General features: G+C 48.7%; 4 protein-coding genes and 2 long non-coding RNA genes across 8 annotated transcripts; 2 read left to right on the top strand and 4 right to left on the bottom strand.

Moving 5' to 3' along the window:
• Nucleotides 1-6892: 6892 nt before the first annotated feature.
• On the top strand, nucleotides 6893-15711 carry LOC135904216 (uncharacterized). The gene is made up of 2 exons (XR_010565041.1): nucleotides 6893-7239; nucleotides 14966-15711. It is a non-coding gene; the product is annotated as an uncharacterized lncRNA (long non-coding RNA).
• Nucleotides 15712-20548: 4837 nt separating this feature from the next.
• On the top strand, nucleotides 20549-23340 carry LOC135904217 (uncharacterized). The gene is made up of 2 exons (XR_010565042.1): nucleotides 20549-20870; nucleotides 23017-23340. It is a non-coding gene; the product is annotated as an uncharacterized lncRNA (long non-coding RNA).
• Nucleotides 23341-31220: 7880 nt separating this feature from the next.
• Nucleotides 31221-33177, bottom strand: LOC135904218 (organic anion transporter 3-like). The gene has a single exon (XM_065434855.2). It carries the CDS (start codon nucleotides 33144-33146, stop codon nucleotides 31326-31328), a length of 1821 nt encoding a protein of 606 aa, XP_065290927.1. The 5' UTR covers nucleotides 33147-33177; the 3' UTR covers nucleotides 31221-31325.
• A 10730-nt stretch (nucleotides 33178-43907) lies between these two features.
• Nucleotides 43908-60069, bottom strand: LOC135904165 (uncharacterized). The gene is made up of 4 exons (XM_065434775.1): nucleotides 59811-60069; nucleotides 52560-52731; nucleotides 50147-50282; nucleotides 43908-44294 (listed from the first exon to the last, which is right to left on the bottom strand). The coding sequence occupies exons 1-4, from the start codon at nucleotides 59935-59937 to the stop codon at nucleotides 44103-44105; spliced, it is 627 nt and encodes a 208-aa protein (XP_065290847.1). The 5' UTR covers nucleotides 59938-60069; the 3' UTR covers nucleotides 43908-44102.
• An 82-nt stretch (nucleotides 60070-60151) lies between these two features.
• Nucleotides 60152-84922, bottom strand: LOC135904164 (uncharacterized). 3 transcript variants are annotated; one of them, XM_070527934.1, is made up of 5 exons: nucleotides 84659-84922; nucleotides 78180-78536; nucleotides 73758-74001; nucleotides 67005-67241; nucleotides 60152-61121 (listed from the first exon to the last, which is right to left on the bottom strand). In XM_070527934.1, exons 2-5 carry the CDS (start codon nucleotides 78509-78511, stop codon nucleotides 60408-60410), a joined length of 1527 nt encoding a protein of 508 aa, XP_070384035.1. In that variant the 5' UTR covers nucleotides 78512-78536; nucleotides 84659-84922; the 3' UTR covers nucleotides 60152-60407. The 3 variants fall into 3 exon arrangements, with proteins under 3 accessions (XP_070384035.1, XP_070384034.1, XP_065290846.1); XM_070527933.1 differs by lacking the exon at nucleotides 84659-84922 and adding an exon at nucleotides 78742-78809; XM_065434774.1 differs by lacking the exon at nucleotides 84659-84922 and adding an exon at nucleotides 78742-78809 and having other exon boundaries at nucleotides 73758-73974.
• A 4320-nt stretch (nucleotides 84923-89242) lies between these two features.
• Nucleotides 89243-103033, bottom strand: LOC135904167 (uncharacterized). The gene is made up of 3 exons (XM_065434778.2): nucleotides 102821-103033; nucleotides 92972-94468; nucleotides 89243-90351 (listed from the first exon to the last, which is right to left on the bottom strand). The coding sequence occupies exons 1-3, from the start codon at nucleotides 102836-102838 to the stop codon at nucleotides 89605-89607; spliced, it is 2262 nt and encodes a 753-aa protein (XP_065290850.1). The 5' UTR covers nucleotides 102839-103033; the 3' UTR covers nucleotides 89243-89604.
• Nucleotides 103034-111134: the final 8101 nt, after the last annotated feature.

Genomic DNA, 111134 nt, shown 5'->3' with positions numbered 1-111134 from the left:
CTTTGGAATCAATACAGGAAAAACGATCAAACAATTATTGCACAGCAAATTTATCCTACAGTTGCAAGCAAGCGCTTTCTTTCTCGCGCTGGATGAGTGTTGTCTAGTGTTGTGCTGTTTTTACGTCATCGATCAGCAAGTCTATGCTAATTACGTACCACAGAATGGCCATACACCTGAAGGGAAGCAGGTTAGGGAAACAAAGACTTCTATCGCATAGAAGGCGAACTCAACACAGCCGCCAGCACATGGTAAAACAGTGTAGGACAGCACTTTCATTAAAAATATAAGATGCCTCAGACAGCCTCACAGACATTTCGCTAACTGAACTTATCTTGTAAAAGGAAGCCTTTCATTCGTTGGCGTGTTTAGGGAGCTAGTGAAGTGATGTCGCTTGGTGTCGCTGGAAGCAGCGGTTGGTGTCTACCATGGAGCGGCTCCTCGCAACATTACTCCACTAACCAACTAAAGCTAACACGTCAAGGAACCTAAGGCTGCTTCGGACTGATGTAGCTCCACCTGTCTAAACATCGGCCAGCTGTCCCATAAATTCAGTTCAAATGTCACCTCTTATTCACGAAATAGCATCTCGTGGATTCCATTAACCAGCCGTGTTGACACTGAACGCGTTCCCAAATCACGCATTGCTTGGGTTTCCATCTAACATATAAGCAAGGTGCCAGTTAGAGTTAACACAAGCTATAATTTCTTGTAATACTGCGGCAGTTGTTGATAAAGATTTCCTAACGCCAACACGAAAAAATTATTTCCAGCAGTTTATATTTTTGCATGCGTAAATGCATTAAACAGGTCTGTAAAAAGGTGTTTACCCTAAACAGGTCTTTAAACAGCGCTTTTTACTCGACAGAAGAGATCATTTGCAAACGTTTCATCGTGTTTTATTGGTGCTGGCGAACCAACAATATTTGTTTACCGTAATTCATTTGCAGACGTGATATGTAGTTAGAGACTACCTTCGCAGGTTCGATAACTCTCGTGGCATTCCCTCTAACACAATGAAGGAATTACATTTCAAAGGCGGGATGAAAAATGGCAAGAATGCATAGGGTGCCACAATATAACAGCGATATGCCACTTATAAGTGGATGATGAAGGGCACAATCCAACAACATATAAACTCTTAACACCTGCCGAAAGATCGCAGTATCCGATGGCTCTTCTACGGCGTTTGTTTTCAGACGAGTCCTATCGTGCAAATGGGATTGCGGGATATGTTTTGTCTCGACTCATTGGAGAATTATCCCAAACGCTTCCCGAATTTAGTTGCGCGCTCGAACATCCCCTAATGTGGAATTTGACAAATGCTTGCAGACTTTGAAGAGTTCGCTCTCCGCTCGGCTTTTCTGCATGCGCGCGCCTACAAAAAATTTTCATAAGACTGCGAACTTCAATTTTTTTTCACCTGCGTCAGTTGGCACGATTTATTCGGATTCTAAGGCCGCTGTCAGGGCCTTTCAGATGGGAATGGTGGCTCCCCAGGCCCTACGTATCATCCAAAGTGCCAAAGACATGAAACATCACTCTTTGGCCTGGTTCCCTGCGCACCTTGGGACCATTGAGGGTGCCTTGATCAACCCCAACGAGGAGGCGCACTCGGCTGCACGAGGTTTGACTGACCGTGCGCTGGGCAACGCGTCCTCTCCTGGGCGAACCGAGCCTCTCTGCTCGTACAACGAAATCTGCAAATACAATTATCTGTCAAGAAGAGTCCTACCTTCGCCGCACTCCTCGCTGTGCAGGGCCCAGGCAGTCACTCTCAGACTACTGCAAACAAGCACTTACCCGAGCCCCGCAGCGCTACACACAATGTACCCCGACCGGTTCCCAAGCCGGGATTGCCCTCTGTGTGGTGACTATGCGGACTTCGAACATGTCCTGTGGGGCTGCGCCTCTGCCGGTCCTCCTTTCACTCAAGAGGAAATGAAGAAGCTGATTAGGGCCCAGGATCAGACCTCTCAAACCCTGGCAGTCCAGAGGGCTCGCGACAGGGCCGTCAGGTTCCACCTGATGGTCCCCGAGTGGGCCTAGCCAGGTGGTGTGGCGTTTGCCTACGTCTCTAGTGGACAAAATAAAGTTGTTTCACTCACTCACTCACTCACTCACTCACCTGCGTCAGTTGGCAGTCAATTAGACCTTCGTGCGAGCGTCTCTCAAGGCAAGAAATATTCATATGTTTCTAACAGACCTCTATTCACAAATGCCGGTAACTCACACAGGCATTCAATGTGCGCTACTCATAATCGTGCATCCTCGCTGGAGCACAAAAGCTTGCGGAGGAAACAATGACAGACTGTAATTCAACGCCGTGCGCATCCCAAAGGAGATTTACGGCTGGGCATTGTGAAGAGATACTTTGCTAGTAGCCACCAGCTTCCGGAGACAAAACATCATATATTTTACGAAAAAATTACATCTGCACTGAAATAGCGAGTAAAAGATGCCAAGCATGGATCACAAACGTCAAAGTCGTTCCTTTTGTATCAAGTGTGGTAAAGGGCCGTCGGCACGATTGCGGCAACTGTTTCGGTTCTCACTTGAGCGAGACCGCGGGACGTCCGGAGCTTGCTCGATCCTGCATCGCACTAGCCGGCACTACTTTTCTTGCCTGTGCAGGATGTTCCGGTGATCAGAAAGGCCGGTAGTCCCAGGTGGTGTCGCCATTGCACTGCGGCCTGGTGCCACCTGCCTCTGCCTAAATAAGTGCAGAGACGAGCACCGAATTTTTTGCAGGACGCGCCAGACGGCCGTCCTAAATTGCACTTCAAAAAACAGGCGCGTGACGGCAGCTGTTACTGGAGCACGGCCCAGTCCCGGTTAATCGGGCGCCTAATACCCACGTCCACACGAGTGGGTCTCGTGTGGAGGTGGGTATTACCGTCTGTTCAATCTGTGGTGTAGTAGTATGACGTTGTATTGTAATGGTACGGGCTCCATAGATGCGGCCGTTTCCCTCTCTTGTGGCGCCTGGGAGGCATGAGCTCAGGCTACAGCGTGCGTACGCTCATTTCTACAGAGGGACTCGCGTTCTGGAGTCCATACTAATTCAACGTCCGGGAATTGGGAGGCTTGTTTGAGGAGTCGGTGGGCGATCGAAGAAATGCCGTAAATGATTAATGTATGACATTATATATATGATGTAAATTCTTATTGCGTCGCAAGTCAATGTATGCAGGTGTGTTTATAAAGTACGCACGCCTGGCTTTTGTCAATGCTTGAAGGGTTTCCTTGTTGTCAAAACACATATGATTGTTTTCTTGCCTGTATTCCATCAAAATACGTGTTTTTATTCTGGCTGGATAAACTTTTGATTCCGTTGTAGGTAAAAGCAAGAATAAGCAACTCGTCGAAATTGTCATTATTCCCCCAGCTTTCATTATTTCTGCCGAGAAAGATGGTGATCTCTTGCATTCACCGACAATAAAATATCCGACAATATCACAGTAAATTTGCTAAACACAAAATTGGATATCTTTTAGCTTGTCCTTTCGTAAAAGGTATTCATGTATGATTTTATTCTAAATAGCACAATCAGTGGCACAAAACATCGCACGCTCCCGGCGCCTACGCCGCGTTGCAGCTCGGCGAGCCTCGCACATCGAAGACAACGCATAGGGAGCTTACAAGCAAGTTCTGTGCAGTGCATGCACGCAGGCTCCCTAGCAAAGCAGCGCTTCAAGATCCGTCCAGCGCCACGCCACACAGAGCAGCTGCGCGAGCGCAGTACATCTGCAGCAAATTGCATTTCCGAAGAGTGAAGCTTCCGGTGCCCTGCGTACGCCTCTTGAACGTCGCTATTTAAAACCACAAAAGCAGCTTCAGCGTACTCGAACTTAAAGCCTGAGTAATATTGTGAACGAACATGAGGTAGAACTCGGAAGCAATATTTTTTTTCTAACTTGTTTGGGAGTAACTAGCGTATGCAATGCGGTCATGTACAAAGGGTGGGGAATCTCGTTTTGCTCTCGCAACTTCCCGCGATGTTCTCGTTCGCGTACATGTATAACGGCTTTGGCTTATGGCTCAAGGTCCCTTGAAGGTCACCGCCAACAGCAGCGCAAAGCATTTTCTTGTTTAATAAGAACTCAATCACATAGAAAATGTGTATCTTTCTCTATAAACGAGATGAGTTATGTAATAAGACAATAAAAGAAGGATAATTAACCTTCACTCGGAACAAGGGGCACTCTCCATCTTATGATACGCCAGAAAAGTCCAGCAAGAATCTGTTTATTTGATCTTCACGAAGGCAAAGCACACAACATGACTGTAGTGGAAAAAATTGACAATCATTGCTGGAGACTACCAGTCACGGAGAACGTTTCTTCATCCATTAACAAATTCTAAGTGTGCTATCACTTTATGCCTGCATTCAGTATGAAATATTGTATGTTATTCTGCGTCAAATAAATGTTTGGCGCAGCGTGCTTATCTGTAAGCAACACTTATATCCTTCCCCATTACCTGCCTCAGTCACATGTCACATCAACTGAACCGGAAGAGTGCCCAAAAAATAAAAGCATAATTACCGATAAAATGTTAATTTTGCTACCTGAAAGCCAACTGTACAACTCGGAACACCGTAAAATGAAATGCATATGCGTTTACTTTTAGGGTGTTCCGAGATGTAAAATACGTTCGAGGAGCTGCATCATCTTTGCTTCCATAAAGGCCCAGCGTACCTTGTACATGACACCATGATAGTTTTTCAAGGAATAAAGCGAAATTCCTGAAGCTTTCCGATGCAATAACAGCATAAGATGCCGTTGGGTACCAACCATAAGTCAAATGTGACTTAGCAGTACATCTTCCAGCGATTGATGATAGATATTCAGTAAATACCGGGTGTTTCAGCAAATACTTTCAAAATATTTAAACGTTTTCTGTGACAGATTACGCTACTATAGTTCATAAGCTGGTCTACTCGAAGAGGCGGACATGTACAAAGAATTGAAATTCATCATCGGCTAATTAAAAAAGATCACCAGTTAAGTTTTTACCTGAATACCTTATGGCCCATACTGCAATTCACAAATTCTAGCCGTCGAGTTCGCAAGGCGGGTCCATCTCGAACGAATTCTCAGGATGACAGCAGTTTCGGGATATTAATTCCCGAACTTTGCGCAGAAATGCATTGGCGTGCAAGTTATATTTGTGCTTCAATAGATAAAACGACGTTTTGTTATGAACGTAAATGGAACCAATGCGTTTAGCAGCGTGAAGGAACGACTAGTCGTGCCTCGCCTTCCATTTATGTGCATACGGTATTTGGTGCACGCCAATGAACAGATCGCCATTAAGGGGCCTAGAGACAAAGCTTCGCTGGCCACCCATCTTCACACATTGGAATGGTATTGTTTTTTTTTTGTTGTAAAAGAAGCTTTGGATACACATAGACACGCCCCAAAGCAGTCTGCTTTGGTATCTGTCCTTGTATCCATATATGAGTCTGCTACCCTTACAACGATCATGGACAACTTACTTGGCCCCCAAACTGTCTCCTCGCCTATCATTTTTATTTCTTCTGTCGTCCGCTATGCTGGCGCATACGTCCCTTATCATGGACTAATTTTTAACACAAAAGCGCTAAGGGCCCCCTGTCGCCGAAAATCCAGCGCCGGCGTCCCGCGTCCCGCGTCGGCCATCACTGAGTGAAGAAATCATTCCCAACTACCCATACCCAACCGCGCAGGCCGTCCATGTAGCGCAAGGACGTTGCTGAACTAACTGCATTTCCGAAAGTAAAATGCGTCATAAAACTGGTAGAGCACGACTTACATACGGCCGACACACACGATAAGGTTGGATTATAATTTGAATGTGGGAGAAAACCTATTGTTACGCGGAAACTAAAACATAAACCCATTTTCTAGCGTTTCTACCATTCATAGGCCGGCGCACAGAGCTCGGTTCCTTGCAACAAGACTGTACAGATGGCGCTCGCCACCGTGCATTCACGGCCCACGCAAGAGGCCGCGTTTCAACCAGAGAGCGCACCTTCGTGCATAGCATTCACCTCCGGTGTTTCCCGGTAAACATTACGGTTACTTAAGCTGCAGTTGCCGCGAAGCGTCAGAAGCAGCCAGGGAACTTTGAACGCTATTGCGTTCAACTCTTAAAGGCGAGGCTTGAGCGTTCTCGTAATTTAGCATGCATTCTGCTTTTTTGTGTCTGCCTGATTAAAATGAATAAAAGTTCTCTGGGAACCAGAAAATAAGGGATTATTCACGAATTAAATGGCAGAGAACCTGGAGACAACGGCCCTCAGTGGCTAAGTTTTCTCTGTAGCTCTAGTGCCAGCGTATGTTACAGCCATTAGATTCAGGTCATAGGCGATCATGCTTCACTTTTTAAACGTAACTGTAACTAATATTGCTCAGTATCGACACCTACTATTCTCTTGGCACATACATTTCTTTCAAACTCGTAGACCTGTAGTTTCATTCGAGTGCGGTGTAGAAGTAAATTTTTTATTACCACACGACTGGCCCTCCAAGCTGTGCTGTTCTGTGGTGAAGCTGAGATAATTTGCTGTCACTTCTTTTGTAGATATTTTACACGTACAAGCAAAACTACCTTAGAAAGAACGTGTAGGAAAAGTTCTAGCAAAATCTAGAAATTTATGAAGTTCTTTCTCTCGGAGCCTCCATTCTTGGGCTAAGTCACCAGAATGCTTGCTCGGCCGCTGGAGTTTAAATTCTTTCAAAAAAACTTTTTTTATTGATAAATATGTGTTACTTTCTATTCTCTTCATTCTCTTCCAATTACCTCAGTTGTTTCTGCTCAAATTGCAAACCAGCTTCTAATTCCATCCGCATCGTGGCCAGTACCCCAAAGCGAGTATGAACCTATGACAGAGGGCAAACACACACACAAACAATGGTCGATTCTTGGCCCTTCCCCCATTGTGGGTACGTGCCATGTTTTGAAGGCACGACAACAATAAGATGGCGTCTGCAGTGAAAAGCTCACAGGAGGAGTCGACAACAACGAGTTCGTCAACTACGACGCCGGAAGGCAGTGTCGAACATAGGAGTGTCAGCGGTGCTGCCGCTGTCACCAGCGACCGGCAGCAGTGGACAGGAGACGAGGCTGAACGCGAGGTAGTCATACCGAGTGGGGCTGGTACCGGTGCCGCCATTACGCCTGACCAAACGAGGCCTGCCCTTGCAGCTGTACAACCCCTTCAAGAGCTGCAGCCCGTTCCTGCATCGGTGAAAAGTAAGCTCTGGGTCGTGAAATACAAATTTTGAGGACGCTTAAGCTTCGCCTCGAAGAGTGGAGTGCCATAGCACTAAAAAAAATCCCTGACTGCTTCTCACGCTTCCCGGCAGCTGCAACTTGTATAACCGTAATGTTTATCGGCAAACGTCATACACGAAGGCGAGCTTTCTGGCAGAAACGCGGCCTCTTGCCTGGGCCGTGAATGCGCGGAGGCTAGCGCCGTCTGTACAGTGTTGTAGCAAGGAACCGAGCTTGGTGCGCCGCCCTACGAATGGTAGAAACGCTGGAGTACGGGTTCATGTTTGAATTTCCACGTAGCAATATGTTTTCTCGCATATTGAAATTACAATCCGACCCTATCGTGTGTGTAGGTCGTGTGTTCGTCATACTTTACGATTTTTATGGCGCATTTTACTTTCAGAAATGCACTTAGTTCAGCAACGTCATTGCGCTACGCGGAGGGCGTGCGCTGTTGTGTATGCGTGGTACGGAATGATTTGTTCACTCAATCACGGTCGACGCGGGACGCGGGACGCCGACGGCGGATTTTTCGCTACATGGGGCCCTTAACGCTACAGCGTTAAAAATGAGTTCATGACAAGGGATGTATGCTCCACCCTAGCGGATGCCAGAACAAATAAAAATGATTGCTGAGGAGATAGTTCGCGGGCCTAGTAGGTTGTCCATCATCGTTATAAAGGTAGCATACTCATGTATGGATACAAGGACAAATACCAAAACAGACTGCTTTGGTGCTTGTCCATGTGTATCTGAAAATACGCTTCTTTTACAGCAAAAAAATCAGTGCCATTCCAATCTGTGAGGGTGGGTGAACAGCGAAGCTGTGTCTATGGGCCCCTTGATGGCGAACTGTCCATTGTTGCGCGTCAGACGCCGTGTGCACATAAATGGAAGGCGAGGCCCGACTAGTCGCTCCTCCACGATGCTGAGCCTCGAAAGGTGATGAGGTACCAGGGGGTATACATACCCATGTGTTGCTGCAAAACGCGGCAGGACACCTTTTACTAACGAATCCCGACACGTAGAGCAGACACACACCTCACCGCACTCCGAGGGCACACACTGCTTCACCGTATCCAAGGCGGTCGTGCGTTGGTTGACGTCACGCAGTGTAATAAAGGTTGTGAGGTCACTCTGAAAGCACAAGCGCTCACACACAACGCAGGTGACACAAAATTGGTTCCCCTCAAGCTCCCTCTGAAACCTGACCGTTGCTTCGGTGAAACGTCCCAAGTACTCGAAAATTGGGGCCGCATGCGCGGTTCGCATTTCTTTCCGCCCTGTGGTCCTCGTGGGCAGCACGCTTACGGGATCGCCACCAGCTGAGAGCGGAAGGAAAGAAAAGGAGATATGCAAGCGCTTGAAACGCCGAGAAAGAGAGGGCGGTGCGAATGTAGACATGGCTAACGTGGGTGAATGTTTATCTTTTCTTATCAGGTTAATATCTGGTACGGGTTGTATTTGGACTTAAGATATTGTTACGTAGGAAGACACCGACGAAAAGCTATTTACAAGTATATTTACAAGGCAATACGCCGCAGTTGACCAAGAGGCAACAGCCCGCGCTAGCTTCCAATCGTCGTCTTCGTCTTCTTCCTGCTCGGCTCTTCGTCAGTGGGAATATACCCCGTAGCACTACCCCCGGCGGCAAAAGCGCCGTCCCGGAGCGACTAAAGGCTGGACTCTGAAGCAGTGTAGTAGCTCTTGAGCCTACTGACGTGCACGACATCACTAGATGCCAGAGTAGATGACGAGGTTGAGCTCACAGGGGCAATTTCATAAGTCACAGGCGTCACCTGGCGCAGCACGCGGTAGGGTCCTGTGTATCGCGAAAGGAGCTTTTCGGAAAGTCCAACGTGACGACAGGGCGACCACAGGAGCACGAGTGCACCAGGCGAAAACTGTACGTCACGGTGGCGGGCGTTGTACTGACGCTGCTGCGTGGTTTGCGAGTCCGTCAGTCGAGCACGGGCAAGCTGGCGTGCATGATCGGCGAGGGCGATGGCGTCGCGGGCATACTCGGTTGTTGAGGTCGCAGCAGGAGGAAGTACCGTGTCAAGGGGCAAGGTCGGTTCGCGACCGTAGAGTAGATAAAATGGAGAAAATCCGGCGGTGTCGTGCCGGGAAGAATTGTAAGCAAAGGTGACGTAAGGAAGGGCAACATCCCAGTCGTGGTGGTCCTTCGAAACGTACTTGGACAGCATGTCGGTAAGAGTACGGTTTAAGCGCTCGGTCAGGCCATTGGTTTGAGGATGGTATGAGGTAGTCAGCTTGTGTTGAATAAAGCAGGAACGCACAATGTCGGCGATAACTTTCGAGAGGAAGTTACGACCACGGTCAGTAAGCAGCTGTCGCGGGGCGCCATGCACTAAGATAATGTCACGCAAGAGAAAGTCCGCGACGTCAGTGGCGCAACTGGCAGGTAGAGCCCATGTGATAGCGTATCGGGTGGCGTAATCAGTTGCGACGGCTACCCATTTGTTCTCAGAGGATGACGTGGGAAAGGGACCGAGGAGGTCTAATCCAACACGAAAAACGGGTCTTTCAATGAGCATAACCAACAAAGCGCGTGATGGTCTGTGATAACGGAAAAGGGTCGGCCATATAAGTATGGGCGGAACTTCGCAACCGCCCAAACTAGGGCCAGACACTCACGCTCAGTGATGGAATAGTTGCGCTCCGCGGGCGAGAGGAGCCTGCTAGCGTAAGCGATAACACGGTCGTGGCCACGCTGGCGTTGTGCCAGTACTGCGCCGATTCTGTGACCGCTGGCATCAGTACGGACTTCGGTAGGCGCAGAAGGATCGAAATGGGCCAGAACGGGAGGCGTTGTGAGAAGATCGATGAGAAGCGAGAATGCCGAGGCCTCGTTATCGCCCCACTGGAAAGGGGCGTCTTTTTTCAAAAGCTCGGTTAGTGGTCGTGCTATGGCCGCAAAATTTTTGACGAAACGGCGGAAGTACGAGCAAAGGCCGATGAAGCTGCGCACATCCTTGACACACTTCGGAACAGGGAAGTGCGTAACAGCATGGATCTTGCCTGGGTCCGGTTGCACTCCGTTCGCGTCAACGAGATGTCCAAGGACGGTAATCTGGCGACGGCCGAATTGGCACTTCGATGCATTGAGTTGCAGACCGGCTCGCCGAAAAACGTCCAGGACTGCTGAGAGGCGCTCGAGGTGCGTAGCGAATGTTGGGGAGAAAACTATAACGTCGTCCAAGTAGCACAGGCACGTGGACCATTTGAAACCGTGAAGAAGGGAGTCCATCATGCGTTCAAAAGTGGCAGGAACGTTACATAGGCCGAACGGCATCACCTTGAATTGATAAAGACCGTCGGGTGTTACAAAGGCAGTCTTCTCGCGGTCGAGATTGCCACGGCAATCTGCCAATAGCCGGAGCGAAGGTCAATAGAGGAGAAATAGCGAGCACCGTGGAGGCAGTCAAGGGCGTCATCAATCCGAGGTAGGGGATACACGTCCTTTTTGGTAACCATGTTAAGGTGCCGATAGTCCACGCAAAAGCGCCATGAGCCATCCTTCTTTTTTACCAGCACAACCGGTGACGCCCATGGACTACATGACGGTTCAATAATGTTCTTGGCAAGCATTTTGCGAACTTCGGTGTGAATAACTTGACGCTCAGCCGGTGATACTCGATACGGGCGGTGATGAATAGGAGGGGCATCTCCGGTATTAATGCGATGTTTAACAGCTGTTGTTTGGGCCAAAGGACGATCGTTAAAGTCAAAAATATCTTGGTAGGAAGTCAGAACGCGGTAGAGCGCACGAGCGTGCTCGGAGGGCATGTCGGGTGCAATCATTTTCTGTAAGTTGGCGATGGTACAAGTTGCCGACTGCGATGATAGAGGGGGATCGGTTGAATTGTCGTCTACTGAAATCGATGCTACAGAGTGATCCTCGAATGAGCAAAGTTAGGCCAGAGACATCCCGCGTGGCAGCACTTGTGTCGTCAAGGCAAAATTGACCACTGGCAGGCAGACGCAATTCGCCGTAATAGATAAAATAGTATGAGGTAGTGTGATCCCGTGTGTAAGGAGGACGTCTTGCATAGGAGCCGCGATGTAGTGACCGTCGGGCACTGGTGGGGATGACACGAAGTCAACGTAAGTCAGTGCCGAAGGTGGCAAGCGAACGAAGTCGACGGAACTGAAGCGAGGAAGGTGTTGTTCAGCGGGATCCAGAACAGGGAGGTCGAGGCGGAAAGTACTGGCGGAGCAATCGATGAGAGCAGAATGTGCGGAGAGGAAGTCGAGGCCGAGGATGATGTCGTGGGGACAGTGAGCGATGACTGTGAATAGCACAGTAGTGAAGCGATCGGCGAAGGAGACGCGGGCGGCACACATACCAATTACGGGGGCTGTTCCGCCATCGGCGACACGGACAACAGGCGTCGTGGCGGGCGTGATTATTTTCCTCACCCGGTTACGAAGATCCGCGCTCATTACCGACAAATGCGCCCCAGTGTCTATGAGAGCTGATACAGGAACACCGTCGACTTGCACGTCAAGAAGGTTCAGATGAGTGGGCAACGTCAGGAGAGGATTTGGCGGCGTAGGGAGCAATGCAGCGTCACCTCGAGGCGCTGCATCGTCTAGTTTTCCGGCTGGGAGCGGCGTCCAAAGGGAGTCGGCGAATAGGAACGACGGGGCTGGGGAGAGCGAGATTGTCGTCGTTGGGGCGAAGGCGAACGAGAATAGGGGCGGTTCGGCGCAGGAGAATCGGTGGCGGCATTATCTGAGCGGGCAGCATAAGGACGAGAAAGGCCACCTGGGGGGCGAGAGTAGGCAGTATATGTAGACTGGTTCAGGGAACTCCAGCGACTGCGGCAGTGCCGAGAAATGTGCCCAATTCGATGGCAGTGAAAACAAATTGGCTTGTCGTCTGCAGTGCGCCATTCAGAGGGGTTGCGGAAACGTGGTGGGTAAGAAGGTGCGGGACGGGGTGGAATCGAAGATGCCGGGTGGGGATCAGGGCGATGGGCCGAGCAGATGGTGTGAATACCCATGTTGGCGAACTCCTGGCGGACAACAGCCTGGATCAGGGAAACAGTGACTGCAGGTGCATTGGAGGGGCTGGAGTCGAACGCAGCCGGATAGGCGGCCTCGATCTCACGCCGGACAATCCTGGTAACATCGCCAGTGTTGTTGGGACGAGGAGTGTCGGCACAGGAAGATGTCGCTGGGGTGTTGGGCAGACGGGCAAACTGTTGGTCGATACGTCGGCTTTTAGCGAATTCCAGGCGGCGGCACTCTTTTATAACTGCATCCACCGTCGCGACGTTGTTAAATACGAGCAAGTTGAAGGCGTCATCGGCAATGCCTTTGAGGATGTGGGAGACCTTGTCGGACTCAGTCATGTGTGCGTCAACTTTGCGGCATAGAGCCAAGACGTCCTGAATGTACGTGACGTAGGGCTCCGTTGACGTCTGCACACGACCGGAAAGCGCCTTCTGCGCGGCAAGTTGGTGACCGTAGGGGTTGCCGAACAAGTCTCGAAGCTTTTGCTTAAGCGAATCCCAACTGGTCAGCTCATCTTCGTGCGTCCGATACCAAACTCGAGGTGTGCCACCGAGGTAAAACACGACGTTGGCGAGCATGATAGTTGGGTCCCACCGGTTATTGCGGCTGACGTGTTCGTAAAGGCTGATCCAGTCCTCGACGTCTTCCCCATCTTGTGCCGAGAATACGCCAGGATCACGGGGGGGCGGAGAGGGTGATGTAGGTCGTCGAAGTGGCAGCAGGTGTCGGAGCCGATGGAGTCGGGTTGGCGTCGCCGGGAGCCATGAAGGTGGGCTCGACGTACCGTCCACTGCGAAGCTCCGTGACGAGGTACAGGGAACGTCCACCTCCACCAAATATGTTACGTAGGAAGACACCGACGAAAAGCTATTTACAAGTATATTTACAAGGCCTGCTCTTCCTGCTCGGCTCTTCGTCAGTGGGAATATACCCCGTAGCAATATTAAATTCATTTTGCAAGTTGGCGAAGTGCTTAAAGCCTCCTTCACCTCCGCCGCGGGTCGTCCCGGTATTGCACTATGTTCGGCATAGGCCCACGTATGGAGAGGCATTTTCCATCTACACGGCTCGATGGCCGCATGCAATTTTTTTCAGAATCTAGCCACATAAAGCTTCAGTGTAAAGTATGAAAATGAGTGCATGACTATCAGCAGCCGGAAATTATAGCGAACAGTTGTTGTGCGGCCGCAGCCATCAATGAAACGAACGTTTACTCTACTGCCGCGTATGTTTGGTGGTTTGTTCGTGACCCTGTGTCGACGCCGCCTTCCACGAAACCACAAGAAAAGTTGCGCATTTGTTGCGGCGTTATTTTAATGGCGTCTTCAACCTGGCAAAACGGGAAACTTTCGAGAATGGCACGAACAATCATTTCCGGACATAATATTATTGGTAGCTATGTACGTCACCACTTGACAACGTACGTTATATGCTATTAGGATTGAAATGTTCTCATATCCGATCATTGATTGTCATTGCATCTGCTAAATGAAAGCTACTCGCTGTCAGCGATATCTAGGTGATTTATATCACACGCATCTCCCCCGACGCATTGCTGTCCGTTTTCTGACTCTATCATCCACTAGAGGCCGTCAAAGGCGGCCTTGGCATCCTGAGGATGACAGTGCTGCCTCTGACGAAGATAGACTCACCTATCCAAACGTAGGCCAGCCTTTCCGAAGCACCTTATCCCTGTTTTGTAACTTTAACACCAAAATGTGTTTCTCCATCTGTCGCCTCGCTTCTTGATTGCCGAACCACCACCACTTTTCCGCATCGGGAACGTTGGTTTCCAGGCTCTTTCGTAGGCCACTCCCAAGGATAGTGTTACCTAAATATGTGAGCAATCTTATGACGGTGATGACAATTATTACCTTTGTGTTACTGTGATCGTGACGATGGTTATGATGATGATGGTAACTCGTAAGAAAAAGTTGGAAGGCGATTCAGCGTTTTTTGACGCGGATAAAACGTCGACGTTCAACCACGGCTCTCAAAACAAATTTTGCGGATCATGCACCCCATTCTGACCCTCAACTCGCCCAGAAAGACGATGTCCTCCCTCGACTTAAACTAGACGTCGAATCGCCTTTCAACATTTTTAACGAGATATGTCGAAACTGACACTGGTGGACGTAAATGGATCAGGCTTCTTTGATCAAAGTTGAAAATGAATCCGTATAATTTCGTTCTACAGGGACTATGCTTAGTGAAACAATTCTGCAATTTTGTTCCACTTTACTATACAAAACTTATGCTGAACAAGATCATTTGAACAGACAAAGCTCTTCCTTCGGCTGCGCTGCCATATCACTTTCAATTTATGGGACGCTTACTGCCGCTCCACATAAGTTTCACTTACGAACGAAACAATCTTAACCTCAGACCATGTAGGTTCTAAAACCTAAGTGGAACGCATGTGCAGAAATGTTTCACTTACTAAACGGTACTACTGCGCCACGAGATTAGGAGTTTAAGTCTGTCGGGGGGAACTTACACGCAATTGAAGGTCTAGAGCAACGCTTAGGGTTCTTTATCTTGAGGCTTGTGCAGTGGCCCACTTCCTCACTCTAACATTGCAGGAATGGGAACATTGCAGGAAGGTCGCTTTATTCGTACTTGCTTTCCGATTCACATGCGAAGCTACTGCACGGCTACGCAGGCACCAATGCGAGCGGTCGCGACGTCGGCGCCGAGGAAGTGGAGCTCGAGGAACGCAGAATCTTCGGCGTGTCGCCGGCCACGTACGCGCTGATCTCGGCGATCCTCGTAATTGTGGCGGCGGTCCTCACGTACGCCATTGCCGTGTCCAGCTTGCGACGGCGTCCCACGGAGGCCGGGGCCGCCGCCGCTCGATCGGCGAATGACTCGGCTCCCGTGTTCGCGTTTATTTAACGTCCACCGAACACGGCGGGACGTTATTCTCAAGATTCAGCCTAGGAAATGTGGTGCAGTAAAACTAGATGGAAACCCTACCATGTTATTTGACACTCTTCGATCATTTTTCTGATGCCACTTGAAGACGAACTAACGGCGAAATTAACCTGAGCTGTACTAGTAATATGCCCATCGGGAATATTTAAAAGGAGAAACTACCCTTACCTTGAAGAGCAGCCGTAGCATTCCAGGAAAGAAGAACGAAGACGGTTGACTTTCAGGTTCCCGCACCAACGTGACGTGACGTCATAATTTTTTTACTTTATAAACGACGCCTGCTCGGGCCTCAAAGATATTGTAATAATAATGAACTACATTGTCCCACAGACAACAAACATGAGATGTTTCAAGAACTTTTACTGAGCTAGAACAATTGAAATACGAAATTATGCATTGAAATGTATTATGTCACACTAAGTTATCAGAGCTGTTGGAAGTTTAGGCACGAAATACGAAAAAAATCACACCTTAGAGGTTCATTTTTCTTCTGATAGTCACCGTATTATCGCGCCATTTGCGATAGATTTTTGAAAGAATACGTCTTTCAGTATAAATTTGCTCAGCCTTGACCTCACTATAATTTAGATTGTTTCATCGGCGCTGCCATGTACACCATTTTTGCGGCTTGATGACTTCATTATTAACCTAACAGTACGAGTGGCATGGACCAGAGTATCGACAACATTTGTTAGCACCTGTAAATAAATTGCAGGGCTCCACTGTTCAGATAAATTATGTTACTGTTAAGCTTTCTATGTCCCCCTCTCTCCCGTTTAAAGGAACCAACTGAATTATTGTTCTCGTTAACCTGCCTGCCTCATTTTCTTTCGTCTGTTTACAGGCTGTGTTCCTAAGAAATTTAAAGGTCAAATAAAATAGTGCAAGAATTGAGTGCAACAAGAAATATATTTCTAATATAACGCCCAATAAAATCCCTTGAAACACAGTACACCACGCGCATTAACAGCGTATTCAAGAATTGGGAACATATAAAATTTATTACACTAAATTATTGTAATTTAATCACGACTGCGTATTCGTCGAAATTATTCATGTTTTGAACCTTTACATAAATAGGTTTTGCGCCTATTCGCTCACATTATCATGTTCCTGTGGTTCTTCTGTATGTGTTTGTGTTCGTTTTCTTTTCCACCAACGAGGACCGCCACGCGTACATCAACATGAACACTCGAACGCTTGTAAACTAATCAGAAACAAGTGTTTTTCTTGTTTATGTGTGAACTTTAGAACTTTTTTATTGTACTCTTTTTCTTGTAGTTTGTTGCTCATGCCCCACTTCGGCGTCTCTCATAGGCAGCATGTGTGGTTCTGGACAGTGAACTTTATTATTTGATTCAAACGATACTTGGTGGCACCCAAACTACGAAAAAACTACTCACTACTTCCCAGCCTGAAGTAGGTAAAGGCCAGGCGCAGAAGACCAGGACTTAGGAAGAAGAACACAAACGACAAGACCAGGGCTTAGGAAGAAGAACACAAACGACAAGTCCTGGTCTTCTGCGCCTTGCGTTTACCTAATTCAAGCATGAACCAACTAGCACAAGCAAGAGTTTTACTTCCCAGCCTAAGACTCTACAATAACTCCGCACTTCTTCAAAACCATTGAAGCTGTCGTGCGAGGTTCTTGCATAGAAGCTAAAAGAAAATAGTTGCAGCATTTCGGGTTTTCCGAGGTTAGCACAAATACCCATACAACTTTGCTTGCGCTTCAGAGAACCGTATTTGAAACACAAATCATAGCTGAAATCAGCGGCAGCACAAGTCTCAAACACGCATTTTGTCTCCTCTGCGTACACACACTCATCCCTGAGTACAGAGGCCAAAGCGCCCAAGATAACCGTTCTACTGACTGCAACACCTTTTTTTGCATCATGACGCGGAGAAGTGGTGAACTACGCTCGGTCGCCACACCTACTCTATATATAGCCGCCATAACAGGATTGTTGCTAATGGATTGTCTTGGCTAGGGCACGTTAGTCTTCTAACGTCTCTTTTATTGGTTGCCCTGCCTTTGCGTTGCGGTACGCTAGACAATTTTAGTACAACATATAGCAGGAAACACAAGGAGTTCAGCGTTTCCGTTAGCGTTGCGTGCTGCACACTGCGCATGCGTTGTACGTAAATAGTGCTGCATCTCTTACGTAAGTACGCTATTTAGGATTTAGCGCTAAACGCTAATGCTCGCAAGGGGGCCCTTACGTTCGGCAACATGGCCGCGCCAGTCGAAGCGAGAACTGCCCGCTTCCAATCCATCGAGACGTAGGCCGGCACTGTTCGGCTCATTCGTTCCCCACTAACGCTCGTATTTGCTTTAGATTTGTGTTGATGATGCTTTGACAGTAGCTTACTGCTGCCAAATGGGCGTTGTTTTCGAAATTCGTTCTCAATTAGCGGCAGAGCAGTCTTAACGAGAGAGCTTGCCCATGTATGCTGTATCCCCGTCAAGATGGCGCCGAAGCCTGTCTTATTGTTCATACGCTTGACTTGATGTGTGTTACAATTTTGGCAAGCGTCGGAGACGGCTAAGGAGACATCTGACACGGCTTCCAGGCCATGTAATGGAACGCGTTTTGAGCCGTCTGCAAGACGTATGGAAGATGCTTCTACAACGTGACGCCACCTCGCGGCGTTGGACCGTGCTTCGGTTACGTTCAACAGGACCGTGCTTCGGTTACGCTCAAGAGCTAAAGAGCCGAACCACGGCTGTCCGGGTACGGGCCAGGTTTTAATTAAAACACCTGAAGGGGCTCCGACTTTACAATTCCGAGTAAGTAGAGTGGAGCGCGGCATTTCCGGAGGCGCCAGACGTTTGTGCGCGTGCGCGAGTACGAGCGGGTGCCAGAGAGAAAATGTGGGGCGCTTGCTGCTTGAATATCTGACTTGGACTAGGCACTACGGAGAAGTTTCTTTGCTCGTGTTGTACGCTTTTGTCCATAGGCGTGCTGGCATTGCGGAGTGGGGGCGAGTTTACACTCGTACGCTGGCTGGCGGCGCGGTGAAGCAGGTGAAACAGTGGGCACTGACACCGAATATGGTGAGCGCTGTGCCGGACCGACTCCTTCGCGCCTGCGGCGCTCGTGCTGGGTCAGTAGTGCCGGATTATACTTTCCTGGCGCCTTATGGTGCTCTACCTTCAAAGTAACATAACTGATTTTACCGGTTGGAGGGTGGGGGAGGGGTGCAGTAGGGACCAAAAAGGTTTTAAAAGAAAGCTGGAGTCATAACCCCCCGAGTTCCCTACGAGTACAGGTAAAGCCAGAGTTTGCCTGTACTTCTACTCTGGAACAGGGCGGTGACAGCTGAAACTTCTCGTAGCTCACGTCCTTTTGGTCAATTGTTGGAAATGCTAGACGTATTTCAACATAAAAGCTCGAAGTTATTGCCCAAAATGTTAGATTTGGCTGCATACTGATATCCACAAAATTTGAAAAAAGTTTTTAGGCGTCCTTCTGAAATCAGTGACAGAAAGAAAAACGTCAAACGATATATGTACTGCTAAAGCATAGAAGCATCCTAAATAGGGCGGGGTGGGAGGAAAGCACTTCGTATATTCCCCGCTGTTTACTAACGTTACTTCTTGCCTATGATAAGATGACGGTGATTCGGCTTCACTTTTCAGACAGCATCTTCACTCCAACAATGTTTTTCAAACTCCTTCGTAGGGACCGCAGTAGAGGGCGGGCTGAATATACTGAAAATCTAGAACGCACAGCACCTCAGCAACCGCGGTTGATTGCGACCGGCTGAAAGGCCGCCGGTGACGCTCGACGCCCTTCTTGCAACCGCTTTGAGAGTACGCCGCGGAAACCTAACGCCGTTTACGCTAATCTAAACTAAGTTAACCTAAGCTAAGATGGGCTACACGCAAGGCCAATACTCCTCACGGTGTGACATCAAAGCTTCGCCTGCGGCGTTTCAAGCACTCGCGTTCAACCACGGTTGCTAAGGCAGTGTGGGTTTATTTGACTCAAAGGGGACCACACAAAATTCTCACGAAAAGTCGCAGACAGCAGCATATGAAATGCCTGCCAAGAGTGAAGATACTGCTCCAGGAGAGCGGGCCCTGTCTCTACTACGGACCCTATACTGCTCCCCCGGGAAAGCAAGTGACGATTCTTTTAAGGTAGAGTTACGGCGCAACAAAGGTATAACCCGGCATGATTGACTCAGCACCAGCGCCACATGCGCGAGAATGTCTGTCCGACATACCTTTAGCTTCTGGCAGTCGCGCACGTCAGAGGTACAAAATTTTAGACACAGCGTTCACCAAATGGGGCGTCTGTGCCCCCTGCTTCACCTGCTTCACCGTGCCGGCTGCCAGCGTCGGAGCATAAAGTCGACCCCACTCCGCAATGCCGGCACACCTAGGGACAAACGCATACAACACGAGCAAAGAAACTCCTTCTCCGTAGTGCCTAGGCAGCGTCAGACACTCAAGGAGCAAAAGCCACCGGGTTTTTTCTCTTGCACCCGCTCTCCCTCGCGCCTGCGCAGAAACGTCCCGCTCCTCGGCAAAGGCCACGCCCCGCTGTGTTTACCAGTAACTGTAAAGACGCGGGCACCTTGGGGCCCACCGGCGAATAGCACTTCCGTGCATTGACCGACCGCAAGCGATAAAAAAAAGACCACATGGTATTCGACTTTAGATGTCCATTGAAGCGCCCCAGCTGATGGAAATTCGTACACAACACTTGACTTCAGTTTTCCGTTTCAGGCATCAAGCAGCACAATTTATCTGTTTACATTTCTGTGGTGGCTGTAAGTGAGTGCCTTTCAAGCAGGGAATGTTTCCTTGTGAGGGTTATACTTAATTTAAGCTGCGATCACAGGAACACGGCATACGCGAGTTCTGTTTACAAGGAATGCTTTGCCTCCGAAAAAGAAAACAAGCAAGGAAAACATTGCCAGCAGGTGGTTGCAGTAGTTGTAAATGCAGCGAGCGCATGTTCAAAGGCCAGCGCGTGCGAGCGTTTGTACCTGGACAGAGTGCCATTAATAGCTCTCTTTGGAGAAGGTGACAACCTACCTCAAAGAGATGCGTAACTACGTGAATGATAGATGCGCGCATTCATAGTCGTCGCGTCTTGCCGTTAAAAGGGCTGCTGGCGCTTTATTAAATGTAATGTCACCTCTGCAGACGCAGTTTCACCCGAGACGAATAAAGCTCAAAGAGTGGAAATGAAAGATTGGCCGTGTAAACACGAACTTTTTTTTAGTTTCGTAGCGCATACAAGTGTGCTTGCCCAAGCGACATGCATTAGTCTAGCTTAGGGAGCACTAAGGAACTTACCAGGTCTGAGATGAAATCCAGGAAGACTTCGTGATGTAGAAAGCAAGAAAAAGCTGTTTTTTTTATTATTATTCAGTTAATAGTCCTTCGGCGTGCATCTGGGAGTACCTCGCTCACTTTGTTCGAGACGCGCAAGAAAGCATTCCAGGGTTCGCGTGAGCTCATCAGGCAGCCCGGCCGCGGATAGAGCTTTGATATATTTTCCGGTACGAGGATTCCGGCCTCGTATAAAACAGCCACCGTGTTTGCCATTGCTGTGGCCGAACGATACACCGCCCGGACAAGGACCGTTCATTTGTGCGCTCACCTGGATTAGTGCGTAAGTCCGAACCAAATGGCTCTCTTCAGCTGTAGATGTCAGAGCGAGATGTGCGCTAGGAATAGCATCAACTTAGCAGATTGGAGCGACGGAAGCCTCCAAATGCCGGTAAAAGCAAGCCAACCGGAATCTGAGACTTGTACACAGCACTTGGGGATGTCGTACTTCGAGCATGGTTTATGGTGAAAATCAGCGGAAAGCGATTAAGCGACTTAGATGAGCTAGTTGGTTGCTGACTTGAATGAGACGCGTAATCTTTACACGAGGTGGCTCCAACCTTGCGTGGGTCAGGCCGTTCAGTAGTGATGTATGACATGATGACCTCCTATTGTGATTGCGCTGACAATGAGCGCGGTGGCTCTGTTTTCTTTTTTTGTTTTTTTTTTTACAATGTTTCTGCGCAGCAACCGCTTGCTTGTGTAATTTTTCCGCAGTAAAGCTTAGTTGAAGTTTGGCGATTGTCCTCCGTGCATTCTTTGTGTCCCGTCCTCACGCTCTCCGCTATAAGCACGTTCCATCAAGTCACGGGAGGGCCATACACGGTTTTCAGCTCGTATTGACACACCCGCTGTACGTCATTTGGGCTATATTAGCAGTCGATATAATGCATTCTGTTCAGCATCATAGACGCCATACATGATGATGGAGACCAGAGGGATAATCTGGCGAGATTGACAGCATGATGTAGGCACAGGTCCCCCTAGGAGGCAAATAGTTGTGGGAAATCCTGAAAACCTGAAGTAAATCAAATATTTCGTGGCCGCATGGGGCGTTAAGCAAAGACGATGTGGCCCGCGTTTCGGCCGTATTTGTGGTGCCGTGTGTGCCTACCTTGTCTACATTTCATTTGCGCCGAATAACCTCACTGCGTTTCACGTGCCTATGAATTAAAACTGATGGTTCATGCTATTGCCTCACGCCCGTGATCACAAAGCGGCTACCTCGCGGCGCAAAACTCACGTTCCTGAATATGGCGGTGCGACCGCGTAAATATGTCTACCACGCACTACATGCGGTTGGCCGCTTAAGCAAGGACAAAGCTGCCATAGGGAGCCAATGTGCACGGCACAGCCATCTTAACGAAAGGAGTCCACAGTGCCGGCAGGATCAGTGGCTCAGGGCTGAAACTAACATGTGCAAGTCGCAAAAGGAAAGTTTGCCGAGGCGGTGGCGCAAAATGTACACAACTGAGACCCAAAAGGCCAGCGATCAGCCTCCTTGTCTCTGTAGTCTTTGTCGCGTTACATCTCGCGTTCGCACCGAGATCTTGATTTCTCAATCGACCCCATGCTCACGAGAGAGTCGGTCAAATGACACTGTGCACCGCTCTGCAAACGCAGTGCCTCTGTTTTGCCTTGCACTTAGAACCACGCCAAAATAGTAAGCTCGAACGTATATGGCCGGATGACACTGGTCTCTGTTACTTCTATAGCACGTGCGGGCGCACCTGATCAATCTTCGCTGAACTGCTCAGCTTCGGTGCACACAGTTACGAGCGACCTTCCTGCCATGCCACTCTTCGACCCTTTTGTTGATTCGTTTATCATTCTTTCGCAACTAATCGTTATTTCTAGTGACTGTCTAACCAACTCGTGAGACGATACTGAGGATTGGGCCTAACAAAGCGTTAAAAAGTGTGCACTGGTACCATGCGTTACCGCACGGTGGCGCGACGATAAGAGGAGGTTTCTTGCATTGTTCGCTCTTGACAGCTAGCGTCTCTTTTTTTTTTTGAGACGCTGTCGTCGAGACTCGGTGTGTTTGGTCGAAAACGCTGACGCTGTCGTTCGAGACGCTGCGCAACTGGTAACAGACGTTGCACGTGGTTCCGAGCTGGTCCTGGAGGAAGTGGCGCTGAATGTGGCGTTTGGCTCTCGCGTACGAGTGAAGACGAGCAATAAGGGGAGCGCCGCCCATAACACATGGAGTGCAACATAGGGCCACAAATGACGGCGTCCAAGATCCTGCTAAACGCATTCTTGGATGATACCAACCATATTTGGTGCATCAGAGTAATTTTTATTTACTTTCATATGATAGTCAGTCAGTTTGTTTTAATTCAGTTGATCGTCTTTATCGTGCCCTAAACAACCGTCGCAGGAGACTTCGATTTCGCCACCCTTCTGAACAATTCTTCCTTCGCCAGAATCGTGGAGCCATGACACCGAGGCGACCTGCGACGACATGCGCCCTCCTCGCCCTCATCCTGCTCCTCGGCTTCCTCGGCTCGGCCAACGCGTGCGACCAGCTGGAGTGCGCCCACCGCTGCCACAGCGCCGCGGCCCATTGGGGCTCCTGCATTCGTGGGATGTGCACCTGCGGAGAGCTGGGGCCGCCCACCACCGCGGCGCACCTGCCGCCTCCGTTCCTCGGAGGGCCGCTGCCGTTTTAGCAGCCGCAGCACCAGCTGGCGCCTTCCTTTGAACGCATTTCGGACGAATAAAATTCGCGCGCAACTCGTCTGCGACGACTCGTCCGAGTATGTTGACAGCGTGATTTGAGAGCATGATCGGCCCTATTTCTTTACCTTGCTCGGTACTAAGTCCGAAGTGCCAGTTTATCTTTATAGGGGACCTGGATCACGCTCGTGCGCCGAAGTTGCGGCTCTAGGGCGTTCGGGGTGCTTCGCGAAAACTGTTATATAGGGGCCATTTCAGGCCAACTGTCCCAACCTTGGCGCAAGACCATCAGCGATTTCTTTGAAAAAAATTCAGGACTACGTATCTAAAGCAAGAAGTCTTTCTGTAAAACATTATCGCGAAAAAAAAACATTTTCAGCACCGCTAGGAACATGTGAAGTTTCTTAGAACGCTCGAAAGTATGAGTCGTAAAAGGCATTGTCAAAAATTTTTCTCGTAAATTAGGCGAGCACGCGATTTTCCTTTGAGAATGAAGTTGGATTTTCACTTAAAAAAGGTGTTATCGATCTTCACGTTTCCGGAGTTTTTTGTACGGCGCTAAACTGCAAAATTTGGTACATATTGAAAATTTTTTGCAGAAAGATTACTTTTAATGAAAGGTGTTATATTTCATAGTAATTATTTGCCAGCAAGTCGTACTGTAAGCGAAAAATAATTTGGGACGAATATAACGTGAAATGGCCTATACAGCTGGCGACAAAGTTCTAAAAAAGTTAGTTTTAGCCTATGTTTATTCGTAAATTTAGCATTGAGGTGCTCGGGATAAAAATGCGCTAAATAGTGCATTTATTACAAACATCTATTGTCTACAAAATAAGCAACCTTTATCAAATTACTTTTTGTGTTAGGCAAGAAAAAAATTTTTGAATTTGTGTTATACCGGTCTCTGCGCTTGTACGTGTTTCCCCTTCATAGGAAAGCGCCCTAGCGGTAAGTAATACCTGCGCGGACGCAATATTTCCTGAATCGATGGAGGAACATCTGGACAAGATAATCAGCTCCTCAAGCTTTTACTTCAGTGCTTTACTATAAATTCTTAGCCTAGCCAATAAAAAACGCGAGTCCCAATAGAGCGCATTTAACCGGATGTCATCGTACACCGACGGCCTGCACAGTGTCGTCATGCGGCATCGGAAAGTTCCGCCGGTGAGTACAGAGTGCAGCAATGCGCGCTAAGATTTAGAAATGGGTGAAAACTTTGTGAATAAGAAAACAATATGTTACTTTATTACGGCAAATATGTAGCAAATACCAGCCAACACAATCGTGTTTTAGCAACCATGTTGGCAATGAAGTTAGAGGAGGGATGTCGGCTCGTCATTAAATGAATTGGCATGTTTAAGTTCAAACTACTGTGTGTGTGTGTGTGTGTGTGTGTGTGTGTGTGTGTGTGTGTGTGTGTGTGTGTGTGTGTGTGTGTGTGTGTGTGTGTGTGTGTGTGTGGTGTGTGTGTGTGTGTGTGTGTGTGTGTGTGTGTGATGGACACACACACACGCACGCGCCCGCATGCTCTCACACACACGCGCACACACATACGCGCACGCACACACACACACGCACACACACACACGCACACACACACATGTACAGTCAACCGCAGAGGTTTACGGACCACGGGACGTCAGAAAACGTTCATTTACTGAACAGCCAGTAACAGTAAGTAAAAATGGACATCGCAATGTTGCTTACTTATACTGGTAGAGAGTGTAAATGCGAATACTAGGCAGCGTTGTGAGGCCGCGCACGTATTTAGCTTTTTCTCGCATCTCACATTCCCTAAAGTCTTGTGGTTGACTGTACACATACGTGTGTTTTCACAGTGTTGTTGTAGCGTTAACAAGATTTAGAGTTACGTGCCAAAAAGACTAATCTCGGTCACTACGCACAACTGCGTAGTGAGGCGCGCCGTTGTGATGCACTCCCGATTAATTTCGACGACCTGGGGTTTTTTAAGTGCACACAACACATTGTACGCGGCCGCTTTTGCATTTCACACCCTTCAAGATGCGGCCGCCACAACAGGGAATCCATCCCGCGACCTCGTTCGTAGCCGCACAACAAAGTCGAAGCCACTAAGCAACCACGGCAGATCTTACAGCTTGCATTTACGATTGAAATGAAACACATAAAGCTGTGGTTTTGCTATTCAGTCAGTCAATGACTGAATGAATGAATAAATAAATGATTCGATCAGTTAACAATAAATCACTAGTTTTTCCCAGCAGAAATTCATTTGTCGAATTCATCGGAACGGACACCGTTCTGCACGCTAGCTACATAAACCAAAAGGAATTGTTCTTGGGCAAGTTGGTGCTTAGATTTCCTGGGTATACTTTGTGGCGCAATATACATTTCCTCAAATGGACGCAAGAAAGGAAGACAGTGAAGCGCTTCACTCTCTTCCTTTCTTCTGTCCCTTTTCACGAAATCTATTTTGTGCCACGAACTATACCTAGGAAATCTACATGAACCAGCAGATTCCTTTTTCTCTTGTTCTCGACACATGGCCACTGCTTACGCGACTTCGTCTTCTCTCCTCTCTCAGGTTTGTCCAAGCCTTCCGATGCTCAGCAACCAACGCTATGGCTTACAAAAAAAAAACTGCTATCTGATAACCCAGAGTAGCTGAAGGAACATTGAGTTTGGGGCTGCCGGCGATGAACGTTATTGCGGCTCGCCGCGTGGACACACAGTTTCCACAGCTGTACCACCACATTAAGCGTCGGAATGTCGGCAGGATAAACGACAAAAGCGCCACCACCTTTACGAATTGTGTGGTTTTACGCATGCATTTGTTTTTCCCCGGGCAGGAGGAGAGAAGCTCACTGTGCAAGCCTTCACCCAGGGGGTCAAAATTAATCTGGAGTCCGCCACTAGGGCCTGCCCCATAACAAGAATACACGGCAAACACCGAGCGCAGCGTTGTTCAGTTTCACCCCATCATTGCATGATGGCTGGCGATTACGGGTTGCAGTTCCAAGTTACGTACGATACATGCGCGAAGAACATACTATGTGATGTATCGATGTAATGTGTCACGTTCACGATGTAATGTGTCACATTCTGCCTTTGTTTTAATATGTTCAGTGTGACTGCGCCAGGTGAGCTTGCCATCGTAAATAGCACCAAGGTACTTGACTTCGTCCACTTGAGGACTGATTTCCTGTCGGTATTGTAAAGATATATGCACCTGTGCATTTAATGGGAATACTAATACCGAACTTTTGTTAATATTTTACGACATACATAATCCCTCTAGCAAGGTCTCCAGCATTCCTAAGTAATTCTGCGACGACTGTTGTTGTGAACGTATATTATTTGCGGATGCGAAATATGCGACATCGTCCGCGGAAACGTTAACATGTACTTCCGGAGACAAAGGAATTGTGCTTAGCAAAATGTTAAATAGTATACGGAAAAGAACAGAACCCTGTGGTCCACCTGTTGTCTGCTTGTCTTTGGACGTCGAAATACCGTGTTGGTAAGAATAAAACTCTGTATGCCTTATAAATTCATAGATCCAAGCGCTTTTATTTATTAGGAAATTCGTAGACTGAAGCTTATCGAATAGAATACAATGTGTGGTCGTGATGCCGTAGCTGTCATTGCGTCTTCGTCTTTCCTTGATTCCTGGCTTGCCATCCTGCTCTCGCCATGATGCCGTTCTCCGGTCAATGGCGTCATAATAACGCGGTTGTCATTCCTTCTTCGTCATTGCGCAGTATCTCACAGTCGCCGTAAACCATTAGTTCTCTCGCCGGCGTCGTGACGCCGTGGTAATGCGTCATTTCAGCATCGTAATTTGATTCCCTTCATGCTGTCATCGTCACACAGGCTTCTTCACCCATCTGTTCTCATCCCATTGTTCTTATGCTGTCGTTGTCACGCACTAGTTGTTATGCCATCTTCATAATTTCTAAGTCGTCATCGCCCAGCCTCATTCATTGGTCATGCAGTTATTGTGACATCGATGTCGTGGTGCCGTCATGGTTGTTCCATCGTCATTCCAGCTTCGTCATGCGATTGTGGTCATCCGTAGTCGCGGCGCCGTTGTCGCATTGTCGTCGTCGCCACACAATAGTCTTCACACCGTCAAAGTCATAAACTTGTCGTAACATTGTCCGACTGCCGTCGTAGTCACGCTGTCGTTTTTATACTAGTGCCATAATTTAGAAATGTCCATTCGATTGTCGCCACGCGGTCGTAGTCATACGCACCTCATTCGTTGTTGTTGTTGTTGTTGTCCTGAGTGGCCGTGGCACATACCCACAGTGGGGGATTGGCCAAGAATCGGGCGGCTTAATTAGGTGCCTAAAATAATAATGATAACAAGGGAGTTAACAATTTGGGCGTGTGAGTTTAAAAGTAAACGTTTTGTGTTTGGAGAAAAAAAAAGGAAATAATCAGATGAAAACCGGGTATAAGATAATAATAATAATAACAATAATAATAATTAATAAAAGATAAGAAATAAAAGAAAGCTATGGTTGGGAGGGAGAACGATCAATCTAACATGGAAATCGATTAGTTTCAATGAGGTAATTTTGGATCGCCAAGCAAACATTTCTGTTGCTGAACCCAACAATGGAGGCTCCAAAAGATAGGATCACAGGCACTGATAAAGTCAGACCAATAGAGCGAAGCGGGATTTCGAGTAGTCGTTTTCTTATAATAGAAAAACGTCTGCAAGACAACAAGAAATGGTCGATTGTCTCCGCTTCGCCACAGAATGTGCATAATGGTGAGGGGACCAGACCAGACCTGTGGAGGTAGAAGTTCCATGCAGGTATACGGCAGCGCAGCTTCGTGAGGGACACTTCAATTTTCCGTGTTCGGCAAAAATCTCTGTTCCAAGAGTGCAGGAGATGTCCGTAATCCACAGAGTTAGTAATTGCGGAGCCTGATACTGACTGTATAATGATACTCCTGCGAAATCTAGCTGCAGTTACATAAGCAGTCAAAGGGCAGCAAGGAAGAATCGGGCCACTTATCGATTCCTTGGCTAGAGAGTCTGCAATTTCATTAATGATTAGTCCTTTATGGCCGGGCACCCAAATCAAACGCACGCTTCTCAAGTAACCAGGTACCAATGATTGAAATGTCCTCACCACGCGAGAATCACTAGAAGCAGTAAGGGATGAGCACAATGATAAAGAATCAGTAACTATCACGGCTGACGTAATTGATGGTCCTAATTTGCGTAATGCCAGCACCACGGCCATGAATTCGGCTAAAAAAAACGGTATGAAATCTGGCAGCCGAAGAGAAAATATCCAATCGAGAATCGGGGAAAATATTCCTACACCTGACTTTTCTTCACATTGTGAAGCATCTGTACCAATTACAACGTTTGTTTGAAGGTTTTTCAGGTGATCTTGTAATATACCGTCTAGAATACGATGTGGAAGTAATTTTGCATTATTAGGAAAGATGTCATCAAATTGAATATCCGTGGCAACAGCTCTGTCGGTAATAGGAAGAACATCTTCGTCTGTTTCGTCTTCCCACACTCGTCCTCAAGCCGGCATGGCCATGGCAGATCCCGGCGAGCTAGTGTGAAAGCAAAGTGGCGGTAATCGCAAAGACAGTGCATATCGTATACAGCGAAATGTGTATCCCATATAGCGATAGCTCATGCTTAGTTAACAGAAATTCAAGGACTAAAACCAGATGGCTGTAGGACGACGCATTGTCGATTGCATTACGACAATGGAGTGACAACACCGGAATCCCCATGACAAAATTACTATGTAACGACCACGCTGGAATCATGAAAAATGCACAACGACGAAAAAATGACGGCGACGAAGTGACAAGACGGTATAAAAACCACATAATGACAACGCTAGAGGGGCTACGACGCCACGAAGACATCATGATACTGAAGCTGGTATGATGGCGGATGTATGATGGCGGATGTAATTACCGGCTTGCAATCGCCTCCATATACTCGTTCGTTGTAGGACAGAGACCGATCCGCAGGTGCGCGGTTTCTCCTTTCAAGTTTGTAATGTTCCGCGATTTCTTGATATGTGATTACACCCCTGTCTTGGGGCTGTTCCGCAGCCACCCGCTGGTAGATAGCTCGGGCGAGCTCGTGTGCAGCTTCATTGCCTGGGACAGATTCGTGCGTGAGTACCCATATATTTTAAATTTTTCTAATATTTGATTTACCTACGAGTATGCGTCTAGCTTTCTCCGATATTCTTCCTTTACAAGGCTTCCGCATAGCTGTTTTGCGATCGCTAATGATTAGGTTTGGCTGTGTGCCAGTGCAAACGAGCGCTATTGCGACTTCTTCAGCCATGCTTGCATCTCTTGTGCGTGACCGGGCCGTGATTTTGGGTATTCCGTCACCGTCTACGACAGCCCAGACTGCAGCCCCATGTCTACCGCACGCTGCGCCAACGTAAGCTACCTCATGAGTTTGATGCCACGCAGGACTACATCTTAAAGAAAAAGAAGACCAAGCAGAAATTACAACAATCCTAGAATAGAAAATACGTATTTTGTAACTGATTAAGTCAAGCAGGCTAGTTAACTGTTTCTCGCTGACCCGTTGCAGAGGCGATGTCAATAAATCCTCGTCATCATTATCATTATTGTCATCGTTTGGATCGCATCGTGTCACTTGTCACGGGATGTGAGATGCGCGCCACGTAGCATGGGCATGTAGCACTTGCATGTAGCAGCTGCACGCTTGACGTAGCTGGACCTGGTCAACTCAAAAAAGCGAGTTGAATATTTGTCACCGCCTCTTTTCAAAGGGGAAACAAACAAATGGTCATCATCATCAACACCACTGTATAGCGTCACGTGTCAATGAATGCGACACGTGCGCCACGAACTCTCGGCACCTGCGCCTGCGCTTAGGTGCATGTTACGGCACGTCCTCGCGTAGTGCCGAAAATGGAGCTGCTGTGGAGGCACTCTTCAAGCTTACGCTGTGACTGTGCTGCCTGTGCCCCGCAGGCCTGATACTTTTTGTGTTTCGCTATGTTCGCTCACTAGTGAAGGAAGTCAAGTCACCGGCAGAAATCTTGCTGGGAAATCAAATAAGAACAAAGCTCGAGTGCATCATGCCGACCACCGCAGCAGCAAACCCAGAGCCGTGCACCGAACGTCACAAGCAATGGCAGCTTGAACAGCGTGTGTGGACTCGAACTTTCCAGCCACGGGAAACGATGGGTACTTGGCGTCGTGCGCGATTTACAAGGAAGGCGCTTGGTCACAGTGGACGCAGCTCAAGCAACAGAACGGCGGCCTCATGACCAATGGTGACGTCGGAATGCTTCGGCTCCGGAATTGTGCGACACCGACGGAGTAACGCCCCGTCAAGGACTTTGGGAAGGACATAGAGAAGACTCTCCAACTCCGCGAACTCAACCTCTGCGGTACTCAATGAGACAGCTCCGTCCTCCAGCGCGTTTGCATGTATAGGGGGAGGGGAGACGAATGTGTGGCATCATCATCACCAGCTCGCTAGGCTCGTAACGGTCGCCCTATGCGCGTCCTCGATTTCGTGTGGTTGTGGACGGATGTGGATTTAAGTAACGTTCCACAAATGTACAACTGACTGGTTGTCATCCGTCACAGCGGAAACCCACGCAAACGTTTTATGGAGTGCAGGCAGGAGCTAGGGCAACATGCCAAACGCCGCTCTTCAAAACGACGCGACTGCGCATCCAAAGGCTTAAAATAATTCGTGCTTTAGCATCAGAAAAGATACATGACTTCTCTAAATAACTCGTTAATCTTCTAGAAGTGTAGCACACTCTATTGCCCAACCTACATACGAAGCGGCTATCCTTCGTATCAAAAGGCAACGTAAAAGAGAAAAGCACTGCCTTTCAAAAGACCTATATAGCGCTTCCGACGAGCTGAAAGTTCGTCGATCATAACCATATTGGTACAGATATATATTCCAAACTACAAAATGCAAACCATATATAGGCACGTTTATTGCACAAATAGCTAGGAGAAAGGAACACGTTCTATATGCCAAATAAATGGCTGGTGGCAGATCTGGAACAATTTAAACCGGCGGTACTCTTGGTCTACGTTGAAAACTTTCAGTCGTTTCGCCAACGCGCACCGATGGCCGTCGTTGCTCACTTTCTTCGTACAACGAAATGTGCGAGCTTGATCGTTTGCTTCCGAAAGCCATTTCTCTGGGAACCACAGGCGACTCCTCTTTCGTATCTGTTGGTACAAGTACGAGACCCATGTAGAAACTTGCGATGGCCACCGCAGTCACGCCTCTCGGGATGAGCTTTAGGTGTATTGCCAGCACCCTTTCCATGTACTTCACGAGTGCCCCCATCAGAGCGCCCAGGGAGCCGCACATGAAGGCGAGAGAAAACCCCATGCTCCTCATTCGCGTCTGGAAAATTTCCACGGTATGGATGCAAAGGAAGACGTAGGTCATGTGGAAGACCACGTATGACAGCCTGAATGCCCACGCCAACGGAACCATCAGACCGTAGCCGGTCATAACTAACTGTGCTGCCACCGCAACTGCGCACAAGAGCGACAGCACTAAGAGCGGGCCACGGTAACCAAAGCTCTTGGTGATGAAATACGCCGACGACATTCCGACCATGTTAAGGTACAATGGGATCCATGTGCGCTCGTCGAGCTGCTGGCCGACTTGATCAACGGGCAGGCTGAAGTAGCCGACGTACATGGTGAACCAACAGCCGAAAGTGACGAAATACTCGCAGCGTCTGGGTCCGCTGAAAAGGGCGCAGAAGCCGAGCCTTCCGGGTCTCGGTGGTCGCTCGGCCGGCACTGCTAGTCCCGCCGTGATTCCGGCCAGCCGTTCTTTAACAACCTCAGGCTTCTCGTGGTTCAGTTCCGCTGCCCACAGTGCGGCCCGCTCGGCGTCTTCGAACTTGCCGGTGGCGATGAGCCAATCCAGGGACTCCCCAGTCAGGTATACAACGATGATTAGTAACACTGACGGCGCCGCCACGGCCAGGTGCAGGATTCTCCAGGAGCCCGCTAACAAGGACAACGCTTTGTAGTAGACTGGAGCGAGCACAATCGGGACGCTCGCCGCGAGCGCGACAAGCTCTTCACGTGCACTAAGAGGCGTTGACTCGAACAGCAGGATGCTAGTGGTGAGCTCCAGGACACTGGAGGACACTGACTGCAACAAGCCTAGCCCGACGTAAGTGCTCAGTGTCGAGCTGAAGCACTGAGCCACGCATGAGCAGTAAAGTACGGCGACTGACGCGTGCAGCACAGGTCGCCGACCATACCTGTCACAGGCGAGCCCCATGAGAGGCACGCACACGACTCTCCCGCACATTAAGACGGCACGGGCGAGAGCTAAGAGCCACATGCGATCGCAGACCAACTCCCACTCTTCGACTATGGTGTAGCCGCTTGAGGTCGTGTTGTAGGTCCAGTGTTTGCAGGGCACCTCGGCGGCTGTAGGCATGGAACCCGGTAAGCGGGGCCGCTCATAGTGTGAGCAGTGGCTGTAGCTGCCGTCGGGCCCCTGCGGAATGCCGGAGTTCAACCACTGCGCCGTGGACATGTACGAGTACTCGGACGGGGGCCGGCACCAGTAGTATAATGACGTTGCAGTCACCGCCTGGACCGAGATCATAGTTTGGGACACAAACATGGCAACCTGTGCGAACGCCACCAGGAGCCCTTGGAATGCACCGTTGCCGAAGATGACCGCGCTCTCGCCTGTGAGCTCCGAGCGTCTGCGTTCTTGCTCCCGGACGTGTCCGAAAGAACCGTTGTGAGCTTTGTCGGTAAAACTACGGTGAGACATGGCTTTCTGCATTGCACTGCCCGACCGCGTCGTTACTGATGACCGCATCCTTCGCTTGCTCTTCATCTGCGTGCGCAGGTGACTGCTCGTGCCTTGTATACCGACGATGATGATCAGACCTCGAGGTCTGCAGCAAACAGACAATTCCTTCATATGCCAATGAATACGCTTACTGATATGTACAGCCTGTCTCCTTTAAGCTTGAACACATTTCTAAAAAGCAACTGTGACATACAGTCTTTCTGCAATTTGAAGCAAAGTTCTCTTTCGCGCTTCCTTCGACTTGCCCGCTGCTTTTGCTGCCTGCTATCTTGCCCATTAGATCCCACACAGTACGCCACCCCTATCTTTACTACGCCTACTTTTGAACATTCCTGTGTTGTTGTATGATTGTCATCTTTGCTAACTGCAAACTGCCATCCTGCATGACTGGGCGGTAGCGGGTATACTGCATACAAACAGAGGGTACAACCCAAATCGAGGCGGCCCACGGAGGCAGTTGATGAACACAGGCGAGGACGTCAGCTTCGGCACCAACGCACCGTGGTTGCCATGCAATGGTCGTCATTTCATCACGTATGGCTTTCATACCCTCTTGTCACAGCGCAGTCGTCCTTGTGTAGTCAGTGCGTATTCGTCATCATACCTGTGTGATGATTCCATCTTGATCATTCCTCTACGGCTGTCTCTGCGTTGTCTGTGCGTGCAGCAACTACCTACGAGGCAGAATAGGGCACGGAACGCTCTGCATACTCCGCTCCGGAGACCACATAACACAACAACCAAAAGAAGACCCAATTAAGCATACGACAGCATGGACGCCGGGACAGACGGGAGTGGCAGCGAACCAAGAGGCGGACAGCATAGCTCTAGGGTGCACTTATTACCGAGCATCCAACGTAGGCGACCTCGAGGGGCCCGAACCTGTACCCCAAGACTATTCGGCGACACTATTACTACCGGGGCTGCAGAAAGCGGTATCTACCACCGCACAACTCCCTTAGCAGAGAGGGCTCTGTCGCGTGGAGGCAGCTACAAACGGGCTCGTACCGGAACCTAAACATACTCAACAAAATGTATCTTGCACAATACAATGACCAATGCCCTTGGTGCCACGAAACATCCACGCTGTATCACATAACGTGGGCATGTCAGAAGAGAGACCTGGTACCCTTTATACTAAACCCGAGTGCGGGGCAATGGGAGGGAGTGCTCTCCAGCCATCACCGGGTCGACCAAGAAGGTCTGATTCAGCGAGCAGAACTGGCAGCAGCATCCAGTGGAGCCTTGGACTAAGGGCAACCGACCGTTGTGCAAGAAGATGGACGAGGCCATGCGAAGACCGCACAACACCAGCGAATCTAATTTTTCACTCTCTGAGTGTGCGTTGCTTTATCGTCATCACGGCGGCCCAAACTTCTGACCGTCCTAGTCATGTCGTCATCATCATTCCATCGTCAGTAGTCTGTCATCATTTTATTGTCACTGCATTGTTGTAACAGAGCCACTGTCATTCCATCGTGGTCATTCCACTGTCGTCAATGCTTTCTCGTCAATCCGCAGTCGATTTACCGTCGTCGTCACAAAGCTGTCGTCATTCCTACATCTTCATACAAATGTCACGCCGAGGCAGTCATACCATTGTAATATTACCATCATAATCCCATTGTCGGCACGCCGTCCTGTTCATTACTTCTTCATCAGGCCATTGCATCATACCAGCGTCAGTATCATGATGTCTTCGTGCTGTTATCGCCCCTCCAGCGTTGTCATCCTATGGTTTTCATACCGTCTTATGACAACGTCGTCCTCATTGTGTAGTCGCTGCGTATTTGTCGTGATTCCGTTGTGGTAATTCGTCGTCATTTTGTCAGTGATTCCACTGTTGCCACGTCATTATCTTAATGCAATCATCGTATTTCCTCCGTCGTATATGCGTCATTGTCGTACAGTCGTCTGGTCGGCTATGAAGTAACCATGAGCTATCGCTATATCCTATATACATCACGCTATATACGATACATTTGCAGGGACAACATGGCCACAATTAGAACATGACCGGGGAAGTTGGAGAAGTATGAGGCCTTTTCCCTCCAGTGCGCGTAACCAGGCTGATGATGATGATGATGATAATGATGATGATGATGATATACGATATACACTGTCTTTGCGATCACCCCCACTTTGCTTTCACGTGGCACCCTAACGCCGCGGCACCCTAACGCTTTTTACGCTAACCTAACGTAACCGAAGCTAACGTAAGCCTAACCTAAACATAACCTAAGCTAACCTAACTTGGACGAGACGAAAAGCCAGTAATCCTCACAGCGTGACATCAGGCAATTGCGTTAAACCGTGGTTGCTAAGGCACTGTGCGTTTATTTTACTAAAAGGGGACCACTCAAAATTGCTTCTTAAAAGTCCAGGAGAGCAGGGTCGGCCTCTGCTATGGTCCCTATTGCTCCCCCGGGGAAATCGCTGTTGTTTTTTGTTATTTTTTTAAGGCAGATTGCGCAAAGCGCGACAAAGTTATTAATGCGGCATAATTGACTAAGCACCAGCGCCGCACGCGCGACAAAGTCTCCCCGTCGTACTTTTAGACGCAGCGATCGTCAAATGAGGTGTCAGTGCGCGCTGGTTCCCCTGTTTCACCGCGCCGGCAGCCAGCATCCGAGCGTTAACAAACTCGACCCCACTTCGCCATGCCGGCATGCCTAGGGACAAATGCACGCTTCACGCACAAAGAAACATATCCACCTTAGTGCCTAGGCAGAGTCACATATTCAAGGTGCAAAGGCCACGAGACTTTCACTCTCGCCCCTGCTCTTACTCGCGCCTGTGCAGAAACGTCGAGAGCCGCGAAAAACGCCACGCCCCGCTGTACCTACTAGCAATTGTGAAAATGCAACCGGGCGCCTCTGTCAAGCAGCTTTCTGGACATGGTACGCCATCTAGTAGCACTGCCGATAAGTCCGCCTATGGCCTCCGAGACGAGAAGCTTGGGGCGCCGCTGCCTAAGAACACTGAGAATTGTTCCCTCACATGCCGCACACGAAGCGGCACATATCTAGTGATTCCAGTCAGCGAGAAGGTCATTCACTCTTAGGCAAAGTTACACCCATTGGCTTGCCCCTTCTGCCACACAACAATAATCGTTATCTGCCTTGATGCGTTTCCTTTCTTTAACGCTGCGAGCCCGGTACTTTCCAGTAACGAACGGCACGCGCGCCTGGTGGCAATCTGCCGTAGGCAGCTGGTCCCTTCTGTTTCGCGCGGCGTTGGTTCGCGGAAGAGGCGTCTGGTTGTGGATAGGCTGCTGATCCCTGTCTCAGGTGACGTTCGCACGTGCTTCTCTCCGCTGGCGGCTACACGTGCTGCGGGGATCGTAGGCGGCTGAGCCCTTCCCCCAGGTGACGTTCGCACGTGCTTCTCTCCGCTGGCGGCTACACGTGCGTCGGGGATCGTAGGCGGCTGAGCCCTTCCCCCAGGTGACGTTCGCACGTGCTTCTCTCCGCTGGCGGCTACATGTGCTTCGGAGAGCGTAGGCGGCTGAGCCCTTCTCTCAGGTGACGTTCGCACGTGCTTCTCTCCGCTGGCGGCTACACGTGCGTCGGGGATCGTAGGCGGCTGAGCCCTTCCCCCAGGTGACATTCGCACGTGCTTCTCTCCGCTGGCGGCTACACGTGCGTCGGGGATCGTAGGCGGCTGAGCCCTTCTCCCAGGTGCCATTCGCACGTGCTTCTCTCCGCTGGCGGCTACACGTGCGTCGTGGATCGTAGGCGGCTGAGCCATTCCCCCAGGTGATGTTCGCACGTGCTTCTCTCCGCTGGCGGCTACACGTGCATCGGGGATCGTAGGCGGCTGAGCCCTTCCCCCAGGTGACGTTCGCACGTGCTTCTCTCCGCTGGCGGCTACACGTGCGTCGCGGATCGTAGGCGGCTGAGCCCTTCCCCCAGGTGACGTTCGCACGTGCTTCTCTCCGCTGACGGCTACACGTGCGTCGGGGATCGTAGGCGGCTGAGCCCTTGCCCCAGGTGACGTTCGCACGTGCTTCTCTCCGCTGGCGGCTACACGTGCTTCGGAGATCGTAGGCGGCTGAGCCCTTCTCCCAGGTGACGTTCGCACGTGCTTCTCTCCGCTGCCGCCTACACGTGCGTCGGGGATCGTAGGCGGCTGAGCCCTTCCCCCAGGTGACATTCGCACGTGCTTCTCTCCACTGGCGGCTACACGTGCGTCGGGGATCATAGGCGGCTGAGCCCTTCCCCCAGGTGACGTTCGCACGTGCTTCTCCCCGCTGGCGGCTACATGTGCTTCGGAGATCGTAGGCGGCTGAGCCCTTCTCCCAGGTGACGTTCGCACGTGCTTCTCTCCGCTGGCGGCTACACGTGCGTCGGGGTTCATAGGTGGCTGAGCCCTTCTCCCAGGTGAGGTTCGCACGTGCTTCTCTCCGCTGGCGGCTACACGTGCGTCGGGGATCGTAGGCGGCTGAGCCCTTCCCCCAGGTGACGTTCGCACGTGCTTCTCTCCGCTGGCGGCTACATGTGCTTCGGAGATCGTAGGCGGCTGAGCCCTTCCCCCAGGTGACGTTCGCACGTGCTTCTCTCCGCTGGCGGCTACACGTGCTGCGGGGATCCTAGGCAGCTGAGCCCTTCTCCCAGGTGACGGTCGCACGTGCTTCCCTCCGCTGGCGGCTACACGTGCGCCGGGGATTGTAGGCGGCTACACGTGCGCCGGCGATTGTAGGTTGCTGAGCCCTTCCCCCAGGTGACATTCGCACGTGCTTCTCTCCGCTGGCGGCTACACGTGCGTCGGGGATCGTAGGCGGCTGAGCCCTTCCCCCAGGTGACGTTCGCACGTGCTTCTCTGCGCTGGTGGCTACACGTGCGTCGGGGATCGTACGCGGCTGAGCCCTTCCCCCAGGTGACGTTCGCACGTGCTTCTCTCCGCTGGCGGCTACACGTGCGTCGGGGATCGTAGGCGGCTGAGCCCTTCCCCCAGGTGACGTTCGCACGTGCTTCTCTGCGCTGGTGGCTACACGTGCGTCGGGGATCGTACGCGGCTGAGCCCTTCCCCCAGGTGACGTTCGCACGTGCTTCTCTGCGCTGGTGGCTACACGTGCGTCGGGGATCGTAGGCGGCTGAGCCCTTCCCCCAGGTGACGTTCGCACGTGCTTCTCTGCGCTGGTGGCTACACGTGCGTCGGGGATCGTAGGCGGCTGAGCCCTTCCCCCAGGTGACGTTCGCACGTGCTTCTCTCCGCTGGCGGCACACGTTCGTCGGGGTTCATAGGTGGCTGAGCCCTTCTCCCAGGTGAGGTTCGCACGTGCTTCTCTCCGCTGGCGGCTACACGTGCGTCGGGGATCGTAGGCGGCTGAGCCCTTCCCCCAGGTGACGTTCGCACGTGCTTCTCTGCGCTGGTGGCTACACGTGCGTCGGGGATCGTACGCGGCTGAGCCCTTCCCCCAGGTGACGTTCGCACGTGCTTCTCTCCGCTGGCGGCTACACGTGCTTCGGAGATCGTAGGCGGCTGAGCCCTTCTCCCAGGTGACGTTCGCACGTGCTTCTCTCCGCTGGCGGCTACACGTGCGTCGGGGATCGTAGGAGGCTGAGCCCTTCTCCCAGGTGACATTCGCACGTGCTTCTCTCCGCTGGCGGCTACACGTGCGTCGGGGATCGTAGGCGGCTGAGCCCTTCCCCCAGGTGACGTTCGCACGTGCTTCTCTGCGCTGGTGGCTACACGTGCGTCGGGGATCGTACGCGGCTGAGCCCTTCCCCCAGGTGACGTTCGCACGTGCTTCTCTCCGCTGGCGGCTACACGTGCTTCGGAGATCGTAGGCGGCTGAGCCCTTCTCCCAGGTGACGTTCGCACGTGCTTCTCTCCGCTGGCGGCTACACGTGCGTCGGGGATCGTAGGAGGCTGAGCCCTTCTCCCAGGTGACATTCGCACGTGCTTCTCTCCGCTGGCGGCTACACGTGCGTCGGGGATCGTAGGCGGCTGAGCCCTTCCCCCAGGTGACATTCGCACGTGCTTCTCTCCGCTGGCGGCTACACGTGCGTCGGGGATCGTAGGCGGCTGAGCCCTTCCCCCAGGTGACGTTCGCACGTGCTTCTCTCCGCTGGCGGCACACGTTCGTCGGGGTTCATAGGTGGCTGAGCCCTTCTCCCAGGTGAGGTTCGCACGTGCTTCTCTCCGCTGGCGGCTACACGTGCGTCGGGGATCGTAGGCGGCTGAGCCCTTCCCCCAGGTGACGTTCGCACGTGCTTCTCTCCGCTGGCGGCTACATGTGCTTCGGAGATCGTAGGCGGCTGAGCCCTTCCCCCAGGTGACGTTCGCACGTGCTTCTCTCCGCTGGCGGCTACATGTGCTTCGGAGATCGTAGGCGGCTGAGCCCTTCTCCCAGGTGACGTTCGCACGTGCTTCTCTCCGCTGGCGGCACACGTTCGTCGGGGTTCATAGGTGGCTGAGCCCTTCTCCCAGGTGAGGTTCGCACGTGCTTCTCTCCGCTGGCGGCTACACGTGCGTCGGGGATCGTAGGCGGCTGAGCCCTTCCCCCAGGTGACGTTCGCACGTGCTTCTCTCCGCTGGCGGTTACACGTGCGTCGGGGATCGTAGGCGCCTGAGCCCTTCCCCCAGGTGACGTTCGCACGTGCTTCTCTCCGCTGGCGGCTACATGTGCTTCGGAGATCGTAGGCGGCTGAGCCCTTCTCCCAGGTGACGTTCGCACGTGCTTCTCTCCGCTGGCGGCTACATGTGCTTCGGAGATCGTAGGCGGCTGAGCCCTTCCCCCAGGTGACGTTCGCACGTGCTTCTCTCCGCTGGCGGCTACATGTGCTTCGGAGATCGTAGGCGGCTGAGCCCTTCTCCCAGGTGACGTTCGCACGTGCTTCTCTCCGCTGGCGGCTACACGTGCTGCGGGGATCCTAGGCGGCTGAGCCCTTCTCCCAGGTGACGGTCGCACGTGCTTCCCTCCGCTGGCGGCTACACGTGCGCCGGGGATTGTAGGCGGCTACACGTGCGCCGGCGATTGTAGGTGGCTGAGCCCTTCCCCCAGGTGACATTCGCACGTGCTTCTCTCCGCTGGCGGCTACACGTGCGTCGGGGATCGTAGGCGGCTGAGCCCTTCCCCCAGGTGACGTTCGCACGTGCTTCTCTCCGCTGGCGGCTACATGTGCTTCGGAGATCGTAGGTGGCTGAGCCTTTCTCCCAGGCGACGTTCGCACGTGCTTCTCTCCGCTGGCGGCTACATGTGCTTCGGAGATCGTAGGCGCCTGAGCCCTTCCCCCAGGTGACGTTCGCACGTGCTTCTCTCCGCTGGCGCCTACATGTGCTTCGGAGATCGTAGGCGGCTGAACCCTTCCCCCAGGTGACGTTCGCACGTGCTTCTCTCCGCTGGCGCGCTCATGTGCTTCGGAGATCGTAGGCGCCTGAGCCCTTCCCCCAGGTGACGTTCGCACGTGCTTCTCTCCGCTGGCGCCTACATGTGCTTCGGAGATCGTAGGCGGCTGAGCCCTTCCCCCAGGTGACGTTCGCACGTGCTTCTCTCCGCTGGCGGCTACATGTGCTTCGGAGATCGTAGGCGGCTGAGCCCTTCTCCCAGGTGACGTTCGCACGTGCTTCTCTCCGTTGGCGGCTACATGTGCTTCGGAGATCCTAGGCGCCTGAGCCCTTCCCCCAGGTGACGTTCGCACGTGCTTCTCTCCGCTGGCGCCTACATGTGCTTCGGAGATCCTAGGCGGCTGAGCCCTTCCCCCAGGTGACGTTCGCACGTGCTTCTCTCCGCTGGCGCCTACATGTGCTTCGGAGATCGTAGGCGCCTGAGCCCTTCCCCCAGGTGACGTTCGCACGTGCTTCTCTCCGCTGGCGGCTACATGTGCTTCGGAGATCGTAGGCGGCTGAGCCCTTCCCCCAGGTGACGTTCGCACGTGCTTCACTCCGCTGGCGGCTACACGTGCGCCGGGGATTGTAGGCGGCTACACGTGCGCCGGCGATTGTAGGCGGCTGAGCCCTTCTCCCAGACGACGTTCGCGCGTGCTTCTCTCCGCTGGCGGCTACATGTGCTTCGGAGATCGTAGGCGGCTGAGCCCTTCTCCCAGGTGACGTTCGCACGTGCTTCTCTCCGTTGGCGGCTACATGTGCTTCGGAGATCCTAGGCGCCTGAGCCCTTCCCCCAGGTGACGTTCGCACGTGCTTCTCTCCGCTGGCGCCTACATGTGCTTCGGAGATCCTAGGCGGCTGAGCCCTTCCCCCAGGTGACGTTCGCACGTGCTTCTCTCCGCTGGCGCCTACATGTGCTTCGGAGATCGTAGGCGGCTGAGCCCTTCTCCCAGGTGACGTTCGCACGTGCTTCTCTCCGTTGGCGGCTACATGTGCTTTGGGGATCGTAGGCGGCTGAGCCCTTCTCCCAGACGACGTTCGCGCGTGCTTCTCTCCGCTGGCGGCTACACATGCGTCGCGGATCGTAGGCGGCGTTGGTTAGCGGAAAGCGTTCTCCCCTTGGTCGCACACACAAAGGGGCCTGTCATCACTGCGGGGCGCCGGCCAGACCGGCATCCTCGCGAGACAACAATAGCAAATTAGGAATCCATCTTCCGTTTCAGTTGAGCCGGGTCTTTCGAGCGTCCTTTTTGCCCGGGGTGGTACACGCCAAGCGTAACAGTGGCAATGCCACAATATCATCATGGGGCAAGTCGCAGTGGGGGATTTCGGATTATTTTTGACCACGTCGGATTCTTCAACGTGTACCCAATTCGCAGTGCACGGCCTTTTTGCATTTGCAAAAATGCAAAACCACACGGATCTGATGCGGTGCCCACAGGCTGAGCAGGGCAATCTTCTACAGAGCGCAGCTCTTGGGCACCCGTTCCTGCGTTTCGCGTCGTCCCCCGGCGTCCTCCCTCACCGTAACCGAGCGAGCGAGGCAGCGAAGAACGAAAATGCGAACGCGAAGCGCAGCTGGAGACGAAAGAAGGCAAGAGCGAAGAGAGCACAAGGAGAACAGTGGAGGAGGGTGTGGCGGAAACATCAGGCGGAATGCGGAGAAAGGTAGGGGGACAGCGTGAGAAGAAAAGCGTAGTGGCGCGCAAGACGGGCTCTGTGGCGACGACCGCTACGAGATGGCGCCAGAGTAGCGCGCCACGGCAACGAAGCCTTGCATGAACGGGGGTGTCCGCGCCGGCTGCTTTGAATCCCGCCCACGTGTCACCCACGCGCTGCCTCCCGCGATCTCCCGATTAGCGAGGCAGTCGCGCCGCTCTTCGCTCCGCTTGCATTGTGCCGCTCGAGATAGACTGTCCGCACCAACCAATATATCGCCAAATGAAAACACATATAGAGCTGCACTCAAATATCGCATTACGGAGTATCCCACACTCTAAAACAAAATTCCACCCTTTGGGTTGTATCTTGCCACTCAACAATAATCGGCATCTGTCTCAACCGCATTTCCTTTCTTTAATGCTGCGAGCCTGATACTTCCTAGTCACGAACGATAAGCGCGTTATCAGCCCCACATAGCATTCCTGAGAGGAAAGTAGCGAGCGCAGCGTTTTCAAGAAACGGAACGCAAGCAAGACAGATGACGGTTACTGTGTGGCAAGATACGACCCAAAGGTTGTACATTTGTTTAAGAGTGAACTGGAGCACAGTCGAAGTTGATCTGCACCCAGTCTAGCCTACGTGAAGCGGAACATATAGAACGCATCCTCGCACCTACCGCAATGATCACACAAGCTATAATTTATATTCTGCTTGTGGCTCACAAGAGCGAACAGCACCGACGTGCGATGGTTCGTTTTTTTAGTGGCCGCTGTTTCCGGTTCCATAGTTCCCAAAATCTTCGTACGCTTTCACGAGGAATTGTTTCCGGCGTTGAAGCATGAAGCCATGTAGAGCTTTAACGTATTGTCAGTCATTAACGTGGCTCTAAACGTTGGATGAAACGTCAAGGGCACAACATTAAGTAGGCATACGGCTTTATTTTGTTTTCTTTTCAACTGAACAAGCGACAATTGCGTACATGGGCTGCGTGATTGTGGCAAAACGTCTCGGTTTTTGAAGCGTAGAGCTCTCGGTGGGACCCTCAAGTGCTTCGGTCTAGCCGTATTTATGGGCCCATCACGAAGATAGTGCAGTCTAAAGCGGTGATACCAAACAGTGATATGGTACCAGTGTACGGTGTGACCAGTGGCAAGGCGTAGTACCACATGGTGGTGCGCTTGTGAGGGGAGCCTTCTCGCATTCTTTCCTCGAGAGAGCTAGTATTTGTAGACGCTATGTTTGAGACGCTGCACCTCTGGTCGAAGATGACGCTATCGTTTCAGACACTGCACCTCTGGTCTCATGGAGGGGGTCGCAGAAGCTTCAGTGTCTTCCGAACAGTCCTTGAGGTACCCGCGTACGGGTACGGCACGGTGGTAATCGGAGTGGCACCGATAACATATATTCCAACATAAGCGCATGTTGAGATAGCAGCCGTGGTCGTTCCTTAATTATCTCTTCATGTAGAAAATGAACAATGCATTCTAGATTATCAAGCGCAATTGCAGATAGTTGTTTGATCACCGTTGCCGTATTGGTTATAGGGTAACACATTCGCAGCGCTTGGCACCACACGACGATATATAAAGAACCACTGCTGCTCAATGCGCACTCACAAGATAAATTATACTAATAATAGGTGTTCCTCATGTGATTCGTTGATCATAGATCGGCTGAGAACATATCGAAAACTAGAAGTACGATTTGTCTGCTCATGGTTTGTCCTGAATGCCAACCTAATAACAGACACTACGGCGCTGTGACTTGGCAAGGCATAAAATACAACGTAAATGATGAAAAATGTAGGCGCTACACACGTTCTCACTTTATTATTTTTTTTTCACCTTTGCAACTAGCTCGATGTGTAGCCGTACGTTATTAGCGAAGTTCCCCTTTTCGCTGCTGAGATTGTCGTTTTATGTTATTTTCTTGCGACTTGCTGATGAGAGACAGCTGTATTGTTGCCATTGTGTAATGCACCGATCTCTAGCTACTCGTCGAATTTTCCGTCAATGTGGGCGCTGTAGGGGCCGTAACCACGTTGACTGCCTCCGTTGCAGTGTCTCGCCCTACTTCGTCTTTCTCCTTCAAAAGAAGAGCATCGAATACGAACGTCTGGCATCCGACGGGCATGTTTTGCTCGAAAAACTCAAGAGTATATGTGTATACGTTCCTAGTCTGAAAAAGAAAAAGAAGACACATTAATTGAGGTCACGTACTACGTTCGCGAAGCAATTAGTATATATAACTGAACGGGCACTTGGATTGGGCCAGTTGACCGTACCAGGACGTGTATACCATATCGTCACAGTGTAGGTACGTTCACCGCTGCAAGTGTAGCGAAAACAATCTTCGGACAAAATAATCAAGCGTACGATCTCTGTCGCACACATACAAATACAATTTATAAGTCTTCCCAGGCACTGCACATTAACAAAATAGGCACTAGAAACACACTAAACATTAGGTCTTAATGTAGTCTCCAATTTATGTAAATCAAATATCAAAGTTTACGTCACCTTCGCCAGAGGAGGAGTGTCAGAGCAAATCGGAGGCTCTAATGATGCAGATGGCGAGTATCCGCAGCCACTAGGGCCGTCCATTGATGACAGGCAGGTAGAAGACGTGGCAGGGCTCGATTCGAGCGTAGGCCAGGAAGGTAAGCCACGAGCACCGAGGCTGTGGTCGATGCTCCGCTAGCCGCCCCGCAGACATAAATGCAGCTTCAGGCATAGAGTCGTAAGCTCGAGAGAACCAGCCACGAACCACCAGTACGCAGAGTCCGACAGTCGGCCTCTTCCGCCACTGCTGCCTTCCTCTCTTCGTTTCTACTCTCACAATGGCGCCACTCCCCCGTGCCTTGCCCCCGCCACCGGACTCTCCGTGGTTGCTTCTTTCTTTTGTTCGACTTCTTCCGGTGCCATTCTACGATCTTATTCGTGTCTTCGTTGACGTCGTCGTCGCGTTCGCCTTTTCTTTGCAACGCATCACGTGCGCCTCATGACGCATACATGCTCGCATAATGCTCGAATATTCCCCTCATGCACCACATTGGCCACCAAAAAGTAGAAAATTTTCTCCTAGGGTAATCATCGCACCCTAAGAAATTTCTGCAGTGACTGTCGTCTGCTTGTTCAACCCCGGTGAAATGATAGCGCATGGCAACCAATCACCGTCGCTTAACCTGTTCTAGCCTGTTGTCGCGATTTCGGGACACACCAAATCTGAGCCCGCAAATCCAAACAGGGCACTTGATTATGCAGGAGAAATTCAGATTTTGACATTATGTGTGGCCATTTAACAAAAAAACGCTTCGGCGTGTCGCCGTGTGGAACTCAGAAAACAACGCTCTGCGCACGACGATTCCAATGGGTGTGAACACTCCGAGAAACTCTAGCGGCTGCATCCTTTCAAGTGCCTAAATTCAACTCGCTATCTCTGCGATACCAACTGATTTACACACAGGCATAAGGGGCGAGACAGTTCACTTTCCAAATCTAAGTCTGTTCAGTGCAAAAATATGCTAATACAAAGAGACTGTTTGGTGCAAGGTGCGCGTTTCAGCTTTCTTCAAACGAATCTACAAATCTCACCCAGTCTCACATGGTGCGAGGGTAATTTTTCGAAATTCTTACCCAACATACAGGTATTTCTAAGTATAATTCGAATGTTCTTCTGAAGGCGAAAAAATGTCAGGCTATAATAAATGGAATAAACGTCACGCATCTCTCGACGCGATGACGATCCGATTAAATCCACAAGCGGCGAAGTTGCCGTCATTTCGTGATTGATGGTTTGCACATGAGCAGCTAATGTCGGCATTGTTTTGTCATGCCGGCATTGTTTTGAATTGAGTGGACTTATTTATTCATTTATTCATATACACTAAAGGCCCATTCGGGCATTACATAAGGGGTTACATAGGGGGGGGGGGGGGGGGAGCCAGTTACAATTACAAACGTGAAGAAAAAGAGCATTGGTAAGATACAGTGACAGTGACATAACTATATACAGAAAGAATAACATACGCAAGTAGGCATTCAACGCAGAAATAATCACACATTTAGGAAAACCTTCAACTTGTTAACAAAAACATCATGGTTAATGGCAGATACAATGTCCCTCGGTAGTCTATTCCAATGACATATTGCCAAAAGTAATGGTGAATGAAGGTACAGATTAGTGCGACCAAAAAGGGGTTGCACTTTGAATGGGTGATCAAAACGCTGAAAAATTGTTCTTCAATTGACTTCATTGTTTTCTCATTGTTCGTCATGGGGCGATATGGAACCTACAAGGCTGCTCAGAAGCCCAAAAACCGACGGCAGTGGCGATTCCGACAGGGATAATGCGGCTAGAGATGAGCCAGCGATTGATCTGCCACATAAGTGCAGTCACCGACTCTTACTAGTTCGGGTGAGAGCCACATTTTTAAATCAATTATTGACTCTAGATTCAACTACGTGTCCACAAATAAATGGTCTTTGCAGTTTCTACTTCTGTAGAACATGCTGTCTATTAGAACGGTATCCCCTATTTTGCATGAATACATTACTTCAATATGCATTCACCTTAATTTTTATTTTTCCATTTGGCACCTAGAACACTCTCTGGGAAATATTTTGCGTGCGCAATCATGCCCCCACCACCGTAGTTACCTCATCAATTTTCCGAAAAACGTGCTAGCCTATGCGAGCGAATATGGTAATAAATCTAGAAAATTTAGGCAGAAGTCGTGTTGGTGACTTCACGCCTACAATTGCTGGATGTTAGTGCTAGGAAAACATCGAAGTTGGAACGCCGAGAAAAGCCACCGCAGCAAGCGATTTTTTTTCAAGATTATGCCCTAATTTATACAATGCAATAGCATATGCGAAGAACTTTTGGCTGTATTTTAACATAACTAATACGGTGCTGCTTCAGCATCGCAATAGAATGACTGAACAACTGAAGTAGAATTCACAGTAGAATGACTGAATGACTGACTGAAGCAACTAGAAGGACTGAACAGTGAGTAAGTATGCTCCATCTCCCAAGTAACTTGCAGCATCGCCGAAGGTATCAGGTGCACGCAGGTAATATACTTGCGTATCGGAATACAGTTCCGAGGGTAAGGGTCGTTCTGATTATTATTGCGATAGCAATTATGTGGACACTCCCAGCGCCTTTTTGCCGTCGCCGCCGTCGTGATGTTCCGTATAAAGTCCAATGGCGATAACACTGTCTCCGTGTGTCGTACGCTGTATGTGCAAGTGAAAGCACGCGAGGGAAGCCGATGATCGCGGCTCAGTCTAGCGCGCGAACCAGGCACGGATCTAGAGGAGGGGGGCCCGGGAGAGCCCCCCCCCCACCCTTGAAATTAAGTGGCATGCACCCCTCTCTCCCCCACGCCACCACTCCTGCCACACATTCCTAAAGCGCCGCCAAATCAATCTTGAGACTTTACAGCTATTCCGTGGTTAACATTTGGCTGCATATGAACTCCTTTTGGATGGCGGTAGTTATCGGCATGTAGGGCGGGAAGGCCAGTTTTCTTATCGATTCGGCGCCCGCGCGATTAACTCGAGATGCGTTCAGCTGCCACCATCTAGTCGAGGCATCTCTCCTTTAGGCCTCTCTCACTTTCTCTCCCCATCTGTTGCAACGGTCACGCTCATCACGGTTGCTTCGTTAGGTCAACCTTCTTTGATCTTTGATTAATCCAGCACGCGGACACTATTCTTGATAATTCAGTTAGCAATTGAATGTTTCCAAGTCTACACAGCCGATAAAACTGCTATCCTTACTACGTATAGCTGTCTACTAATTTGCTATCGCACTGGATGCCATGGCTTTCTGCAAAAACCGACTTTTTTCGGCATTAGAGTTTTACTTTTTCATTGGCACATGACACGTTACATCGAAACATCACATGTTATGCTCTTCGTGCATGTGTAACGGCTAGTATACACGTATCGTACGTAACTTGGAACTCCAACCCGTGATCGCCAGCCCTCATGGAGCAATGGGGTGAGTGACCAGTCGTTGAACCTGAACAACGCTGCGCGCGATGTTTGCCATGTATTCTTGTTATGGGGCACGCCGTAGTGGCGTTCTACAGATTGATTTTGACCCTCTCGGTTTCTATAACGTGCACTTAACTCTAAGCACACGAGCGCTTTCCCATTTCGCCCACGGCGAAGGGAGGCTGCCGTGGTCGCAATTGAACCCCCGATCTCGAGCAATGCCATAGCCGCAAAGCTACCGCAGCGGGCACATCAGTGTTGATTTGGCGTGCGACCGCTTCCCTTGTGTCGCCTAGACGCTACAGTGCTCTATTGCGGTTTTGCCTCATGCCCCCCGTGCATCAATCTTCCGCCTGAGAAATTTGCAGGGCGTTCACTTTTCAGAAATAGCAGAAAGATATCCCACCGTAACTTAAACCTATGTTTATCCAGTTTATCCGCAACCGATGTCATGTCTCATAGATTCGCAAGGCTGTCATTCACTCGTTTCGCGACTGCCGTCGGTCCTACCCATTGTCCGCCTCTTCTCCCTTCTCCTCTCTACCATTCATCTACCTACCCTCTGGATTGTTGAACTTTAGCAGAAAGGTATGCGCTGTGGTTTCTGCAATTTTTTTTAGGTCACTGATAATTACAGCGGTCGAGGCAGCATTGTGACGATGCCCACGGAGCCAGAGGCGCCATTGTGTGCACACATGCGACGCAATGGAGAGGCTCAAACGAGTTTCTCGCATCGCCTTTCCTCTCTGCCACGCTCCCACTACGTATACGCACGCTCTAAACCAACTCCCGACGCGGCGTGCAAGACAGCAACAGTGAAAAAGTCGGAGGAAGAGACAAAGAAAGCTTCACAATAATATAGGCGATCTAGTATATCACACGTGCGACGCACGCGCCGATGGTGCCGCTGCAGCGCCACGCATGACGCAATGGGAGCTAAATTTAGCCACTCGTTTGGCGTTCAGAGAGTCTTAGCTCTGCCGCGCGCTTGCCGCCCGCAAGCGGAAGTAATAGCATTTGAGAAACGTCGCTCTGTCGTAGTAAGCGTGTTCCTTCAAACCTGCGCTCCTCAAGAGCTAGGAAGTTTACAGGTGAGCAAGTTGTCGCTGCAGATTGACAAATCGTCGGCTATTGAGCTCCCGCGTTCGAAACGTATGGCTCGAACACTGGCCTGAAGAGATTCGGACAGCAAGATAAAGAGATGCCGATTCCAGCCTATCACCTTTTGTACAGGGCGTGTCCCTTACGAGTAGGAAGCGAACACATTTCCAAGATCATACCATGGAGCCTCCCCTAGCTAGATCCCAAGTAAAGCATGTAGGCTTTATAACGGGCGTATAAATGTCAATTGTGCATTTGGTTACGCCACCTCTGTACGCTATTGTCTATAGACTCTCAGTAGCACTCACAAGATGTTTCACGTACCTCAATACACCAGCCTCTCCGATACAGCCAACCCGTTAAATAATTAAGTTGTTAAAAATCTTTCACCAGCGCTTAGTTGTAGGCGACACATATATGAGAAAGGTGAGCGCTCGCACCCCTTTGAAGAATTCCGCCGGAAGTTGTATGGTTAGAAACTATTGCTTGCAGTTTGTATTCGTTTCTCTCACCTGACTTCAAATTTTCAGTATTTAGTGTATAATGGGAGCTACCTTCTATAGTGCTTCTTATGTGACATTTGTTGATTTCTTCTTATTCCGTTCATTGGAGTTGACTATGTTCTAATGTGTTCTGTGTGACCAGTTTTGTTAAGCATCCTTTCTACGTTTATGTGGGGTGTTTTTATGTTGCAGGTATATTTGGTCTCATTTCGGTTGTGAATTTTACGTCATCTTACCGAAATTTACGTCACCTGGGTGACTGACTTTATTGTTTGTTTGTTTTTATAACATTCAGTTTTTTTTTAGTACTGGCTTTGTTATTTCATATTTCGTAGACATTTGCTGTCTGTGAAAAGTAGTGGCCTCTTTAGGCGGCGCCGATATATCCTAAATATCATTTTGAAAGCGTAGCTACACTCACTGGTTCTCGGGGATCAATCAGTGGTGGCGCCGGCAAGGTGACACTGATGTTGTACCGTCCCTCATCGAGGCGACAGATATCCCTGTCGTCGCTCAATCTCGCACTGGGGGCCGTGATGTCGCACATTTCGTAAGCACTGCGAACAGCAAAAAGAAAACGGGAACCTGATATTATTCGTTGAAGGCGCCTTCTTGCATCGCCTTAGGCAATTCTCCCTGCCAGGCGGGCAGGGGCGCATATTGTTAAGCGCAGCCACCGAAAGTTACAAAAGATGACTCTGTGCCTTTACCTCTTTAACACTGATGATACAATTATATAGCGAATGTAATGATAATCAAATGGCTGTAAACATAGCAAAAATACCTTCCTCCAACTATCTAACGGTACAATCCCACTTCTACCGCTACACGAATGCCACAAAAAGTTATGCGAAAACGAAATTAAATGAATAATTTGCAAAAGAAAATTAAGCGCAAGGCAGTCATGCGGATGGACGATGCAGAGTAACAAATACATCTGCCGACTAAGAAAACATACGTGATGCAACTTATCTGAAAAATACCTTGAAAGGTATAAAACAGTAGCAGAAACGGAACATGTGCCTACACAGCACGTGTGCGTATTTTTTTTTCATATTTTGCAGTTCAATATATCCGGTCCCTTTTCTTGCCCTTTCGTATTATGCAGTTCAATCACACTCACAATGTTTATTTTACAGCAACGCTATAACCTTTTTTAACTTTAAAATATGCAAGGCAATCTTTAGTGTAACACTTATACAAACTATATATCTTACATCGTCACAGTTATAATTACGGGCATCATTATTCCAAAAACACTGCATAGCATCTGCGGTTGCTCAGTGACTGTGTCATTTGAACTTAATTCAATATCACATGCTCGATTCACGGATGTTGCAGTCCTATTCAAATGAAAGTGAAACCAATATCTCTCTGCACCGAGCTTTCGGTGAACTTCGGAGAATCTCGCGGTAGTGCAAATGAAACTGGAAACGTCCTTTGCGACGTCTCCCATTGGCTTAGTCCCGATCGGATAATTTCACACCGTTGGTCAATCAAGAAAACGGCATCTTCATCGTTGAAGCACTTGGTGAAAAAATATTCCTTGCTGTTTGGGAGCCTCCACATGTTTACATAGAATTTTTCCCGTCGCGGCGAATCTGTAGACTGAAGCGCCACCAGTGAACCTGGCGACGGTAGCACCACTCGAGGCAGTCAACATCGACAACACGGAATACACTAACCAGCCTGACTCGCACGCCAAGGGGATCGTGCCACTCCCGGTGGTACCGCCAGTCCCGACGGCCTCTACTATACGCCTCCCGGGACATCTCCCATATACAGGGTGTCTCCAACTATCGCGCTTCAAGATTTTAAAAATGTGCAAATGCCACGTAGCTAGACAGAAGCAAGGTAATGTTGTTTGCCGTCGCTGGAGATACTCAGATTATTTATTTCATTCCGCCTATATTTAGATAATACGTCTTAATTAATTAATCAACTTCTCAAAGAAGCCACACAAATACACGCAAAGTACCCTGAACGGCCAGTCGGGCGGCAATTTCGCATGTATTCGCCGGCATCTTTCACGCTCGGAAAAGCACTTCTATGTAGCACGTAGTGAGCAACAGAAAGCGGTATCGGAAGTTTATCATGTGGCCCTACAATTTTCTAATTGACAGTTTTCATATAACATGAATATATAATATAATTTCAATTAATTAATTAAGCCCGATTATCTAATTTGGCGTAATGAAGAAAGATGGAGTATCTCTAAGCACGGCAAAATACATTACCTAGGTTCTGTCCAGCTTACGTGGCATTTGCCTATCTTTAAATCTTGGTGCATGATACTTGAGACAGGCTGTATATATCAGCTACATCTTGCAAATACACTCTTAAAACGGTTGCACTTTTCGGGGTGCATATTTGTCCCACAACGATAACCGTCATCTGACTTGCTTGCGTTTCCTTTCTTGAAAACTCGGCGCTCGCTACTTTCCTGTCGAGAATGCTGTGTTACACTGATAACGCTGATGCCGTTCGTGACTGGGGAGTCTCGGGCTCGCAGCTTTAAAGAAAGGAAGCGCGGGCAAGAGAGATGAAGATTATCGTTGTGGGACAAGATAAGGCTCAAAGGGTGTACATTTTCCGAAGAGTGTGTATTAATAAGCCAAAGGCCTAATAATATCACACCGAAATGTTTCTGCAGCTTTAAAAAAAATGAGAAGACTTCTAATACGATCTGTGGTGAAGCCTAACGTTATTGCAATAAAGGCAGTCGTTGCTGTTGTGCAACACTGGCAGAATCGATGAAGATGCAAGAGCGTACTGCACTAGTAACGTGGTCCTTCAAAAGTAGGTTACGAAAAATGTTCTGCTTATGTACTTACCAAGGTTTCCCGGTGTCTTCGCAGACATCCCTGTGGTACGGAGGACGAGTCATGTGAATTGTGAACCAGGGACGTTGTCTCAGCGTCCGGGCCACGACTGCTGTGAAATCGAGAGCCAGATGCGGCTCTGTGTAGCTGATCGAAAGATCTGAAATCTGAAAGTATTCAGCCGCTGGTACACAAAAGGAAACGTCAGTTTAGACTGCATACTAAAATACCATTGAAATTAGTAGACAGACTATAGATAGATAGCCCTGGAAGAGCAGACGTACTGTTAATATGCCCGTCGAATTAAAATACGAGAAATGGAAGAAGAAATTATTGAACGTCGGGCGGAATATACGCACACCGAATAATGACTTCATTCTATTCTACTACGATGCATTGTTTATAGCTAGGTAGCACACCAAAATAGAGACCACTGGACTTAGTGTTTCAAACTGTTATTCCATGATTTGCCATATACTAGCTTCCAGAATATGGTCGTAAGAGCTCGAGATACAGTACTCGTAGCGATGGGTGAATATGTAAACTATTGATTACATTTTTCCAAACTACTTCATATCCTTTTTTTCCTTGTTACCTTTTACAGCACGCTACAGCGCCACAGATCACTACGCGACTCTGTGGGCAGGTTCTCATTCAGCGTCATACTAATAAAAATTATATACCGCAACAGAAGCATCCCTATACAAGAAGCCATACACACCTCAGCACGATTCAAGTCAGGAGGTGATTTAATCTTTAGTGTAATGGCGATTGAAGCAAAAAACAGGCCTTGTACAAAAGCACTAATTACCTGAGCATGACCTCACGTCAGGATGCAAGGTAATCGCCAGCGTTCCCGAAATAAAGGCGCCTAAATTGAAAACGGCGAGAATATATGCGAGAATCGCCATTTAAACGCCTAATTTGTTTGTACATACGCGTTTACTTCCCTCGCCGAACTGCCCATCTGGCGTTCCATATGTTTCTTTCCTGGCTAACTCTTTCAAAGTAACAACGAACATATCAAAAAGAAATAGAATGTGAAAGCTTCACAAAGGTCTGAGGTTTTATTTCATGCACAGGTTGAAGGACAAGCATGACGTCGGGGTTTTCAAACTCTCGACTGCGGAAACGTATTTGTGGCATGAAAATTTTATGCTATCAAGCAGCGGTCGTTTCTTGCTCGAAACGAACGAAAAACGTGTGCAGCACGTATGCCGGCGCATTTTATTAATTTTTCTTTTGCGTGTCGATGGCTGGAGCAGTGTGCACGCCTGCTCCCGCCATGCATGCCTAAAACGACACAATTCATGAAGATGGTTGCGGTTTGCTCGTTTATCCTGCCGAGATTCCGAGGCTTAATGTGGTAGTACAGCTGTGGACGCGTTGTGTTGACGTGCGGAGCCACAATAACGTTCAACGCCGGCATCCCCCAAACTCAATGCTCCTTCAGCTACACTGGGTTATCGGATAGCAGGGTTTCTTTTTTTTTTTCGTAGGCCATAGCGTTGTCAGCCGAGCATCGGAAGGTTCGGCCGAAGCGGAATGAGGAGAGAAGACGAAGTCACGTAAGCAGTGGCCATGTGTTGAGAAGAAGAAAAAAAAAGCTGCCGGTTTATGTAGCTAGCATGCAGAACGGTATCCGTTCCGATGGGCTCGAGAAATTCATTTCTGCAGGAAAAACTGGTGATTTATTATTAATTGCTTGACTCATTTATCTATTTATTCATTCATTCAGTCATTAACTGACTAATTAGCAACACCACAGCTTCGTGTGTTCCATTTCACTCATAACTGCAAGCTGTGAGAAGATCTGCCATGGTTGCTTAGTTGCTTCGACGAGGTCACGGGATGAATTCCCTGTTGTGGCGGCCGCATCTCGAAAGGTGCGAAATGCAAAAGCACCCGTGTACCATGCATTGTGTGCACTTAAAAAAACCCAGGTCGTTGAAATGAATCCGGAGTCCGTCACAACAGCGCGCCTCACTACGCTGTTGTGCGTAGTGATCCAGATTGTCGTTTTCGCACGTAACTCTTAATTTTGTTAACGCTGCAACAACACTTCGAAAACACGCGTATGTGTGAATTAAACCATAAAAATTTAAGGAACACCAGATCTTAGAAATAGCTAAATACATGCGCGGCCACACAACGCCAGCCTAGTATTCGCATTTTTCGCATTTACACTCTCTACCAGTATATGTGAGCAACATTGCGATGTTTGTTTGTTACAGGCTGCTCAGAAATTGAACGTTTTCCGAGACCTCGTGGTCCGTAAACCTTTGTAGTTGACTCTACATGTGTGTGTGCGTGCGTGCGTGTGTGTGTGTGTGTGTGTGTGTGTGTGTGTGTGTGTGTGTGTGTGTGTGTGTGTGTGTGTGTGTGTGTGTGTGTGCGTGCGTGCGTGCGTGCGTGCGTGCGTGCGTGCGTGCGTGCGTGCGTGCGTGCGTGCGTGCGTGCGTGCGTGCGTGCGTGCGTGCGTGTGTGTGTGTGTGTATGTGTGTGTGTGTGTGTGTGTGTGTGTGTGTGTGTGTGTGTGTGTGTGTGTGTGTGTGTGTGTGTGTGTGTGTGTGTGTGTGTGTGTGTGTGTGTGTGTGTGTGTGTGTGTGTGTGTGTGTGTGTGTGTGTGTGTGTGTGTGTGTGTGTGTGTGTGTGTGTGTGTGTGTGTGTGTGTGTGTGTGTGTGTGTGTGTGTGTGTGTGTGTGTGTGTGTGTGTGTGTACAAGAAATGTCCTTAGGCAGAACGAAATCAAATTACACAGCACCCGCGAAACACACATAGCTAGAAAAGGCCTTTATTGACTACCTAAGCTGATGATGATGGTTATGATTAGGAAATCTGTTTACGGTTTTTACGTCGAAATTCAACGACGTCTCGATTTCATACATGTGAGGCGATATTACGAAGGCTTGCCTATTTTGCTAACACCGGGACAGCCTCCATTCAAGGCAAGATGACACGCCCGTGTGATCTTCGTGCGTTTCTCCGACATGGCGGTTCTGGTGCGCTACTCCAGCACCGACTGCAGCGCCATTCGCTCATGTGGTTGGTAGCGCTGATCGACGGAGCGGGACCCCGTTCACAACGACTTCCGTCGGCCTGGCGCGGCCAGTATGCGAGCTGGAATACTGGGTAGGAGCGCGTTGAGTAAGTAAAGAACGCGTGTGTTCTTTTGCGCTGAAAGCACCGGATGGCGCCACTGCAGCTTTCTCCCAGTTAGCCAAAGATTGGTATGCCGCTTCCCTTTGGGAGCTTACGGCAAAACCACTAATGAGGCCATGCAGGGTGACATAGGTTTGGCCTCTTTTGAAGTCGGTGAAGCGCAGAGTAAATTTAGCTTTGTAAAAACACCTCAAAGAAAATGTGCCTGAAAATGTACAAACATATCTGTGCCTGAATAGCGTGGACACAGCACGGAGGAAGAGGTCAAGAAAGTTGGCAACGAAATGCAGGGTAAATGAAAGTGCAAATAGACAAGCAGGAGTCATTATGAAGAAAGCGAGAGAAAAAGAGAGCGGATTGGATGCAACGAAATTGAAATAAAAAAGACCATTTAAATTTAAGATGGGAAGAAAGAAACTGGAGTGTGTACTGTAACATAAGGGGCAGTGTCTTGCCATTTCAGACTCGAGCTGGTTGCCTAAGCGCAAATACATACTGGAGCAAGTATTCGCAAGAAGACGAGGAATGTGCGCTGCAGCGAAAAGCCGGAGACCACTCAGCACATACTAAAAGAATGCGAAGGGATTCACCAAGTCAGACCCGTAGGCAAAGTACACCTTCCAGACACGGTTCGACTTGAAGTGGACGGAAGCATTAACCGTATTGGTATTGGTAGAAAAGAGGCAGGGAATTTTTTATACGACCGGATCCATTACAGGAATTGGAAGCGATACAAAGTAAGCCGAGAAGTTTTGAGGCAAAAAGAAAAGATTATAGAGATGTATACCAGAATGAAAAACATGTACAGCATACCCGAATAAATCAAGCAGGCTAGGTGACTAATTGTCACCGCCACGTTTCCAAGGGAATAGCAGTAAATCAGCATCATCACCAGCGCTTTTGCCGCTGCCATACCGCTGATTGACGCAGTCACCAGCCTTTCTGAGCGAGTTCTTTAGCTATTGGCCGTAATACCGGTTTATTACGAAACACTTTACCCTTGGAATTAACGTAAGCGGCCACTCGCTTTTTTTTGATTTTGAGCTTACTTGGAGATTCTGAGCTATTCCTGTGATTCGACGTCATATACTAAGGCTACAAGGTGATGTTAGCTCGAGCTGCAATTTTGCGATAAATGCCTGTTGCTGGAACACATTCCTTCGCGACCTCCCCTTTTATTGTGACAGCAGTTAGGAGCGTGAAAGTGAGCTTCCTCCGTTCGTTCGTTCCGTTACAAAAAACCGCACACGTCGTCTTCATGGCGTCATCGTTCTCGTCGTCATGCCGGTATTTTCACTGCATATGGTGGAGCAGCTTGCTAATGATTCCAGAAGCTTCGCGCTACGCTGATAGCACTTGTGGTAGTATGTGCTATAGCATTAGATAAGTTTAGGACCATATGAATCGCTGAAACGTATTTTTATTTTGATCGTGATTAGCTGAATGAGCCCACCATCGATTTGTTGCGAATACGCGTAGAGATACATAAGGCTCCTAAGAAAAGGCATAGCGAAGATTATAGTAGGTGTGGGCCAATTGAAATTTCGGGGTGGGTCAAGTTGAAATTTGGTACTGGGCCAATTTGAAGTTTCGATGCGGTCCAACTGAAATTTGAGAATGGGCCAACTTGAAATTTTGGGTGGGCCCAGTTATATTAAGGGGCGGGCCAACTTAATATATTGGGGGTGGGCTAACTTGAAATTTGGACAAGAGCCAAATGAAATATTGGGGTGGGGTAACTTGAAATTTAAACGAGGGCCAAATGAAATTTGTCGGTGGGCCTTGTTGAATTCTGGGGGCCGGCCAACTAAAATTTAGGAATAGGCGACATTGAAATTGGAGGGTGGTCCACCTTTAATTTAAGAACGGGCAAACTTTAATTTGGGGGTGGGCCAACTTGGATTCGGTTCGGGCCGACTTGAGGTTTTGGGCTTGACCAATGTCCAGTTGAACGCTGCTGAGCGTCCTTGAAGTTACGAACACCTAGTGGGCAAGCGAGCGCGTTCAGAAGCATGGCGCGTTTTCTATAGGCCTTACCATTGCGCAGACAGAACGCAGGCAAGAGCTTGCGTGTACAAGGAACGCGCGCATAACAAGGGCTTGCGAGAGCGACATCGAGGCGAAGTCACGAGGGGGACGTGGCATCGCGGCGAGAAAATCTGAACAGTCTACTTAACCTTAAGCATTCTTTGCCACCGGAAATGTCATGTGAAGACGCGCATTAGCTAGGAATAGCATGTAATCAAAACTAGGGAAAACGAAGTCACAGACGAGCGGAACAATGCTCACGCGTTAGCTGACAATTTTCAGAATTTTTGCACCTTTTTTCACTGTAAGCACTAAGCTCTGTTGCACTTAGCAAGAGTAAATAAATGAAATTTCGGCTGTAAAGGGGACATATCTTTCATCCGTTCTTATTCCGTTCTTGTAACTGTTCCTGCGGACTAGTTCTTTGTACCCTCCAGTTTCTACTTGCATCGTATCGTGACACGCATCAGGGGATGTGACATGTGCGCCGCGTAATTGCGCTACCTGTGTTACCTATTCGCAATGCGTTATGGCGCCTTGCAGCAATGCAGGGAGCGCAGCTCAAAAAGCGACTCGTAGATCTACGCGCGCAGCTGTAACCAGGCGGAAGTGCGATACGGTTTTCAACAATGGGAGCCCCTTTCGTATTTCACATCTATCAAAACATGCAACCACTTTGAAGCAATTAACTTTGAAACTTTGAAACGTCGGGCTCAGCAGACCCCTGTGCAGGCAGCAGCACAAGTCGCGGGTCATCGTCAACGCCGAGCAAAAAGCTTAGTTCGTTCTCAAGGACGCGGAACGATATCGCCGCCGAGACCTTCAAGTGCGTGCTGGCGAAAATCAGCCACGACAGCTTCTACAGGAGCAACCTCAGGTGCGATCAGCTGAAAATGCGAACCGGCAGCTTCACCGCGAACATCCTCACTAGGAGAGCCACTTCGATTGATGGTCTTTACAGCAACAACGCTGAAGGGCATCAATACGCCTAGTCTAATCACTGGTCGTTCACTTTCCTGCTGAAGACTGTCAGTAACAAGCCTTGTACATGTAAGCAGCAAAAGCAAGTCGATCCGCACAAGTTGATACGTGCAGATCCGTCGCGTCGCTGTTCGGAAAGTTCTCTGGCTTTTACGCACACGCATGAGCATACCTCGGATAATGTTAAAAAAAGAAAGGCCGAATTCCATTCCTTTCGCCTTTAGCTTATATAATTTTACACTGGAATGGTTGTTGCTGCAGGTGACAGCCCATCACATCATTTATTCCACGCGCCCTTCCGGCAGAACGCGGGTGCTTCTCCTCGCTACAGAAAGCTACCCGGTCGCCCCAGTTCGTGCTTACACCCTGTACTTTCAGCTATGCATAACCAACGAACGCAGTCTTTGACTTAACTGATCTGTTCATGCCTGTCGTACACGCTCCTTGCTTTGATACGCACTGCGGTAGAACACGAAGGTAGTACATTCGACCGCTCACTTTCCATGATATCACTTGCCCTGATTACATAAACCAGCGGAGGGCATTCTAACCACCACAATGGATCGTCACGTTGATGGTTACCTCGCGGAAGCGCGAGAATGTCGCCGACGTTGTCGACTGCCCGCTGTCCTTGAACAAAAAAAAAAGCGTTTCACAAAAGTGCCACTTAGGCGAACACCAATAGTCACTGTTTTGCTTTGACGCTCTTCCAGAATACCTGAAATGCCCCACTGTAGAAACGCTGCACATCGTTGTCTTTTGCTACGTATTTTTATCCCTCACTCCCCTTCCTCACGAGTACGGTGGCACAATGGCCGAAGTCCAGTTAGCATCCCTGTCTTTCCTTTACCTTTTCTCTTTCTGTGCTGGAATCGCAACCTTTGTCTGATCTGAATAGAGACTGCACTGACATTGAACACAAAATCATGGAATAAGCGATCTACTGCGAGAGTACGTAGGGCACCGTGGTAACATAACTCTGAAATGGCCGCGATACACACATTGTGTAGCAGCTCGTAGTGAGCAGTGGCATTGTTAAAGCCTACCCCGTCACATTTCAATACATGACACATAGTAGAATAGCACCTTTACCTGATACGTGGGCCACGGTCACTTTTGTAGTTCCCGCTGTAAGGCACTGGTTAGCAGGATGATGGAGCCTTGAAGTGATCAACAGTACTAGAACAAGGACATGTAGCTCAAGCCAAAGTTTCAGCATGGCGACGCGTCTTCGTCGGGGCAGTGATTCCTTGCAGAAGTTGCTACCCTGACGAAGACTGTCTGCTTGTCCGAACTGTGGCGTCAGCTACATTTCATGTTCTATCGCTATCAATCGCCTGCGCATCTCAGTCCTCGCAGCTTTTGAAACGTAGACGCAGATATTTCCAGAGGATCCCTCAATCAACTGGTTCCCATCGTGCGTACTGTACGTATTCAGACTGTGTCAGCATCGCAGCACATCGGTTTATTTTCCGCGCCCAGTTCAACAAGTTACTGAACAACAGCGCACGTGCATTCCATTGCTCCCCACCGAATCTTGGAACCTTTAAAAGGCACACCGTGCCGGAGCAGTTTGTACGACTGCCCGTCGATTCGATCTCCTCTGCGCGAATATTTAAAACTAGAAGGTATCGCCGTTTCGCTACCACATATCCGCATTACTTCTGCAACGATCGTCTATGCAACCTGCTACTTTGAATAATGAAGATTACGCCACATTTCATGTTGCGACGCGTCGACCTTCGGGTACTCTGCAAAGCAGACCGTACACAAGCCCCACTGCAGGTCCAGCCACGGCGCGCAGTTCTCTATGTGTAGCCGCACCCTGTAGTCGTCTGTGCGAACGCTTCGTAACGCCGGCAGCAGGGCGAACACATTATCCAGGTCGGACGGAAGTTCTCGCAGTCCGGCGAGGCCGCTGCGGCCGCCCACGTTCGTGTGGAGCGTGAGTCGCTCGATACAGTCGAGGGTCCGGTGTTCGAAGGAGAACCGCGGCAGACCGACGATGAACGCCGTGGTCAGGGCGTCGTCGTGCAGTTGCAGCTCGGCCAGACAGGGACACGAGCGGAGAAGTCCGAAGAACGTCCATTCGCTCATGGACCTGCCGATGCGCAGCGTGCGGAGACACTGGAACACGGTGTTCTCGTCGATCTCCTCGTCGCGCACGACGCATTCGCTGAGACCGAGACACTCCAGGCCGCGGCAGCGTTTCGCTATGGCCGACACGCTGACGTCGCCGATGTTGGTCAGCCGCAGGGACTCGAGGGTGAGTCGGGACAGCGCGTCCACGACGTGGGGGTCGAAGCGGCCGTAGCTCGTCAGCGAGGCGAAGCTGAGAGACAGGTCCGTGACGTTGGAGAAACTTGCGGCGTCGGCGAGGGAGCGCTCCGCGGTCGTCGTCAACTGCGAGAGAAGGCGACGGATCGTGGGCTGATTTGGAGCCAACGCAAGGTCTACGGCATATGAAAAAACTGCGTTACCCTGGCTTTATAAGAAGATAAAAGAAGTAAGCGCTTTATCAAAGGCATGATAAATCAACATTGTGTCAGGCTGTTCGCGACAGGTGAGTGAAGTGGTGTCGGTGGAGCTTCGGTCTTCTGAGATGAGTGCTCAGCACCCTACATAGAGTAAACTGGCGCATCTGGTGGTTGAATCGGAAGCATGCATATAACTTGAAGCTTGCGTACACCTTCCTATTTAAGTAGCAGAAAGGTGCAGAGCGAAATGACGTAATGTGCAGAGCTTAGCTAAATTGAGTTTCAGCAATATTCTGGCGTCAGTCTTGTTCAAGGAGAAAGCCTCCTTAAAGGAAGACGCTACGCGCCTCCAAAGTGCTACCGAATCATACATCTGCTATATAAAAGACGTCCTCGCCCTTTGTCATAAAATCTACATGTCTATGGCAGGCTCCGACAAAGTAGGATAAGTAGGACAAAGTGGGACATATATTGCGGATCACGCGTTTGGTCTCCTGGTTTTTAACAACGTTTCCAATATCGACACCATCATAAAGGAATGCTGCCGCTTCGACCAGCAAAAAACCACCGTGCCACCCATCAATTTTCCTGCCTGCTAAATACCGCCGCGCCATCTTGCATCGACCAAGCCCGCAGCCCACAAGTAACAACGTACCTGGCATTGTGCGTCGCGAACTCAAAGCTGTGTTTCCCGCCTCGCCCCTGCAGACGCTCTGGGACAACTCCGTCGCAACAGTATATCTTTGATCCAGTTCGTTGTTTGCCAGCAATTCGCTAATCTGGGCTTCTCCACCACATATCCTGTTAATCAGCCCGGCACCAGTGTGACTCCTCCTGTGGCCATGCCGTATTGCAGCCCAACCTTTCCTTCCCGTTATTGGAATCCACCTGAATGGTGCACACCGGACGACAAGCCGATGTATTTCTGCGGCGCCCGAATTGGTCACGTTTGCCGTCACTGCCGCAGTCGTTGGACGCCTCCACCTCAAAACACCTTTTGGTATCCCTCCACTTCGCCCCAAAGCTCTTCACCAGCCGCTCCCTCAGCACTTCCGAAGCCTCTGGTGCTGACCGCCGTTACGCTAGCTCACCCTCACCATAACGTCGTCAGACACTTCCGCCCCAACTTCGCCGCTCTACTTCGCCGCCATACTCACGGCCCACCTTGCCGGAAAACTAGACAATGCAGCCCCTCGAAGTGGTGCCGCACTGTACGATTTGCCACAATGTCCTCCAGTAACGCTATTAACGAGGCACAACCTCATCGATGTTCAAGTAGATGGCACATCTGTCACAGCACTCATCAATACCGGCGCACACTTCTCCATTGTGAGCCTTCAATTTAACCGTCATCTAAAGAAAGTTCTCACACCTACCATCACGCGGGTCGTACGCATCGCCGACGGCAGAAGGTTGGCGAAGCGGGAATGTTTACGGCCCCCGTAAGCATTGCTGGTCGCCATACTGTCGTCCTCTTCAGGGTACTTGCCCATTGACCCCATGACCTGATACTCGCATCGATGCCTCTACTTCCTATCTGATTATTATGCGCTTATCAATTGTTCGACATATAGCGTCCGTTTGACCTGTTTCTTCTCTCCGAACCTGCTGTTCCACCCAAGATTCGTCTAAGTCCGACTGAATTTATACATATGCCACCTCAGGTCCTCACACACATTGAACTGTCACCTTCGCCGCCAGTTCCAGATGGTGATTACAACGCTGCACCAGTTATACTGTAGTTCTCATGCACAACGTCAGAGTCCCTGATACCGCTCTCTCACCGACCACCGGTCTGCCTTGCCGTGGTGGATTCTGGCTTCACAGAGCAAGTGCTATGAAAGGGAGCATCACTGATCACGACCAGTGCTTTACCAGACCGTCGCGTTGATACTTTTGCCGACGACGACTGCTGCGAGCCTTGCATATCTGCCAGTTGTTCTAACGAAGACATTGTACAAATAATTTCAACGAGCCTTTTGCCTGGCGAAGCTGAAGTTCTCCGTAATTTATTTAACTTTTATAGAGATGCTTTCACCTAAATGATCATCCCTTGGCCCAGACAAACCTTGTCAAACACCGTATTCACACCGGAGATGCTCAGTCAATTCATCGACGACTTTACCGGGTTTCAATGTTGGAGCGTTAAGTCATTATGGCAGAAGTGGGCAACATGCTAGCAAAAGATATCATTGAGCTGTCGTCAACTACATGGGCTTTACCTGTCGTGTTAGTGAAAAAGAAAGACGGCACGTGGCGATTCTGCGTTCACTACCGGCACCACAATTGCATCATTCCGAAGGATGTCTACCCGCTACCCAGCCCAAATTACGACCTTGATTGTCTCTATGGTTCCCAGTACCTTTCATCCATCGACCTTCGGTCCGGGTATTGGCAAATTGCTGTGAATGATTTCGATTGTGAAAAGACAGTCTTTATAACACCAGACGGACTTTATCAATTTAAGGTTATACCCTTTAATTTATGTAACCTACCGGTTACCTTTCAGCGCATGATGGGATCTTTACTTCAAGGGTTTTAATGGTTGACTAGACTTTGCTACCTGGGTGACGTTATTGTGTTTTCACCTACGTTCAGCCCACTCCTTGAGCGACTCTCAGCCATTCTTGGTATTTTTCGCAAGGCTGGCCTGCAGCTCAACACGAAAAAAAAATCATTTTTGCCATCGTCAGATAACTGTACTTGGAACTCTGGTTCATGCTTCTGGAATCCGATCTGACCAGGGAAAAATTCACGCCGTCAAAGACTCCTGTACCGCACTCGGGAAAAGATATCCGCAGCTTTGCAGGCATTTGATCTTGAATCCGACGCTTTGTTAAAGATTTTACCACCATAGCACGACCCCTCACGCACTTCCTAAAGAAAGGTGTGCCTTTTTCATGGGGCTCCACCCCAGCTTCCGCTCCCTGCCGTCTCGCGACCTTACTCACCACCCCACATGTCCTCGGCCACTTCGACGTTTCAGTCACAGGTGCGCACCGATTGCAAGTGGCCACGGAATCTGTGCTGTCTTGGCACGAATACGCCGACGGCTTGTTCCGTTACCGCGCAGACACGCCAAACGTGGACGACATGGGCACTTCTACCTGCGTTCTCTCCATCTCCCAACTTTTTGACACGGCCAACGAGCAACGCCGTGACGCCACTTCGCGGACCCTCATTGAGCAAGTTGAACTGCGCCTACTAACCTATGCATACGGTGGTTCGTGCTCTATAACGGAATTTTGTTCCGCCATAATTTTTCCGTCGATGGTCTTTCTCTTCTCTGTGTGGTACTTCGATAGCTTCGCTCAGCCGCTCTCCATGAGCCTCATGACGCACCAGTTGCAGGCCATCTTGATGCCACTCGCTGTGCCCGCCGTTGCTTCTATTAGCCCGGCCTTTCTCGCTCCGTACGGCGATATGTTGCGGCGTGCGAGCCCTGTCAGCATCGGAAAAAAACAGCAACGCTTCCCGCTTCGTATTTTCAATCACTCGACATCTAAACTGAGCCATTCTTTCGAGTGGTTAGAGCATGTCGGTCTTTTTCGCGAATCCAAGTCCGGCAACAGGTCGAGCGCTGTGGCTACGGATTACGCGAAGCTCCACGCCATAACTAGAGCGCTTCGGACCAGCTGTGCAACCGACGTCATTTTACTGCATGGTGTTCCGCGACAGCTACTCATGGACGCTGGTTGTACCTTCCTTTCACAAGTCATCGCCGAATTTTTGCAGTCTTGATCTACAAAGCACAAGCTCGTTACATCATACCATCGCCAGACCAATGGTCTGACTGAGCGATTGAACCGGACCATCACCGACATGCTAAGTACGTTTAGTCAGACCACCGCGACTGGGACATTGCGCTACACTACGCCACGTTCGCTTCCAATTCTTCACGCCACGAAAGTGCCGGTTATTTGCTGTTTTACATCTTGTTTAGTCGTGACCCTGCCTTGCCCTTGGACGCCTCACTTCCCTCTGCTGATGACTCGAGGGTCTCGTGTGCCCCTGACGCCCTTGCCCATGCTTACCACGCGAGGCAGCTTGCCCATACTCGTCTGCTGGCATCACAAGAAAAACAAAAGTGTGTTTACAATCAGCGGCACCATTACATACAGCACTCTTCACCAGGTTCCCTTGTGCTACTTTGGTCCCCTTCCCGTCGAGTGGGACACTTGGAAAAACTTCCTTGTTACAAGCGCCCTTACCACAACTTACTTCAAGTGACCGATGTCAGCTATGAGCACGTCTCCGTCAGCTCTACCTTGTCGTCTGGCCTCACCTCACCTGCTGTCGTACATGTCGCACGCCTAAAACCTTACCCCTCTCTTTCTGACGGTCGTGCTTGATGTACCGGGGCCGTGCTTTTTCCACTGGGGGTCATGTTACGATGAAACGAAAACGAGGACGCCGACGGTCCTGAACACGACGAAACATTGGCATAGCCTGGTTGGGCTCTCTTCGGTCTCCTCGAAAGCTCTCTGTTTGTAAATACGTTGTGAATTGTCTTCAACACGTTACATTATATTTAAACCCGTTGAAATCATATATGACATCGCTGGCGCAGCGGTTTATGCGCCAAATTAGCTACAGTGCTACTCCGTACACTACCTTCAGTTTTCGAACAAACACGCTATTACTCTCCCACCGATGAATTAAGCCAGCATTTCTGGCACGCTAATCTACCCACCTGAACTGATTTAGCGTTCTGATTAGGTATCCTTTTAAAGTAGCTTGCCTCAACACGTTTTTTACGAGCATGGCATAGCACGGGTTCAAACAATGAAGCTGAGTGACTCCCGCATGGATGGAAGTGCGCTTCTTGTAGCTTTCTTATTTTTCCGCTGTTAGTATACGACCCGTACGGTGGCATCCGTAGCCCACTCAGATTTTGTAAGCTCTAGCTCTTCTCTGCTATTCAAACGAGGTTATTCGGACCCCACGGGACAATCTGGTCATACTCTGGAAGTCGTGAGGCGCTGTCTGGGAAGCATTTTACAGCAAGACTTTTTCCTATAGGTTTATTATTGGAGGAGACAGGAGAAATGGAAATGTTGCGTTGCCATCTCACTAAGAAGGGAGCTTCACTGCTACCATAAATATTCCTTCCCTGTGCCTCAACTAACATGCGCAAGCGCAATTCCTTCCTTACCTTCTCTCACACTGGGGTCTAGGGACCGCGTCATGTTTACATCACAAGCTCGATCTTTGGCTTTCTGATTCTCCTTTTTTGCTGCACAGCGCCCATCTACCGGCCGTACTGCAGCTTTTTCATTCGACGATTCAGCGAAGTGACGTGTCATAATCGGTAACTCTGCAGGCATGCAGTGCGTCTTACGTAGACACATTTGTGCCTACGACCTCGATTCTCTGGCCACAGACGGGGAGCATCCGAGAGGGAGGCCGTGCAGGCTTTTGTTTGAAATTTCAGCTTTTTTTTTTTCCACGCCGTGCAGCCGCTTGATACTTTTCCGACAAAGTCGCCACCACCTGACCTACGCACTACGCTTGTCTGCTTGCAATACCCAATCTTGGTGAGGGGCACCCTAACGAATGGTATTTGCACCAGCGCAAATCTTCGCGGAGATTTCTCTAGCAGCGTATATGCTACCCCAGAATGTGCTTTTTTTTTCGCGAGGAGCGAGGAATCTTTTATGGCCCCTTTAATACCGGCTCCGCAGGCGTGTATATATGCCTCCTTGCAGCCTCTTTGGTACAACCAGGCATCGCACCGACTCCGCAAAATCTGCGCAGCAAACATCCGTCGACTGCAGCTACACCAAACGATACTAAAAGAGGATCTCACCCGAAGGCTTTTGATGCTGAGGCAGTAGTCGCGGTCCCTGGTGACGTGGGCGACCTCGTCGGCTGTCAGTGCATCCGCTGCAAAGGGAAGCCCGTTCTCAGCCATCAGGGTGCAACCGAGCCAGGCTTCCTCGCTGGTGAAACTCGCTGGCTGATGCTCGCGCTTGACGGACGCCGCAGCGGGAAGTTCATCACCACCACCACCGATATTCAGGTAGACAGCCCGGACCGTTTTAAGCTACGCAGTAAAGGTGCAGAATGACAAAATGCTGAGTTGAGTGATTCCGGGTGCGGAAAGTAATGCGTACAAAAAAAATGCACGCACAAATAATGACGATAACCGAAGTACTGATAATCAGTTGGAAGCTCCGGTAGTACAGGAAAAGAAAGACAGAAAAAATAACGAACACAAATCATAAGAGGTTGGTTTTTCAGTCAAGCGGTAGCTTCTCGGTGGAAAAGCACTGTAAAATGTGTTGAAATGAAAACGTAGAATTGGGTATTCAAACATATTTTGAGGCCACATACCCTAATTATCGCATCTTCATTTTTTCTCGGCAACGGCACATGGGAGTTGCGCGACGAAACATTTATGAGATTTAAAGGACTTTGTCGTAAGGACATCAAAAACCAGAAAGCCGATCACATAACGCTAATACGTCGCACAGGCACACTGATGAGGGGCGATGAATTGTGAAAGTAAAATGGCGAAAACTAAAACAGTAAAACAGCTTATTTTCAATCGATCACAATGACGAGAATCAACTATGAGAGTATAATGAGCATGCAGCGCGATCATCAAGAGAATAGCTCGTACTATCTCTCAGAAGAATAAAATTTGTCTCAAAGGATAGAATAAGTACACAAAGAAAAGAAACGCCCTAGGTGCTTTTAACCTGACCAAACTAGTTCCTTGCTAGCGCTGTGCGGCATGTAAGCCATGAATGCGAGTAGCAGAAACATGATGCCGCCTTCACACCGAATCTGCAATACACGATCCCTAACCTAACTACGATGCGCGACAGCAATACTGGAAAACGTGGTCGTCCTGGAAGATAGCGTCGGACAATGGGCAAATGCAACAGAAAAACCACTCATTATACGAAATGCCGCAATCATAGACACGTGACCCCACCAGCTAACGACCACTGCCTAGACATGAACAACTGTCGTTGATCGCGCTGAACGCCAGCACGCACGGCGTCCGTATGAAAGCAAGAGCGTCGAGAGTTATACATGCAGCATGCGCTGTCATGCGACGCAAGATAGCGTGAAAGTCAAGCAAGCGCTCAACACGATCGCGTGAACTTGTGCAACGAAACTCTGCAATCAGCGTCGATATCGCTCGCATCAGGCGAAGCCGCAACCCCGCGTGGTTTAGCCAACTCAACAAAAAATGTTCATTCTCTCTCTCTCTCTCTCTCTCTCTCTCTAGAGGAAAAGCTCGCCATGGCGTCCATGCTTGCAATGGGGGGCGATGGGCTACCGCGCTATTACCGCCATGATGAATCTATTTGACGCTTGCCTGCTGCCCAGACGTCTGTCCAACGCAAACTGACAGCTGTGACACTCCCACATAGATCATTGTACTAAAACCTGGTTAGCTCGCAACGTTCTGTGATGACAAAGGAAGAGCATAAATAAAATGCAGCGGATCCAGCGTGCCCTTTTGGTATATCTATACAGCGAAGCTGTATTGGCGGCGAGGAGTTACGGAGTCGCCATCTATCGGAAGCGCCTCGCTGCCGTTGTATGAAGGATCACGCGGCCCGCTCCTCATAGGTTTCGATGTCAGCGCTCACGGAAAACACCACACGGGAGCTCTCCCGGAAATTTCTGTAAGTATCTTCAAAACGAGAGAAGTTTTGTACTGTCTAAATAATAATCTTGGGTAAAATGAAAGCACGGAATCGTTTATAGACGCTATCTCTTAACCAAATACGTACAGTGAACGCCAGTGAGCGCAGTCGCCGCGATGGAGTCTCCCGAACCGGCTTTTTGCGTGAAAGGTAGACAAACGCTGAGAGCAAACTCTGTGAAATATGTTCTTATAGTGTTTGTATAAGTAAATGGAGCGTAATAGAATGCACCCTCAATGCAGCGATCGCACAGGTTCGCAGCGACCGACTGCGCGTCTGCATGGTAGTCCGCGCACTCTTTCGCTTTCGCCGCGCGCGCGTTTTCGCACCGTGCCATGAGTTTTAGGCCGCAGAATATGAGCATTTGACTATACAAGCAACCATTGTTGCGTGGACGCTATCAGAGGTGTTCAAAAATAATTTCATTGTAGAGACTTCGACGCCTACGGGGACTGTGATGTGCCGTCCCGACGATTCAATCTTTTTTTTTTCTTCTTCTAAATTCTTGGACGTTCCAATATTATTTCTCGAGTTGCGTCGCACTGTATGTTTATCGGTGGGCTCAGCGTGCGATTTCGCACTTCTTCTTTTTTGTAATCCAGTGCATTATTTATTACACAAACATGATCATATGTCATGCTTTTTTTTAATGTGCTTCTTACCGCTCCCTTTCCACTCAAGTGAACTAGTCAGTATCTATAGCATTGACAAGTTCATAGACCAAACCGTGAGGACATTAGTCGGGCAGCGGACTCGGGCGAACGTCTCAGTGCGCGTTTTCCCAACATAGCAGACCCGGCGCCGTAGCAGAAATCTTCCTCGCGTCTGCGCTTGCTGCATACCCGAGTTGTAGCCGATGACTGTTTGCCGGTTTTATGTTTCGCGAGCCAACCTTCACGCAGCTTCTTGTCATGCGGCTACGTGTGAATAAGGCCGACACCGGGCTCCGTTGCGTACGTCCGGCACTGCGGCACCGAGCAGCAGCCTACCATGTTGCGCGCCTTCAAAGGCAGCCACTACCTATTGCAGTGCTTTCAAGCGTTGTAATGGAGACATGCGAAGCGGGAAAATCTCGCCACTAAACGAGGACTGCAGCGTACGAGGGAATTTAAACTCTCGTTTTCAGCTCGGTTCGGCGCTCCCGAAGCAGCCGACGCGGCCGCTATGTCCACGTGATCCCTCATAACACGTCAGGCCCAGCTTTTCCAGTGGTGGAGCTCGAAGCCAATAGTGATGCAGTGTTCAGTGCAAGGTATACAGATGGCTGAAGAGTCAGTGTTCACGCGCGGCTTCTCATCTGGCCCCAGCAAGGAGCTCAGCAATGCAGCGCACCTTTCTACATAACCAGCGTTATTGGGGTTGAAAAAGCCAAGCTGATTTTCTGCGCCCTGCGTTTGGGGCACCCAATCTCCATTTGAAGGCGCAAATGCGACCCTCCACGCGGCTGCGAGGCGGCGCAAAGCATGCGCAATGTGACGCCGTCTTCTCTGGTGTCATCTCTCCCGTCTCATCGCGGCCCCATCGCCCTCTCCACCAACGGCCAATGACCCGTATGCTGCGGGCGAAGTAGTGTGAGCCGTCGCTCCTAAATAACACCACCGTCCCGCAGCAGCGTGGAGCTATTCGGCTGGGGGCGAGCTCCACCACTGGAAATGCTGGCGCCACCGTCGGCTTGACGTGGCATGAGGGATCACGTGGACACAGCGGCCGCGTCGGCTGCTTCGGAGTGTCTGTGAAGAAGCACGTTTACGTAGGTCAACTAATCACAGCGAATCCTGACCATGAGAAGGAATTTCACAGAAGAATAAAAATGGGTTGGATCGCATACGGCAGACATCCTGAGCTCCTGACTGGGAGCTTACCGTTATCATTGATAAGGAAAGTATACAATCAGTACATTTTACCGGTGCTGAGATATGGCGCATAGACTTGGAGACTGACAAAGAAGCTTGAGAACAAGTTAAGGACCGCACAAAGAGTGATGGAACGAAGAATGCTAGACATAACATTAAGATACAGAAAGGTTTGTATCGCAGAGCAAACGGGTATAGACGATATTCTAATAGACATTAGGAGAAAACAATGGCGCTGGGCAAGTCATGTAATGCGCAAATCAGATAACCGTTGGACCAATAGGGTGACAGAATAGGTAGCAAGAGAAGGGAAGCGCAGTAGAGGACGGCAAAAGGACGGATGGACGGATAGACGGATGGACGGATAGACGGATGGATGCTGGTGCGACGAAATTAGGAAATTTGCGGGTGCTAGTTGGAATCAGTTGGCGCAGAAGAGGAGTAATTGTAGATCGCAGGGAGATGGCTTCGTCCTGGCAGTGGACATAAAATCAGTTGATGATGATGATTACGAAAACGAAGCACCGGGAAATGGCACGCTGAAAAGACCGATAAGCATACAGTGCGACGCAACTTGCGAAATCATATTGAAACGTCCTAGAATTTAAAAGAAAAAAATACTGAATCGTCGCGACGGCGCATCACAGTCACCGTAGGCGACGAAGTCTCAAAAAATAAATTATTTTTGAACAGCTCTGATAGCGTCTACGCAACAACGGTTGCTTGTGTACTGTCAAATTATATTCTGCGGCCTAAAACTCACGGCATGGTACGAAAACGCGGTCGCAGTGAAAGCAAAACATTTGGACATGCATGCAGACGTGTAGTCGGTCGCTGCGAACCCGTGGCTTCATTCTGTTATGCTCCATTCGGTTATACAGACAGCTCACTATAAGCACATATTTCACATAGTTTACTCTGAGCGTTTGCCTTTCTTCCACGCAAGAAGCCGGTTCGGGATACTCCATCGCGGAGACCGCGCGCAGTGGCGTTCACTGTGCGTATTCGGTATTCTATACTTTCAGTGTGCCCAAGATTACTATTTTGACAGCAAAAAACTTCCCTCGTTTTGAGAGTACTGACAAAAGTCTCCAGGAGGGCTGCCGCGTGGTCTTTTTATTGAGCGCCGTAAGCCAAACCTATGGGCCACCGTGACGGATCCATGTAAAATATCGCTGGGTAGCAGTTTAAGTACGAAAAATTAGTCGGGGGCCGTACGTATTAACTAAATGTTCTTATGCTAGAATTGTTATTAAGAGATATATATTTAGTCCATCCTGATGCTGGACATATTAGTGAATACGGCCGGCCAGTGTAAAGCAGCACTTACGAACTAAACGCGTTGCAATTTCATCTCCTGGTTTAGTAGTATTGAGTTCTTGCGCTGCGGAGATGACCGTGATCCCTTATATACTACGCAAGGGAGGCGCTTTCGACAGATGGCGACTCCGTAAGTCCTCGCCCCAAATAACGCACTAGCAGAAGCGACAGCACCAGCAGCATGTGGCAGCCACGGTCGGGAAAGTCCGGGATGGTAAACAAGGAAGTCTGGCTTCAATATGCATCACCCATGAGTACCAGTTAACGACACTTCGTCAACTCAGCCTGATTGTAGCGTCTCTCCTGTTCATCACGCCAACGCTATATCACACTGGGCTTCGGGCTGAAGGCCAGTGTGATATAGCGTTGGCGTTATCAAATGATAATAAAGCGAAACAACCTGACCCCCGAATTTTCGCTTTGAAACGAATTTCTACGGAGCGATCCGTACATGGATGAACGCGATGCTTCCTCATTTCATAACGCCAACGCTATATCACACTGGCCTTCATCCCGAAGGCCAGTGTGATATAGCGTTGTCGTTATCAAACGATAATAAAGCAAAACCTGACTGCCGAATTTTCGCTTTGAAACGAATTTCTACGGAGCGATCCGTACATGGATGAACGCGATGCTTCCTCATTTCATAACGCCAACGCTATATCACACTGGCCTTCATCCCGAAGGCCAGTGTGATATAGCGTTGTCGTTATCAAACGATAATAAAGCAAAACCTGACTGCCGAATTTTCGCTTTGAAACGAATTTCTACGGAGCGATCCGTACATGGATGAACGCGATGCTTCCTCATTTCATAACGCCAACGCTATATCACACTGGCCTTCATCCCGAAGGCCAGTGTGATATAGCGTTGTCGTTATCAAACGATAATAAAGCAAAACCTGACTGCCGAATTTTCGCTTTGAAACGAATTTTTACGGAGCGATCCGTACATGGATGAACGCGACGCTTCGCAGATCGAAGATGACGACAATGAAGATGATTGCGCGTGGTGCGAATCAGTCATCTTCTCTTGGCCTACCTTTCTTTGTAAACATTCTGTAAAGATATCCTGCACCTAACTCTTCGGATCCGTCAAGGTATTTTATCGGTGATTTACAATAAATGTTGTCTTGCGTATACCTCAGGCGAATACGAAACTTACGTGCGTGTTTTTCATCTGGTCAGTAACCCGTGTTTATATTTTTATAAATATACATGAATTTTTTTTTTGTTCTTAGACTTTTGCCGGCTCCGCGTTGGGGGGTCAGCAGGAGTTTCGGCGACTGCGGCGGTGAAGCCCACCAACCATTTTGTACCGGGGCAATAATGCGCGCCTTCATTTCTTGTTTATTCAAAATACGTTAAGAGCTGAAAATTAAGCCGTCCGCGCACATTAAAGTTGCGTGCTTTTCTATAGACGAAGCAAAACTTAATATCTGTGAGAGTTATACAAGTTCGACTGTTGTTTTCATTTTTCCCATTCACGCCGTCAGCACGCAACCGGAGGAGGTGCATCAAGAACTATAGTTTCTAAGAGCTGATGACATTTATAGCAACAATTAAAATACAACAGACTAAACTCCGAGTAATTCACAATAACCAACATTTAGCGACTTTCCGTTTAATATTGTGCGTTTCGGCCGGTAACCTGACGACTCTGTCAAAGAAAAAGCTACCAGCACTCTGATTATTATTGCGCACAGTACGCAATTCGTCCTACCTTAGGGCAGTTGAACAGAAGGTTGACGAAAGTCACGGGCATTATCAGCAGGTGATCAGCGCCCATGGCTGGCGTAGTGCCGAGCAAACACTCGAGGTGCGACTGATTGACGAGTCCTTGCATCCTAAACTCCTTGTCATTCTGCAGCTTCAGGTCGTGGTACAGGACGAGGGTGGTGACCGCAGGAAACCATGCTGCCAGATCGGATGCGAGGTTCCTGCATTTGGTCGGCCAAGAACGTTGCCTGGTTAAGGAAAATAAACGCTATAGCTTCTATTTAGCAGCGTCTAAAATACTACGTGAATGTTAGACACGGTGAGAAGATTATAAGCGTAGCTGACACCGTCCAGTCAAATGCGTACGTGTAGACAAACCCAACTGCGGCAGGGTGGGACATGCCTGCTCAAATTGCAGCTTAACATCGTACGAGTTGAATGCACGTATCATACTCGGGGTGTGACTGGCAGACGCTATGGTTGGCGGATCAAGAAATGCGCGCAAATCTGAACAGATGTGGCCCTTGATGCCTTATTCGAAATGACGGTTAAGAATCTTTACTATTTATTTATTATAGGCTTCACACACAACAAGATCAATGAAATTAGCCTGGAATATAAACCTGCCAATGAGAAATAAAATGCTAATATTTCAAATACTGCCTCCTGCATTCAGCCAGCATGTCCCAATGCAGAACGGCCATGTCCATTAACTGTCACCACGTCGCATACACAAAGCATACCTTTAGGACATGCCCAATGGCTGTATGATTCCTTTTACATGCAACCTTTAGATGCGCGTATTTTTAAATCAGTTAAGGTAGAGATAAGCATCCAGAGCTTGAAAAAACGGTGATAGCAGCTTTCAAATTGATGACCGCCGCACCACCGCAAGAACTCAATTAGTACTCCTAAACCACGGGGTGAATTTACAACGCATTCAGTTTGTAAGTGCTGCTTTACATTGGCCGGCCGTATGCACTAATATGTCCAGCATCAGGATGGACTGAATATATATCTCTTAGTAACAATTCTAGCATAAGAGCATTTAGCGAATACGGGCCCCGACTAACCTTCCGTACTTAAACTGCCACCCAGCGATATTTTACACGGATCCGCCACGGAACCCCGATCACTCGGCAATTGCGCTGCTGAGCTCGAGGTGACGGGTTCAATCCGCACCGCTTGAGGCGTATTTGAATGCCGCCTAAATGCAAGAACACTCAGTAACTTACATATAAGTGTACGTTAGACCAAAAGCCCAACAAAAGTGTGTACCGATCCCGAAATGTAGCGCAGTCTAAAAAAAAATGTGGGCACGACCTCTCTCACAGGCGCTCTTCATACAAACGAAAAAATCCTTGAATGTTTTTTTCCGGCGTTGAGCGCAACCGCAGTCGCGTCACAAGGGTTCCTCGAGCACACGAGTCCGATGCTTAAGCGCGCTGCGTCGCGAATGCCCGAGGTGAAGGAGAGACTAATTCTGTGTTCGCACACACCGGAGCACCACGCTTCTCGGGTTACACGCGAGGACTTCGCCGGCGCGATTGCGGAAGGAAGTGAGGCGAGAATTCGCGTACAAAGGCTGGGTGTGTTTGAACTGGTGCGGCCTCCTATAGGCTCTTTGCAACCGTCGCTGCCGGGTAGGCATATCCGAAACGTCCGAGCTTGCGCCGTGGCTCTGGCGGCGTGACTCAAACTGTTTCACCACAGAGCCGAGTCGCAACTAGAGTTAAAATTTCATTCTAGAGGTTTTTTTTTTATTTCACGTGCAAAAAATGACGACATGATTACGAGGCACGCCGTAGTGACAGACTCGTGCATTTCGAGCACCTATGGTTCTTTGACGTGCACTCAATGCGCGGCACGCGAGCAGTAACCTGCTAACTTGGGCTAGTTGGTGTATGTCTGAAGAAAACGAGTAACAGCGCTGAACAACGGGACGTGACTGAGATAGGAGAAGCGCTGTCAAGCGCTGTCTTTGGATTTGCAAACGCTGTCTCGGCCTTTTCGCATTTCGCGCCCATCGCAACGCGGCCGTCGAGGCCACGTTCTGCACGTCACCAAGGTGACCTTCGGTGATGTACAATGCACGATAGAGAGCTGGCGGAGTCGGAGTACGTTCGAAAGATAGTTGAATCGTACCATGTCAACGAACTCTTTGAGAATAGGAAAAGCGTTCACGCAGGGTGACAACCGATAAAGGACTACCTCCTCTTTGGTAGGGGTCCCTCGAAAAGGGATCTATGCAGATTCCTCCATGGACCTAAAGGCGAAACCTTGCACGCAGCTTTTCAAACAACAAGAAGTTTGACAGAACGCAATGTTTTATAATAATTTTAGTGCTTGCAAAATTTATTTCATCATCATCATCATCAGCCTGGTTAAGCCCACTGCAGGGCAAAGGCCTCTCGCATACTTCTCCAACAACCCCAGTCATGTACTAATTGTGGCCATGACGTCCCTGCAAACTTCTTAATCTCATCCACCCACCTAACTTTCTGCAGCCCCCTGCTACGCTTCCCTTCCCTTGGAATGCAGTCCGTAACCCATAACGACCATCGGTTATCTTCCCTCCTCATTACATACATGTCCTGCCCATGCCCATTTCTTTTTCTTGATTTCAACTAAGATGTCATTAACTCGCGTTTGTTCCCTCACCCAATCTGCTCTTTTCTTATCCCTTAAAGTTACACCTATCATTTTTCTTTCTATAGCTCGTTGCGTCGTCCTCAATTTCAGTAGAACTCTTTTCGTAAGCCTCCAGGTTTCTGCCCCGTAGGTGAGTACTGGTAAGACACAGCTATTATACACTTTTCTCTTGAGGGATAATGGCAACCTGCTGTTCATGATCTGAGAATACCTGCCAACCGCACCCCAGCCCATTCTTCTTCTGATTATTTCCGTCTCATGTTCCGGATCCGCCGTCACTACCTGACCTAAGTAGATGTATTCCGTTACCACTTCCAGTGCCTCGCTACCTATTGTAAATTGCTGTTCCCTTCCGAGACTGTGAAACATTACTTTAGTTTTCTGCAGATTAATTTATAGACCAACTCTTCTGCTTTGCCTCTCCAGGTCAGTGGGCATGCATTGTAGTTGGTCCCCTGAGTTACTAAGCAAGGCAATATCATCAGCGAATCGCAAGTTACTAAGGTATTCTCCATTAACTCTTATCCCCATTTCTTCCCAATCCAGGTCTCTGAATACCTCCTGTAAACAGGCTGTGAATAGCATTGGAGAGATCGTATCTCCCTGCCTGACGCCTTTCTTTATTGGGATTTTGTTGCTTTCTTTATGGAGGACTACGGTGGCTGTGGAGCCGCTATAGATATCTTTCAGTATTTTTACATACGGCTCGTCTACACAATCCATTTGGCAAGGAACGTTCGGTGCAGGGATACTCTCAAGCCATCGTAGCCGTTTGTACAATTATGGTCGTTACTGTCGCGCGATATACGACTTTAAGTTTAAAGAAGCAGCGTCATGTGTTTTGTGTAGTCTCTTACTGAAAACGTATAAAGAAGGCCGGGCCACACCGTGTGTCACCGGTGAATCTCCTGTGCTAGGCGGTAATGGAGAGAGGTTTACATCGGAAGACTGCAGTTCATGCGCATGTTAGAGATATTCTTGGCGCCACTCACGCAAGGAAAATAAAGTATTAATGCAACACCTGAATCTATTAACCACGCGTGTTTCACGTTCAGGTGCTTTTGGAATAGTTTTTATGTGCTCGCATGCCTGTATGTCTTGACACTTCGTACATATTTCTCACGTGTCCACATTTAATGTTCAGTTGAAAAACAGCGCTTGTGTCGCGTCTATTCTTATCCATGTCCGTTCTTCGCGCGGCTAACTGGCGAACTTTGGGTGATTCCCACCAAAAAAAAGAGCTAAATTCTAGCAAAACAGTCGAGTGGTGGCACTATGCTAATTTTGCAACAGTGCATAGACGCATGTCCGCATCACAATGGCATCCAAGTTGACCGTGAGAGAGTAACTTCTAGACCCCGGAATGCGCTCCATGAAATCAAAGGTAGAATTCAGAAAGCTTTACGTATTTAGGTACAGTTTATTACTGGCAAGTCACTTCCGTAAGTTCAATGTCCGCTGTGCCGATCAGCATGCCTGTTCTTACGAATCGCTCTAGAACACAAACTGTGAAAGCCTACAGCGTACACCGCCTACGCAGCGTACAAACTGCGTACAAACTCCCAAATATAAACGTACATTACCCTCCTGAAAGCTATCGGAGCGGGCATGTTTTATTTAACCCGCATTCCGTGAAAGAAAGTGCCGCTTACGTCCAAGAAACAAAAGCAAAGAACACAAAAAAAGGTGTAAGCTTCCGTTTGAAGTTATTCCGGTTCTTTTCCACTGGAAAGAAAAATGCGAGCATTCGCCGAAGGAATCCTGACAGGCTCACCTGTTATGAACTATGACAAGTGTGGGCACATTCTTCAAGGCCTTCTGTGCAGCTTCGAGAACAGGGCTGGACTCGTTAAACTCCTGGCACCCGGCGAAAAGCGCAGCCACGACTTGCAAACTGCCAACCAAGTTGCTGTTGGTCACCAGGTCCTGCGGACTCATGGTCACTCGCCGTTTGTCTTCGTTGAGGACGATTCCGCTCGGCGCCGAATGTTTCCCTGTCGTCCACGCGCTTTCCAGCTTCAGGGCGACGAGGCCCTCGCTGTGGACGAGGACGTCGGGGTCTCCGAATTGTCGTATTATCGTTGCCATCCTCTCTTCCGAGGCCATACTTCCAAAGCATGCGACACCTTTCCTGCGGATACCGTGGTAAACAGAAAAAAACGTTACATTCCAACACGTGCTCAATTTCAGTGCTACCAGCATTCAGTACTGACGTCGACAGAATTACGGTGACCTGCGTTTTTTTTTTCTTTTTATCCCCTTAAATGCTTCTTGATCATATTTTGCAGCAAAGTATTATGTTCCCGAACGTTCAATACAACACTTGGCACTCTTACATGCCTGCTTTGTCAAAATAGAAAAAGAGTTTGCCCTCCTGTGGCTGTTGTTCTTTGACAGCGTCAAGCCTACCAGCGAATAGTGGTGGCGTCTCGTCTAGTCCCCTCCCCGCAATCACAGTCTCCCCCTGCTTGTTTTGGCTGCTTCTCGTCTTCCCTTCCCTGCACACCTCCGTTATCTCTGTGTATATATCGTGTCGCGCAAAATACATCTACAGTTGCAAGTCAGCGTTGTGTTTCACTCTTTTTCTTCTTCCGTTTTTTTTCTTTTGTGCTATATTGGTTCTCAGCAATATGGCAACAAATCTTGAAGGTGATGCCTTGCTCTACTGCAGACGCCAGAAATGACCACCTAACGCCAAAGCTGCCACGATTTGAACATTGCCTACTGCGTGAGGCGCCGTCGAAGGCAACATCCATTTTCTTTCCTTTCATTTCTTTTTTTTTTCTGATAAATCAGGCAATTACCTCAGTGTTATATTGTGCGATGGGGACAATAAAATACAATCTCGGTACAAAATTTGAGCAAGCACAAAGCAAAGTTTTGTGCAAAATATTTTTCAAAAGGACAGACTGGTGGACTACTTGGTACGGCGTTATTTGCACAGTACCGCATGGACGACGAAAGAAAAAGACGGGACACAGCGCTACCTTTTTTTGTAAGTACTTTACAAAAATATTTTTCTAAAGTATTTATTCTAAAAATATAGACAGCGGATTTGCGTGACGTTGCAGAATCACAGCCACATTTCCAACAAAGCAGCTTCTTTTGAACAGTTGTGACGGGCCTTTCAATTCCCGCATGACTCGCACGTTGAAAGCCTTGCCCACATACAAAGCCTTCCAGCACTTGATTAAGCAAGCTTTAATTTTACGAAGGCTGTAATTTGCGCACACATTTCAACTCGCGAGCACATCGGCGTCAGTGGTCCTCCTTTTATTACTAGACTGACCATCGTGGCGTTTATTGCTCTCCCAGGGCAACGGGCTAACTGCTGCGCCCTTCGTAAAACACATTCCTAAAGCTCCGTTGCACTTGCATACGTTATTTTACGGCGAAATACACGACGAACTGGCAGAATAAACATCACCTATACGTAACCCATGACGTACCCTAAGGGATAGGTTATGAGTGATACTTATATTTCGTGAAATTGCAATCTTTTTTTCATCGAGTGCAAACAAGGTACGTCCCTTAGCTCCCTAAGTACACCAGCGCTACTTACTACAAACCTCGTAAACCGCATGAATACACGAAAAAAAATGACGATTCAGTTTTACTTCCAATGTTCCGCTTAAGAGGAGGCTTTAACTCGGGTCTCTGTCTGAACATATGGAAAAGGAGAAATCGTTTTTTTTTTTTCATTCACTGCACCAAACTGTATGATGTGTGTTGCATTTAAAAGAAAAAGTGAAAATCTAGTGACTGTTGGTGGCGAATTTTCGATTTGCGCAGTCAATGATTTCATAAGAATTGTTAAAAATCACAAATCTTAACCACTCTAACTCATCAATGAAGAACGATATACCAATTTTGTAAATTGCATCTGATAGTACATCTAAAGAGGACGAAACTGATGCAATACGCATGGCTCTGAAATTTATCACCAATATGTGAGCAGGACTTTCGCAAAACCCTTGTAAACAAGGTAAACAATTTCACGTAATACAGGAACTGACACATCACATTTTTGCGCTTTGAATGCTGCGATATCAACTGCGATATCTGTTCTAGGTGCCGAGCAACGAATTTGTAAACTTCCTGCTTGGGCTTTTTTTTTATGCTTACCAACTTTTGACAATTTCTTTCAAAATATTCAGGCCCAAATCGGAATTCCGCTTCCAACAATCACTATAGTTTCACTTCCTCTCGCAAATGCAACAAATTTCATTGTAATGGGGCCCAGTGGTCATCTTAGGAAAGCGTTTGTGCGTTTTAGGTGTTTTTGAAAAGGTGGAATCGCAGTTGCGCCCGAACTGAAGCTTCCTTTAAAGTATCGCCACAGTTTACACTAAAATTTCGATCAGTTCCGGCAAAAGTAAGCTCGGTGCGATATCTCTAGGGACAGTGAAAAGCACTGTGAAATGCCCATAAACGCTTCAAGGTGGACATTGAGCTTGGGTCGGGATGGGGGAGGGGGGGGGGGGTTGAGGCTCATGTTTAAGTACATAGGAATGGACAGGAGAAATCATTTTGGGGGGCAACAGTGCACCAACTTAAAAGACAAGGTGCAAACCTATGGTAGGATACGGAATTTTTATTTAGGCTATGAATATTTTTTTTTAAATAACCGCTGAAAATCACAAATGCTTACAAAACGAAATACGTGTTTTACAACTCCAACTCGCCAATAAAATATTGTACCACAAATGCGCAAACTACAGCTAACGACACATGTAATGCCCTTTAAACTTCGTATAGTAGCGACACTCTCCTCCTCCGCCTTCCCTCCTCCTCGTTTCTCCTCTCTTTCACGCCCCCTCCTCGACCGTGGCGCCGCCTGCACTGCTCGAGCGTGGCAACGGCGCCAACATGCGCTCCTCGCCACTGCGTAGACGCTTCTCGAGCAAACATGGCGCTGATGCACGACGCGAGTTTAGCGACTGCAGTTCACATAACTACGATACCTGTTCTTGGTGCAAAGTTACAGATTCGTAAACTTCGTGCTTCTAGTTTTTTCAAACTTAGCGATTTTCGGCAATTTCTGTTAAAAAGGTACAAGTCATGGATAAAAATGCCGCTTCTAATTGTCACTATAACGCAACTTCCTCTCTGAAATGAACAAAAAGTTCATTAATATCGGCCGAGGGGTTATCTAAGAAAAGCACTTCTGCGTTTTTCATGTATATGTGAACAGGCGGCATCGGAGTTTAACCCGAGCTAAAGCTTCCTCTTCAAGCACTTGCTAACGAAACTGCTTTACGAATGCCGTATTTCAACCACACACGTCTATTTATACAAATACAAATGCCTTTATTTCCATAAACGTACAATTTATGGGGGATTTAAGGAAAAAGTTGCTCGCAGCAACTTGACGGGCCTTAAACCCGGTCTGAGGGCAGCAGCAGAAGGCACAGGCACTGATTTAGAACCGACAAACAATACATAAGCGAAAAAAAAAACAAAGACAATGACAAATTGGCTTAGACAGTATGCCAGCAAACAGAAGTGCAATGGAGAAAAAGAAAAAAAAGGAAAAACGTTACAAATCATAAAAACTACGCGAATCCACAGTGTACAGTATTGTACGTGCATATTTGAGACAGGTGTGCCTCAGTTCTTCCTGAGTGTATCTTGGTGGAAATAATGGTTCTCCCAGGGTGGCGGGCTGCATTCTGTGCCGTTCTTACAGACCATCTGCAGAGTGTTTCACGTAACTTGAACCGAGGTTTTAAAAATGTGCTTAACTGCAGATGAATGAAAGCAGCGACACAGAGCTTGCCGTCATGTGGCGCACTTTAGAGTATGTTTCTATATCCCGCTCCATTAGTTAATTAACCAAGATCGATTACGCAAAATTATAGCATTCATTTTAGGGCCAAGTGCGTTTCAGTGCGTTGCAGAGGGGGTCCAATTTTTCGCGACAAAGTACAATGCTCAGTGGCGATTTTTTCTTTTTCTGGCGTTTCAAGGAAGCCCGCAAAATATATGAAATAAAACCACGTGACTGCGCTCGTGTGATATTGTACTGCAGCGCGCTCAACCGTGTTTCGAGCGTATAACTTGTCAGGGACGACGGCGCTTCCTTTCCGTGCGCCACAGCCAAAGATGCTGACGCACTGTGAAGCCGACGCCTATAACGCCGATAACGCACTGTAAGCCGACGCCTATGACGTCGGCGCATGACGTCGGTCCAGAGTGCGCGCTCATTGGTGGATGTTCATGTGCATCCGCCTCGGAGGAGTAAACGCCCCCTTTTTTCTAAAGTTGTATCCGACTATAGAGATGCGGCCGCTCGCTTCGCCACGGTCCGCGCGCACGGTTCTTTCGCACGATGCGCGGTTGAGAGCGCTGCTGTACGATACCGCATGAGGACAGTCACGTGGTTTTATTTCATATTTCGCGGGCTTTTTCAAACACCGAAACAAAATCGCCATGCAGCATGCACGTTGGCGCAAGAACATGGATCGGTCGTTTATGAACCCTCTCTACAACGCAACGAAACGCACTTTGCCCTAAAATTGTTATTACATATGTTGCATAATTTATCTCAATTAACTAATTAAGCGGAATATAAAAATACTCTAAGCATTGTCGCATGACGGCAAACCATATGTCAGTGGCTTCATTCAGCTGTCGCTAACCACTTCTTTAAAATCCTTTGTTCAAGTTACGTAAAGCCCCCTCAGGAGCATTGGCATACGTAATTTATTGCAAAGGCCGCAATGAACTCGCCGACTCCAAACATTGCCTACACATCACCTTTATCCTGCCACTTACATTTACCAAATGTAAACAAGGTGCCTGGTTAAGTTCAGCGAAGACACAAGGATAATCTACAATGAACTTCGTATAACTCATGAAAATACCGGAGAAACGAGGGTTCAGTAATGTGCAAACCTCGGAATTGAGCTACATACTTCAAACTTCGGCCAGACAATGCACTTGTGCTGCACCATGCCATTTCCACTTAATGTAAACCCTGTCTGACTGGAGTTCTCTAGGGAAACTGCGATACCTTCGGTGAAATGGACATACATTTCATGTTTATGGAGTTCCTTCTTTGTTCTTCTTTTTTTCAAAGGCTGTATTTAAGTCACGCTGCTGAAACTATTTCCAGATATCATACTTACGATACCATCTCCCTATCCTCGAAATTCGAACAATGCGCTTAAAGAAAAATAAACACGGCTTAAAAGACGAAACTTCTGCTGTCAACAATGTAGGACGTTTGGTTCATTCAGAATTTTTGATAAAGTCGTGCCTGTTTAGTATATGCTTGCAAGGTCGTGTAATGCATGTACAGGTCATGTTCAATACACATCAGCCATAACAAGGCCCTAGTTCACTTTGAACATAAAACTGCTCTTCCTTGTGCTTCTCCTTGGGTAGCGGGGGAACTTTCTAAGCGCTTCATATCACGCCTTTGAATAGACAAACAACGCATGTTGGACGATATCCATTCATTTCCAATTAACCCCCACACCTAAATATATTCCGGCCCAGCACTTCTAATACCCCACATTCCCTCCAAGTATAACCTCGGCGAATAATGTAGTTCTTTCGGGACACTGTGAATACACGTATATAACGATTTTGAAAGATTCTACTCGCCCAAACAGCTTCGCTGTAAGGCTCGGGAGTACTGCCTCTAAATTCTGTTCATAATTCTAAGAGATTGCACGAGGCAGTTACATCGTGACGGTTCAGGCAAGTTCGGAGGACGATCTAATCCAGACCTAATTGGACTGGTAGCGCCATCCCAACGCAAAACTAAAAACCACACATACGCGTTAGATCTCCGAGGCGTCGAACGTCACGGAGGCTATACAATATAAAAGAGCATGAGGCACGGAGACGGAGACTACCAGGCGACGACGCACGAGCAACCGGCGCGTTTCATGTCAGTGAAATGAATATGCGCTTCTTCCAAACGCTTACTTTAAATTACCAAGATAAGTGAAGAGAGAATCTCGAGTGACGCGCTCAGCACCTTGCGAACGCCGCGCTTTGGATAATCAAAGCTAATGTTCTAGCAGTGCTGGCTCTGTTTTGACTTAATGAAGCTATCATGTTTGAAGTTTTCTGTGGTAATTCTGTAGTCATCATACTCACGCACTAGCAATCCATATATCTAGCGCACAATCGGTTTAGAAGCTCGTGCGCGGGGAAACAACCACAAAAGAAATATTGAGCACTGAAACACAGACCCGGTCAATGACAGAACTAGTTGGCATGGCGTGTCATTCCACTGACCTGCCGATGGAAATTCCACACGCAGATTCACACGAAGTGACACCGATCACATTCCAAAGGCTGTCGTACGCAGTATTTCACACAATCCATTCAACCAAGCGAGCAGCTGAAGCCGGGGACAGCATAGAACACTCCACAGAATTCGGCTAGGTAAAGAACTTCGGATTGGATTTCAGCGCCCTGTCAGCGGCTTGCACGTTCTGTATTTGGGGAAGATAACAATTTTCAGCAATCCAATTCGCTTCCGGCGCTTGTAATAAATGAAAGCATCGCCTTCGAGAGCAGCTTCCATCAGTGAGAGCGAGCCGTCCCCGGGTGTGTGAGTTGGGCGACCCCTTTTGATTTCAACATTATCATTCATTCAGAAGTGTGTGCGCTTCCTACGGCTAGTGGGTCTCGGCTTCACGAGAAGGCCTCTTCGCATCCTTGTCGGCGTCCTCACGCGCTTTCTTTCACGGTCCAGCCAAGCGCGTCGCAAACTGCTATGAAGACTCGGCCATGGCCTCTGCGCAAAGTGGCCTTGGTCGGCGTCATACGCGCCTGCCAAGCAATACTGCTGAAGACAAGCCTGTTACTTCGGTTCGTATCCAATCCTGCTGCAGTGTCTACTTCAAACCAAGCTTTCTTGGCGCGCGACAAAGCGTTCCAAGCAGCGCCGATGCTTTCAGCGCTGTGCAGCGTCTGGCTGGAGCCGTACATTCTTGGGACGCGTTGGGCGCGACGATGATTGAACGGCGAACGCGGGCGCCCTGGTGCGCACCAGTTTAGATTTGTCGAGGATGTAACCATCTTCGGCGCTTCAAATAGACGTGTCCAAACCCACGAGTTATAGGATTGCGCCCTCCCGGACTCTACAACTTACCAAGCAGAAAAGAATGAACTCGGAATGTTATTGGCAGCGCCGGGAAGAACCACAGATACACCATCACTTTGTCTTGTTTTAGAGCGAAAGCTCTACTACGCCATGTCTCCGAAGGTCATCGCGTCCCTATGACCTGGAGCCGCCGGAGCGCAAGTTTAGCAGGTGCAACGTCACGGCAGCTCATTCGCTGCGAAGAGGCGTCGCATCTGCGCTGGCTCGGAGCCTCGCCGCTGCGGTACCATGTGGCTAGGCGAGGGTTCAACGGTTAAATGTAGTGCATTGTACACGTTACATAACGTCGGCGCGAACGCTCTGGCGCAGCGAACGTAACCGGACGCGGCCAACGCGCTCGGCGTCGAGTGACGCGGATCTGCGCGCCGATAACGTCGGGCTGTAAACGGCTGCTTCGCCGGCGCTTGGTCGCTCAGTCTCGCCATGGATGGCGCGCCGAGCTGGGCCGCCTGCAAGTTGCAATTGTTTTGCTTCGTGTAGGAGCCGCGTTAGGTTCTTGCTGCCTGTGCTTCCTTGAATATTAAGCATGTGCGCTGCCACAGACATCTGCAGCAGCTTGGGAAAACACTTTCCGAACAGATACGGTGCTTGAATTAGGTATATAAAAGCGGTTTTATTTAGTGCGATAGGTAGAGCTGTCGACCGCTTACACAAATAAAGGAAACGCGAGAGCTTTTCTACTTCGCGTGTAGAAAGGTCACAGGCACTCGATGCAAGCTCGCTCGGCCCTTGTGCAGACGCAAGAACTTGCTTCAGTCTTGGAGCGTTTACTGGAGCGTTAGCTTTTCGTATAATTTTTTTGCTTACACGGAGTCCATGTATTCCACAAGCTGACGCTGCTTCGCGAGACCTGCGAACTTTTAAACCTCTGACATACCATGGCTAAGGCTCGAAACTGCGCTGGCATCTGCAATGCACCGTCCATTCAAAGCTTTAAACATAGACGTTACAACTAAAGAATATGTATTGTAACTGAGAATTTACTGTCTTGCTCTTGCATGCCAAGTTGAGTATTTTCTTCTCCAAATGGCAGAAAGACATTGGGAAAGAGGTTATGTAGATAGACAACGAGCAACTGTTTCTGTAACGCCCTGTTTAAGCTCTCACATATACATATACATATACATACATACATACATACATACATACATACATACATACATACATACATATATATATATATATATATAGGGGTTTTCTTCAAAGTTGAGTTAAGTTGAGTTCATTACGCAACTTCTTAATAGTTACAATTAGATGAAGTGTCAATTAGAAAATTGTAGAGCAGCATGAAAAACTCCTCATACAGGTTTCTGTTGCTCGATACGTGCTACTTAAAAGCATTTTTCCGAGCGTGAAAGAAGCCCGCGAACACACACAAACTGCCTCGATCGGGCAGTGGCGTATTCATGCAGTCATATGCACGTTCAGAGAAGCTTATTAAGACGAAGGACTGACATGCGCCATTAAGCGAAAAAATCCGGCGTCTGGCGTTATCATCCCATGGTACCAAAAGCCACGTGACCATTTCATGACGCCACGTGCCTGGCACTAGACCTGCTGCGGCTCGTAGTGCGAAATTGCACGGTGAAAAGCAACGGTTTCGGCCGGATGACATGGCCCACACCCAAAAACCCGTCCTGGCCTACTCCAAAGATTGGATCAAGGTAGATTAAAGTGGATTGAGGTTTGTACAAGTTAACGCAAGGTGTATTAAGGTGGACATTTAATTTCAGGTGATAACTTAAAGAAGTCCTTATACGTTCGCCTTCAAATCCCTTAAGGATACTCAAGTTACTCAACTTTTGACTTATCTATTTAGAAACGTATATATTGGTGCTAAACTTAGGCCAATAAACGCAGATGCAGCGTAGTAAACGAAGGCACAAGCACAAAGGTAAGAAAAATGCATGAACTAACCATCATCCCTATGGTAAATGAGCAATCGTAGCATCAGAGCCCCTTCTAGTATTTTTTCTAGGAAACTGCTATTTACCACTGTCTCATCGACGGCAGAGACGAAAAAACGCTTTTTTCCAATGGTGTACGCTAGGAGGAGCTTCTTGCACTTCTAGCAACTATTTATAAGGGACAAGCAGGTCTTGACAGAAGCCTTTGCTTGCTTCGGGAGTGATGCTAGCATCCTTGTCCGAATTTTTTTTCTTATTCGATTTCCTAATGTTTGCACTGTGATAATTTTCGATGAATTATTTCGTTCATCTTGGTCACTTGCCTATATCCAGTCTTACCGGATGTGCGGGTTTTAAAACTCATGCACTTCCTTCCCTTACTAGGAGAGGTTGCATTTCTTTTTCTCTGGTTACCGGAATTCTGACAAATTTCTGCCTCTGGAACTACTTTTTGGGAAAAATTTCGTTAGTGCCTTGGACAGAAACAATGATTCACGCCAAACACCTTATCTGGCCTTACTGGCGTATCCTACTCGGAGTGCGATGCACCAACGCTCATATTGCCGAACGCGTACATTCGTCATGCCTCACTGCAATCAAGTTACCAGAACAGCGAAAATCTCGACACTCGGTATGTGTTCAGCTGCGCTTAGAACACTCAATCGAGATTTAAAAAAAGCATCCCAAAAATTTTTCGCGCCACTTTGTTGTTGAAATCTGAAATATGGATTGCATGAGCAGCTCGCCACAGAGATCAGAGAAGTCCACCATCGCATAGTTGATGAAGGACACGATATAATATATCAGTGGTTGCCTAGTCACTGTGCCATACATGGCAATGATCGAGCGGACAAAGCTGTCCGATCCGCCCATGACTGCGTCAACGGCGTTGCTATTCCTCTTTCGAGAGCCGACGTATCGAAAAACTTTCCACACTTGCACGTGAATTAACGTTAGCTCAATAGAATTCATCCGAATTCACAAGTGCACACCTTCATAGCCTGAACCTTAATTTACAGCTCAGTATTCCGCCCGACCTTCCACGACGTCACTGCACCCTTCTAGGCCATCTATGGCTTGGAGTAGCATTTTCAAATGCCTACTCCTTTCTTATCGGAATGGCCAACAGCCCACTTTGGGGCTTCTGCGGATGTAGCGAAATAATCGCACACCTTTGAGCGCCCTCGTTTCAACCCGCAAAAGCAGCCCTCTCAGCCACCCTTGACCAACTGGACAAGTGCCCAATAACGAAAAACAACATCCTTGGAAACTTGCCTACGCGAACATCAGCGCGATCCGCTATGAAGGCGCCGATACGTTACTTAAAGGACACGGGACTTTGTGACGAATTGTGGCGACAATGTGTGACGTAGGACCGGACGGTGACACTGCGTAACACTACGAACGCCTTCGCAGACTGTGTTATAGTGCCCACAGATACAGTTCTGTATATGTATATGTGTGTATGTTTTTTTTCTCTCACACCTACTGCACCCCTTTGCCCCTCCTCCAATAAGGGTAGCCAACCGGAGATAATCTCTGCTTAACCTCCCTGCCTGCCTTTCTCTCTCTCTCTCTCTTGAAATAATAAATTCATTCCACAGTGATGCCGGCGGCAAAGCTATCCCAACACAGGAGCTGGCAGGTTTCAGCAGCAGAATGGACGGTGCTTACATTTTTTATGACAGGCTACTTTCGCTACTGCTGCGTCACAAGCACACATTTCTGCTGCATACTAGTAGCGACCGTTTGCTTTGAAATCAACAGCTTTCGCTTGCAGAGGTAATGTTGATATACACAACGTGCGTATATAAAGAAGTTTATTGTACTTAGCAATCACATTAATCATCTACAGCAGGCACTTACGTCGCCAATGTGCAAGGGCTAAACAGGAGCATTCACAATCGCAATGTGTTACTTGCAGCCAGTATTACAGCACAGAATAGGTGGAAATCAGCAAAGAGATGCGTGATGACTGCCAAATAAAAACTAGCTAAAATTAGAGGGGGAAAGAGCGGTCGAAAAATTAAACAATAAAAATAAAACATTTTATACTTGAGGCAACCTCGCCGTAGCACTTGGAAACGGCTGCGAATGGTCGGTTCCACGAAGAGCCGAGCCGCTGTGTGCGAGCGAATATCTAGCACTGAACACTTCACTCCCAATCAGTCACAGGCACTCAGATCCATACTAGGGGGCTTTATGAACGCCACGGCTTTCAACACGTCGTGGCGCACGAAAATGAGAAGGTCCTGAAAGAGCCGCTGTCCAAGAGACGTCAAAACGAACTCGGGCTCGCCACGGAACGCAGACGAGAGGGCGTAAAAGTGCGTCCTCGTCGCCATGCGAGCCACGTGGATGCGCTTGGTGGCCGTGCGGGGCGAGATGTCGGCGATGCGCTGAAGCAGGTCCAGAGGCGCCTCGCAGGTGTGCAGCAGCTCGACGACAGCGGCAGCCTCCGCCCACATGCCGTCCCTCAGGATGACCTCCGCGGCCCAGGCGAGGATCATCTCGTTCCGCTGCACGTGCGGCAAGAAGCCGCAGTCGTGGGCGGCCGCCTCTTCCAGTTCCGGGCCGTGGTACACCTTCACCACCGACACCGACAGGTTGAACGAGAGGGCGCTGGTCAGACAGCCCTTGATAACGTCGAAATCTTCGAGGTCGTTCCAGTAGAATTCGAGCCGGTACAGGCTCCGGTTCAGCTGAAGCATGTCGGCGAACGCTCGTCGGACGCTCGCGGTCCACTCCCAGTGCTCGATGGTCAAGAGGAGCACGCTCCTGGAACGTGCCAGCGCCTTGAGGATCAGGACGGCGGCGCTCGGAACGACGTAGCAGCGCAGTCGGACAACTTTGAGCGACTTGGCGCTCCGGATAAGTTGAGCCAGGAAATGACCGCCGAGTTTCCCGACATTCTGTGCGGGGAAACAATGCATGAACATTATTTTTTAAACAAGAGAGAAAAAAAGACTTCACCGATCGGAGGCAGGGCAATGACTAAGGGCAGACCCTTCTCACAAAGCCGGTGGGGAGGGGGATGGGGACGGGGACGAAGGGGGGGGGGGGGGGGGGGGGGCTTCATGATGGCCACATTTCTTAGCCTAAAATCAGTACCCTTGCTTTTTGTCAGACGTGGATAGAAGGGGCGCGCCACGGTTGGCACTGAACCTCCCTGCCGTTCAGGCTTGGACTTTGTCTTGGCAGTAAACAAGGTCGCAAACGTTTTAGCCATCGCGGATGTTTAACCTGTGAGGTGTGACATGTAGATGGACGCTGAGGAAGTTTGCTCAAAAATGCGCGCGAATGAAAAAAGAAATACTTGCGACCGTGGAGCACCGCCTAGTAGACATGACCATAAAAGGAACAGAAGCATTTTATCGCAAATTATGTTTTTGCCGTGGCGCATATGACCGTTCGCATAGACATAGCACACATAGCTTGTGATAGCTTACAGAACATATGTAAAAAGGTTAAATGTTAACATGCTCTACATACTAAAGTTATGGTTGATTTAAGAACGGCAGAGAGGTCGACTGGACTTTTTCCAGTTTACCATTCTACAATGTGTGTAAGGTGTGTGCAGCTTGTTGGGCTTTCTGGACGGGTCAGGCTACCAGGACCTTTGCTTCAGCAAAACGATATTGTCTTGTGCAACTCAAGGCACACTCGAGAGAGCGACGTTGTTGGTCGAAGCGGAAAATTGCATTGGATATGATCGCCGGGTTCGATGACGCAATTCATCGATAAAATATTAAGATGCAGAACTTAAAACCTCGGAGAGCCTCTCAGATTCGAAATAAATGCTCATACGTTGTCTGCGCTAAGAACAGAAGACACTGCACATGTAGAGAGAAGATGCCAGCATAGGATGCCAGATTATACATTCAATATTTGAGGCAATGTTGCCGGGGCATTTTTTTACCTTTTGCTGGCATGAACATACAACATCAAAAGGCACTGCATGTTGCAGTACGTTAAATGGTTAATCATGTCGTGTGTAATGCGGAAGCTTTGGGTTCAGCGCTCACTGGTTTGCACAGTCTAGTATTTTGTTTCCCATTGTGATAGCACAAATACAGATACACTTGCCCTCTTTCAGAATGATCAAACCTGAAGTGTCATGCATATATTCCTCTAAAGTACAACGTATCAGCTTTGCTACGCAGAGTTTGACACTTTCAAATTCTTGTTTACGCTCGCCAAACTTAACCCGTGTAACTTACAGCAACGTTTTTATACGCAGCAGCAATTATTCTGTTGTGCATAATTCATCAGAACACATTAGAACTAATCACCGCAGTTAATAGCTTTCTCCCAAACAAGCTTTCATTGATTTCTCTCTAAATGATCTCTGCACGACCAGAATTCAAGTTCTACAAGTCCTAATTTTCATTGATGTGGAACCATGTTCCAGTATAGAACCTTAATTTATGCCATTACCTGTCTTAATATAGCATGGTAATTTACTGCTTTCACTGATCACATAAGGCCAGACAGGTTCCCGAATCAGACTAACATTCTGATTATTGATGTGTTCCGATTTTGCATGAATGGGTGTGCCATCTGTTGCACATTGAGCGCCACATTGTCGTGTTTAAGACAAGAGGCGTGTGATTGCGCCGATCATTTTTCCAGTGCAGCCACCGCTGTTCGCACGAAAACCTTTTAGCCTTTGTTTTTAAAGGCGGATGCAAGCGCTGAATACTAAAAAAGGCTGAAATTTAGTATACGACTGAGAAAGTAGATAATACAAAGCAAACTTGAAACTTAATCTCACCTTATATAGACAATATTCAAATACCACTAGAGCCTAAAAATATTACGCCCATGAGTGACGAGCATAGAGGTAAGTGACTCTAAAGCAAGTTATCACGTGGTCCCAGGAACCAGAATATAACCTTTAAGAATGCATCGATGATTATCTCTCATGTCTACCATAACGAATAGCCTAAATTTAGAAACAGAACTTGAAGGAGACAAAATGAAATGTGGTTGTTACGCTGGCCGCGTGATGTGTTGCATTCTCGATGTCCTGTTCGTAAACTGTAGCTATACACTGAAGCAAAAGTGATGAGCCAACTAGCTTAGAAAAAGCTGTTCTTAACTCTTTTCCTTATTGGCCCTTTATGCCTAACAATGGCTTTTGGGTTGACAAAAGTCAACATCGGTCGAATATGTATTTCAGCGCCGTGATGAAGTGCCAGAGCGCCATGTGTATCCCTAGACACATCCTGAAAACTTTAACAGAGCATGCCGAATCAAAGAAGGCACCGCGTATTTTCCAACTCGTCCTTTTCAATATGCATTCCACGCTGTACAAGGAAATATGCCACACCAAGAACCCTAAGTATGCAAGCAAAGCCACAAATGTTTTTTTACACTGCAAGGCAATGCGTGCTGCTCGCGCCACTCAGTGACGTGGTTATCGCGTCTATCTCAACGTGCATGTCTCTCAGTACCACGAACAGTACGCTTTGCCACGAAGCACATGCGTCCACTCAGGTGAACTACGTTAACGAGCATAGAAGATCTTACTTGGAGCGTGCTGACGCAGAGACTTTCCAGAGACCTCGCCGTGTTCTTTAGGGCAAGCAGAATAGGTTCAATGTCTATCTCTTCGTCGTACGAGATGGACACGTTGACAAGCCTGGAGTTCCATCGCAGTGCGTCGCACAAAGGCATCACGAGGCAGTCGTTGAAGACGACTGTGACCCTGTCGCACACACCAGCTTCCACTATGTGCCTAAACAACAGCAACTGCTCCTCCGGCTCCCCGTCCAGAGCTCCCAGGTTGAGTTCTTTAAACCGACCAAATACTAAGCGCCTTTTGAGGGCCTTAACGAAGGACAGGCCTTCTGTGGGCATGAGCTCGCACTCGTCCACATGAAGCTCGCAGAGCGTCCTGCTCACTGCAAGCCCTTCGGCGAGGTGATTCACCGGGAGAGGCGCAAGCACCGAGCCCGAAAGCACCAGGATAACCAGCGAACTTTTGCCCACAATTCGCTGCATGTCGTCGAGCGCGCAGTCAAAGCTCAAAAGTTTTCTCGTGTCGAAACAGGCCTTCAAGCGCTTGCAGGACACATTGTTCTCCAGGAAATCCGCAAGCGCATGCAGCACTTGCCCGTCATGAATAATGGGCTCCAGGGTCAGTTGGTACAGCGAAGAATTGCCGACGAGACCTTGAAGTAGGCTTACCAAGCCGTGGTCGACGTGGACGTACAGCCTCGTTATAGTGAGCGACCGGCCGATTAGAGACAGCGCTTCCGTGAAAATGGACTGAGGTTCTTTGGTGGTCATCTTGATTCGAAAGTCCTGTAGTTTCTTGTGCTCAACTACTTTAGTGACGAGCTCGGAGAAGGCGAGGAGGCTCATCTCTACGTCGATGAGAACGAGGGCGACCAGAAACGCGTTTGTTTCCACGAGCTTGGCCAGGGTAGTGACCTCATGATCGATCAGGTGCACCGTAGACAATCCTAGCTCTCTTAGTCGAGATAGACTGTCCAGAGCGGTTATCCAAGGCTCCGACCCTCCGAGACAAGGGGCTCTGAACAGATCGTTGCCGTGTATCTCGCACTTTTCCACAAACTCCGTGAGCTTCAGCAGGGACAAGAAGAGTGAGCCGTGCCTTGGTGCGGCGACGGGAATGGAAAGGACCACGCCACTGATGCAGCGATGCTGTCGCAAAAGCCACAGGTACAGGCAGAGGAACTTGACGTCATCTTCTGCACACAAGTCATCCGGCTCGACGTTTAGTGTCCGAAAGTGAAGCGTTCCTTTTTGCAGCTGGATCAGCTCGACTCCGCGGTGGTTGAACAAATCGTTCCACGCTAGCTGCAGACTGACCGCCCAGCACGGATTGTTGCCGTCGTATGTGCAGAGGGGGCTCACAAGTAGAGTGGGCTCGTTAAGGTTCCAGAACTCTTCGTCGGCGGCGTCGAAGATAGCGAGCACGTCGTCCTTACTACCGAATACATCAGCATCCGTATCGGCGAGGATTCTGGCGAAACCGCGAAGAGTGGCACCCGGGTCTTCCTGTTGAAGAAATAATATGGGACAAACGCAAGGACATTGGGTATTTACGCGCGACAGCCCTAACGCCCATGTAACCGCGGCAGCCAACGCAGTAATATTTTTGCGCGCTTATGGGTACTGACTTGCTCCATATGTCTAAAACCCTAAGGCTTAAGCAACAAAATAAAATTCTTAACGAGGACACGATGGTTTTACGTGACCCTGATACAAATAAACACAACGACATCAAAGCACGGGACACGAAAGCTGCATGGAACAAGAAACAGTTGGCAAAACACAGCGTGAAAGAACGTTTCTGAGCAATCAGCGTCATTCTCTCGCGTCGGAGATTTCAGCACCCACCAGCCAGCCAGTCAGGGGTATTGCACAGCTTTCAAATATTACAAGGGCGTAGTTTGAGCTTGCTGTCATGTGCAGTAAAATTTTCGATCCTTAAAGGTGAAGCTGGTCCCCATGGTGCCACACAGCACCTATGAGAGTGCAAAAACTTTATTGTTCAGTTATAAAATTGCACTTAAGAAGTGCAGAAGTAATTGTAAGTGCATGATCTACTACAAGTATAGTAACTGCATGTCTCAGTAAAAGTGCACAGCAAATTTCTTTGTGAAATACTTCGGAAGCAGGATAAAAACATAAAACTGGTCGCGCTCACGTGGTGTGCTTCCTTAGGATTTGTCTAGTAAACGCAGCATGACGTGGCTGATGACCAGCCTGGTAAGGCTGCAACAATGTGCAGCTGACAACATGAATCAGATCTGATATTGGTTGCACAAACACCTAGTACCCGTGATCCAGTGCTAACTTAAGCAGGTACTGGATTCATTTTACCACTTCACCAGCTTTGTCAATTGAAGAATCTTCTCTAGGAAGTCGCAGTAAAGGGGCCGAAACCGACGCAGCAAAAGCACCCTCGACGGATAGTACCTTTGTCAAGTGCTTCCAACTCAGATTTTAAATTAAATTATGGGGTTTTACGTGCCAAAACCACTTTCCAATTATGAGGCACGCCGTAGTGGGGGGACTCCTGAAATTTCGACCACCTGGGGTTCTTTAACGTGCACCTAAATCTAAGTACACGGCTGTTTCCGCATTTCGCCCCCATCGAAATGCGGTCGCCATGGCCCAGATTCGATCCCGCGACCTCGTGCTCAGCAGCCTAACACCATAGCCACTGAGCAACCACGGCGGGTCAACTCAGATTTTGCGAATAGCCTTTCGTTGCCCCAACAGATGGTCCAGACTTTTGAACGAACACTTTAGAAGAATAAATTCTGAGAGAAACCATCTCCGGATAACTGTCAACGTCATTGCGATTAGCACTGAAGCGATCCAGAGACACCACCGCATTCTTGCTGCCGAAACCCGTTATGCATCACATGTGTACTGCAGCCGGTCCCCATTCCCGTGCTTCCTCCTCTGAACAGCATACGCCACCTATCGTCGCATGTCTGGATATAAATTATACTGATTCAATTCTACCCAGCAACGTCGACATTTTGAAGTTTTGTTTCATTAAGGAGTAGTATGGGCCCACTGGTGTGTACTCTGTGACCGCTGTTGGCGTCAGTGATGTTCATTTAAAAGTGCCACATACCCAATGACTCAAGTTGACATGAAAGGAAGCTGGTTAGATTCCGTAAAGTGCACTAACCCTTTCAATGACGACACATATAGCTACCGTCCCCCCCCCCCCCAAGAAAAAATGTTTTTCTACCTTATATGCAAACCACATCGAGAATAAGCATACTCAACAAAAAGAAAACATAATTTGTGTATTTCTTTAGCAGTTGGGAAAAACCCGGGCAGGAAACGAAGTGGGCTTCACCTCAAGCCACCTAGGGCTTCGTTTTCAATTTGTATAGACAGCTCTCATGTGTGAACCATAGGAGCGCATTTCATTTGCTTTGCATTACATCACATGCGCATGTGATGTCATAGTGCATGCTGTCATGGTGCATGGTCACATGTGACACCTTGTTCACATGTGTCCTTGCTGTCACAAGACAGTTAGTCACGTGCCAAACTTCTTCCTGCTCCAACGTTCCTGTTCTAAACGAACAAATAACGCTTGCTGCCTGTCATTCAGTGTTGGCCCAAGACATACAGCCAGAAACTTCGGGCTCAATAATGAAACTCGGCAAGAAAATCTTTTTTGGTATGTCGCCTGTAGGCAACACTCGTCAATACAGGGTTAAGTGTCCTAAGTACGCTAACCACATTAATGGAAAGTACAGCTTGTGCGACCTTGCGGAGTCAGAACCGAGTTTTCAGTGAACCGACTTTGTTCAAGCAGTTCTAAGAACAAGTTCAATTGCGTATAGTTACATCACTTAATCCTGTTGCTCGTATAATCAGAGTTGATTTGAAACTGTGCGTGCGACATTGCGCCGCTCTTGAAGCACCATCACACAGTCTCTGGAGCGCTTAAATACCTAATTTATTGCACAGGCCATAATTAACCCTAGCTTCAAATTTTGCCTGGAAATAACCCATACCATGCGCCTTATAGTCGTTAAATATGTGCTTTGTAAAACGTCGACTTCCATTGGAACACTGAGCCTAAAATGACCATACAGCGCTTTTCTAGTGCTTCATAAACGAAGTTCCCGCAATGACATTTTTTTTCCGCATGCATTTAACTTCTCACACGAATTTCGCATAGCCTTTTGCCGTTTCCACTAAATTTGACCTTGGTGGCCTCCCGCAGTTCCGCAAGAAAACCAGGATAATCTCTGTGTGCTCGCAAGACACTCACAATGCTCTGGAGTGTTCGCACATGTAAGTTATTGCTAAAGCCGCAATCAAACGATGCATTTAGAACTTTGCCTATAGATCACTCATATTTCACCAAGCAAAGGGAGGGCCGAGTTCACTTAGGTCACCGGGGTAACTAAACTCAACGGGGAACCAAAAAACAACGAGAACACAATAATTATGTGTAACGCTCTTAATTACTCCTCTTTCTGCTAAATATAAACTTTGTGTAACGCCGAGCTTCCCCAGCACACTCGTAAACCTAGCTGATAATGTCCGCGTGAAACTTTCAAACCGCATTTCATCCGCACCTTGGCATGCATATTTAGCATAGCGGTTCACCCTTTTCTTTTTATTGAGTTCCATTTTGAAGGCATTTGTAGTTTTAGTTAAGCTTGTGCTGCGTGGTATACTTTCAGCCACTTGTAAAATTTAGGCATACACACTCTAGAGCACTTAGAAGCCTGGACTTTGATGGAGCTAAACAACTGACACTTTTCGTACAAACATCTCATATATCAGGCTCTTTATTTTCATTAAATATACACTTTGTAATATGGAGTTCCCACCCGGCACTTGTAAACATACCGTGGAATGTCTGTATACTGTTTCCAAGATCTTAAGAAAAGAATGTTTTACAAAAACTGTATTCGATCCGCATTAATTGGTTCACTGACAAGTGTTCTATACCGTTGCCCTCGTGTCACCTCAATTTTATTTCGGTGGCACTTGTACTTATACCAAGGCAGCGATATCAATTGTGCACCGCTTCGAAAGATAACCTAATACGTAACGGAGCAGTTGTATATGTAAATGCCTACAAAGACCGCAATGCATCCGTAGTCTTTGAACTTTGCCTGCAAAAATAACCAATAGCGTCCCTCTTAATTTTCCAACATACAAGCTTTGTGTAACGAATGCTTACTTTCAAAATGAAGAAAGGGGCTGACATATGGAATAGCACACTGTGGTATGAAGCTTGTAAACAGGGATAAGGTTCCTGGCCAGCCTTTCTGATGCACCTTGTACCTGTTTACAAACTTTATACCACAGAATGCTTAGTTGGGAATCCAGAATACATTGGGCAAAGTGAGAATGCAACGCGCCTGATCACTTAAGAAAGGAATATCTTACAAAGGCCCTATTTATTCCACATGCATTTAAGTTCGCACATGACATCGCCATGACGTTCCCCTGAATTTCGCTAAAGTTGATCTCAGTTGAATGTACAATAACGCCAGCGCAGTGGGCAATATCTTTCGCTACTTGTGAACATGACTTTTTCCGCTGTATGGCGCCCTTGCATACGTAATTTATTGCAAATGTCACAATCCACAAACTTTGAACCTTGCAAAATATAAGCTGCGTGTGCTAAGAACTTGAAATCATGGTTTAAAATGACCATTTTAGTACTTTAGGACAGTTCATAGACGAATACTTTGCAAAGCTCTAGTAACTCCAACACGCATTTTTGTTAGACACTCTTTTGCCATAGTGTTTCGACAACGTCCGTTAAATTTGATTTCGGTGGCGTTCATAGTTATGCTATGCCAGTGGACCAAGCATGTCGCGGTTTGCAAAACAAAAATTGGAGGACGCTTAAGCTTCGCCTTCAAGAGTGGGACGCGATAGCGTTCCCGTCGACCCGCCAAGGGGTATAAGACAATGCGCTACGGCACAGCGATCACTTACGATGCGCCCCGCATCGGATTTAGCGCCCACCTGTCACGCGGTGAGCGTCGAGCAACGCAGCGTTCGGCGCGGAAACGAAACGTGCGCCTGAGCGAACGGAACGAACCAAAGAACTCGGTGTCTCGGAGGGGAAACGATCTACGCCAGCCAAACGTCGTGATCGGCACGGGCAGAGAGATAGATAGTAATCTAAACCGGGAGCCCGGCGAAGCGTCGTCAGGGGAGAGGGAGTCCCGCGACGCGCCTGGCAGCGGTCCCAATGCGCGCGCGGCGCGCCTCCTGTCGGGGCAGCGCCGTACATTGAGAGGAGGGGGTCTTCTGTGTTTGCCGCAAGATGGCTCTGCGTGTGCGGAAAGTGCAGAAGAAATGCAGTGGAAACGCACTTCGCAACTCGTGTAATTGTGACTTCTGTACGTTACATGTTCATAATTACCGATATACACCGCAGTATAACTTTCCACGGCTCGTTTCGAAGGCAACACCGCATTCACTAGAGGCGCGTTTGCACCGCTTGGAAGCATCGTACTCGTGGCTGAGTGGTAGCGTCTCCGTCTCACACTCCGGAGACCCTGGTTCGATTCCCACCGGGCCAATCTTGGAAGTTGCTTTTTATTTATGAAGCGCCTGCCGTGATTTATCGCTCACGGTCAACGCCGCCGACGCCGACACCCGACGCCGACGACACCGGCTTTTCTGCGACACGAGCTCCTTAACGCTATCGCGTTAAAATCCTAACGCTCGAGAACACTTACATGCATAATTTATTGCAAATGCCACAATTAACCAAGACACATCGAATTTTACCTACACATTAAACATAACGTGCCACTTATTTTCGCCAAATGTATACAAGGTGTCTTGCTTAGTTCACTGTAGGACACTGAAGTGACCAATACCAAACCTCGTATGACATATGAAAATAAGGAAAAAGAACGAGGGTTGCGTAATCCCGTAAAGTCCCCGTAACAATATTTCTAATGCTGGTAAGTAAGCCAGGAACGTGATATTTTCCCCCCATTTTACGCCTAACATTAAACTTTTTTTAGCTGAATTGGAAGTTGGTGTCGTACGTAGTTTGAGGTCCCTAAGGAGCATTACGGATACAGGCAGTATATTGTACTTTCGAATACTTAAGTAAGCAACTTTCTGCAATGGCTGTAAATAACTTATGCACCAAATATTTATCGTTCGTCCCTCACAACATGCTCCCTACATAAACTAAATATAAACACCGTGCCTGGCTTAGTTCACCGAGGAAACCGGTAAAAAGCAAATACACGACGGGTATAACATTAAAATTGGGTCAAGATTATTCAGTATTTCTTTTTTCAAATCACATAATTAGCCTACGAACGTCAACATACTGTTACGCGTTATTCATAGTTGCCCAAACTCTGTATATACACAATCGCTGCGGTGTTTGGTGGTCATAGGAAAGAAAAAGTTGTGAAGCGTTTCATATAGCGCCTCTAAAGGGACTGAAAACGAATGTTTAGCAATATTCATTCAACCCCCAATTAACGAACACTTGTAAATTTGCCTACATATTGCCGCTAACGTTCGGAATACTTCACAAAGCATAAACTTTGGCAGTGACTTATCTTTTTCATTAAACTGGGAACAGGCATACATAACGTTTATGAGCTAGTTGCAATTACAGCTTCGCTGTAGAATTCCTAGATTGTTAGCGGTGCGTTCGAGTATACTTCCACTTTTACAGCAAGCCATGGCCATGGCAAGCCAGATAGCGCTAGTGATCTTTCTGAAGCCTGCTGCAACATTATAGAATCATGCTAAATATCTAAAAAATGATAGTGTAGGCCGGAAGCGGCCAATCTAGAATATCGCCCCCGAGTAAAATTGGCAGTGGCTCAGCTCGGCTATGCCAGGATATACGTAGCGAAAAGCTAAGGCATAGCATGTTTAGCCTTGGTTAATATTGATTGCAAGTCCAAGCTAGTCTGCTTGTCTAGCTTTGTTGCCGCGTTAAGCCACTCGTTCGGCGCGCTGTTCGTGTGTTTCCTGGGCGATTCGTTTTTTTTTTTTCTTCATCTCGTTCCGATGTCGATTTCAGGCCTCCTCCTGCTTATCAGAATTGTCGCCGTCCATACTGCCGCCTCAGCTGTGGTTGCGGCGCACGCGAGCTCACCTTTTCAATCCTCCGACATATTATCAGGAATTCGACGCAGCTGGCAAAGCGAGCGGAGGCGAGCGCAACAACGAGGAACGCGGTGTGACGTCATACCAAACGGCGGCGCCAGAATGGCGCGGCACTGCGCAGCGGCGGAACACCTGTGGCTCGGTGCTACTAGTGGCGCATGTGCAGTTGTGACTAGGGAGCGAGAGAGAGCGAAATAACCACGATGAGGCGCGCGTTGTGACGTCGTGTGCCTCATCAGAGCACCGCCATTGCGAAATCGCAAGTTCGCGACTAGTAAAGCTTTCGCTTTAAAATTCCCTGTTCTTTGACAGGTACGCCAACGCGGCCTTATGACCGTTACGGTGACGTTACGAGACGCGTTCCTTGCGGAAAGCCGCTACGCGTTTTTCTTGCTGCGCTGTTGCGTCTTGTCGACTCATCGAAGCTTCGCTTAAATCTGCGTAGGATCTGCAAGTTTTCAGCAGTCACTTAGTCAAGGTCTGATCCCGACACACAAACGATGGTTTCCAGTGATTCCGTGAACGCTGTTCTCCAGAAAGTAATGTAAGAATGCCAAATTTTGTCCATATACTGAGTGCGAACTTGCGCATTGCGCGCTCTCGAGTATAGTACAAGACGGAGCGAATTGTTAGAACAGCCTTGTGGATATTGAAACGTCAACGTGAACTTCCCAGAAAGCCACGTTCGTGTGGGAGTGTTCAGTCTCACGAAGGTATAATACGTGCTCTTTTTGAACATTGTGCAAGCTTGTGCTTGCCGTAGGTATTTGTGTGCTATATGTAATTGGCTGCAGTGCCAAAACTAACTGCATAAGTGTCATAAATGATTAACGCAACGTCGATTATATCGAGACGTTTTATTTACCGTGCTGGGTTCCTGTAGCCGAAACCAAGTAAACCGGGTGCTCGTCATAGCGATCAGCGAATATCTGAACATAGCGTGCTATATATGTAATAATGTTAGCGAACGCAGTTTGAGAGGCATTCGTTTCTGTTCCATCTCATTCTGATCTGTACCTTCGCGAACCCTAATTGAAAGCTAGCCACTTATAGTTCTTAAATACAGCATTCAAATGCCAGATTAGAATATATACATGCTGACATTCCCCTATTACCCATTACATGTGACACAGAAAACGACGGCTTAAGCCGTCAAATTCACTCTCCTTAATGCGTGAAACAAGCATAAAGGCGAGGTTGCGAGGACCTGAGCTTATTTTGCTGTTTTCCGTGTTATCCGGTCGCATTGCGCGTCAACAATTCTTGCTTTAAGGTTTGGATGCAGGCGCATTGCCTGGGAATTCCGATGTACTATTGCGAGCTCCCTGAAATGGGGTAAGCCAGTGCGTGGTAGCTACTTTCGTTCCTCACGCTACGTCAACCTACACTGCGCAAAGGCCGGCAAGACGAGGCAGTGCACATGAAAAAGACACACGCCGCGAATTTCACGGATGAACGCGCCCCGTGACCGTCAGCCCAGACGGTTAAGTGACGCGACAAAGCCGCTGCCACCACCGTCCACAGAATACAAGCCGTGACAACGGGCGACTGCATGTGAATCTCAAGCGTGCTAGCTGGCGTTCGGTGACGAACCCACAACTTGGTTTCATTCATACATCGGTCAGAAAATTCGACCACAGCTCAAAAGCAATAGGCAGGTGAAACTGGCCAAGCAAGCTATCCGCTTCACACCAGAAACCGACCAGTAAGGCACCCGACAGCAGTTCAACAAAAAGTAGCACTCACCTCAGCAGCACAAGCCATGGCTCCGAGTTTCGCTCGGTCCAAGTTGAATGATCACTTAAGTTGTGCCTCCGCCCTGCGCATGGAAGCCGCTGCGGTTCGCGGCAGCTTTAAAAACGTCTTTACTAAGTTACAAACTTCGAGCGAGTGGCCAAGAATTATGAACTTATGGTGATGTGCAAGCACTGTCCGTGCACGTGCCCTGCAGTTTGTACCCCTGTGACGTCACCGCGCGCTTATCAGCGCAGTCTCAGTTGCCTGTGCGCACGGATGCTTTTAAAGACAGCGCTTACGCTTACGTTCTTTAACGGGTGCACAAAATTGTCGGCAGCTTTTTCTGTTTTATCTGGGCATGGGGAGAGGCACTTCCGAAGCAATCACTTTGTTCATGTTGGACAGTTGGTGTATTTTTAACGTCCATGACGTTTAACTGAGCTGAAGTTAGCCATTTAATGAGATAACTTTGCAATGAGCGTGTGCAACGACAAAAGAAAATAATCCACAGGTGATTACGATAGTCCCTAAAGCGAAATTTGAGTGCAGCTCTATAGGTGTTTTCATTTCATGATACATTGGCTGGCGAGGTCAATCTATCTCGTGCGGCACGTTGCAGACGGGGCGAAGTGTGACGCCACTGCATCGCTAATCTGGAGATCGAGAGAGGCAGCGCGTGGGTGATGCGTGGGTGATGCGTGGCCGCGATTCAGAGCAGCCGCCGCAGACCGACCTTCCAGACGACGCGCGCTAGTGGCCGCCGTCTCGTAGCCATCGTCGCCGCAGTACGCTTTTCTTCTCATGTGTTCACCGTACCCTCCTCCTCCTCTTTCCTCCTCACGTTTTTCATAACGCGCTGCGCTCCGCGTTCACTCTTTCCTCCTTCCCTGTACTCGTTCGCTCACAGACCTCCCAGACGACGCGCGCTATTGGCCGCCGTCTGGTAGCCATCGTAGCCGCAGTGCGCTTTTCTTCTCATGTGTTCACCACACCCTCCTCCTCCGCTTTCCTCCTCACGTCTTTCATCACATGCTGCGCTCCGTGTTCGCTCTTTCCTCCTTCCCTGTACTCGTTCGCTCAGTTACGCCGACGCCGACGCTCGCCGCAGGAACGGGGCGCCCAAGACCTGCACTCTAAAAAGACGGCGTAACCCAACCTCACAACGTCTCTGGAGGTTAACGGGATTAGCTGTGAAGCAATGTAGCGAGACAGTATTGCCACCGACGAAACCTGTCATGAATGAGCCGAGGTACATGTAAACCGATAGTGAAGATTCCATAGAAGCCCACACGTCTTTAAAAAGCAGCCTGTTGCCACCGTCGCCATCTGTGTGTTAGGCAGACAACTTCTGTGAAGAACAACTATATAAAAAGTACGATGTCGCTCGCGGAAGCAGAAGCGACGTCGTGATCGTGGAATGTTGGACGGGAATGTTCAGATTACTTTCCGCCTGGAATTTCAATCACTACGCGAACAGTTATTTTTCTGTTCTTGCCTAGCAGCTCACCTTGGCTTACATGCCAGCGTGTCTTTAAACTATGGGAAGGTAACAAAGTAAGCATAATAAGCTCCTAATGAAGGTAATAGTTTCCAAGCGTTCCTAAGAACGCGAGAGAAATTGGTTGGGAGTAAGTGGCCGCGCCAGATATTTTTCAAGGACAGTTCAGATTTATTCGCCTAAAATTATGGGCCTAATACACACAACCTAATAAAAAAATGTGTTTCAGTGGCCGAAAAGTTGCACATTGCAATCAAACATTTTCTGCGACATTGTGTATTCATGTGCAACGGTTACATAACGGAACAGTGTTGAACTGTGTAATTTAAAAAAGCATTTCGACCAGCTAATTTCGCTCCTTGTAGCACAGAGTTAATGTTAAGGAGGTTGAGTTAACGCTGCGCGACGTTTCTTGGCGCAGTGCTCCGTGTTCCACGTCAAAGCGGGACACGGCAAGTTGGGCGCAGCAGCAGCGTGAATATGCACGATAACGCAGTCTGCAGTCACACCTTCGTTTTCCAGTGACTGCCGCACCATAGCTCAGTGGAAAGTTGACGTGAAGCGTATGCCATTCCTTGAAGAAATGTGCACACAAATAAAAGCTTGCGCCAAACCACCGCCCTCAATTGAACAATGCCATTCCGCATGACTTACAAGTTGTACAGAGGTTTGCACAGACTGGCTATCTCTTCCACCAGAGGCACTGGTCTGTGTGGTTCACGCCAAGCTATCTACAATATTGTAAAATGCTTTTACGACGCCAAAATTATCTCATTGTCAGTTGCCACTTTATTTTGCAGTTTATTGGTACCATGAACAAACATACAGGATGCGTCATAAATACTGTCACAAGGTTCATTCATGATATTCTAATCGAGAATAAAAAGCTCTCAAAAAATCATTTCTGATGCATTTGCCCAATATATTAGGAACGCAACAAAAAACATTTCTTGGCCTTCATCGTGGCCATGAAATGTTTTGGGTGTGCTTTAATCGCGGCCTACATGGTATCCCAAAAGATTTTCATCTATGCATCTCTGCAGTGATGCTTTCAGAGCCGCTATGCTGGTGTGCTGGTGTGGTGATGGGCAGGATCTTGTCTTCGAGAACAGCCGACAGACGGAAGTTCACGAAATATACAGGGGGTTTCAGCGAACACTTTCAAAATTTTTTAATGTTGCCTATCGCAGATAGCTCAATTCTAATTTGTGAGCTGGTCCACTAGAAGCCGCGGACACTACTTGCAAAATAAAATCGATACGCAAAATCTACTAATTAACTTATTAGCTAATTTAATAATGGGCCATATCGCAATTTACAAATTCTAGCCGTGGAGTTCGCAAGACGGATCCACTTTCAATGAATTTTAAAGATGAAACCAGCTTCGAGATATAAATTCCCGAACTTTGCGGAGAAATTCATTGCCGTTCTGGTTAAGTTGTTAAAAAAACGTCGTTTCGTGCACTGAAGCACACGAGTAACTGGAACGCCATTTCATTTCTACGGAAAGTTCGGGGATTTATATCTTGAAACTGGTGCCGTCCTGAGAATTTGTTCCAAGTGGATCCGTCTTGCGAAGTCTACTGCTAGAAATGGTAAATTGCAATATGGGTCATAAGATAATTCGATAAAAAGTTAATTAGTGAAATCTTCTTCATTAGTCGATATTGTATATAAACTTTTTGTGCAACTACTGTCCACCGCTTCGAGTAGACTAGCTCCTAAACTGGAGTTCGGCTATCTGCCAAAGGCAATCTATAAAAAATGTTGAAAGTGTTCGCGGAAACACCCTCTATGTCAAGGGAGCTTGTCGGCCACTCTTCAACCAGTTAGAAGCCTGACGTGAGTGCGCGACACTTGTGGTGTCAATTTCTTCGATACTTGCACAGGGACACCGTCCTGCTGTAAAGTACACAACAGCTATCCGAAGTGGTACTGGATCCAGGGCAGCGATTGAGGCTCCAGAGTACTTTGAAGGCCAGTGTCAAGCATTTTGCCTCTGGCACGAAAGCCAAATCAATCTGGCCTGAAGTGGTCACCACACCTAAAGCCTTGGCTGATGCCATATCGGAGGTTTTCAAAAACTATGCCTAACTGGCTTCACTGGCCAGCTCTGATATCAGAGCAAGCACATGGAATTTCTTAGTGTTGTGACAGGCCTGTACAGCCCGGTGAAGACATGGCAAGCGTGCTCCCTTCGGGGCCCGTGCCAACAGCAGCCGGCATTTTACAGAGAAGCTTTCAGCCTCTGGCTGGTCGGCATTTCTGGTGTCCATGTCCGTGGACAAGAATATGGGCAGATCTCGCAGTTAGTAAAGCAGCGGAGGTGAAGCAGGCTTCAAGCGCTCAGCAATGTGAAGCGAAACGAGCGCACATTGTTTGAAGTCACGTATACAAGATACTGAACAGCATTCATTTCAGTAAAGAACAAGCTCAAAACAAGCATCCGAACCACATAATTGATGACGAAGCACTCCTAATAAAAATCCGAAGTACGTAGCACTCTACGCATACTTCTCCCGGTAAATATTACTGTTGTACAAGCTCCCGCATCGACACCAGCTTGCGATGTGGGGGTGTTGTCGCTAGCTTTGCGTATATTGTCACGTGGTGGTGACGTTGAATAACACAGTAGCAATACTGTGAACGACAAAACTAAATTTTATTGGGCGAACCTGTGCCCACAAAACAGGCTACACTTATAGCACAACGGTAGCGGCGAACACAGTCGGCGATCGTCGAAAATCTGATCAGCGGGTCAAGCGCGTCGGCTTTTATACAGCAATGATCGAATGTTCCAGATTAAGCGTTGGGACCCGCATGCCTTCTAAAATGTTCTACACCATTCGTGTCAAGCGATGAAATCAGATAACACAACGTTCGGCGACAACAGACAGCGGATAGAAGCATCGATAACTTTCCAGAAACTTCGGATACATGCAGGCACGTCCCGCGCTGTGCGATAACATTTGTTAGGCGACAAAACTTGTCGCCCGATAAAGACAAGTACACGTGTCAATACCCCCCTCTTTAAAGCATCGACCCGATGCTGCAAACAATCGAAAATAATAAGTAAGCACTCGTAGCAAAGAAAAAAAAACAAAATAAGGAAATTTCGTTAGCGTCCGTAAAATGGTTTAAGACGCACCACGTGCACCACTTCAGGTCGTGCGCGACGTCGCTGTGAATGCGAAATGCCGTCTGGCACGACCTCATAGTCCAGAGCGCCAATACGTCGGATGACCTTGTAGGGTCCGAAATAGCGTCGCAGTAGCTTCTCACTGAGTCCTCGTCGGCGTATCGGTGTCCAAACCCAAACACGGTCGCCGGGCTGGTACTCAACAAAGCGTCGTCGGAGGTTGTAGTGTCGGCTGTCGGTCCTCTGTTGGTTCTTGATCCGTAGGCGGGCGAGCTGTCGGGCTTCTTTGGCGCGCTGGAGATAGCTAGCGACGTCAACATTCTCTTCGTCAGTGACGTGGGGCAGCATGGCGTCGAGCGTCGTGGTCGGGTTCCTGCCGTAAACCAGCTTAAACGGCGTGATCTGTGTTGTTTCTTGCACCGCCGTGTTGTAAGCGAATGTTACGTACGGCAGGACGGCATCCCAGGTCTTGTGTTCGACGTCGACGTACATCGCTAGCATGTCGGCGAGGGTCTTATTCAGCCGCTCCGTAAGACCATTCGTCTGCGGGTGGTAGGCCGTGGTCCTCCTGTGCCTTGTCTGACTGTATTTCAGAATGGCTTGAGTGAGCTCTGCTGTAAAGGCCGTTCCTCTGTCGGTGATGGGGACTTCTGGGGCGCCATGTCGCAGCAGGATGTTTTCGACAAAGAATTTCGCCACTTCGGCTGCGCTACCTTTCGGCAGTGCTTTAGTTGCAGCGAAGCGGGTGAGGTAGTCTGTCGCCACGACGATCCACTTATTTCCGGTTGTTGACGTCGGAAAGGGTCCCAGCAAGTCCATCCCGATCTGCTGGAATGGTTGGCAAGGAGGCTCGATTGGCTGTAGTAATCCGGCTGGCCTTGTCGGCGGTGTCTTGCGTCGCTGACAGTCTCGGCATGTTCTGACATAACGGGCGACGTCGGCGGTCAGGCGCGGCCAATAATATTTTTCTTGTATCCTCGATAGTGTCCGGGAAAAACCGAGGTGTCCAGCGGTCGGATCGTCATGTAGGGCGTGCAATACTTCTGGACGAAGTCCTGACGGGACAACAAGAAGGTAGTTGGCGCGGACTGGTGAAAAGTTCTTCTTCACGAGGAGATTGTTTTGAAGCGTGAAGGAAGATAATCCGCGCTTAAATGCCCTGGGGACAACGTCGGTGTGCCCTTCCAAATATTCCACCAGGCCTTCTAGCTCCGGGTCTGCCCGTTGCTGTTCAGCGAAGTCTTCTGCGCTTATCATGCCAAGGAAGGCGTCGTCATCTTCGTCATCTTGCGGCGTTGGGGCAATGGGGGCGCGTGATAGGCAATCGGCATCGGAGTATTTTCGTCCGGACTTGTAGGTTACAGTGATGTCGTATTCTTGTAGTCTGAGGCTCCACCGCGCCAGTCGTCCTGAAGGATCCTTTATACTCGCTAGCCAACACAACGCGTGATGGTCACTGACGACTTTGAATGGCCTGCCATAAAGATAAGGGCGAAATATAGCTGTAGCCCAAACGATGGCAAGGCATTCCTTTTCGGTCGTAGAATAGTTGCCTTCCGCTTTTGACAGTGACCGGCTAGCGTAAGATATCACCTGTTCAACTCCGTTTTTCCTCTGGACTAGAACGGCACCGAGGTCTAGGCTACTGGCGTCAGTATGGTTTTCTGTATCGGCGTACTCGTCGAAGTGCGCAAGTACCGGCGGCGACTGCATGCGTCATTTGAGTTCTTCAAATGCGTCTGCCTGCGGCGTTTCCCTCTTGAACTCAAAATCACATTTAGTTAGACGTGTCAACGGCTCGGCGATGCGTGAAAAGTCCTTGACAAAGCGCCTGTAGTAGGCACACATGCCAAGGAATCTACGCACTGCCTTCTTGTCGGTGGGCTGCGGGAACTTTGCGATGGCGGCTGTTTTCTGGGGGTCGGGGCGTACTCCGGATTTACTGATGACGTGGCCTAGGAACAGAAGCTCGTCGTAAGCGAAGCGACATTTTTCTGGCTTCAGAGTGAGCCCTGATGACTTGATGGCCTCTAGGACTGTCGTAAGCCGCCTAAGGTGATCGTCGAAATTTGATCAGCGGGTCAAGCGCGTCGGCTTTTATACAGCAATCATCGAATGTTCCAGATTAAACGTTGGGACCCGCATGCCTTCTAAAATGTTCTACACCATTCGTGTCAAGCGATGAAATCAGATAACACAACGTTCGGCGACAACAGACAGCGGATAGAAGCATCGATAACTTTCCAGAAACTTCGGATACATGCAGGCACGTCCCGCGCTGTGCGATAACATTTGTTAGGCGACAAAACTTGTCGCCCGATAAAGACAAGTACACGTGTCAATATATGAGAACCAGCCTAGCAACTAATTACAGTGAACACCACAAGTGGCAAAGGGAAAAAGGAGTGGCGATGTGACCAGCGGTGGCGTATTGTCAAAATTACCATTACTGTGTGTTACCATTACAGCCATTACTCTAAAGCAATAAAGCACTGCATACCCCCTTGGGAGTTGTAGTGGTCGTTTTCAACAGCTTCATCGGACATCCACTTTCGCAGGGCCTGGGTGGCGAGTAAATGTTTTTCTTGTCTTCCCTTTCTCTATACCTCCGTCTGTCTTTGTCTTCCTTGGGAGCTTCTAGGGGAACATCTAGAGGTCCCGTCGCACGGCGCTTCTCATTGTTGTCGATGGCCCGTTCAGCTCCAAAGCAGCCTTCTCTCTGATCATAGCCTATAAGTGTCATTGGAACCTCTTCCTCACAAGGTTCCAATGACAGTCGTAGAGGAAGGATCGGAAGGCTGCTTTGGAGCTCAACGTGTTCCTTTCCTCACAAATTGCTTAACGCGAGAAATGGTCACAGAGACAAGATGACCACTGTGAGGTATGTCCTTAAGTGCGCCATGCTTGAGGGCCCAATGGACAATGTTTCGCTGAATTTGTAGAACTTTGTCGGCCACGCGAATGCAGAGTCAGGCATACCTCAGCAATGAGATTGCATATCGGTGGAGTCCAGGGCCTGCCATTTTCCAAAATGTAAACAAACCAGCATGAAACATGGTCAAAATACATAAGACAGAGTGACGCAATGTTTGACGAAAGGATATGAAGAAATGTGAAAAAAGAAATCAGAGGCACAAGTATGGATTGAAGTGTGTGACAATTATTATGGTGCGCACTGCATGATGAGCCTATTCTCAAGAGTAAAAGCGAAGTCCCCTGTTGCAGTTCAACTAGCGGCAATAACTGCGCGACGTATCACCGGAGGAGCAGTGTTGTATTGGCTTTGATAGTGCTAGCGGGCAATGGGCTAATTAGGTAGGAAACAATATGAAATTCCAGTCGTCTACTACATTGGTGAAAGTCACTTGTACGCTATTGCAGCTGTAAGCAGAGTTCCAGCATAAAACAAAAGTGCGCTCGTGTTCTTCAGGCCATTAGTACGCTTTTTAGGCACTTCTTCCAACAGTCACCGAATTAAGTGGTGTAGTTTGTGGTGAACACACCTGTAAGTTTTATTTGCAGCTGTAGATGTTATCCCCGTCGCAGGAATCGCATAATGTGTCATGCGCCATAATGGGCCCAGCGGGCTAGGCACAGGTGGAGCGATTCCTGAAATTGCAGTTCAACTACAACATACGGAAACAGACATATGTAATCAAAGCTATAAATCACATTTTCTCTGGTTG

Source organism: Dermacentor albipictus, chromosome 10 (assembly GCF_038994185.2).
Source record: "Dermacentor albipictus isolate Rhodes 1998 colony chromosome 10, USDA_Dalb.pri_finalv2, whole genome shotgun sequence".
Taxonomy (NCBI): Eukaryota; Metazoa; Arthropoda; class Arachnida; order Ixodida; family Ixodidae; genus Dermacentor; species Dermacentor albipictus.
This window is presented reverse-complemented; position numbering and strand designations above follow the sequence as displayed.

Bases quoted from the DNA above. Each gene is read 5' to 3' on its own strand.
- LOC135904218 (XM_065434855.2), bottom strand. From the start codon at position 33,146: ATGAAGAGCAAGCGAAGGATGCGGTCATCAGTAACGACGCGGTCGGGC.
- LOC135904165 (XM_065434775.1), bottom strand. From the start codon at position 59,937: ATGCTGAAACTTTGGCTTGAGCTACATGTCCTTGTTCTAGTACTGTTG. The intron at 52,732-59,810 runs GTAAAGGTGCTA...TTTGTGTACCAG, and splicing joins GACCGTGGCCCACGTATCAG to CGGCTGAATACTTTCAGATT. The intron at 44,295-50,146 runs GTGAGTGTAGCT...TTTCTTTTTCAG, and splicing joins TGATTGATCCCCGAGAACCA to ACTAGGAACGTATACACATA.
- LOC135904164 (XM_070527933.1), bottom strand. The intron at 74,002-78,179 runs GTGAGCCTGTCA...TTCCTTAACCAG, and splicing joins CTTGTCATAGTTCATAACAG to GCAACGTTCTTGGCCGACCA. The intron at 61,122-67,004 runs GTGAGATCCTCT...CTTCTCTCGCAG, and splicing joins TCAGCATCAAAAGCCTTCGG to TTGACGACGACCGCGGAGCG.
- LOC135904167 (XM_065434778.2), bottom strand. The intron at 90,352-92,971 runs GTAAGATCTTCT...TTCCCCGCACAG, and splicing joins TCTGCGTCAGCACGCTCCAA to AATGTCGGGAAACTCGGCGG.